Below are 102285 nucleotides of genomic sequence, written 5' to 3' on the forward strand. Positions count from 1 at the left end.
AGGAAGCACCGGTGACATCACTGAGGCAGGAGGTACTAAGGTCCAAAAAGGAGGGAGGTAGGACATGCTATGTTGCCGGCTGGTAGGGCAGCTGTTGAACAGGGAATCAAGGAAGTGGTCTGTAACCAGGTGGTGCCAATGGTGCCGTCACCATAGTCATGCCGGCACCGTCAGCGTAGACATAAAGGAAGTCGACATCGTCAAGGGTGGTGCATGCACCAGAGCTGCAGCAGAGACGTAGATCGGCGCAGTTGTCGACGGCAGAGTCGCCATGTTCTCCTGACGAGTTGTCACCAACAGGAAAGAGGTAACCATCAGCTGAGCAGACATTGTCTGCAGGGTTGTACTAGTAGTCACCATCGAAGATGAAGAGGTGGTAGACTGCACCACAGTTGTAGAGACTGGCGCATCATCTGTAACTGAAGTAGATGGTGTAGCTGCAATATGGGACATCCTGGGGTGTCGGCGAGCACCAGTGTTCTGCACAAACAAAAAATGTTTATAAAAGAGAAATTAGATGAAATAAGAGTAATGTAACACTTAAAATACACAAATATAATGAGGTAATCAAAACACAGGACAAAGATCATGACCGCATGGCGGCCTGGAACAACAATATGCACGTAATTACCCTAACCGGGAGCCACAAATGGGCAATAAACTGCTACAAATTACATATGGATAATACCAAAAAGGCAGAAACCACAGACAACAACACAATGGCAAGTAGAAAAACGATGCAGTATCAATAAACAAAGGATGCTGGAAACTGTAAAGCTTTATTTCTCAAAAAACACGTCTGTCCGTGGAGACTGAAAAAGCAGTAATGTGCTCTGATGTGACGTCACCACACCCAGGTCACATGGAGGCTGTGTGACAATACTAACGCACTCCAGGCTCGAATAACTTTCTTTTACAGCTGGACTTGTCACAGCTCATCATTCTGTCAAAAGAAAGCAGTAAATGCATTAAAGAGTAATGCAGGATGAGTTAAAAAATTGTTTCAATTCCTTTTAAAAGATTTTTCTTTTTAACAATTCACTTCATTTTCTCTTTGTACTTTCATAAGACCTTTCCATGGTGAATAGCATACACAAAACTATCACAAAAATTCAGATGGCACCACCTGGCAAACATGCAATGACATAAGCTCACTTCAATATTAGTCAGGTGAACTTAAAACAAGTCCAGCCAATGTATTGGTGCAGTAAAGATTTAAAATAACACTGAACCTAAAAGGTTACTTGACTTCAAAGATATAAAAATGCAAAACAGTTCATCTATTAAAATAGACAAAGCTAAAAACTGGCCTATTTTTGCTCACCTGATATAAGTATTCTTATGAGTGAAATTATTTATAAAATATTATTTGATCATATGAGGAATTATGCTGATGCATGAGATCCATTTTATTAGATTAAAGTTTTTCGCAGGCGACATGACAAAAGGAAAATCCATTCAAAAGGACATCAGGAAACTAGGAAATCATTTTACAAAGACAAAATTGAAAATAAATTCTCAAACAAAAACCTACATTCTGCCTGAAAGGGCATTTAGACCATCATTGGGACCTACAACAAACACAATCGTGTAAGTGCACAGGATGATGAGTCTTTCGCCAACGAGTTGATCTCTTTTTATGCTTGTTCTGAAACTTGTGATTATTCCTCAAATGTTGAATATGTATTTCACTCCGTCCAGCAGGATGATAACTTAGCCATATCTAATGCTGACGTCCTTTAATCTTTTGGCACAATTAACATACATGCGGCCCGGAAAAGTTATATGGTATAGTATTAAAAGAATGCAGTGAGCAGTTGTGCAGCATATTTAAAAAACCTTTTCAAGTTTCATAAGATTTCCATCACATACCTCAATCATGAAAAGTTCTAACTTTGTACCTGTTCCCAAAGAGCAAATCCCAACTGTACACAATGTATGCCATGTGGCTTCAATATCAATAGCTATGAAATGCCTTGAATGCATTGTTATTTTTCAAAGTTCGCCCTTTGAAATTTGCATATAGACCCAACAGAGGATTCAAGGACGCAACACAGATTCTTCTGCATATAATGTACAGCCATCTAGATAACGCTAAAATCGTATGCAAGAATATTGTTCAAGCTTTTCATCTACTTTCAATACCATACAGCCTCACTCAACTTAAGCAAAAGCTTAATATCATGGGTGTTAACTAAAATATTGTCAAATGGATCAAAAAGTTTATTGTTTAACCACTGTTAACGCTCTTCCTTTCTTCTCACATTTACAGGGGCCCCTCAAGGCTGTATCATCTTGCCCATTTTACTTCTTTTGTGCACCAATCCCTTTATTAGCTTATTTTAATTGTTTTACTGTAAATTTGGAAGCTGATGCTGCAATTGCAGGTCTTATCAGAACTAAAGTACAGAAATGAATGTTCAAATTACCGTATATGACCATAGATAAGCCGAATGTTTAGGACCAGAAAAAAGATTCTGTAGAAAGAGGTCAGTTTCTGTATGGGTTACACTTTCATCAAACTCTTTCTCTGTTGGTAAAAAAACTACATTGTATCTCTTCAGGTGAATGAACAACTCTATAACAAACTTTGTCAAATAAATGTGAAATTAGTAAAATGTAAATATTTTTTACATTTGTATACTTATCCTGCTTTACTCCTTAATGCATTCATTGCTTACCTTACGATAAAAGAAGGACAGCGCAACAGCGATGGACCTGGGTGAAGAAATAAAGTCCCACTTTTACTGACAATCACCTCTGTCCTGTGTTTGTTTTGTTTGTTGTTTAATGCCACACTCAGCAATATTCCAGCTATATGACGGCGGTCTGTAAATAATCTATTGTGGACCAGACATCCAGTGACTGATATCATGAGCATCATCCATGCAATTGGGATCAATGACATGCATCAACCAAGTCAGCCAGTCTGACTACCCAATCCCATTAGTGGCCTCTTATGACAAACATAGTCGCCTTTTACGGCAAGCATGGGTTGCTGAAGACCTATTCGAACCCGGATCTTCACGGGTCAGCTGTCCTGTGACCTTGATGACAACTCAGGTCACCTTCTTCACATTACTGCCTGTCGCCTGAGCTCTTAGAAAAACATACTTTTGAGGTTTCTGAGCCCAAAGTGGGGAGGCAGCTCTGCGATGGATGGGCCTTAAACATAGTAATGCAGGTTAAGTATACAAATGTAAAACATATTTAGATTTTACTAAATGTTCCCCATGCAATCTACAAAAGGATAGACACATAGACAAAATGTAGTCTTGTCGAATTTAGTAAAATCTAAATATTTTTTACTTTTGTATACTTATCCTGCATTACTCCTTATTGCATTCACTGCTTACCTTACCATGACAAGAAGAAGAAATAAAGATGTTATTTCAAGTCCCACTTTTATAAGGACCGCTGCCTGTCATGTGACCTTGATGACATGTAAGGTCACCTTCTTCACATCACTGCCTGCCGCCTGAGATTAAAAAACATATGTTTGAGGTTTCTGTAGCCAAAGTGGGGAGGCAAGTCTGCGATGGGTGGGTCCTTAAATGTGGTAATGCAGGATAAGTATACAAATGTAAAACATATTTAGATTTTACTAAATGTTATACTTATCCTGCATTAGTCCTTACTGCATCTGTATCGGATGGTTTGGAGTGAGTAAACCTTCAGAAATACAGAAACCTCAATAATTCACATCCTGAAATACGACACCAGTTGGTTGATAAACCGTGACGCGGAAAAGTTCAGAAAAACGCCATTACGGTAGGGTTCTTCAAATATCAAAACGATTGAACATAGGAATTAAAGAGAAATTCCCTATACACAATTAGTAATAAAGAAACAATAGCTAATCAGCTAATTCTTTAATTACTACGTCATAGAGCCGGCATTGACAAACCAGATTCCACTGGTGGAAACTGAGTGACTCGGCCATGGAAGTAGGCCGACTCTGTATAGGACGAGTTCATTATGTGCGTCGAGGGTTGGTAACCTGCTGGGCTAAAACCAGAGGGCCAAAACTTTGCACGCCTTCGACGTCCTCGAGAGCCACATCGCGAAGACAGTGACTAACGAAAACTTTGTCGGACCTCCAAAAACATCCTTCCATGATTGATAGAATACTTGCTGTATAAAGCCATGGTAAAGGCTAACACCCTGAACTCGTGAGGGTAATTCGCTCTCGGCGGATTCAATTTGGCGATCTCGTAAGCCTGAAGGATGACTGCGAGTAACCATAGGGATATGGTGTTGCGGCTAACTTCGGTCGTGGACGTAGGAGACACGGGTATAAGTAACCGCTTCCTTGAACCAAGCCTAGTCTTGGAGCGGTGTATGGAAACACGAAGTGCTCGCACCGAGCCCAGGAGAAGTTCACCCTCATCTATGGCTCCCACAATTGTCAATATTGGTTGGATGGTGAAGGAACAATGGGGTTGGCCTGGTAGTTGATTTTTGCAATAAAATCCCAGCAGAACCCTAGATGTACTGCTCTGTGTGTTCCATGCTCAAAGCGGACCAGGGTGATGTCGATGGCATGTAGTTCGCTTACCCATGCCGCCATGGCTTATGCCAAGAGAAAACATTGTTTCATTGGTGAGGTCATAAAATGAGGATGCATAGAGGGGTTCGAGGGGGGCCCTTGCAAACTGAAACTGGATGTCTCAGGCGTCTGAAAATTAGGAGCAGTTACGATACTCACAAAATCCTCTGGTATTGTTGTTTTCGGTGGAGTGTGCACTTCTGCAGTCACAGTTCCCGGCCATCATATTACCAACAGATGATAACGGCTGCGTGGTAAAGACCTAACCATGTCCTTCACTATTCAGCGATTGTGATGTTCTTCTCGTCTCATGACGGGATTGCTGCAAAATGTTTGTGAGTAACCTGCTTATATATAGTAAAACTTGTTGTAGAGAGATATACACAAAAATTGAATTTAGAGTTTGGCAGCACATCTGCATGCATGCCAAACAACGTGGATATGGATCTTTGGACGATTTTTTTTGTAGACGAAAACTGAGGGTCTAAATTAATCCAAAAGGAGAGCTCCGCTGACAAGCAGTGATGTGAAGAAGATGACCTTAGGTGTCATCAAGGTCACAGGACAGCGGCGGTGGTCAGTAAAAGTAGGACTTCAGAACAACAACTTAATTTCTTCTCCCATGACCGTTGCCCTGTTCCTCTTTTGTCATAAGGTAAGCAGTGAATGCATTAAGGAGTAATGCAGGATAAGTAAAAAAATGTGCGATTAAACATCACTAGATTGTATTTCTCGTTATGCTAGGCATAGTTTTATATGCAGGGATAGTATTGGAGGGACACCGAAAATAATGCAAATATTATTGAGAGTTTAATAAAAATGAATAAAATAGATAACATAGATTACAAACATAGAGTCTAGATATACAATTAAACACTTTTTTTACTGATGGTGTAACGACTGGATTAACTTGAGTAATTCATTACAGATTTGTTGATATTCTATTTCCGATAAAAGATCATGATGAGACGTAGTTTTAGGTTGGGGGTCCAGCTTATCTTCCGTGCATAACATTTTGATACTGATTTCAAGGAAAAAGTTAATACCTCGGCTTATCTACGGTCATGTATGGTATATATCTTGGTGTTAGTATAATTATCTGCTTTTAAATGTCAAGAAAACAAAAGAAATGATCATAGATTTTAGAAAAGATTACTCATGTTTTAATCCAGTTGTTATTGATAACGAGGTGATAGAAGTTAGAGACAAGTATGAATATCTTGGTACCATCATTGATTCAAAACTCCTCAAAAAGCTAAAATCGCTAAATAAATACAGAGAGATGGAAAGTTGCTTGCATTTCAGGCAAAACAATTACCTACTGTAATTAAGTGAACCAAACCCTTTCCAGATAAAAACATGAATCAAAAGATTATATATTTCAAGATGAATGAAAATGCCAAAATCAAACAATAGTTATCATTGTTTGGTGTTCATTTAATCATCAGTAACCTTCAGTGTTAGTAAACACATGCCAGAAGTGTTTCAATTTAACAACTTTGTAGTGTTACAAATGAAAGTCTTTACACCATGCCATGTACAGCCAGAATTTCTAATTGATATATCACTGACACATGATAAGTATGGCTAAAGGTGTCTATTATGACTGATCACTGCAACTGAGAAAGTTATTGCACTGTGAATTCTGGTGATCTTAACCACAGATGGATGTAAACAAGATTTAAGTAACATTTAGACTCAAACCCAATAACCATGTATTTTAGTTTTGTCAAATTCCTAGTGTTAAAACTCAAGTCTGTAAGATAATGTGCATGTTGATACTTCTTTCCTGATTGGTGAAGTTGACAATTAATCTAAGCTAATCATTATGCTACAGCATGCTGGGTGTTACCATATAATGACAATACTCTTTGCTTTAATGAATGAAATACTTGGACAGTGACATTGCCACTTCAATCACATGACAGGTGTTAACAAAGTTATTTTTAGTTTATCTTCAATAATGGAAGAATGATTTGTTTACTCCTACATTAATGTCCATGTTAATGTGCCCTGACTGACCTCTGTCAACTTTGACCATACACATCCAATTACAGTGGCCATAAAGGACTATGAATTTACTCCATCATATATCAGAAACAATTACTGGTATATAGCTGGCATATCAAGACTTTTTAGCCTGTGATTGAGAAAAGAATTATGAATGATGGATGTGATCAAAAGTAAAACACAGGTAGTTCTAGTTGACAGGGACCTCATAAATGACTCGCACATTAATCGCAATTCTATAATTATAAATTCTACAATCATCAATTCTATCAGTCTAGATCACAGATCACCTACAAAAGTGCAAAAAATCAATGGACACTGTAAGCCTGTTAACAGCAAACTAGATTAAGTATCCAATGTGGTGCTGGCTATGGCTGTGAAATTGACTTTATTAACCACAATACTGATAAATGATAAGACATCAAAGTCTTGTTAAACAGTACAGGTGATTTAAAAAATGCTCTCTGCTCTGTAAATGTGATATTTTGCATACCCTTCAAGTGATGAAGGTGTATAAGTGAATAGAGGAATGACTTATAGTTCAAGCCTCACACAACTCCAACCACTTCAAACTCTCCATTCAGGCCAAACCTTTTGGAACTAAGTTGCTGCTGCTGAAATACATGGAGATCTTTGGAGACTCTATTTGGTACACTATCTCCTGTGTCATACTTGTAACCTCTTGAGTGTCTCTGATTGTTGAGCATGTGAGTGGAGTGTTTGTGACGGTGTTCTACATTCATCGGACACTTTTCCTTTGGAGAATTATGAGGGACCTGAGGTTGTGTCTTCATGAACTGTTTGTGATTCTTAATGTCAGAGCACCCTTCCAATATATTGTTAGACTGTTTTGAAGGCTCCAATGCACCAGTGTTAACATTTCTTGGAGAACTAAATCCACTATCCACAAGACTAAGCTCACACACATCACCACTGAAAATTTCTGAGTTCTTCTTGTCATTACTTAGAGAGGTATCCTCACACTTCTTGACAGCTACTACTGTGTCATAGCTCTTCTCACTGTTGAGAGCATCCCGACTGCCACCATTACTAGCAAGCTCAGCAACATCTTGACAACTCATCACTCGGTGAGGCTCTGATTCAAGAACAATTTCAGGTATCAGTTTGTGATTGATTTCAGCTTCACATACTATTCGCATACCACCATTGTCCTCATTCATAGAACTATCATAACAGTTGTTGTATAGAGAAGGTTGGCCGAGCTCTGCTTGGTACTCTGATATCATGGTATTATTGAGATGCACAAACTCTTGCTCTGTGGTCTGGGCTTCTTCCTCCAAATTATCCAACTTATTTCTCACCATTACTGGATCTGGTGTCTGAACAGTAGCAATGTGAACACCTTGATGATCATTGTTTTTACTGTTGGTGGACAGCCCAACACAGTTGACACCACTGTCTCGGGACTGGACACACAGAGAATTTTTTATAGGCATTCTTCCTTTATACTCAAAACTTATGTCACTTTGATGTTGATTATCATAATAGCTTCCACTGTTGTGATCCCCCTTCCTTCTTGGGCGATGAGAACGTCTTTGATGATGAGGATGGCAAGAAAACTGATCTAAATCATCTTGATTATTAAGAGTATGCTCACGGTAGCCCCCAACATCTCGATGTAAGGGAATAGTATCATAAACTCGTGGAGTTGAATGTCTTGGTCCAGCAGACTTACTGCCAATGACAGACTGATAAATTTCATCATCCACTGCTGGTACAGGGGACAGAGATACTGTCGGCATGGTCTCTTCATGAACAAACAACACTGCTTCATTCTCTCTCAGATTTTGTTCATTCACATTTGTCTTATCTTTTTTTGACTTTGTTCCATGGCGTCGTCCATGCACTTTTCTATCGCAGATGTTATTGTTTTCTTGCTGTTTGCTCTGTGGCCTGGAGATGGCCTGACTGCCATGATTTGCTACAGCTAGCCTGGCCTCAGTGTAGTGAACAGTATTCAGTGAGCTGTCAGGTGGCGCCATGTTTTGGAGGTATTGCAGGGTACACGACTTTGCTATCTGCTGACTAACCCACGCTTCTGTGCGTCTCTGTTTCTCCACTTGTTGCTGATACCAATGCCACTCAGGGGGAGGGAACTGTGCAGAGAATGTTGCATACTCTACATCCTTCACAACAGCTGGCGGAGGACTTGCTACATTCTTCTTCTTATTCCGGCCAAATATTTTAGAGAAAAGAGAAATCTTCTCCTTCTCTCCTGAAACACAAGATGAGATTCAGATAAGGTCACGATACATCAATTTATCAGAATCACTGCCTCTGTTTCATGGAATATTCTTAACAGGGACTGAAATATACCAATGCATTCAACATGGCTTACAAGACTAAACTGGGCCAAAATAAACTCTCTGCTTTGAATCAGTAAAAGGAACAAAATCCTAAACCAGCAATATCTAATGATTGATATTCAACAGTTAGTGAGATATCAATTTTTGCAAAGAAAACATACCAAAAGCCTTTACTAAGTGTTGTTATTGAAAACAAGCTCAACTTTCTTCAATGATATAACAGTTTAAGGGGAGAGGACGTGTTTAACAAGCAAGTTTGTATAAAAACCATACCTCTCAACACTTTGGTAGAAAGACATTTTTTGTGAAACCCTTTTTCGATTGACATTGCATTGTGTGGTCTATGCTGACAATAAAATAATCAACTTACCGTATTCGACGTAATAAGCGCCCAGGGCGCTCTCAAAATTAGAAATAGGGGGCTCTTATTAGAATAATATTTTGGTTAAAAAAAACAGAAAACGACATAAATTTCGTGGTTTATGCTGACAGTCTGAAATGTTTATATACAACAGATACATTTTTCAAAAATTGAATTGCCCATAATTAAGGATGCATATAACACACGAGTGCATATCATACACAAATAGATAAGTCTTATGTACATTGATCAATCGGAAGGGGTACTAATTGGGATTGTTCAATAGCCAATATATTAACAAATATCGCCGTGGGCACTTATTAGAGCGGGGAGCTTATTACGTCGAATATGGTCATATTCCACATTCATATTTCTCTGATAAACATATCTGCAGTCAAATTCATGTAAACAGACATTCAGAAATGTATCATAAGAAGTGAAACTCTTAACTCATTTTATCTTTTGTTCCAATACTAGCATAATTAATATATTAGAGTAGAAAAATGTTGGCTTGTATTGGACGAAAACAGAAGCATATATTTCACTGCCATTTCAAGAAGGCCTAAGAGTGAGTGAGTGAATTGGGTTTTACTCCGCTTTTAATAGTATTACAGTTATATTGCGGTGTGTCAGCCTAATGTGGGAGGAAAGGCCGAAGTGATGCAGGCCTCAGACGTTTACCACTTCGGTGAAACCCACGAGCACGGGTATGGTGCTGACAAACCTAGAAACATAATCGGGGCAAACTGGGATTCGAACCCACAATCATAGGTTGCTGGTGTGCCAAAGGGAGGCAACTCTGCACAGCGAGTCACAGCGCCTTAGACGACTGGGCCACCCGTGCCCCCCAGAAGGCCTAAGAAATCAGTACATAGCACCACCCACTTCTGGTGTGATTGCCTCAGTGTGGAGAAATACAAGCCTCCAGATAACAGGAGAAACCTGAATGACATCACAGTTTTAATCCAGGAGGTCCTATGCCTAGCTACCTTAATATATGTGTGTATTAACATACATAACAATCTCCATTTAATGACATCACATGGTAAAACACATGCTTAATGTGTAAAAGTAAGTTAATTAATAACTTAAACATGTGTAAGAGTCCGCCAATAAAAACATGGATTTTTTTATTGCTGTGTATGGGTCAGCCAATGGTTTAGTGAAAGGGTCAGCAAAAGTTGTCAATGGGTGAACTAGAAATTTAAGAAATGCAGCCATTCACAATTTCAGGCTTACAATTGTTTCATGAAACAAATGTTGAAGCGAGCAGTTACCTTTTTCTTTGTCTTGATTAATGTTGCTGGTCTTCAGGTTTATGTCCTTGTTGATGGCTTTGACCTTGTCGGTCTTGTACCTAACGGACATGGTACGCTTCAGTGCATCATCATTCTCATTGACTGTAGCCTTGTTCCGTTCCTTTTCCTTTTCCCTAGTCTTAAGGCCCCGCATGCTCTGACTGCGAGGTCGCTGCTTATTTGCCTTTTTGTTCTCACTGCTGTCTTTGCCCACATCAGCAGTATTGTGATGGGCTTGCACCTTGCCATTCATGTCAGCCTGGCATGAGATGGATCTCATTGGGGCCCGCATGTGGAGCTGCTGCTGCTGTTGATGTTGTATGTGCTGTAGGTGGTGCAGATGTTGAAGCTGCGTGGGTATATTCTGAATTTGTGGGAACACTGGTATGTACATGGGGTGGTATGGCAGCCATGAAGTATTGAAAGTTACATTTTGATCATCAGATGTGAGTCGATATGTTTCTGGTGTCACGACAAAATACCCAGTCCCTGAAACAAGCGACACAAATTAAGCAACAAGATACACAAAGTTTCACCTATTATTTTAGTTCTGAAGAAAAAGCATTTTAACCTTCCTGAAATTGTGATTATTAGATATATTTTTCACAAAAACAGACCAACAAGAATCTGTAGCTCACAAAATTATATGGCTTCAACCTTATTATTATGGTGACAAACACTTATAGTGAGGTGAATCAAAAATAGTGCAAAAGATTCCAGGAAAAAGGATATAAATATTTATGATATACCTAAGTGTGTAAGACTTGAATTTTCCGAAGTTGAGAAAATTGATCTTTTCATTGCAGTGAACATAACACTGTGACGGAACTATTGTCATACAAGAGTTACCTCCCCTAAATATGTCTCCTTCCCAGTGTGCGACACCTTCCTTACACTCTGTAACAACGCTGCAACCAGTGTGGGCGGGGCCAATACAAGAATCTTGAAATTTACCCTCTAACCCCAAATGTAGTAACATTTATATTTTTGTTTATGTTTTGGAACGCCATCATAGTTATTTTTTAAAAGGTTTACGACTGACCATATTTCCCAGATGACCTTATTGTTTGTTTGATTAGATTGTTTCGAGATTGCAGTCAGATCAACCAACTTCCCCCTTACATTCTTACTATATTAATTACATGATAGTTGTAATGAAACAGAAATTCAAATTGACAAACAAAGAAAATAATTAAGCAGGGGTAAGAGTATTCGGCTTCACTGCAGTCATCACTCGTTTGGAAACATAACGATCAGTCGGTTGCAAGTTCAACTCCAAGCATGTTTGCAGCCACCTTTCACAGTGGGGAGCTTTGACTGGTGGCAGCGATAGTATAGAGAGCTCTTCTGACGGACTATCGCTGTGAGGAGCTTGTGTCTCCATTTATTGGAAGTGTCTGCATGGCCCCCTACACAAACTGTTGACTTCCTTTTTATGTTAGTTCCGTATTGACAAGGCGAAATAATGTCAGGTGGTCATATATGGAGTTAACATCGCTTCATGACGTTTGTTATTCTCTCGAGACTCTTTATTTCGTAAAGCGCCATTTTTGTTACTTGACCAGTGACTTTTCTTTGCTTCAAACAGTAATCTTGTAGTTTTCAAGAATATTTTTTGCTAAAGTTGATTTTGTATATAATCACATCTATGTTTATGATACCAAATTTCCGTGACCCTTAATATTTTTTAACATTTTGCAAACACAAAACTACTTTTTTAGTCACAAATACAAGGGGTAGTGAACCATCCCTGTGTGATGGGTAGGGAGAATTTATGTTTCAAGGTTTTACATTTGTAATGAAATGATTTAATTTAACTACACAAAATGTATATAATAAATAGGATATTCCATGTGTCTCATGGAATATCTCCTTTTCCCCAGTCACAAGATGAGAGAAACATGATATTTCGTGAGACACATGAAATATCCTCTATGTATTTTTGCAATATTGTTTACAATAATGAGGTTGAATGCAAATTATGATGCAGGAGTTGAAAAAACTAGCATAAATTCCCTGGTCATGGACCATTAAAGTTGAAAAATTTCACTGGTCCCAATGCTTTCAGCTTCGTCCCCAAAATTGTAAATTTACAATTGTTCATCAAGCAGAGAAGGCTTAAGTATAACTGCTGAGTGCCAACATTATACTTGACCACTTAACATCCCAATATAACATGTGATATATGTCTTATGTACACACATTCATACCCAGATGTAAAAAAATACCCAATGATATAATTCAATGGTTTTGATGAATGATTGGAAGAAATGGTATCTGAAGCTATTGTTTAACCAGGAGTAATATAAAGAAGTCATCCTGCTTGTGTGTTTGGGGATGGTAAACATCCTGTATTAGGAATAAACATTGTATATAGCTAGCTATATACAAAGTGTTTGTTCCAAATACAGGATATTTACCAAGAAACCACATGTTTTATTTAATGCTGTTTTATTTCTCAATAAATATTAGTTACAATCGTAATTACAGATATGTACATAATTGGTTGAACAATTGGTATAAATTGCCTTGTACTTTTACAACTATGTTAGATGTGTCAGGAAAGGTACTAGATATACTTTTATTACTGTGGAATGTTGGGGAATTCCAATATTACAGTCGAGGGAATTCCCTTTCTGCTCATGTGTATCGTCATGCACAGGACATTTAGCGACTTTCATGCATATTCATTGTCCAAACTACCCTTTGAAACCGAAGGCTGAGAATGAATGAAACAGCAAACGTGCAGGCTCGCTCGCCTGTTTTTTCCCCCGCTCGCCTCGGTTCAACTTTCATGTCTTCGGGTTTCATTTCTAACTAGCATTTCTCCAACTGTGTTTTACTGTAATCAGGGAAGTAATGTTTCAATCACGCAGTAAATGACCATGTTACTTGAAACAGCTGCCTTCTCTCGGACATATTTCTTCCGGTTCGTTACAGTCTGACTGTTGCAGTTATTTTCGCCTCTTGCATTAATTGACAGGTCTAATGAACATTGTTTTAATCCCACTACGCGGATTCATACAGTTTGCACATCGGTTTTTCGATTCATACCTCAATGAACCGGAAAAAATACACAGTCAATCCTTAACTCAATTTTGATATAGGTGGCCAAATTTATATGTATTTATATAGTGAGGTGTTAGGAAGTGGAGAATAGGTTAGAGACATCGCTACATTCAAGATGACAAGCTTTGACAACATTTAAAGTAATAATATCCATAAGCGTTGCACTTTGGTAAATTGCCAGATATATTTTACATGTAAAACCAGGGGTTGAAAAATTATTAAAAATGTTACTTGACCAAGGGCAAGTATGACCAACATTCTCACTTGCCCTATTTTAAAAATAAAGCTAATAAATTCAGTAAAATGTTACTGCTGCAGAACTGAGAATAAGAGATACACCTATCCTCCGTGGATTTCTGTAATAAAAGATTAAAACTTACCCTTTTGTCTCATTTATTTACCATGTTTACTCTACATCTCATGTACACAGTGAGTGACAGTCTAATCAACACATTTGCTGCTGCATGGACCAAGCATTGGTACAGGCTCAGGTTTAGCCTCTTTCGCTAAAGACAAGATATGCCTTGATCCTGGTGTGTTGTGAAGCCATTCCATAATGGCAGGTCTTGGATCAAATCTGAAAGTTTCTTTGAACCATGTGTCATAATTGTCAGTGTATGACAAAGTGTCTTTTGGTTTAGAGCTGTTCTGTGGTGAGTTTTAACTAGGTTCATGCTTGAAAACATTCTCTCACAAATAGACGTTCCTGGACTAACCACAAGCATGAGTTCAACAAGTTTACAGATATGTAAGAACTTGTCAGGTGTATTTTCAAGCAGCCGCTGGTATGTCTCAAGAACTGGTCTGGTGCAGCCTTTCAGGTGCCCTTTTAGGTCAATAAATTCTTTGGACATTTGTTTTCTTTCCTCTCCTGAGAACAGTGCAGAGAAATGTTCCATCAGCTCAGACAGGTCGGTGCTACCATACACAGACAGGGGCTCTCTTTGAGTTGGCCATTCTGTGAAGTCAAACACAGAGAAATGCTTGAGAGGCTTCTGTTTGAAGCATGAAAATCTCTTATCTAAGTAGGTGATGATGCCATCAACAAGTGATATGAGGAATGTATCATCTTTAAAGATGACAGGGGGGCACACACCATTTAGCTTCACACCATCAAAAGAGGATTTCTCATGGTTGTACATTTTTGAAAAGTATTCCATACTCTCCCCTGCTCCAACAGGATCAATTTCACAGTTTAGGAGCTTCATGACAAGACCTTCAATTGCTGAAGGGACTTCAATAATGAGAAGGTCTTCCTTCTGGAAGACAAGAGATACCTCTGTGAGGATAGGAAGGATATCAAGAAGGATGCACATAGTTTTCACAAATGAAACTGTCTTCATTTTCCTCAGCCATCCCTGACACTTGGCACTTTGATCTGATCTACCAGCGGCCCCACTTTCAAAGTGATTGAGTATTGAGTGAAAGCTTATCTTCAGTGCTCTAACAGCTCGGATTTTGCTCGCAAGCCATCTCACCTGTTTCACATCAGACAGATTGGCAAGATCAGTATTGAATATGTCAGACACGGACTTGAGTTCCCTTCTCATTTTTGGACTATAATGGTAGAACTTGAAAACTTGTTTCAAGACATCTTCAAAATTTGACAGACTAGGAAGATGTTTGACAGCATCCAATACGGCCAGTTCAACCTTATGTGCTACGCAATGCACTGGTACAACATGTTTTGCTTGTTTGCATATTTTTGCTGCTACACCACCTTTGCTGCCAAGCATGACTGCAGCACCATCAAAATTCACGGATACTAAACTAGGACCACTTGCTTCTGTAGTACTCAACAGATCATCAAAACAAATGTCAACTGATTCAACAGCTTTTCTAATTCCATCAAGCACACCATCAGCATGACATTGTTCGAGAGGTACTGTTCCTGCATGGAAGGATACTGGTTGACCATGGCTTACATATCTCATAAAGACAGTTTCTTGTTCCAAGATGGCACTGTCTGTGCTTCCATCACTTAAAATTGTCACAAATCTCGCTTTCTTCAGTTCGGGAATAAATCCCTTCTGGAGAGAACATGCAATGGCTTTGATAAACTTGCGTGCACCTGCAATGTTCCTATACTTGCTCCCAATGTCAACACCAACACAGTCAAGTAGGTCCAAATTAAACTCAAAATCACTGAGCGGTTTCCCCCGGTAAGCAACATGGAATGCAGTAATGAATAATTTTTCCAACTTCTGCATTGTCTGTTTGTCACTGTTTTGTAAGGCTTTCACAATAGGACTCACATTGTCAGTGCTACATGTGTGCCCAGACAAAGGCGTGGTCACATCGCAGCTGCCGCTGGTACTTGCTGTACTTCGACGTTGAGCGTCTCTCTCATATGACATACCCTCCAAATGTGCATCTGATGTATCGTGACTTTTCAAATACTCAATTCTGAAATTTGAACATCCATCAATAAAAGTTCTCTTACGATTGCAAGCATGTATGTTTGGGTACTTGGAACAAATGGATCACTTCATGACTTTCGCTGTGTCATCATACGCAACCCAAGGTAACTGGTCTTTCCACCCAGCGATGAATGTTCGTTTTCGTTTACATTCATCATACTTCTTATTCTTGGCCGATATACAACTTTCAGAATTTCCCTCTGCCTTCCTTTTAAGTTCGTCCCCACCGCCAAAGAAACTTAAAATAGACTGCTGAGACATGATCGGCCATGTGCGGTACTGGCAACATAAATTGTTATAGCAGATAACCCTCTGGGTGCTAATGAGGCAAAGGGAGGCTACTCTGTCCTTTACTAGCTTACTCATTTGAAACAAAAGACTGCAGATTTACTTACAGTGATCCCTCGCTATTGCACTCTTCAATATAGCGCTAACTCGGTTATGGTGTGCGGTAACACATGGTTCCCAAAACTTATATACACTTTTAGTAAACTCAAGTCACTGACACGATGTCATTTCCCCATCGCAAAAACATTACCACCTGCATGCAACACCGGAAATACCAATCAACAAATTCCGCAATTAAATCCTATTATTACACTATCTGGTTATAAAAAAAACACATGTTTGTACCTTGACATATGTTTGTAGCATATTTTATTAATTTTATTTAAAATTTCATTCAATACAGTTTAGATCAATTTTGCCGAAATCGTGCGTAAAGGGGTTGATAGATCGCACAACTTGCCATTATTTACAGCAACCACGGTCAGGTTATCGCTATTGACGCCTTGAAATGAACTTTAGTTGACAACGAAAAGAAACACATATTAAATAAATGCCGTACTTTCACTCGTTAGAAGTCACATTTGTTGTAGTTTGACAAAATAATATTTCATCAAAGCTAGGCCTAACGAAGCATCTAAAGTCGGAAAATGTTTCAACCTCGCGTTACAATTTCCAAGAAATTCCATTTCCAAGAAGCATGTGCCAAATATGGAAGTGTTACTACGATTTAACAATGAAACAAGCCTGGTTCTCGTTGTTGACCTGCCTGACATCGAAATGTATTAATCCCATTGGTTGACTGGCGTAGCTGTATGCAAATTACATTGTCAGTCTGGGACACTAACAAAATATTAGCCAATCAAATACCGTAACATGATCACATGATTACATTCGCGTGAAACTTGACCCAGTTCATTTTGTGTGCTCTACTTGTCCACGGGCATGCTAGAAAACGTATATTACACGCCCGACATCTAAACCTTACTTGGCACGGGCGTCGGGCAATGGTATTTTTCAACCCCTGAAAACAGTTTGACAAGCCATGGTTTGAAGCTTCAAACTTCGCCCTGCACCTCTCCTATTGGTATAGAAAGAGTTCACCAAGTTTGAAAAGAGTCTAAACAGTAGTTTTGAAGTTATAGGCCACACACAAAAATGTCCTCGGAACGGCGGACAAACAGACAGAATTCCTTGGTATAACTATATACCCCTGCCCTTTTAGGTTGATGTATAATAAAATCTACTATGTTCTTGTCGGGCTACTATTCCTTTCCATTGAAAATAGCTGGGTGCTGTGTTTTCAAGCATGCTATCATGTATGGTGTGGTGTGCACATAGGTTGCACATACCACTCAACATTTGCTGAGGACCAAACAACTTACTAAATGTTGAGTAGTGTATGTTTGTTACACTGATAATGATTGTCTGCATATCCCAATAATCAAAGGGATCGCTGTATGCTTCTTGCTCAAAAGTGACAACATTGAGTCGATATCTTGCAGTATACATGCATAGACAATTTTACTGTATGCAGGTAGGTACATACAAAAGGAAGCACTTTGTGACACCCCACTGACAGGTCACCAAATACCGGTAGTAGTAGTGGTTGTGTTGGAGGCATGTAGCAGCTAGCCATCATCTAGCTAGGCTAATGGTGATACTTCCTTTTCATTTTTCTCAGTGGCCCAAGGCTTACATATAGAAAACGTTAGTCTGTCTCACAGTCCCTCAACCATAGTATTTTCTCTTCCACCCAGCCCTTTGTGTTATGCAAAAGCCCTAAAAGAAGCAAGTTTAGATATTCCTCAGATTCAGGTTTTGAAACTATCTCTCAATGGGGCTTCTTTTCAATTTAAATGGAGCTATTTGTTTCCATCAAAATTATATATTTTTAAAGACTAAGTGTTCGTTATCTGACACAGATTAAGTCATACATATTGAGAACAGTAATTATGAACGACATTGTTGCCCAGCACCTTCAAGATGGCTGAAAGTAAACATCTTCAATACAATGGAGATAAAAATGGAATTAGCATCTTTCTAGGAAGGTGAGTGAATATAGACATATATAGTCAAGGCTACATCATAATTAGCCTTCTGAGCCAAATGTTCTTGAAATGTCACTGTTAACCAAATGTCATTCATGACAGTCTAGTGAGCTGATCATTCAGAGATCTATCATATCGCAACAGAGGTTATTGTTACATCCCTATATGTAACATTGCTAAAATAGCAAAACTCAAGATAAAAACACAAACTGTCTGTACCAAGAATACAGATGTAAACAATCCAATAAAAAGACTTGTAGTTTTGACAAACATATTTTTACAGGCTGAATTGAAGAAAATATTTCATGGGTTGAAATAGCGATATTAAAAAACTTCAAATTTGATATTTCTGTCAAGAATTGCAGAAAACTCTTTCATCACCAAGTTTGACATCTTCTTCTTCAAAGAATCAAAAAGCATTTGGGGTTAATATCTATGGGAAGGAAGGAAGGAAATTCTAATCAGGATGTTAATTAGGTTTTTTATGGTTAAGACAAATATCTTCAAACACAATTTGCCTACTTCAAATAGATTCAATATTTTTGTTGTAAAATTATCAGAATATGCCATTTCTGATCGGATGTCTCTGAGGAAAAACGTTTGCATCAAAGGCATATTTTTTATCACAATCTTTTCAGACCTGAATTTCCCAAAAGGTTAGACATTGTGTGACGGGAATATTTTCTTTCCAAAGGCAGACATTGTTTGCAAGTGTCCCAAGCTGGCACTTTTACCAATTTTTACAACTCACAACCATCAACATGTTGAAGCATGATGGAAAACGTTCAGTGTATCTTATAAACTTCAGGAAAATAGCATTATTTCAAGTGATAAGAAAAGTGAACTCCAGGGCAAAATCAAAGAGATTCTGAATAATCCTTTCTGCACTTGACTGAAAGAATCCCAACAAAATTTGAAGCTTTGAAAATGTCCGTTTCAATTGACGAGAGATCAAACAAACTGGCTTGATTGTGATGTGGATTGATCGACACTCGTCATAAAGTACTGAACACAGGGAAAGAGAGAGTGTGATCACAGCTATTTAAATAACATCTCTTTGATAAAACAACTTCATCAAAACTCATACAATATGCTAGAAAGCATATGCTTGTCTGTTTTTCAGCATTAGCAAACAAATTTTAGCAGTTTTAGTGATGTAGTTATATTGTCCAATAGACAAAGGAGCAAGCTGGGTAAATAAATTTATTTACTCATTATCAATTTATCATCTTTCCCCTCAGATAACTCTGTTTAACTTCCCCACTAGACACAAGGACTTGTATCTTGGCATAAGAACTGTAGCAGACCTGATGAGACATTAATCGAGGCACATGTGGAGTCCATGATGTAATGGCATATCCCCAAGCAATATTTGGTTGACATCTCATAGCCCTGTGCTTATAAACAGCTACATTTGCTATTCAGAGATCAATTTAAGGTACTTGATATACATGAAAAGATAGTTGCAACTGACAAAGCCAGGTTGCACTCTAGTCCCATAAATTTATCAAAGTTGAAACATAGATGCATAACTAGTCTAAATAAGCAAAATCTCAAATCTCTGAAGACTGTGTCATATGACCTATGTAGTATGGTAAATTTAGCTTAGAGGTGCTGAATGTGTTCCAAGATTGATGTTATGTGGGCAAATAAGGGTTAGCAAGACAAAAATTTGATTTGATGTAGACATAAATATTAGGTTGCATTTTTTATCAAAAGGTTGCACTTGTGAAGCATGTTCTAAATAGCTAAATATAGCCCTGTTATTGAATGTACAGCAAACACAAACACACAGACCCACTTCATCCTTCCCATCTATAAACATCTCTCAACCTACAAAACATTTGCTGATTCATTTATACCATGAGATAATGAACTAAATACTAGTGTTGGGAATTGGTTAAAACATAGAGTCATACCCCTATAGCTCACTTGGATATGTAGTCAGTCAAAAAACAGTTTAAAAAGCAAAGACAGCCACTCACCAAAAGTTGCTGTCACTATTGAAATCGTTTATTTTTCTACAAAAGTAATAGTAACTAACATTAAAATCTAATGAATTGAATAAATTATATCATCAAAAGGAGAAACATTCATGCCAAAATTCATCTCCTTCACTCTGGTAATTTCAGAGAAGAGTGATCAGTGAGTATGGTTCTACGCCACTTTTAGCAATATTCCTGCAACATCACGTTGGGGACACTAGGAATGGGTTTCACACATTGTACCCATGTGCCTTCAGAGAAGTTTACAGAGGCAAATATGAATTTTGAGAAAATTTAAAAACATGCTAAAAAAAAGTCCAAATTTACTACAGTGCAAACAACCGAAAATGTTGAACCCCACTACAAACTACACATGTACCAAATTTCATTACATTTTGAACAAAAATTGTTGAGTAATTGCCATAAAACATTTGTTTGATATGGCTGCCATGGAAATTGTATTCGGAACTCTCGAACAATTTCAGTTGACATCATTAGTGGGGAAAAATACAAATGAAGTTTCAGCTTCATTGATTCAGTGGTTTCTGAGGAAATGATATTTACAGCAACAGGAAATCATTTTGAGAGTTTAGAAGCATGGTCAAAGTGCAAAGGGGAAACAAAGGTCAAAATCTGAAAAATAGTGACAAATGGAACATATGTATTGACCCCCACTACTGAACTACATACAGTTAATCCAACACTCATTAAACTGTCAATCGGTTTATCTGACACTACTGTTGGTAACCAATCAGTGCTATTTAGACCCATTAATCCGACAGCCTCGCACTCCGACTTCGACACACCCAATCTGCAACAAATTACTCAGTCTCATTAATCCAACACAGTGATGAGTGATTACTATGTGGTAATCTGCCTGTGAGTACACAACCTGTGGTTTGATATGAGAGAAGTATTTGCATATTTAACAGCTGCAGAGATTAGCTTGCTTTACAATAAACAGTTAATGCTTTAATTAGACAAAACAGGATAAAAAGAAATTACATGCTTTGTTTACCTCAATCTCAGATACAAGTTCTCGCTACCGCTGAGGACATCCCATTACAAGTCGCATCAGAAAGACCTTTCACAAACTTTGACCGACCAATGAAATGACTAACAGGAGGTATAAATGTTGCCACTAAGAAAGCAGCTTTCTTGAGCTTTGTCCCACTTGTTTCAAACTGGCGATTTCCATTTCAGACTATGCTTTCAAAAGCCTTTTGAATCATTCACATTTTGAAAGAACATGGCTGAAAAATGGCCATAAAAAGTTTCAGCTTTCAGTATGGTTGAAGTGCAAAGGTCAAATCAATGTCAAATTTTAATATCAGGCAATATCCCCAAAAATAAAACATGTTGAGCCCAACTACGACATTCACACACAGCAAAATACAATCTCATTAAAATCAGACCTTAGTTCTCGCTACCGCCAAACAAAGATCTGAGGACATCCCATTACAGATCACGTCAGAACGACCTTTCATCCAACCAATCAGAGCGTCGCTTACCAGATCTTGAAAGTGACAGTCGGAATGTGTTTTCTAATCATGCAACCACGAAATATTTTACATGGGGTATTCAGAACAACAGTTACGGGTTTTATGACTACATATATCCATACTATCTAGGCCATCTATAAGCCATTCCAGAATGTTTTTTAATCGAGAATACGTCAAAATATGTTTCGAAGCGTAGTCGCCAGTTTGAGGCGTAAGGCTCGAGAAAGCTGCCTTCTGATTGGCTAATGTCAATTTCTTGTCAGTTATTTCATTGGTTGGTCAAAATTCGCGAAAGGTCACTCTGATGAGACCCGTAATGGGATGTCCTCAGATCTTTGTTTAGCGGTAGCAAAAACTAAGTTCTGATTTTAATGAGATTGAGCAAAATATTTTTTACAGCAGGAAAAACAAACTTTCTATTCTGTACATTAAAGGCAACATCCGTACATAATTTTGAAAGAGTCGATGATTACAAATGACTTTCAACACCAAAATAGCGATCATGTTTCACATGGAACTGAGAAGGAAGGCAACTCTGATCCTCATTTGTCAATACCATGTGCTTTACAATATTGCAGCACACATGTTCATGCACATGTCTGATTCTAAAAGTCTTCATAACATATCTGGACTTATGTTTGTAATCTATTTTATTAATTTAAAGTTTCATTCAATATTTTTTACATTAATTTTGGCAATATAATTAATATATAAAATATTACCACCAAGTGTTGTTTTCAAAATTAAAATCCAATATTGCCGCAACTAAAAAAGATATCCAAAATCGGCTATTAAGGTTTGATGTGTTATGTGTGGAGACAGTTATCAGAAAGTTTGAAAGCATTTCATGCAGTGGACTCGGACTTGTTTGGTACAGGTACCCAAAAGACACTGTGAAAACCTTGAATCCAATATGGCTGCCAAACCATGTGACCAATGACCAAAGTCAAAGAACAAAAAATGTCAAGCAGCTCAAGCAGCAGATACATGCAAGGTTTAAAAAGTAATTGGATAAGCGGTTGCGGAGCAATAGGGCGAAATACATCTAAAAATAATTCTTGTTTTTCAGTTATCTGCCCTTGGCCTTTAGGCCTACGGCCTTGGAATTTTGCCGGAATCTAGTACTCAACGGTCTTCATACATATACAAAATTTGAACAAAATCGAGCAAGGGTTATTTTGCTAGCTCTGGTACAAAAATCGACGGAATAATAGATAATAATAATAAATAGATATACAGTGGTCCCTCGACTTAACGCTCCTCGATGTACCGCTACTCCGGATGCACCGCGGGGTAAACCATGGCTCCCAAAAATGCATGAAGAATTTTCCCCTAAAAGCATGTTAAAGCGCGTTAAAGCAAATAAAGTTACAAATAAACTGATGAAATTTAATTCCAAGCCGATGTACACGTGTGTGTATTTGTCAAACAATTACGTTCATTGTATCCGGCTGAATGTGATCGAAACCATTCTGCCTTTTGCTCCGGTTGTGAAAAAACATATCGTACACAGATCTGGCATTAAACTCACATAAAATCAAATCACAGCAACAACAAACATAAGCCGCATTGTTTCATTTAATACTCATCTCCACTTGTTGTGATTGGTAAGACAACATGTGAGATGTCTTCGAACTTCAAACCGGCCGCGTGTAATGCAATAACAACAATCGAAACAATGGCTTCCGGAATATCCAGACTTGAGTAACCGTGAGAGACCTATAAAAAACATTGGAACTTCATTGTTTAAATAGCGTAATTACGTATTTACGTGATGCAAGTCCGCTGCATACTGTCACAACTGAGAAACGAAAGCAACAATGCGGGCTCCCTATTAGAATTTGTAGCAGTGGATCCTGCTCTCCATTCATAGATGTCCTTTTACAAAATCGCACTTTGGTTATACAGAGTGATAAAAACCATTGAACTAATCTATTACCATTAAGGCATTTTCTACTGTTGTTGTAAGTGCATACCGATATGCGGAAGGATATGTGCACTCCTGTGTACAACTATAATATGATCTGGGTTATCAATAGGATATTTCACCGGTCCGTTTTGACAAAAAAAAAAAGGCCATTTTGGCTCTGTATCTGTTTAGGATGGATGATACCAGCATGCAGAGGTGTTGGTGACTTGTTATTGTAATATGCAGGAAATGGATGTTGACATTTGACACGTGCTCAGGGATGAGATGGCTTGGGACATCTAACAGTAACAACACATGTCGGTTACCTCTTGTCATCTTCTTGTTGAAGCAATTCAACCAATCAGCAAAGAAAACCCCAGTCTTCCAAGCTTTTGTGATTAAAGTTTCTTTAGTAAGTTAAGAAAGGGACTGGTTTCTAAAGGATAATGATGTTGGTAAATAACACTTCCTAAAGTTGGCATTATATCAGGGATGTTTTCAGAAAAATTCTCAATAATGAACAGGTTCGCATTATAAAAAGGTAATTTGATAGTGAGGAAAACTGTTCCAAGAAAACCCAAAGCATTTTATAGAAAAAAACATGTTGTACAATGATTACAATAGGGCTCTTGCCTTTTAGGCAGGGAGCAACTGGATGGATCTATCATGCAAGTACACGAAACTGTGCACTTTCCACTGGCAGAGTTTACTACATACAGCGTGAAGAGAATCCATACAGAAACAGACTATAGAAATCTGGAGCACTCTCACACCATGTTAAAATGTCACTTCTACCGTCAAAACATCAAGTGAACGGATTACCAGTCTGTTATTACCTTTAGTTGTGGTAATACAATACCGTATAATTAGTGCGCGACAGCGCTACCGCTATCTCGCTATTCCCATTACCGTGGCTTCGTTCCAATATGCAATCGACTGACCTATCCTCAAGCTTACACCTGCGAGGTCAATAAACATCCTTTGTGTATTGTGAATCGCGCCAATGCAGATATGAGCTTTCACGTGCACCATTAACTAACAAAAAATATGATGTTGATATAGATCCAGCTGAAAAAATTAATGCTCCCCATACATCATATTACAAGGTGTCTGGTTCTGTTATGCGTTTTACACAAAACTGGATGTATCTTCCATACGTGCAAGTGCGTGAAACTGCATGCTTTCCGCTGGCATACAGCTTGAAGAAAATCCATATAGAAACAGACTATAGAAATAGCTACCGTCGAAACATAAAGTGAACAACATATAACCGTTCTGGTATTACTTGAAGTTGTGGTAACAAAATTATGTCTAGTACGTTAAAAGATAGTAAATTAATGAGAGAGTTCAGCTATATCAAACTTTCAATCACAAACCTACAGTAAATCCCACAGTCTGAGATGGATTTATGAAGGAGGTGTTCTCGGGCGGAATGTAGGTCATGTTTTGACTGAAGCACCCAAAAGCGGCTCTCGGATGAACCCGCTACCGCTATGGCACTACCGCTGTCTTGCTATACCATTACCGTGCATGTGGATCACGTTCCACTATGCACTCGACTGACCCAGCTGCATGGGACTCAGGCACGCTGACACGCTGTGAGGCCAATAAGCATGCATGCGCCATTCTTTGTTTGCTTAACTCTATTGACAATGTTGTTATACATGAATTATGCATCATTTCTCTCTCCGTCATCTTGTATGCTAAGTGACTACAATTAGGCATGGTAACAGCCAATCACACTCTACACATACACACGACAGTTGGCCGAAATCGGACAAGTAGTTTCAGAGTTACAAGCTTGTAGCTCCGTTGTTCGTTGAGCTACAGTCAAACGGTTTGGTGTTCTGGAATCACCAGGGCGGCATGGGCTATCAGGAAAACACATGACATTTGACATAAGAGCAAGAGAACTAGTTCAGCAACCAAAGCAAGATACAACAGAGGTTGTTCAAGTGCTTTACCTGATAAGTTTCCAGTGCCAGAGCTTCATAAAGAAGTCCTGTCAAAAGTTTGAAGATAACATTGGGACGGAAGTAGGAGTCAATATGGCGGCCATGGAAGACATCCCTTACAAAAAAAAAAAACCAGAAAAGATGTATCCGAGACTGCCCCGAGACCGCCCCGATGCATCTTTTGTGGGATTTTAGCCAATTTTTATGGTCTCGGCTAGCCGAGACTTTGCGGAGACCCATCGAAGACTATTCTGGGGAATAATCAAATACTTCCCCACAAAGGCATTAACCTACTGAAGACGTTTCTAGTGCATCTCCACTAGCAGGGGATGTCTTAGGAGATCTCTTAAGATGTCTCGGATACGTCTTCGCTAGCGAAGACCTTCAAAACAACTTTGCAAAGACTATTCAGAGACTTCCTCAGAAGGGCCATAAAGTAGCTGAAGGTTTGCAAAGATGTATTGAGTGCATCCTCGCTAGCGAAAACCCCACAAAAACATTTGTGAGGACTTTTCGGAGACTTCTTTACAAACAAACAAAATTGAAAAGATACTGTGCAGTCTTCTTTGCTTGTGGAAATCTTCAAAAGAACTTTGCAAAGATTATTCGGAGACTTCCTCACAAGGCAACTTGATAACCGGTTTGCAATGATGATGTGAATGCATCCTCACTAACCAAAACTATATGAAGACTTTTGTAAGTGTATACCTTTCAAAGACTTTCTTTCAATTGATACAGATCAATACATTGAGCTTTAGTCAAGATCTCGGAAAACTAGGTCCCTTGCTTGGAAGAGATGACATGATCTTTATTATTTACTTTGAATTTTCTTTAATAAATTTTCTCTAATAAATTAGAAATCCTATATATGTCAGCAAAGACATAAATAATTAAATACCCAAAAAAAGAAATGTACAATATATTCATCAATTCCCATCAGAAATAACAGAATAAAACAGTCTCCTCAGAAAAAAAGTATATAAGAAAAGGCAACATGAAGTAATATAACTTGTAGACATAGTGGCTGATTAGTGGCTCAAGATATACATGACAGAGATCGAAATTAAATTTAATCCAAGTTTGCCAATGGGCACAATTATGCCAAATTAAGTGTGCCATTACATATTTTAGGGGTGCCAGGAAATACATGATTGGCTGTTTTAATGGTTATAATCATAATTCAAATACAAGTCAAGTGACTGTCATAGTGTTTATTTAAGTCAAATATATTTAGGATGAATGATCAATCAGAAAATTCAAACACATCACTCAAGTTGCTCGTTTCTGGTTACTCATTGCCTTTGAATCTTAGTTAAGTACTGCAATACCAATTATAATTTTAAAATTTAAGAGCTTCTGTTCACAACTGGTATAGTTGAAGCTGTTCTGTGTCCATGGGGTGTGGTCCCTCTTCACCCCCCATGAAAGTTATGTTTGTCACATTATTTAAATAATGCATTTACAGTTAAATAAAGTGTGTTGTAAATAAAGATAATCTAAGCGAACACATTCATAACGTCCAGGGCCCCGTTCCTCAAAGCGATCTTAGCGCTAAGGTGATCGTAAGTCCCATACTTTAACATAGGCTTACGATCATCGTAGCGCTAAGATCGCATTGAGGAATGGGGCCCAGATTGAGGACAAAGGAAACAAAAATTTGACGATTTTCAGGACTTCGATCTTCCTAGGGTATTTGTTGTTGTTTTTGGGGTTTTTTTTCATTTTTATTGTTTACGTAGATTTCTAATCGGAAAATTATTTTTAAAAGAATTATCAATAATATCTGTCATCATTTTCCCGATGACAGTGGCTGTCCACTCTGTAGCATGTATAGAAATATTTCCGTTTTCAAAGCTTTGTATGAATAACACGTACCATGTGACACACCATTATCTTCAACGCTTATTTTGTCATCTACACGATAGTCAACTCGCCTTGTGTATTTACATTACTTTTACATGGTATTTTATTGGTTTCTGATGGCGCTTTCTTGCCGAAATCTGCTACAAGATTCGTGATTGGTCAAATACAAGCACGTGACCTAAGGCAGCCAATTACAGCAACGGTACTCGTGTATTTCAGATTTTGACGAAAGGTTTTTGTTATTCTGTACGTTTTAAGCAGAAAATCGCGATCTATATTAAAAATATGAAACTTTGTGGATGCCAGGTTACGAGCTGAGACAAAGATTTTTCTTGCATATATTTGGCATTAAACATTGTCCGTGCGGAGAAATCGAGGCGATAAAAGCCGCGATGCCATTTGACTGACATTACACGCGATCGCACGAAAAGATGGAAATGATAACTTAGATCTACGTTTGACAACATTTAGATAAATGAATAAATTTGGTTGATTTTATTTATTACTTTGTAAAATATATTTAAAGATTTGATCGACACGTTTTATTTTGCTCTTTGACTTGTTCGATGTGGACCCATTGTCAAAGTGTGTGTCGGAGAATTCTATTTTCAATAACATTGCGGGAAATAGATCTAGTGAATAATATTTTAATCTATCGATAAAAAATAATAATTTGAAAGAGAAGCAAAAAACTGAAAAAGAGTCACCAAACCTTCATCGAGGTAGAATCTACGCCGACTCTTTGAGTTCAGCAAGGATGACAACGTGTGTTCCTGAACAAACGGTAGGTACATTTTAGATCTGTTTCATAAATATATTTTTAAAATATAGCCGTCTATATTGTCTCCATAACAATTATATAAATCCACCGAAACTACCCCCGATCCAAACCAATTCTCACTTAGATATTGAACAAAGTTTTAGCATTCACTGAAAGAGAAATCTTTTTTTCAAGGTTCATTTATAAATCGTAAATTTATGTTCTAATTTGGAACCTCAAACTGAAATTAGTCAGTTAGAAACATCAATATTAGACCCTTTATTCATCTAATTTGGGACTATTTATGAAAAACAATAGGCGCAAATGTAGATTTTGTAATTTTGCGCAGGCCTTTCAGATTTCATGTTTCGATCACGTCGTGGTTCTCCGTAAAATTTACGGAGAGCGCCGATGTGGGACGGACATAAATAGTATTTTTCCAAAACAAATTATGTATCTGGTTACTGAAATGTGAAATATGATCGCAGACTGAAGTCATAAATTTATAAAAGTATTTAATTAATAGATAACAAATCATATATTTGTATTGTGCTAAACTCTATTTGTCTTAAGTGGTATTTGAAATTAAAACTTAGTTTCTTTTACACACAAATGCCCATAGTTGTATGGTAATTAGTACGGGAATCGCCGCCATTTTGTAACCTGCTGTTTTATAACGAGGAGGTTGGTTGATATTTTTTTAAGAACTCGTAAGTAAGGGAAAGTCATGTACTGTAACGTTTGATTGAAATAGATATATGTTCCCAGTAAATGTTTTGGTCTTATCGTTTTCCCCGTCGACATGCTCCATCCCCATCGCGGTTTTAGATCAAGAATTACGTTTTGGACTGGCACCAGGCTTTTGAAATTTTGGCAAAGTTACCAGTGTCAACTTTGTTTTGGTTTAGTTTTAGGTTATTAATGAATGCAACTTGATTTTTCAGCCCCATCCTTGTGGTGATTTTTGAAGACGAAAAAGGAACGATACTTCATAGACTTGGAAGAAGTCACACCTCCTGCTGATGAGCTTGTTTCATGAAAAGGGATCAAGGAGAAGAAGCCACTTGCTGCCTGGTGGCCAGCAACTTGGTGTTTTTACGATGCTATTGACACCGGTGTGGTACTCGAAGGTCAGTATTTTTGTTAAGTGTCAGGTAAATTTCAGTTTAGGTTATGGAACTGTAACTTAATAAGTTATGAAACTAATTGGTACTTACAAAGTGCACTCACTTGTAAGTTAAAGGTGTAATTTTTATGATTTAATATCAGAATCATAGTAAAGAGTCAATAGGTGTTACAATCTAAATATCCTTCCTGTGTGAGGTAGTCTACAACCTTTTGCATTGTGGAATATTATAACTTTAACTTTTGAGCAAATCTGAGTACTTGTAAATGTCAAAACCATTTATTTTTTTCTAGAACACAATGACATTTGAATGTGTAATGCTTTGATCAACTAATATGGACATTATCAATATTAACTGAATATCTAATCACAAGATGTTAACTAATTGATATCATTTAAAATCTAGTTTTGGTATAAGTGGTAGGTTTTGTAACTTTTAAATCATCATACATTTGGACTGGAACCATTTCACCAGAGTGCAATTTTAATGCTCTTATTTTGTTTTTTGTTTTTTACTGCATCATGAATTATGAAGCATTGATTTATCATCCAGTCTAACATGTAATTTTTTTCAACAGTTCTGAAACCGGCAAAGACAAAACAACTAGAACATTGTGGTGAGCAAGAAGATCTGCACGCTTAGGAATGGCTTCAAGTGAATGAGCCAAGGTAAGTTTATCATGATTTGTTTCATTCACCATAACATCAGTAATTTGGTAGCCCAAAAAAGTCATTTTTGTAATAGCTTTTGATGCGTCTTCTTGACATCCTATAATTTCAAGATAAAGTTTATGGCACTGATTCAGTTGGGTAGCCTGGTGGTTAAAGCTTTCGCTTGTCGCGCCGAAGACCCGGGTTCGATTCCCGACATGGGTACAATGTGTGAAGCCCATTTCTGGTGTCCCCAGCCATGATATTGCTGGAATATTGCTAAAAGCGGCATAAAACCACACTCACTCATTATGTCACTGATTAACAATAACATTTGATCCCATTTCAGCCCCTTGAAGGACAGCTTCCATGACGACCCCAGGACGAGGATGACTTCCACTTTCATATGATGGCTAGGGGGAACGGGTGGCCCAGTCGTCTAAGGCGCCGCGATTTGCTGTGCAGAGTTGCGTCCCTTTTATTGTGGGTTCGAATCCCGGTTTGCCCCAATTATGTTTCTAGGTTTGTCAGCACCATACCTGTGCTCGTTGGTTTCACCGAAGTGGTAAACATCACAGAAGTGGTAAACGTCTAAAACCTGCACCACTCCCTCCCACATTAAGCTGACACGACGCGATATGACTGGAATACTGTTAAAAGCGGCGTTAAACACAACTCACTCACTCACTCACTCATATGATGGCCACCATATGATGATATCTTCTGTTGATGCAGACCACCTCGGACGATGATGTCCACCTCTGGCTACTTGTTATTGCTGTTATTACTCCAAATAAAGAGAATACTATACAACTTTGTTATCTCATTTTTGACCGTACAGGTTTGGCAAGGATGTTTCACAGACACATAACTACTTCTGGGGTGCTTTTGAAAGACTAGATTATGAGGAAAGCATATCTTTTGTATTACTGAAAATGATGGAAAGGTAAAATGTCTTTGAAACGTCTTTGTTATGGAGTCTTCCTTTGAACTTTGCCAGGATGGTTCAAAGCATGTTAAATTACCCAAGACGCTTCGGAGACTTCCTTGCAAGTTTTGCAGGCATGCCTCAGAAACATCTTTGATTACCTAATAATAGTTTGTGGAGACTATTCGGGGACTTCCTAAGAAGCTTTCCTGGGATGGTTCAGGGCATATTTAATTACCCCTGATAGGTTTGCAAAGACACTTCGGAGACTTCCTTGCAAGTGTTGCGGGGATGCCTCAGAAGCATCTTTGATTACCTAATAAGTTTGTGGAGACTATTCGGGGACTTCCTAAGAAGGTTTCCCGGGATGGTTCAAAGCATGTTTAATTACCCCTGTTAGGTTTGCGAAGACGCTTCGGAGACTTCCTTGCAAGTTTTGCAGGGATGCCTCAGAAACATCTCTGATTACCTAATAAGTTTGTGGAGACTATTCAGGGACTTCCTAAGAAGGTTTCCCGGGATGGTTCAAAGCATATTTAATTACCCCTGATAGGTTTGCGAAGATGCTTCAGAGACTTCTTTGCAAGTGTTGCATTGATGCACTAGAAACATCTTTGATTACCTAATAATAGTTTGTGGAGACTATTTGGGGACTTCCTAAGAAGCTTTCCTGGGATGGTTCAGGGCATATTTAATTACCCCTGATAGGTTTGCAAAGATGCTTCAGAGACTTCCTTGCAAGTGTTGCGGGGATGCATCAGAAACATCTTTGATTATGTCACACAAGTTTGTGGAGAATAATCAGGGACTTCCTAAGTGGGTTTGCCGAGATGGTTCAAAGCATATTTAATTAGCCATATAAGGTTAGTTCTGAGGAAGTATCGGAGACTACTTCAGTAGGTACTGTAAGGAAGTCTCGGATACTTCTCAGCAAGCTGCAAGTTGGAGTAGTTTGCCGAGATGGTGTGGAGACATTTGCCGGGAATATCTAGAGACATCCTTAAGACCCTGCGGAGAAGGTAAAAATGTGCCTTGCGGGGAAATATGAAGGCGGTCTCGGATACATCTTTTCAAGCCTTTTTTTTTTGTAAGGGATATCTCAAGATGTTTTCTCAGAACTTGATAGTATGGTACTTGGGCACAAAGTATGGAAAGTTTGGAAGCTTTTGAGCTGGTAGTTTGAGCTGAGCAGATTTTGAGAGACAAGTCCTGGTAAAAATGGTGAAAAAAAGTGCCACAACCTTTAAATATGGCGGCCAAACGAAGCCATTTAGCGACTTTGGACGTCGAGGCAAAATTGTTGGGTATCTGATTCTGCACCTGTACAAGAAATTTGGAAGTCATTTGAGCCTTAGTTTCGGAGATATGAGCTGCTGAATTTGGAATTTTTGAAATTGTTTAGAGTTACGTGCCCTTAGTCCTTGAGCCTAGGGCCTTGAAATTTCTTGTGGATATAACTTCAGGACATGAGGTATCTTGGTACAAATTTTCAGGAGCTTCTGGCTACTGGTTCTTGAGTTACGATTGGAACAAAAAAAAGCGGAATAATAATAATAATAATAAATATAGCTGCAAGCAGCGATGGCTCCCTATCATAATAATTGTAGCAGCGGATCCTGTTCTCTATTCATAGAAGTACTTTTGCAAAATTGCACTTTGGTTATACAGAGTACTTAAAACCTTTGAAACTGAGTTCTTAATGGCCCTAATCTATTACCATTAATGCATTTTCTCCTGTTAAATAAGTGCATTCCGATATGAGGAAGGATATGTGCTATACTGTGTACGACTATAATATGATCTGGATTATCAATAGGATATTTCACCGGTCCGTTTTGACCAAGAAATAATGTCCATTTTGGCTCTGGATCTGTTTAGGATGGATGATACCAGTATGCAGGGATGTTGGTGACTTGTTATTGTAATTTGTATGAAATGGATGTTGACATTTGACACGTGCTAAGGGATGAGATGGCTTGGGACATCTAACAGTAACAACACATGTCGGTTACCTCTTGTCATCTTCTTGTTGAAGCAATTCAACGAATGAGAAAAGAAAACCCGAGTCTTCCAAGCTTTTATGATCAAAGTTTAAAAGAGGATTAACTGTAAACGCAATAGAGATCATTGCACTTAAGTAAGTTAAGAAAGGGACTGGTTTCTAAACGATGGTGATATTGGTAAACAATACTTCCTAAAGTTTGCATTATAAAAAAGGTACTTTGATAGTGCGGAAATCTGTTCCAAGAAAAAACAAGGCATTTTATAAAGACAACAAAACATGTTTTACAACAATCCTTTCAGACAGGCAGCAATTGGATGGATCTACCGTACAAGTACGCTAAACTGTGCACTTTCTACTGGCAGAGTGTACTACAAACAGCGTGAAGAGAATCTATACAGAAACAGACTATACAAATCTAGAGCACTCTCATTCCATGTTAAAATGTCACTGATACCGTCGAAACATCAAGTGAACGGATTACCCGTCTGTTAATACCTTTAGTTGTAGTAATACAATACACTTTAATTAGCACACTACAGCGCTACTGCTATCTTGCTATACCGTTACCGTGGCTCTCGCTCCAATATGCAATCGACTGACTCATGCTCAAGCTGACACGCTGGGAGGTCAATACACATCCGTTGTGTATTGTGAATTCGCGCCAATGCAGATATGAGCTTCCAGAAAACAAAAACTATGATGTCGATATATTATACCAAGTGGCACTGATTTCTTTGCAGAACCGTTGAAGATACCAGGCCAAATGTAAGTCTATTTAGAACTATAGTCCGTTTCTTCCTGCGTTAGGAGCAACAGGTTACAAAGGTTGTTATACATGAATTATGTATCATTTCTCTCTTATGTGCCGCGTGACTACAATTAGGCACGGTAACAGCCAATCCCACTCTACCAATACACACGAAATTTGGCCGAAATCGGACCAGTAGTTAACGAGTTACTGGTGTTTAGAGTTCTGCTATTTGGCAAGTTGATGACAGGGCCAAAGAGTTCTCTCTTTAAAAGGCTTTAGTTTCGTTGTCCATTAAGCTACAGACAAACGGTTCGGTGTTCTGAAATCGCCAAGACGTAAAGTATCAGGAAAATAAATCACATTTAACATAAATATATGTTTTCTGCGAAGTCGGTAGTATGGTACTTGGAGACAAAGTATGGACAGTTTGGAAGCTTTTGAGCTGGTAGTTTGAGCTGAGCAGATTTTGGGAGTCAAGTACTGAGGAATATGGGAAAAAACAGTGCCAAAACACTTAATCCAATATGGAGGCCAAACGAAGCAATTTCGCTACATTGGATGTGTAGAGATTTTGTTGGGCATCTGATTCCGGATCTGTTCAAGAATTTTGGAAGTCTTTAGAGCTTTCTTGGCGGAGATTTTAGCTGTTGAAATTGCGATTTTTAAAGTTGTTTTGAGTTATCTGCCCTTAGATCTTGAGTCTTAGAGTCTTGAGATTTTTGTAGATATAACTTCAGGATCTAAGGTATCTTTGTGGAAATTTTCAAGAGATTCTGAGCAGTAGTTTTTGAGTTACGATTGGAACAAAAATCGGCGGAATAATAATAATAAATAAATCGAACAATTACAATAGGGCTCTTGCCTTGTAGGCAGGGAGCCCTAATAACAATAATAATGATAATAATAATGATAATAATAATAATATAATAATAATACAGTATTTTCTTGAATATAGTGCACACTTTTTTTAAAAAAACCCACAGCTGTGTAGAAGGGGGTGCGCATTATACACGAATTATGAGTTTGGATGTTTTTTTCCCCATGGAAAGACATTACCGTGAGCACGAAACACCAGAAATACCATGTCAACAAATCCATACTGAAGTACGCAAATTAATCATGTAATTACACTGTCTGGCTATAAAAAGTGTTCTTTGTATATCTGGACTTTTGTTTGTAACTTATTTTATTAATTTTATTCAAAATTCCTTTTAATATTGTTTTTATTAAATTCGGCGAAATCGTGTGTGAAGCGATCGGAAGATCGCACAACTTACCGTTATTAACAGCAACCACGGTCAGAATACCGCTATTGACGCCTTGAAACGAACTTTAGTTGACAAAGAATGGATACATATATCATAAATGCCATACTTTGACTCGTTAAAAGTCATATTTGTTTTTGTTTGACGATTCTATGTCAACATGAAATTCTTGCGATCACGCAATCACGTGCGCTATGAGCCTTGACGGTGACTGGTCAGACTGGTTCCATGTAAAAAATAATATTCGAGAATAGCGATCAGCTGCTTCGCTTAGGGTTATTATTTTAAATATGTTTAGTAAAGGCTGCATCTAAAAAAACAAGATATTGGAATATATTATTCCTGATAAAAAAAATAGTTTCAGATACAATTTTTGCCGATCCTTGCATTAAAAATCCTGTAAAGTTATATCATTGGGTGTGTCTTGACCGAATCACCGGTTGATTCCAAGAAAACGTGTGTATACCTGATTGCTGTTTCCGGCTTAGTTTACGAGAAAATACACAAGGTAATCTTCATCCCTGGATATAAAACAATGCCTAGCGTAACAATAAATACTATTTAAACGGTAAATCAACATGTCTGGTGATTATTTTTATCCTCAAATTCACCCGTTCATTTGCCGGGCTTCGCTGTAGGGGTACGGTGTAATTTTGTTTCTGTGCTTGGTATTCAAATTATTTTTTCCAAAACACTGAACCCGCTAGAGGGGGGTGCGCATTATACATGGGTGCGCACTATACTCAAGAAAATACGGTAACTCGAACAATTACAATAGGGCTCTTGCCTTTTAGGCAGGGAACCCTAATAACAATAAATATAGCTGCAAAGCAGCAATGGCGGGCTCCAAGTTACGCTGTGCACAAACGTCCATGTTCGAATCCTCAAAGGGTTTCCTTGTACCAAATCCGTCACATGTAGGCACAACTTGCAGGGTATCGCCACTACGAAAATTGGTGTGTGCTAAGTCTGTTCTAAACCCATTTCCGACATCGAACATACACGAATCCTCAAAGTCAAAGGGTTGGTTTGTACCAACTCTGTCAAAAGACAGTCACCGTTTGCAGGACATCGCTGCTACGAAATTGGTGTGTTCCAGGGGTGTCCCAAATATAAATGAAATATTACCACCAAGTGTTGTTACTTTTTCCATGCACCCAAGAACAGAAAATAAGATGTATATGACACACTAACTTCATATAAACTTGCAATAGTTTCTGTCAACAAACGAACAAGATATGATCTTTAAAGCAAAGTTTCGGTAAAAGAATTTATCAACATCAAAATCCAATACAACCGCAACTAAAACAGTGTCCTAGTGAGTTCTTAACCCATTTCCGACCTCGAATCCTCATATTCAAATCCTCAAAGGGTTTGCTTGTACCAACTCCGTCAAAAGATAGTTAACAATTTGCAGGACATCACTGCTACAAAAATGGAGTGTGCCAGAGTGAACCAGAGTGTCCTTAACCCAATTCCGATCAAGAAATCTACAAATCATTTGCTTTAACAATGCCGTCAAAAGTAAGGTACCGTGGCATTGGGTAAAGAAAGTAGTAAATCAGGGAGCCTGACCACCCGATCCCGATAATCGCCTCTTAAAACAAGCATGGGTTGCTAAATAATTCTAACCCTCATCTTCAAGGGTCGTTGACAGTCAAAGGGAGATAATCCTACATAGAGCTTCATTTTCAGTATTTTGGATTCAAATATTACAACCAAGTGGTGTTACTTTTAGCATGCAAACAAGAACAAAAAATGAGGTACATATGTGAAACTAACTTCATGCAAACTTTCAACTGTTTCTGTAAAGAACCTTACAAGATATGATCTTTAAAGTAACATCTTGGCGAAAAATATGATCAAATTCAAAATCCAATTTGGCCGCAACTACCAAAGATAGGCAATGACAGCTATTAAAGGCATATCTTTCAGGCATAGAGCCCTAATAATAACAAGCATGAAATACTCACATCTCCCGCCAGTATGACATGTCGGGTGTGTGCAATGCATAAGCTGCTGTGAACTATGTTCACTGGGCCTTTTTGTAAATGACCTAATTGCAGCACTAAAAAAAAGTTAATACTGGTGTTGTTTTTCCATCTGCAGTTTATGATAGAATATGTTACTGAATTTGTAATGAGTAAGGATGAGACATATGGACGAACAACTTCTTTATTACAATTAGGAGCGATGGTTTCGGTGTAGGTTCTAACACCATTATCAAGCAAGTGAAGTACAGAGTATGGTTGACAAGAATATATATTGTTTATACAGTTGAGTAGGTTTATCAGTTACATTGTTGTATTTGTAATGAGTTGCGTTTTCGTATGAAGTTAGTCAGTGAATGCAACAACTGTGTCCATGATACTTTTGGAGGAACATACACCCAAGCAATGCAGAACTTACCGACAAGAAAGGAAATGTATTCAATACTCTGAGATGACATTATGTGCCAAGTTTGGTAAAGAAATATAGTACGGTTTTCAAGATCTGCTCCGGAAACGAGGACTACCGCCATTTTCAGTCTTAAGTCAAAGTCGTTGCCATGGAAACTCGAAAAATAACTTTTAAAAAAAATCCCAAACTATCAAAAGACACCAGTTCACCACTAGACCTATCAATGTGCAAAATATGGTGAAGAAAAATGGTACGTTTTTCAAGATCTGCTCCGGAAACGAAATGTGACGGCCGGACGGCACCCATTCCTATAGCCCCCTTCCACTTCGTGGCGGGGGATAATAATAAATCAAATGATTACAATAGGGCTCTACAGCCTTTCAGCCATAGAGCCCTAATAATAATAATAATAAATCGAACGATTACAATAGGGCTCTACAGCCTCTCGGCTTGAAAACCTAATAATAATTATTCTATTTATACTGCACCAGATTCCATTCACCACGTTATTGCTCATGGTGCTACATAGTTTTAGCAAATAATGCTGATGAAAGGTGTGTAGAGCTAGATTGGACAGTGTTGTCTGAAAAGGTATGTTTTCAGATGAGTCTTAAAGGATACAAGCGATGGCGACAGCTTAAGATCAGATAGTAGGGAGCACCTTTAGAATACAGTACCACATCTTCTCGTGAGTACAGTCTCTGTCATAGGTCACATGTCTCAAAGACAAGCAACCAGTTTTTGTGAGAATCCGTCGGCCGCAAACTCGCGACCTTCGGATTGTTAGCCTGACAGCTAACCGACTGAGCTACGTCCACACTGTGAAACAAAGTGCAAGTTTACCTAGTCATGCCAACGACGTTACGGAACTGAACGAAAAGGGTCGAATAGGTGATGGACACTTGCAAATGTTACGGGTAGGCATGGTGTCTCCCGACTTTAGTCTACAGACACTTACTGATTATCCCGATGCCATTTTAGCACACTCATCCCATTCCGTAATCTACAACATACCGAGTGGCGAGGAATGATCCGCTATCGTGCGAACTGAAAACGGCTCCAGGCTCCAGTACGCATGAACGACATGGTATTTAATCATTCGTCGGGTGGATTTTGTGACAGAAAAGTGTGGTAGGGAACACTGAAAGGATGATGTGGATAATAGTAAGGAACGAGGGAGGCATGTGCATGAGGGACGACACAACGGTGAGTTCGCTTTTGAATCAGTACTGAAGTAAATAGCCGGTGAAAGTGGCTTGTGTGAATGTTCCAGGACAGTTTCCAGCAGCCAAAGTATTCGACACAAAACCATTTCATCCTTTTTACTCGACGTTTTTGTGTGAAGAATATTATAGAATCTTTAATAGCCATTAAACAGGTAGATATACCTAACCCTAATGATCGTAAAGGGATGACTGACCGTAGAGGGGATCCAAGGGCTAAGGACAGAGTTCGGGTAATCTAATAGCCACTAAACGGGCACCTAACCCTAATGATCGAAATGGGGTGATTGATCGTAAAGTGGATCCAAGGGCTAAGAATAGAGTTTGGGGTAACCTACCCTAACACTGGCGATAGTTGGATGTGTTCAGCGCCAATTTAATATCCCTAATAAACTGCATTTTTATGCATAATAATGAAAATTAATGAACCGAAAAAATAATATATGTATACTAGTTCCCATTATAACCATTTTAGCCAATTGAATTATGAGAAAAAATTTATAAAAATTTTATAAAAAATAAAAGTGCTTTCGTAAACTGACGCTTGCTATAAAATGCGCTGCCGCAGGCTATATTTAGTAAACAAATATTCAAAACTCTCCACACTGCTTGGCATATTCAGTGGCATTTCATGTAGAGATGATAGATCGCCTGGAGGAGCTTATGCACACTCAATGACTCCTGACGTCACAGGGCATTGTTTCCCCGGTGTGACTGGCAACAAAATACTACAAATTCGTCATAGGGTATTGTCATGTGTTTGAAAAGTTTGTGGTACTGTATTCTAAAGGTAGGCAGATAGAAGTTTGTTCCATAGCGAGGAAGCGCAGAACTGGAAAGATCTCTGACCAAAGGTTTTGAGACGAGTTTCCTGGACTTGTAACAGGTGGTTATTCTGAGTGAGTGAGTTGGGTTTAACGCCGCTTTTAACAGTATTCCAGTTATATCATGGCGTGTCAGCTTGATGTGGGAGGAAAGCCCAAAGTGATGCAGGTCTCGGACGTTTACCACTTTGGTGAAACCCTATCATGGGTATGGTGCTGACAAACCTAGAAACATAATCGGGGCGAACCCGGATTCGAACCCACAATCATAGGTTGCTGGCCTGCCCAAAGGGATGCAACTCTGCACAGCGAATCGCAGCACCTGAGACGACTGGGCCAACCGTGCCCCCTGGTTATTCTGAGAACGGAATGATCTGGAAGGTTTGTATTTAGGCAGTAGTTTGGTAAGATATAATGGGGCTCTTTCCATGTTGCATTTGTAGGCCAGGGTTAGAATTTTGAATTCAATTCAGGCTTTGAGTGGTAACCAGTGCAGCGACATCAGAGCAGATGTTACTGGAGTCCATTTTGATGTCTTTGTGACGATACATGCTGCTGTATTTTGTACACGGAGCCTGTGGAGTTGTTCATTTGTATTGTTACTCATGAGATATGTCAAATCGTGATATGACTAAAGATCTAGTCAAAGTGTGTACAGCTTCTTTTGTGAGTAGATGTCGACCGCTTCCAATGTTGCGGAGATGAAAGAAGCAATCATCCACGATTTGATGGCTCAGGTGCAATCTTCGAATTTTTGAAGTTCTGTTTCAGTTTAAGATGGCATAAAAGTCTTCATCATCGGCGTAGCAATGGTAGCTCAGTAGTCGCTCAGAGATGATATGACCCAAACTTTTAGTGTACAGTGTGAAAAGAATGGGGCCCAGAGCTGACCCTTGGGGAACAACACAAGAGAGAACAAAACTATGCGATGCATCAATTTAAATAAGATGTTTGTTTGTTTGTTGTTTCACACTGCACTCAGCAATATTCCAGCTATATGATGGTGGTATGAAAAATAATTGAGTCTGGACCAGACAATCCACTGATTCAGATAATAAGCATCAATCCACGCAATTGAGATACGATGACATGCATCAACCAAGACAGCGAGTCTGACCAGTCGATTCCACTAGTCACCTCTTACAACAAGCATAGTTGCCTTTTATGGCAAGAACGGGTTGGTGAAGACCTTTTCTATTTAATTTACAGATGAAATCAGACTACCACTATATTTTAAATAATTAGTTCCCAGTCAGTTGTATTCATTATCATGTGACTTAAGCCCTCATAGATATTGAATGATTTGGCTGACTAATTAACTATCAACATATCAAATATTGTTAGATCCATACATATTTGATATCTGTCAAAGTTATCATCCATAAGCAAAGAAAATCTGTTTTTGATCATCATTTTCATGAGACCCTTGGCCTTGTTTTCATGCTGACTGACTAAACTGGTTATCAACTTGGCCCGTTTTTCATAAAGGACTACCCTAAAACCCTTGTCAAAATCCATTGGCCAAGTTTCGACTGGCTTACAATTGAGACCAATTCACTGTCGATGTGTATGGCACAATAAAAATATTTCTATGTAGAATCGTTATTTTCAAAACAATGTAAAATAAATCACTTCTGCCAGTAAACATGTTAAACATGTTGGTAAGAAAACATACAACTTCATGAATAACTTCTGATTTACTGCATTTAGGGACGTGTCGATTCTTACACCATTATCAAGCTTATTTTCGCACCAACTTCTAGAATGCCAATTAAATTGTAACTTGTTGCACATGTTGTGATTAACATTTGGCTATTACCATAAAATTATGTGACTCTTGATATAAGAGATATATGACTGTCAGAAAGTTTGACAAGAGGAGGCGAAGCTTGTCAAGTATCTCTCCTGGTTGCTGATCAGCATTACAATTAAGCATTCAATCTCTGCATTAGCCCCCTTCTATCTCAAACTGATCACAATGGTTAATGTGGACTGTTGTGGAGAAGAAGTATACAAGAGTGCCACGAGGCCCCGTATGATGCACCATCCTTGAAACTTGAACCCGAGATTAGGGTATGTGCATTATCTTCATGCATAATATGTAACCCAAGAAAATATTGTATTGTGGGTGACACACGTCTTAGGCAGTCCATTTAAAACAGAAAGTCACTTGACTCTATCTACCTTAATTAGTAATAATTGGTGCAAGCTCTTACAAACCATGCTGCACCAGCACAGAACCCTGCTTCAATACACAGAGACCTCAATCTTTAATGAAGATCACTAAAACATTTACCATTTCCACTGCCTAAAAATGATACATGTATACCATAGAATAGTAAGTTTTGTCTGCTGACGGTAAACCCTTCTTGTAACATTTATATAAAGTCAGTGATCCAAAGGAGGGAAATTCATCCAAATAATTTTTCACCAAAGGTGACATTCACTGAGGAAAGTATTGTCAAATTCTTCAGAAGGCCCGTTATAAAGGCCCATAGGACAAAGTACCATTTTACTTGTACAACAGCAGGACAATGCCTGATCACCATGATGTTTTACAGATGACAGCAGAGTGGCGGATTTTCAGGGTGCTTCTCCGGATTTTAATCCCATTGTCCTTAATGAGCAGCCATATATTTTCATTGTTGAGAATTTGCAGCCTGGAAATCTTGCGCAAGGAAAAAACTGATCAGTGAGACATGGTTGAATCTACCCCAATCTACTATAGACAGTTTTATAGGCAGAATGATGTGGGGCTTGTACCAGGCTTTCGACAGACAGGGTGCCCTCACTGAATATTAATATTGTGCTCGTGAATGAATGGACCCTTACACAGCTTATGATTATATAAGCACATTGAAATATATGATGTATTTCCTTGGAAAAAAATCAAGATATTTAGAATAATGCTATACAAAATTCCAATTTAGGATTTTTTTAATCAGTATTTGCTGCAGACTGCAGGCTGAATATCCGCCTCTGAGAATGTCCAGGGAAATCCCTGAGGTAAATGCCATTTTCTCTTCCAATTCTATAGGCAAATAATCTTCATCAAGATTCAGCTGTCAGAGCTTTGTGGTTTCATTTGTTTGTGAGGTAGGTATGTAAATGTTTGGCAAAGTAAGCTGAGATAATTCACTGTGATTAGAAGTGTAGCAATGTAAAAGGCCATTCGACAAGTGTGTAAACACGTGTAACAACAACAGACAGATGCTCATAAATATAAAATCATTGTTGACTTGTGATCAAGAACAAAAAAGTGCTATTGTAAATAATTCTGTAGTACTTAGGACCACCAAACAAACTGGTGGAAGCTGGCCAGGTGCTGCGGTCAAATACCAGATACAAAAAGATGTGATTAAAGCACTCACCTGGATTCCCCATGCAATCTACAAAAGGATAGACACATAGACAAAATGTAGTCTTGTCGAATTTAGTAAAATCTAAATATTTTTTACTTTTGTATACTTATCCTGCATTACTCCTTATTGCATTCACTGCTTACCTTACCATGACAAGAAGAAGAAATAAAGATGTTATTTCAAATCCCACTTTTATAAGGACCGCTGCCTGTCATGTGACCTTGATGACATGTAAGGTCACCTTCTTCACATCACTGCCTGCCGCCTGAGATTAAAAAACATACGTTTGAGGTTTCTGTAGCCAAAGTGGGGAGGCAAGTCTGCGATGGGTGGGTCCTTAAATGTGGTAATGCAGGATAAGTATACAAATGTAAAACATATTTAGATTTTACTAAATGTTATACTTATCCTGCATTAGTCCTTACTGCATCTGTATCGGATGGTTTGGAGTGAGTAAACCTTCAGAAATACAGAAACCTCAATAATTCACATCCTGAAATACGACACCAGTTGGTTGATAAACCGTGACGCGGAAAAGTTCAGAAAAACGCCATTACGGTAGGGTTCTTCAAATATCAAACAGATTGAACATAAGAATTAACCTGTAGTTACCTATACATATTTAGTAATAAAGAAAATAATAGCTAGCCAGCTAATTCTTTACTTACTATGTCATAGAGCCGAGGTCTGACAAAAAAGACATCTCATATTCTTCCACAGACTGAAATCTCAGTGACTAGCACAGGGAAGTAGACTGGCTCTGTATAGGATGAGTTCATTATTTGAAGTCATATCGCGAAGATAATGACTAGCGAAAACTGTCGAACCTGCAAAAACATCCTTCCATGATTGTTCTAATAGAACAGTTGCTGTGTAAAGCCATGGTAGAGGCTAGCCCCCTGATCTCATGAGGGTTTGGCGATCTCATAGGTCTGAAGGATGACTGCGCGTAACCACAGGGATATGGTGTTGCGACTTCAGTCATGGACATAGGATAAATAACTGCTTCCTCAAACAACGCCTAGTCTTGAGCAGGAGATGAAAACTCGAAGTGCTCGCACCGGGCACAGGTGAAGTTTTTACCTTCATCTTCGGCTCCCACAATAGTCGATATTGGTGGGATGGTGAAGGAACGATCGGGTTGGCCTGGTAGTTGATGTTTTGCTATAAAATCCCAGCACAACCCATGATGTACCGCTTCGTGCGTCCCATGCTCAAAGCATACCCAGGTGATGTTGATCGTGCGTAGCTCGCTCATCCGTGCCGCCATGGCTTAAGCCAAGAGAAATATTGTTTTCGTGGTGAGGTCATAAAATGAGGATGCATGGAGGGGCTCGAAGAAGGGCCACGTTCAAGTCCCCAGCAGGTGGGCTGCACTTGACCTTCTGATCCTCAAGCCTGAGCTAAGTAGGGCCTGTAGTTAGTGGACCTTAGTCATCTTACGACTTTCCGGAACGGCCAACACAAGTGCAACCAAATACGTAGTGCAACCAAATTTCAAGTGTCTATGGGTACACAGGTGTAGGAGGTATTTGGCTAGGAATTGTGGTTACACAGTAGTAGGGTCTTGAATTTTTGCCTTGCAACACCATAAGCTAAGGCTATACCTTTTGCTGCCCACACCCAATAGCCCTTCTCGCTTAACACCTCTTTAAGATGAACCAAGCATGCAGAAAAAACCTGTCTGGCATTGGGTGAGGCAATTTGCAGTGAGGGTGGATGAGTAGGTTGGACCACTGTGGGATGGGTAGTGAATCGTCTTCTGCTAGATTTCTGAGCTCAACAAACCAACCTCTCGCCGGCTACCAGGGTGCGACCAAAGTGAGAGCAAGATTCCTTGTCTCCTTGATCTTTTGTATCACCTTGGGAAATAGAACTGGTGGCGTAAAAGCGTACGCTTTAGCTCTTCCCAAGGGATGCTGAAAGCGTCCACAGACCAAGCCTGCGGATCCGCTAACGGGGAGCCATGAGTCATGAGTTGGTGGTTTTGGCATGTAGCAAACAGGTCAATGTTTGGTTGCCCGAACTTCTGAAGCAGTAACTGGAATACTTCTGTGTGAAGTTTCTACTTGGTTGGAGCCACCTTGTCTGGACGCGGTAACGCATTGGCCCGTATGTTTTGACATCCAGGGATGTGCTGAACAATAATTGAAGTTCCAGACGATCCACTAGATGAAAAAAACCTGAATGTCTGTTGAAGCAAGGAGTGGGAGTTCCCTGATTGCGCAGGCACCACACCATAGTGCTGTTGTCTGTGGATATTGGGAGTTGGGCAGACTGTAGCTGATTCTGCCAATGGGATATGGCCAGAATTAACGCCTCCAACTCCAAGTTATTTATGTTTCACTTTCGATGAGTGCCGGACCACAGCCCTGAGGCTGTCTGGCCTTGCAGGTGAGCACCCCACCCCTGAAGGGTAGTAGACAGGGATAACCCGGATAAAGAGACTCCTCCTAAGACATTCAACTCTACAGTCCACCAATTGAGATAAGGCCTTAGATGAGCCGGTAGAGTGATGGCCTTGAGTGTATCCTGCCGCTTGATGTAAGGGTTCAGGAATTGTTGAATTGGACGCAGTTGTAAGCCGCTTCTGCTGCTTAAGTCCTGTGCCGAGGTGAGTAACCCTAGAAACATTTACTATTGGCGGAGTGTGCGTGGTTGGTGTAACGCAGGTGACAAGAGGCGTAAGATTTTGTGTCATCTGTCCTTCGGTACTGATAGAAGATCCTGGTCTGTCTGGGACAGGCCTCCTATGAACTGGAGCTGATAGGATGGAGTTAATTCTGACTTTGGCTCATTGATTATCCATCCCAGTTGATATAGTCTGGTGAAGTCCCGGTGGCGTACTAATGTCTGCGTGTGTTGATGACACAGGAGACAGTCGTCTATGTACAACTCAAACCAAATGTTCCTCAGGTTCAGATACGCAGTAATTGGCTTCATTACTCTTGTAAATAGCCACGGTAGGCATTCGGTAAGTCGAGACTGATCAAGGAATCCAACACTTTTATGCTGGTTCTGAGCAGTCTCAATGTGGTGAGGCGGAAGTAAAGTGGACGCTTCAGGTAACGTTCATTTAACACAGAGAGATTGTGAATCATTCTCATCTTGTCTGAGTCCTTCTTGGGTACCAGGAAAATGTGAGAATAGAAGCCCGGTGTAAAGGCTGGGGTTCATACAATCTCTACAGCTCCCTTTACAAGCAGTATGTCTATGTTGGCTTTTAAGAGTAGATGTTGCTTTCTTGGATAATTCTGAGGCAGTGGAGCTGTGGTCAACGCTGGAAGCACCTCTACGTCTAGATGATAACCATGATGTAGTACGTTGAGAACATAATCGTCTTTGAGGATGCTCCAGTTCTTCCAGAACCTATTCAGTCTCCCGCCTATGGAAATGCCGACAATTGGGAGAGCTGTGCGGTAAATCTTTCTGTGAAAATCATATACCAGTATTTGAACAATACCAAGCAACAGTAATTTTTAAACAGGATTTGAACTTTTCTTGCATAACCTTATACCAAAACAACTTGGATCTCTATTATCCTGTTCATGCAATAGGTCCTAATTTGTAATAATTAAACAAAAATCGAAATGACAAAGCAAAAAATCCGAAAGCACAACATGTTCATGTTAATAATATTGCACAGGAAAACCTGGAGATTTGTCTGAGTTAGAAAGGAAATAGAACTACATATAGTTTACACTCAATAAATTGGATTTCCAGCCAACATTTATAGTTAAAACACCCACCAAAATTTCATCCCTTTTACAGGTATTGGCAACGTGTGACGCAACCATGTGAAACCCCGTTGGTCATTCATGTGGAACCCACTGATGCCAACTTTACAGTCGGCTGATCCATAAAGCAAGTAAGCTGATATACGAGGGGTGTTCATTAAAGATTTCCCCTAAACCACTTAGGGTTATCATATTTGGTTGAAATTTCACATGTGTAATGATACATGTATCTATGGGTTATGTCTGAATTTGCAGCACCAAACTATTAATCTTACCACTTTTATAGGTGTTATGATCGAGTAGGGTGTGACAATGGAGCCAGTAGAATAGTGGTAAACCGAGCAGTGATTAGGTTTTAATATTTGAAAGGTCGCACACCAAAAGAAACTTTCGATGAAATGAAAGCAACTTATGGGGAAGATGCCCCATCATATGACGTTGTTAAACACTGGCATCGCCAGTTCAAGTGTGGTCGGACATCTGTGGAAACAGCTGCCATTCCTGGTCGCCCCCATTCAGCCATTGATGAGGACACTATCCATCAAGTGGAGACCGCCATTTTGGCAGACCGACGTATAACTGTTCGCCAGTTAGCACAAGATGTCAAGATCAGTGTAGGGTCTGTGGAAAAAATCATCCATGACAATTTGAACATGCATAAGGTGTCTGAACGATAGATTCCCAGGTTGCTCACACCTTTCCAAAAGCAGGAACGAGTCAATTGCTCAAAGGATCTTTTGGACATGTGCCAAAAATAACAGGCAAACTTTTGTGACAGACTTATGACACAGGATGAAACATGGGTCCATCACTATGATCCTGAGACTAAAGTTCAGTCGATGCAATGGAAGCATGTGGAGTCATCACCCCCAAAGAAGGCACGTGTCCAACCCTCTGCAGGCAAGGTCATGCTCACGGTGTTTTGGGACCAGCACAGAGTAGTGATGATGGATTTCTTGGCAAAGGGTACCACAATTACAGGAGCTTATTATGCTTCACTGCTGCAGAAATTGCGGGATGCTATCAGGCTTAAGAGGCGTGGTATGCTGACCAAGGGTGTTGGTCTCCTGCAAGACAATACTCCAGTACACAACTCTCATGTTGCCCAGACAGAAGAGCGGTCCTGTGGCTATGAAATCCTTCCACATCCTCCTTACTCTCCTGACCTTCCACCTCTTTCCAACCATGAAGTCATTTTTGAAGGGAAAACGTTTCACAGATGATGAAACACTGATTTCTGAAGTCAAGTCCTGGTTTGAGACGCAAAATGAGGGCTTTTACAAGCGAGGTCTCCATAGTTGCATAAAACGATGAGAGAAGTGTGTAACTCTTGGTGGTTCCTATGTGGAGAAAGACTAATACCTATGCCAAGTTTCATTCCACTAGGTCCATCAGAAGTGGGTCAGGGGAAATCTTTAATGAACACCCCTCGTAGAAGGTTGTGACAATAAGTGCAATTGATGTTTTCCTAACAAAACCATTTTGGGCTGTTTTTGCTGATGCACGTTTTGTATTAGACATTGTGACTGTTTTGTACTGACCGGGCAAGTGACAGGATGACTTGGTATCATCGAGGAGTTGTATTTCTGGTGGCATCACAAATGGCATGACATGACCCATCCCGCATGCATAAGGACACAAACATTCATTGGCACACTAGAGCGAACTGTCACACACAAAACCAAGATTGTCATCCGGAACGAATATATATTACAGTGACCAAATAAAGTGCTAATGCCTCTAGAAGAAAGGATAATTTGAGATTGCTGACTGTTGCCTCCTAGCAATTCGAACATTACGCATGCTGTTAAACAGCACAAGAGCTTCACAAATCAAGCTGTTCAATGTGTTCGATGAAATGTCTCCTGAAATTATTTTGGATATTCGTGTCATGATGTCATTCAACTATTGGACAAGGTGTGTATGCGCAATGTGATTTGTAAGTTGTTTTCACGCATAGAGGTTGGCCGCTTTCACCTTTTCATGACTGTGGATGGGTTGACTTTCTCAGTACTATTCTGACATACCCTTAGTTGCAACATTTAGGCACGCCGGAAGTGTGTGCCTGTGTGAAACAGTTTGTCAGCATTCAACAAAATATTGGTCATGGAGATGTTATTTACAGACAATCTCATTAAATATAAGACCTTAGTTCTTGCTACCGCTAAACAAAGATCTGAAGACATCCCATTAGGGGTCACGTCAGAACGACCTTTCATCCAACCAATCAAGGCGTCGCTTACAAGATCATGAAAGTGACAGTCGGAATGTGATTTCTAATCATACAACCTCGAAAACATTATCACGGGGTATTCCGAACGATGGTTAAGGGTTTAACGACTGAATCCATACAATCTAGACCATCTATTAGCCATTGCAGAATGTTCTTTTGTTCGGGTTTCAAATTTGTAATCGAGAATTTTTCAAAATATGTTGCGAAGCGTAGTCGCCAATTTGAAACAGGTGCCGTCAAGCACGAGAAAGCTGCCTTCTGATTGGTCATTCCATTGGTCGGTCAAAGTTCACGCAAGGTCGGTCTGACGTCACCCGTAATGGGATGTCTTCAGATCTTTGTTTAGTGGTAGCGAGAACTAAGATCTGATTTTAATGAGATTGATTTACAGACTGTATCAGTGCCAGTCAACTTTACTTTTGATACCATCAATCAGTATTCCGGTAACCTTTAACAGCACTTTGGCAACACTCTTTAACTCCCATTTTATCTATTTAAGGCTGTCTGCAACATGATCAAAGGAGTTTACGTTGTTCCGTTGTTTGTATTTAACACCAATTCAAGTGCACCAGTGAAAAAAGTGATCCAGTTATCTTATTTGCATACTTATGTTATTGGGGTATGAATACATGTGTTAATGTCATAAGTTTATGGTATCAAACAATAGTTATCATTAATAATTCTATATCCATATCTCTGCAAAATTCTTTTTTTAACTACCATCCACAACATGAAATGAAGACCCAAGTTATTCATTGGGATATTTCAACAAGTTGTCAGCCCAGCCTCACAAGTCACCTTATGGCAGTACTCTGTAGTACTCTTTTCACTGCAAAGAATTTGCGAAGACTTGCCATTATTTTAGTATTTCAATAGACTGTCCGAGCTGGAGCTCTGTATTGATTCCAGGCAAGAACATTAATCTTGAAAGAAAATGATTCACCAAATGAAATGAGTAAATACCATAAAGAATGAATCACTGGTTAAAGGGTTTCTCTGCATCAGGAACTTTTACTGTTAACATCATTAATTTCTATAATGTGTGTTATCAAGATGTGACATTTATTGGTGTTATTCACAGCCATTCCTCCAAATCAACATGAAGTTGTTCATTTAAGAAGAATCTTTAACTTGGATTTCTTGAAAGGAATCAGGTCTCTTTTTATTCTCAGAGTTTCATTGCTCTACAACGTTTCTACAAAACAAAGAATGAAAACCTTCCCACCAGAACATTTATCACTACCAAATTAGGTGACAGTTGATCTCACCAACATTGAGAGAAACTCACCTGAGTGGCTTTTGATGTCAAATATATCAATACTACTCGATAAAGGCTTTTAACATTTTTTAATGACATATTTGATATCAAAAGCCACTCAGGTCCAATTCTAAGTATCATTCAAAATCATACTTTTTCTCAGTTTGTAAATGGTAATAGTGAGTAAGTGAGCATGGTTTTACGCAGCTTTTAGCAATTTTCCAGTAATATCACGGAGGTTGGGTTGGGGTTTGGTTGGGGTGGGGTGGGGTGGGGGGGACACAAGAAATGGGCTTGATACATTGTACCCATGTCGGGCATTGAACCCGGGTTTTCGGCGTGACGAGCGAACGCTTAAACAACCACTAGGCTACCCGACCGGTAATAACCAATGTCTTGAGTGTAAAAGGTATACAGCTAGTTAGCTTCAGCAATGTTCAGTGACAGAGAAATTAGTGATGTCACTTGATTGTGATGTCAATGGTAACCATTGTCACAATGGTCCAGAAAGCATTGTGATAAATTTCATTGATTTTACCATAAAAGCCAGTTTGGCATGATAAATCTTTTTTCATCTATGATCCCTAATGTTGTCAAATCCACTTAAAATTTGTCCTTTGCTCCAGCTAAACCTAAGGATATATTTTCTTGAGTATCTTGCGTATTTTGGGGTTCAAGTCTAAAAAAATTGTGATATTGTTACAGTAAACTATGTTATTAACGAACATGTTTATAATGAACTGACGGATATAACGAACTGTTCTTTTGGTCCCGGCCATTTGCCATATATTTTATCATATAAAGTTGATTGATATAACAAACACGCTCACAATGAAATAATGGATATAGCAAACTTACCTTGTTGTCCCTCGTCTACTCTGTCAACGATAATGTTTAAGTGTATAACAAACAGTTAATCCCTGTGCTCCTCACATGTCACCATATCAGAACATCCACGACCAAGCGCTGCTGTTCAAAGCGTAAATAAACAATTCTAAGCGTACTAATGCTATTACATCATAGCCAAAAATTATGGGCTGAATACACAGTGTAAAATCTTAAAGGGGCACTGATCTAACGGACTGGTTGTTGCCTTTGTTATTGTTTTTCCCCCGTGAGTACCCGGATGATACGCAACGCAACTGAGCGTGACCAGAGACTGGGGTACCGTCTGCAAGGACAGCTAAATAAACTTGGAGGCTTGAGGCAATATTTGTTTTACGCATTTTTGAACACTGATTGGTTAACTGTGATCTATAAAGATTTCGACAAAGGGCGCATGTTAATTCATTTCTTCAGCCTAAACAAACAGACAAAAAGAACAAGGGAGCTCATCGGATGTCGTCATTTGGAAATACCCCAGATGGTTATAGTTTAATACTAAAAACAGTATCCATGCAGTGAAAGCATTTTCGGATTTCGGCTTGCGTCGATAATACGATTACTACTCCCTTTTTGTCATCCACGTTTTCTGGTATAACCCTGCACTTGTGTATTTGTCGTCATTCACTTGATGCTCAGTTAATGAATTTATTACAGGTACAATTAGTGGTAGCACCACTTATATTACCTGACAAAGGTTCCCATTTGGCATTTATTGTGTCTGGGGTAATTATTCAATCTAAATCCAGGTTTGAAGTGAGGTGAAATGTGTGTTATGTAATATGCACGTGGCAGCCCAGCAAGAGATGAATGATCAGTTGATTTACTTTTTTTGTAAATCAACGGATCGTTCCTAGTCATCAAAGGATTAACAGAAAATACATTGATTGATTAATCACTGTTATCTTGCACAGTGGATATGTCAAGAGTGAGTGTTTACATGTCTAGGTTTACTAAAACAAAGGGAATACACTCATATCATTGCGCGAAGTGCCGATGTAAAAACAACATACTTTGTTCAAAGGATTAACTGATAATACGTTGATTGATTGATCATTGTTATCTATCGCTCAATGGAATTTTTAGGAACCGTGGACGCTATGAAAATAGTTGTCACGTGGGCTTTCTCAGCCGACCATTGAGACTTGACACCTATGTAAAACACCTGAAACAATCCAAGTGATCAGTTGAGAAACGAACACGGGTTATAATATCCCGAAACGATATATATCTTTTAAAATAGTTGATTGTTACTGAGACACGTGACATCGAATAAGTTTCTTTGTACAGCTGCAGACGAGTGGGATATTGTTCCTTTGTGTGGATATTCACGGATACATTCCTCGAACAAGGAAGCTGCCTAAAATTTATACACATAAATTTGGTAGGTTGTAATTATGATATCTGCATTTTGTTTTCCTTCATTTGAACCGATTCGTTCTTGTTTCTCTACGTCTTGGTTGGGAAATTCTTCAATGCGCGATAGACGTTGTTGTCACAGGTCTTTTCCTTTGTAAGCGTGTATATATTACCGTCAATTTGTAAAATGTGATTCTCTCAGGCAATTTATTAAATGTGTAAATATTTCAGTCATTTTGACTAAAAAATCTGTCCAGATTGATCAAGACGATCAAAAGGGCCTACAAACATCACAACAGATTATTATGTAGGATTAAAAGCCAAAACAACTTAGAAATGTACTTTTCAACGTTACATTTTCAGTCTGTTGGTGATGACATTAAACATCAAAATGTTTGGAATTCGTTGTCATAATAATACAGATGGAAATGTTTTTCAGTCACTTTGTAAAATAACTGAATATTTAGACGTTTAATAAATTTGTTACACATTTGACAGTAAAAAAATATACACACATAAAGCATATGCTCAGGTGAAATGTATACTTTGTGTTGCAAGTCAAAATAGTGTAAACGAAAATCGCAAAATTACCAAGCAAGTGACTTATCAAAACTTCGTCACCATTACCGATGCTACTCACAAAGATACCTACATTTCCTTATTATCTCGAAAACTGTTGATCAATGTGACCATACGCCCTTATTACTACCAATAAAAGTGACTAATGCGCTTACGAATGGCGCAGCAGAGGTCGCGAACTAGTCTAGATTTCTGCTATACATCCGGGTATTCACTGGGAAAAAACAATAACAAAGGCAACAACCAGTCCCGGGGAATTGCGTTAGATCAGTGCCCCTTTAAGATATTTTAAATATACTAAACATAGCTAAAACTTCCGGTTTGGGCTATAATGACAGCATAAAATCATTAGATCTTTCAAAAGATGTCCTTTTCTCTACTAACATATCTAGTAATAGCTGCGAGGCAAACCCTATCCTCTGCACCAATGCAACTGTGCATGCGCAAGGTGGGAAAACGTCACCTTTTTCATTCAATAACCCTCATCAACTTTGTTTGTTTCTTGTTTGACGCCGCACTCAGCAATATTCCAGCTATGTGACTGTGGTCTGTAAATAATCGGGTTTTGACCAGACAATCCAGTGATTGATATCATAAGCATCGACCCACGCAATTGGGATTTGATGACATGCATCAACCAAATCAGCAAGCCTGACCACCCGATCCTATTAGTTGCCTTTAACGAAAAGCATAGTCGCCTTTTACCTCCCTTTGAGTTAAAAGTAGTCGTTCAGCATGCTTGAGCTTGAGTAGACTGTCAGACATGTTGTCTACAACTTTGCCAGTGTAGCTGGGCCAAGGTAATGTCAGATGGATGTGGTGAGACGATGTAGTTGGTTGGTTGGTTGTTTTACACCGCACACAGCAATATTCCAGGTATATGATGCCAGTCTCTAAATAATCAAGTCTGGACCAGACAATCCAGTGATTGATATCATGTGCATCGATCCACGCAATTTGGATCAATGACATGCATCAACAAAGTCAGCGAGCCTGACCATCCGATCCCGTGAGTCGCCTTTTATGACAAGCATAGTAGCCTTTTACGGCAAGCATGGGTTGCTGAAGACCCATCCGACCCCGGATCTTCACGGGTCGCTGAGACGATAAAGGAGCATGACATCGCCCATATTCTGGCATCTGGGGCGGCTCATTCTGTGCTACAGGAAGCTGGAGTGCGGGAACAAGGCAGAGTTCCTCTATTAGCTCTACGAAGGTGTAACCTTTGGTGTAGTCCCGCTGGGGTGAGTCATCATCCTGATCTTTGTGCTCTATCTCTGCCGCAGAGTGGCCTTGGGTAGTTTCGGTGGAGGGGTGGGTAATCATAGTAATCATTGTCTAATCATAATATAGAGTCAGGTCTCCGAATATCGTACAGGCTCCTAAGTTCCGTACACTTTGATATTTCCTTGATTGCTTTCAATGCCTTCAAGCGGCGTCAAACTACTTTCGTTGGTTGAAATGTGGTAATCCCCAACTCTATTTTCAGCTATTACGTGTATTCGAGAACCTCTACACGTGACAGCTCATTACAGGAAATTTAAAAAGCAGGAACGGTAAGGAATCACGAAATAATGCATATCAGCTGCCATAAACATTTAATATTGACAATTATTAATAGGTTTCATACACAGTTTTTTCAAAATTAACAAAATGTGGGACGTACGATATTTGATGCCCAAATTATTATAATATTTTGCTATGCTTCTAATTTCGTACAGTGAAATTTTCCATTTTCCATTTGATGTAACCTATAATGAAACGCTTTCAAGAATAAGCATTGATAAACAAATTAAAATGACAAAAAGAATATATATTGTGACCTTAGTGTATGGTCATTGTTGAAGTCCATTTTGAAGTAGTCGCTCACTGTCATAAGTTTATTTATATGAAATATTAGGTAACAGACATCAGCACACCTTATCCCTGTTTTCATTTAGATCTATCCGAAAACATTTTTTATCTCTCGTCCAGTCCAGTGCCACATTACTACGCAGCCTTAAAGTAAAATGACAACACAAAGACTATACACCTAGTAACTGTACATGTTTTAAGATATATTACAAAAAAATACAACAAACATTGTAAGGCTGTCTGTATTAATTTTGCCCCGACGTAATAACAAAAGTACGACTATCATTGCACATTCATAAAATGCCCAGGTCAGCTTGATCTTTCTTCAACTACGTGTATTAAAAAGTTGTTTTCAAAGACTGGTACCAAGGTAGAATATGTTAAAAATTAGTGAAAAACATTTTTTATTTATTTTTACCCGCCTGCCCGCTTCCTTGCTGGTTGAGGTTGGAGATGACAAACACATAAAATAATATAGACGGCCTAACGTCTAACGAACATGTAGATAATTTCTAGTCAACACCAAAACTCTATCTAATAAGTGTTGACTTTGTCAGTATTGATAACTGATGAGCAAACTCGGTAAAACAATCGGTATCAGCGAGGTACAACTGTAGTATTCATACTGTAGCTAATAAAAAATGAGGAATACATTTTAACCCAATACAAAGATATGTCTGTCTTAATTACAATTTTCAAAATCAGTTCAGCGCCGTGAAATATTTGGAAGCGGACGTGAAATAGCGATTGCAGTCGCACGTTCAACTTTAAACACCTTAACCCTGGATGATATTTATTTTGAAAATGAAGCAGAAATGATTATTGGTTTGCTACAGAAATCCTTAGATCATCCCAAATGCGGGTCTGCAGTGGCAAAAGTTGTTTGTCGTGTTCTAGCAAATCGGAAAAAAATAAACGACCCCTTGTCTGCCACCTTTTTGGCACGACATGTTCTTGACTACTTCGAAAAAAATGGGCTTCATCAAGACAATATGCTCCAACTTGTTCGTTCTGTTTTGATTCAAATTGGGCAGTATTAATTTTTTAGATGTGAAAAAGACGCCAGTACTCTAAGCAGGCCCTGGAGTGTGCCATTGCGGCTGTTACGGGGCAGGGTCTGTCTTTTAGGGCAGCATCCAAACATTACAAAGTATCTGCCATGACCATTAGTGATCATGTCTGTGGGAAATCGGAGGGAGGTAGTCTTGGGCGCCCATCAGTGCTGACCGCAGCAATTGAAGATGAAATTGCTACCCGAATTAAGGCGGCTGCACTGACAGATTTTGGAATAACCCGACGTCAGCTCATCTTAAAGGTTGCCCGTATAAGCAAGAGGCTGAAACTAAAGACCCCATTCAAGAATGGTGTGCCTGGCAAGGGCTGGATTGCTAGATTTTTAAAGCGTCACCCCAACATTCATTTAAGATCTCCTGTTCCCTTGTCCACAGTCAGAGCAAGAATGCTCAACCCCTCTGTGACAACCAAATATTTTGATGAACTTCAAAAAATGTCCCAGGGCACGTGGGAAACACCCGAGATAATGTAACTGTGCTGGCATGCATAAATGCAGCCGGTGACAACATTCCCCCTATGGCCATAGTGAAGGGGTAGACGCCAAAATGCCACCAGGCATATAATACTCCGGCTGGAGTGCCCGGCACGGCCTATACATACCAGAGTCGTGCATGGATGGAGGACACTCTGGGTGAAGGGTGGTTTGAGGCCCACTTCCTCAAACACTGTGGACCAGGGAGGCCTCAACTTATCGTGCTGGACAGCCACAGTTCACACGAAACGCTTGGGCTTCTTGAGAAGGCAAAGGCAAATGATTTAACCATCTTAGCCTTTCCTCCTCACACGACCCAGTGGCTGTGTCCTCTGGACAAGTCAGTCTTTGGTCCACTAAGCAGGGAGTGGAACAGGGTGTGTAGTGAGTTTATGGTGCAAAGCCCGAACAACTTAGTAACTAAATGGGAATGGCCGTGTTTGTTCAAGGAAGCCTACGGTAAGGCGTTCACACCCTCAAATGTGTGTAGTGGGTTTCGCAAATATGGAATATTCCCCGTAAATAGAAAAGCAATTCCAGATCAGGCATTTGCCCCCAGCAAACCCTTTGACGTTAGATTTGATTCATCCAGAGAAGTGGGGGTTGTTAATATTCCTGTTGTTGCTGTAGCTGACACCCTGGTGAATACAGATAGTTCAGCTATCACACATGATGCCGGAGTGTCTGCTACACCAATGGCTGGGACATCAGTGGTTCCTTCTACATCTGAAGCAGTGTTACCAGAGGGTGCATCTCTCCTGTCTCCCACTGACTTCATTTTATCTGTGTTGACAGGTGATACCCCCTATTCTTTGGACGAATCTGGCAACTTAGTTGTGGAACTAGCCACGGTCTCTGAAGCTGTTGCAATGGATGCTATTAAGTCTGAGTTTTCCCTTCCTGCTCCTTTAGTTAAAGAACAAAGTTCAAAATCAAATCCCCGGAAGCTGACCTCCCACTGCGTACAAACAAGCGATGAAATCATTAAAGATGAAGGCAGATAAAAGAGACGAGAAGGAAAAGCAAGAAAGAGAAAAACTAGCGCGTATGGAAGCGAGGCGAGCTCGGAAATTGCAAAAGGGTGCGAAGTCAGCTTCTAACGCTAAAGTTATCTTATAAAGAGATAGACGAGATCTGTATATTTCTTAGTTCTAACATATGGTATACGGAAACACAAGAGGGTAATAATTTCCTTCTCCTAACCCGAAGTTTAGGACGCATTTTTACTCAAATTAGTAACTTTCGAAATTGCAATACAAGTTTTGAGCGAACCGCCCCATTTGTCACACTGAGCCAACTTATTTGCATGCAGTCAAGTTTGAAACATAAATTAACACAGCGGGGAAACCCCTATTCAAACGTATTATATTAAGAACATCAGTCAATAATTTATTGATTAAGCAGACCTTGTATGGATGTGTGGGGCAAATGTAGTTTCTGACAGGTGGCCTCACTCACATGTTTATCAGATCATAATACCAAGTTTTATATGATTGGCTCTTTGCATTGATACACTATTCAGTATAATACTAAATTGTTTTCCTGACTGGTTCCGCCATTTTTAACATGCGTTGTAACTGAACAATGTTTGTGCTCTGTTCATGTTTAGAAGAATAATTACAAATAGACTTGTGCATTATTTATCACAAACAATGAATAAACCGTCACGATTCTTCAAACTATGATTTGTTACTTATTTGTAAAATTAGCTTTAAAAATGACAACATTCGTAATTCATTAATAAATTTTACTAATGATTAATAATAATGGGATATAGATCTACATATTAATATAGTTTTTGAACCTATGCATTTCCTTTTGTGCGATAATTCGAATTTTGATTCAACCAATAAATACAATTTTTCATAAGAAATAACAGCTACGGCAGAACCGTTCAGGTGCTGTACGGAATTAAAATAGTAGTATAGGTAATGATGGTTCTACCGCAACTCCACTGGAGCCAGATTTATATACCTATTCCTATAAATTTTATCCATTATTAATTAATATTGATGTTTCTTTTAATATGACTCATGACTATCGTTGAATCGCATAGTCATTTACACATAAAAAATGCCACCTGTAGTGGTGGTATAGGTATATAAATCTGGCTCCAGTGGAGTTGCGGCAGAACCATCACTACCTATACTACTAAAATACATGTACGATTGCGTACGATATTACAGTCACACTGTACGAATTTAAGTAATCGTTATTAGCCTCCTTTGACTGAACGTGTGGTCAAAAGGAAATCGGAATCTACAACCGGTTTAATGGGGTGGAAGGTGATTGGATAACCTTTTGTCTGGTATGCCCCATGACACAGTATCTGCATACAAAGCTTGGTGGTTGAGACCGGCGACCAAAAGTGTACGATATTCGGAGACCTGACTATATACTGAACTGCAAAAGAAACGTCACCATGGATAGATATATGAGAAACCTTATTTGTCCAAACACTGTAAACATACTTTGAGACATATTAAAAAGATGAAACTTGGCAAAACTGATCATCAAGGTTGAAATTAAAGTGTCAAATGTTCTTAAAGTGAAAACACAAAGCTAGTCTCTGAGAAAATGGCATCACTAGTCAGTATCTCGTGTGTCTGCCATGTGCATTGATGACTGCCGTGCAACGTCGATACATGGAATGGATGAGGTGGTTGATGAAGGCCATAGGCACTTGAGCCCACATTCTGAGGGATGCCTGACGCAGTTCAGCTGCAGTTGTCGGCCTTGGTCGGACGTCATTCAGCCGTCTTTGAATCTCGTCCCACAGGTGCTCAATGGGATTTAAATCAGGAATGAGGGCAGGCCACTGCATGGTTCTGATGCCATTCTGCTGGAGGAAGTCTCTTGTTGCTCTCGCAGTGTGGGCACGGATGTTATCATGCTGAAACGTGTGGTTGCGGCGACGTGCCAAATGAGGTATGGTGTGTGGTCTCAAGACTTGATCAATGTACCTAGCTGCTGTGACACCATTGCCTCTCCCTGGACCGATGTTCTGGAAGACCACAGGGCCGACCCTCTGTGCAAGACCAATTCCATCCCACACCATAATGCTCGGACCACCCCTCTCTCAACAAGACAAGCATCCGAATAACGTTCCCCACGGCGTCGCAAAACTCTCTCTGCCATCTGCTGTTGAGATACAGTAACAGCTCTCGTCTGAAAAGAGGACTCTTCTCCACTGTTGGTGGCACCAATGCTGGTGCTGTGTTGAAAACAGTAATGGCGATGACATGGTGTCAGAATGGGTCCTCGGTGTGGCCTGTTACAGTGGAGGTGTCCACACTAATGTGTTGCTGGTGTGTCCCAATGGTCTGTCGAGCAGTTTCCGCAGCAGTAACAAAGCAATCTTGAAGATGCTGTCGCACAATCTGACGATCCTGACATCGGGTGGTGACCCTTGGTCTTCCACTACGTGGTCGGTCATCTGTAGTGTTGGTGGACTGGTATGTTGGTGGAGCCTGTATATGGCCCTATGTGGACTTGAAATGTATTGCCTACTTGCGGGGCGGTTTGTCCAGCTTGAAATCGTCCAAGGGCTTGAAGTTGTTGATTTCTTGTCAATCTTGGCATGTGGTAGCAATTCAATAACGAAAGAATGTTATCCGACCTGGGTGGATGTTTATAGGGCAAGAAATGGGGGAACGCATGTGCATCGGGTAACCATGGCCATTGCCGTCATGTATTTGGGCGATCGGTTTTATTGTCATCTGCTTTGTATTTTTATCATCAAATTTCATTTTTCCGGACAAGGTAATGTTAAATTTTTGAAACTTTGACAAAAATTACCCAGATATTTAAATGACAACTTTTCATGGAATGTTACTTGAGGTGACGGTTTTTTGTGATTCAGTATAGTTTCATAAACCTACCTGTAATATCATTCATTAATTTAAGTTATCACTTTTCACAATGTCTGAAAATTTGTATTTCAATTTGTATTTCCAATGGACTCTCACAAAGTGAAAGTTAATTCTTTTAATTTTTTATATCGCTATTTTATTTGTTTACACTGACAGCCATTCCCCAGGAATGTGGAAGTAGTCCATCAGTGTTTACAGACAGTGCTTACATCATTTCAAGAAACCAGTCTCGTGAAAAACCTAAATGTCAAATTGTGTCATTCATACGCATATGAACTTTGAACAGTTTCACGGTCATGTGTCCGGCCTCTCTTCCAATGGAAAAGCTGTATATCGAGTAAACTTCAAAATAAAAAATTCTATGCGTGATAATTGTGTGGCCCTGGGCATGATTATTTACAGGCCTCAATGATTCAGCTGCAGTATTGCTTACTGTACTGACAAAACAACAAACAAATAGGTATTGCACACTAAATGATACTTACAGTGATGGACTAAAATGACATTTACAATATGACCCTATTTTCTTTAGAGGAGATGTCAATTTAAAGTTAGAAAGTTTACCCAAAACATTGTGGACAGGCAAACAACAGCAACATGCCAGAACGAAATATTCCTTGAACTTTTAATTCTGGTTAGCTAAATCTTAATTACATATTTTCCTCCATTTCAAGATAGAGTCTTTGAAGGGGTGTTCTGGCAGCTAATGTACGGGAAAAGTGAGAACCATCTAGCAGAGCTGTAGAAACCACCTTCAGTCCCTGCTATCAACTTTCCACTCACAATCCCTGCTGGAAAGTTTGCACTCTTAAAACATACAAATCCCTAAATTAAAATGTAAAGGTAAGGCACAATTTATTTTGACGTATTTATAACTTCAGTTTTTTGCACATTTGTGTATTTCTTTTTCTTCAATCTGCTGTCATGAGATAATTGATGATGCCAGACATGCACCACCAGCACTGGGTAGGATTTATGCATTTTGGTAATCTTATATTTTGAGACAGGTCTTGTATTTTATTTTTCATGATATACTGACATCGCTATTATGGCCTTGCTGCTCATCAGTTTAGAATTTTGCACAGAAAAAGTTTAGTATCATGTATGTTTTTCAATAATACGTCCCTTTTTAGTGACTCATTTTGTTTGGCATTTTACACTGCAACTCAACATGGCATTTTTTCTGTGTCTTATTATCTCAGACAATGCTGTCTTAAACTATCCTCATTTGGCCATGTCATTGTATGAACAAATATATGTGGGTTAACAGTTAACATAAACATAAACCTACGATTTATGAAATTTAAGGTAGTCTAACTGTTGATGAGATACCTCTTATTTCAATCTGGAACCAAGCGCTTTTAGCATGAGGTTTCACCTGTTTAAACAAGAGTCATCAGAAAGATGACATATCCCCCGACAGCTGTCTGTAAAGTAACCACAAGTAAATGTGCAATTTTGTATGTAATGAGTCAAGAGTTGAATGTTCTTGAAGAAGCATACATTGTTTACCCACAAAAGATCTGGCAATTCTTGTTTCATGATGGCAAGGGCACTTTTATATACACCAACTGAAGAACTTGTGACACACCAGCTGATGAAGTTGGACACTGTCATTGCATACAAGGGAAAAATAGGTTTGCAGCAGTACAGGTATGTGAAAATTAACCACATAAGGTGACATAAAGTCAGGTGGCTGACAGGACAAAATACATCTGACAAAGGTAATCATGTACACAGGGGCATTTCTTTTCACTCCACCCAGAAGGCTGAGACACATAGAACATAAGACCTATACTGACTGGACATTTAGAAACCAATCAAATGATCAAGGAAGTCAGATCCAAAGCTGGTGATGATCTGCATTTATTTTGAATTTTTGTACATCACACTGACTGATAGACGAAAATCTGTTGATCACATTTCACAATGGTTCATGTTCATTTAGGGGACATGCATGAGTGTCACTGTCAAGCACACGAGAGCATACTGCAGCAAACATGGAAAGACCTGCCACACTAATTACACATTATTCCATTGGTGAGATCCCTGAAAAAATACATAAGGTAGGATATTTCCATGTACCTTTCTCCAACAGAAAAGAACTGCAAGAATTGTCAATGTACGTATATATATGCCCTATTCCTTTTTCAAAAGATGACATTCTCTTATAAATATATGGCCAACTCACCAGCTTAAGTGCCATCCTGGTTCTTGTGATTAAACAAACAAAAATCTCATGTTCTGTTACAAGAAATTAATGTATCATATTCATATTACACATATATTTAAGAATTAGTTTTTTGGAAACAAACCACTTCATACACAAGATTAATGGCCAAATGAGTTGTGTATGTATATGTTCATAAGGATCTTATCTACTTTTTATTTCTTATGGAATACAAAACTTAAATAATGACATCAAATAGTTACTTATTCACATAATTGATGTTCAGGTGAAAGAATGTTACAAAATGTTTAAACTAAAGATCATAATTGAAGTCTGATCAGTTACACTGTGTTGATGCATTGACCAATATTTAGCGTCAAGACACATAATATTGACAGTAGCGGGTGACCTCGCCTAGGTGAACACTTCCAAGCTGACTGTCGTTCATTCCCCGATGAACGTCAGTTATGTCAAGTGATTACATTGTCAATGAGGCGGAGTCATACAGAACTACTTTAGGGGAATTCCTCAATGTCTAAAAATAACATTAGAAATCATTAGGGAAACTGACGACATCGATTCAGGCTATGAATGATGCAGGCTCTGGGGCCAGACAGATCATATTCGACTGTCGAAATGAAGCGTCCATTCGTAGCTGTAACAGAGAATGCTTGCTTTACCAAAAGAAATCACTGCACTCCACACTGCCATGTATTGCTTCAGGAAATCCAACCGCACCGCCTCAAGCGTTAATTCCTGTCATCAGCAGCCGTAGTACCACTCAAACACACACCTTAAGTTCACAGAACGTTAATATCAATCCATTTTCAGCATCAGCTGCGACTGGATTTCTTTCCAAGGCAAACTTTTTCTGGGTGCTCATTTCAAGTGAATGACATTTCCGTAGCCGCCATTTGCTACCTTTTGTAAAACCAAGGGATGTCACTCCAAATGGAATGTTAGGGACAGATGACGGCACGACTTTCCACGTTGATATAGTTCGCTTTAAAAAATTAAAGTTTGATGTTTAATGGATAGTTTTGTTAGGAATTATGCATCTGTCAATATAAGGAATGAAGTTGTATTTGTTGACGTTCATCAGCTGATGAAGACAGTGCCTCACATCATGGAATTTGCTCACGTGAGGCAAAAAAAATAGCTACTAACTATATAAAAATATAAGCATTTCTGATTAAATGCAATGTTTTTATACTTACCTGACGCTACACAGTGCTTTAGCTTCCCTACCTTATACATACAGACAGTACTGGAACGAAGAGACAGTTTAAACAGACTACAGCCCGTGCCTCGGCATCCACGAGTTATCCCACTTGGCCCCTCATCCTCATATTCTTCACTGGATGACATCAGACGTAGAGAACACAGTGGCGAAAACGGTAAGGCGGAGGAGGCAGATGGAGTCTGGGTTGGCCAATAGGTGTAGCCTCAGGTAAGTATAAAAACATTGCATTTAATCAGAAATGCTCATGTTTTACCTTACCTGACGCTACACTGTTCTTTATTCGACTGACATGGAAGGCAGCCTTACCGTGAGAAGCCCCAGGCACACTGAAGAAGCATTACAAAACCAACCAGCAGGAAACCCAGCAGGTGACAGCAAGGTAGCGGCTCCTGGAACGGCAGGCAAGGGGATAAGATGCAGGTCAAGCGCTCTCGGAACAGAATGGTGGTCTGAAGGTAGAGAGAACAATGCTTGACAGAGGGTTAAAGCATGGTATTCCGTGTCTGGCTCAAAAAGAGGGGGAAAACGGGATAACAAACTTTACTAGCTACCGACATAACAGTACCCAGCAACCCAAGAGGAAACAGCATATGGGATGGTCCTACTTTGGCAATAGGTATTAGCGGGGGAAGTGGGGCTGTAGACAGCCACGTTCTCGGAAACGGCACGGACAATTGGACCAAAGCTATGTGTACCCTCAACGTCCTCCAAAGAAATGTTGCGAAGATAATGGCTGGCCAAGACAGTAGTAGATGACCAGAAGCACCCCTCCATGATGGACCGAGAGAGACGTTAGCATGGAGGGCCAGCAAAGAAGACAGGGCTCGGATCTCAGGTGGATTGGAGGCTGTTGGTGGTGGTAAGTCAGCACAATGATAAGCCTGCAGGATAGCAGGACAAAGCCAAGGGGAGACTGTATTATGAGAGATCTCTGCAGAGACACAGCTTGAAAGAGGGATGAACAGCCTCTTGTGCTGCTTACGATGCTGCTGAGACACCTGAAGATAATGTCGGAGGGCCCGAAGAGGGCAGAGGGTGAGCTCCAGGTCATCATCAGGGCTGACAATCTCTGAAAGAGACGGGACTTGAAACTGCCGATCAGGTTGGCCGGGCAGTTGGTTTTTGGCAACAAAGTCCCAATAAAGGCCAAGGTGAACCAAGCCATGAGGATGCTGTTTCAGGTCACATCCAGGGCAAGGGCTAGGAGAAAGCAAGTCTTCAAGGTGAGATCTTCAAACGAGGCAGAAGCAAGCGGCTCATACAGGGCCTGGCGTAAATAAAAACAACATTGAGATCCCTAGCTGGGGACGGAACTTCTTAGTCTGGTCCTCCGGCAGAAAACCTCAGACAATGGCAAAAAGGGCAGGGACCTATGATTGCCGGGAACCTCTAGCGATCTTGAGGACAGAATTGAGCGCAGCAAGGTAGGTCACAATCGTGGAACCAGCCAGGTGACGGGACTGGCAAGGAAAAGCCAAAAAGAACAAGAAGAAGGCCTGGAATGGCCGCCACATGTCATCATATAGGGAACAAGTGGAGGAATGATGAGCTCGGGAAACAGCGGCCGGCAGCACGAGCTGAAAATCCTTTAGCGATTAGTGACTTCTAGAGATATGCCAAACGTGCAGACTGTAACCGTCGGGATGCATCCGTCTGGTGTGAGGATTGAGCAGCAGATTTGGCCACGCCGGGAGACACGGGTTCTCCTGTGAGCTAAAGGAGCCTGGGAAACCAAATCCGGGACGGCCAGTAAGGCGTCACCAAAAGTAGATCCAGAGGACAGGGCTGCCTTCTGAGTGACCTGGGGGGAGAAGAACTGGGGGCAGAAAAGTGTATGCACTTAGGTCAACCCAGGACAGAGCGAGGCCATCTACATCCCAGGGAGCTGCGTCAGGGACAGGAGACATGTACACCAGCAATTGGTGGTTGCACCCCGTTGCGAAGATATCTACGTTGGGAGTCCCCAGGCGATCACACAAAAACCAGAGAGGAGCATCCACTCTGTGGGCAACGGACAATCGGGTCTTGACAGGGAGTCTGCTAAGACGTTGTGACAACCTGGAATGTGACAGGCTCGGATCAGAACAGGCAGACCACTGTCCAGATGAAACAAGCCTGTTGATGTAATACACCACCATGGAGTTGTCTGATACGATCATGAGACAGCTGTTGCGGCGGATCTGCCGCCAACGACGAATCGCCCAATGACTGCCTCCAACTCCAGAATGTTTATGTGCCACACACTTTCAAAAGGAACGCAGAAAGGGCAGGAGAAACCGCTGAAGCCAAAAGCCTGAGAAGGCTCTACCACTGGCGGAGATCGAGAGGTTAAGAAAGGGCTCTCCTGACCCCAGATTGAATAGCTGTAAACCGATCCGGAGGAATCTGTATCAAGGAGAGTTCTGTCAGAAAGAGACATCCTATTAAAGTGACATAGCGAGAAGGAGTCAGGTCCATGTTGATCATCCAACCTAACCAATGGAGAAGGCGACGGGTGAAATCGTGCTGAAGAATCGGGGTCTCATGAACCCGTGACAGGATGCATTCGTCTGGGTAGGCGCCGAAACCGAATCCCCCTGTAGTGAAGGAACGCAACAATGAGATGGGTTATACGTGTGAATAACCATAGAGCCATGGAAATGCCAAATGGGAGCACTTTTCAGTGGATGGAGATCATCTGGAAATGTGGCGGAGGTGCGAGATAATGGGCACCAAGAAGACTGGAGAAGAAAAACCCTGGAGAGATTGAGTCGGCGTCCAGGAGATCCACTGCATTCTTGGTGATCAGCAGATCAATATTGGTCTGAAGATCCGGCACATCACGAGGCCGATATTGAGGTTTCAAGGGAGTGGTAGTTTGAGGAGGAATGGCACAGAACTGCAGGCGGTAACCGTGGTGGAGGATCCGGGTATTGTATGGATCCTGGAGCAGCTGCCTATTCCTCCATCCTACTGAAGATGGATGAACAGGGACAACTGGCGAAGGGAGTTGCCAGTTGTCGGGCATCTGAAGAAAGTCTTTTCCGTCGCCGGGCCCTGCCAGAAAAGCGTCCTCGGTGGGGGGGCTTGTAGGTGTGATATTTTCTGGGGGACTGACGTTTGGGCAAAAAAGAAGAGGACTTCCGCTTCAAACTAGTTCTCTTCCCAATATATGATTTTCGCTGCTGAGAAGTAGTGAAGAAAAGAGACGTTCCATGTTACTAAGGAGACGAAACTGTTGTTGATTAGTGTCCCAACTCTGGGCCTTCTTGGCAACAGTAGCGATCTGGCCGTTGAAGAGAGTCGACCTAGACCAAGGTTGTCGCATCAATTATGTCTTGAAGGACGGATCCCAGGAGGACTGTTTAACCAAGGCTGATGAGCAACATTTTGATGAAAGCACGCTGAGTAGGCGATGATCCGTGAGACGAAAAAGCATCCTGGCAACTGTACAACGACCTATGGAGCTGGTGAAGGTCCGGCAAAAGCTCGCGACGATTTGGCAATAGCCGATGATCCCGCGATTGCTGGCGACGATCCGATGAAACCGGGCGACGGTTGGTGCCGGCTGGTGATGATTCAGTGACACTGAGGACGATCCAGAGACAACTGGCAACACGGACGATCCAGAGACAACTGGCGACACTGTCCTGACGATGGCTGACGACAGCGCTTGACAAAGGCAGCAGTGGAGTCGTCAGGAGTATGACAGCGGCAACGGGGACCAGAGGAACAGCGCGACGAAGTATCTGACGAGGTGAGGGACCGCTGACCCAGCGACTGGTTGGAGCTGGCAAGATCCAAGCTGACGGGAGGCAAAAGCAGGCCGTCATAAAATTAAGCGAAGCAGATGGCGTAGATTAGGGAGGAGAGCCCGCAGGTGGAGGGGCTGGAGTCAATGGAGAGTGAAAGGTTGGTGATGGCGAAGTATCAGGCATCTTCCTCCTATAAGCAAGTTGTTTCCGGCGACGAAGAAGAGCCTTTCTGTAATAATTAAAGTCTGTAATTGACATGAGAGCGCAAACAGAGCAGCGAAGATCAAACGAGCAGGCAGGCTTGCAGTAGGGGCAAAGCTGATGTAGGTCTTTCCCCAACTTGGGCCTTTTACTTAGGCACAAGGCATAGACTACATTCTGTAAAAAATGTAAACAGCGATAACTATAACATCACATATGAAGCAAAACATGTTACTTGACAATATGTGAACTAAGCGCACAAACACACAAACACAACACAGTGTGAAGCGCGACTGGAAGCAATTCAAAATAGGAATGATATCAATAGAATCCATAATCAAAAAAATAAATGAGAGATTCAACAATTGTTTAAGAAAACCATAGCAAAAAGTAAATTAACACGCAACCTCGTAAACACAAGGTGAACAAAAGTTAAAATGGCGACCAAGGTGCAAGCTTATGCAGCCACAAATAAAAATCTAATCTACAAGCTATAAACCGCAAACAAACAGATATATCAAGCAGGGAAAAGATATATGGAGGTAACACCACCTGAAGACGAAATTTGAAGATAATTAACAAGGTAAGTTGAACTCTGTTTCTGTACATGTCTGTCTGTAGGGGTAGATAGAGAAGAATACGAGGAGTAGGGGCCAAGTGGGATAACTCGTGGATGCTGAGGCACGGGCTGTAATTTGTTTAAACTATCTTATTGTTTCAGTACTGTCTGTTTGTATAAGGTAGGGAAGCTAAAGCACCTGTGTATCGTCAGATAAGGTAAAACATAACTTAATATTTTAGAAGCTGTGAACTGCCGTAAATAATTAAGCATTAACAAATATATCATCAATACGCAATCATGGCTGTCTCTGTATTGACGAAATAAATTTTAAAATAATCCGTGAAATTATTCTAAAATCATGCTAGAATCGATAAATGTATTATAAAAGGAAAAATTCTTTAAAACTTCTCACATTTAATTAGAAACTAACACTGAAAATATGTATGTAGTATTTTATTGATATGTACGTCACGCACTTGCGCATATCCTATCATATTCGACATCGCTTGAATGCTATTTTAAAACACGTTTTGTCACGCCTATTTTCGTGCATCTGTTGTGGAGGGTGATCATTGCAGATCGACAATATCTATAGAAGTATTGTTTGTTTTTGTTTGTTTGTTGTTTAACGCCGCACTCAGCAATATTCCAGCTATATGATGGTGCATTGTTTGTCACACAATTACTATAGATAAAAGAAAATCATCAGCGTGTACATCGCAGATATGTGAATCATATACTGTATATTCAACATAACATCGAATGGTGATCCTTATATATAAAAAAATACACCAATTATATCGTGAAAATCACTTTGTTTTGTGTTATTCTGTATGTGACAGGCGAAATATTTCAAAATTGATGAATTGTTTTGTAAAAAAAAAATTATCAACAGACTACCTCTGTCTTTGACATCACGTCCGATGACCTTTGCACTTACCGAAATACTGCTGTCAGAATACAGGGTCTTTATTTTCGTTTTTCTCTTGTCATATTAAACGTGTGTCTGCTTGTATCATGACATGGTATTTGTATTTGCTTATATTACAAATATTCAACCAAAACACATGAAATTCGGATTGGTGAATATTTATGAGTCATTAACTCTTTCAACACCAGTCAACCAGAAGTGTTTACTGCTGGGACACCGAGTTCCCAGAAACTCTTGTATGATAGATGAAGCCTACATTTATCAAAGAAAATATCTGCTTGTAAAATGTCTTTGCTTCTACATGTTATACACCATTTGAAAAGGTCTGATCCTATGGTTTATAAATATGAAAGTTATGTTTATCACATTATTTAAATAATGCATTGACAACTTAATTAAGTTTGTTGTAAGTAAAAAATGTAAGCTAACACGTTGATAACATCCAGATTAACGACCAAGGAAGCAAAAAATTGATGATTTTTGGCAAATAGAAGATTTAATAAAATCCACTTACCTATTTCTGTCTTATTTTCATTGTTTACGCAATTGGAAAATAATTTTTAAAAGAACAAGGAAAAAAGTGAGCAGGGCTCACTAATACCCCCGACTTTGACTCCAACATACTTCTTAGTTCAAAACATGAAAAAAGCAATATTTTCATAATAATGAAACTTTAAACTACATCTCTCCTATTGGTATAGAGAGTGTTCCTTAAATTTGAAAAGAATCAATGAAGTAGTTGTCAAGTTATAAGTTGCACAAACTTTACAGTAAAAAAACAAAACATGGAAAAATTCACTTTTTCTCAGAAAATCCAAATATTGAAATATAACTTTGCACTGCAAAAGTATAAAAAGTCTCCTATTGGTAAAGAAAGGGTTCACCAAGTTTGAAAAGAAGTTTTCAAGTTGTAGGTCGGCGGCTAGGTCGCACACAAATATGGCTTCTGAAGGACTGACAGAATTCCTTGGTATAACTATATACCCCTACCCTGTTAGGTCAGGGGTATAATAACATTGTATACTTCTCAAAAATAAATTAAGAACCACCCTGATTCATTCATATTACTATAATTACTCTGTCATGGCACTACAGATTAACTGCAGTAATATGAAAAAAATTGGGTAGTTCTTAACTTTTTGTGGAGCAGTATATGTAAGAATCTGAAGATGAAAAATTAATGAAAACAATTTTTTTCTTTTGACTGCACCCCTCCATATGACACAGATTATATGTACTAAGTTTGAGATGAATCCACTGAATAGTTTAATTGAAATCGCGCGGACAAAGCTTTCGGATGGACGGACGGACCCTTGGTATAACTGTAATACTAATTATAAATAGTATCTGTCATCACCCATATCCTGATAACAGCGGCTGTCCGTTCAGTAACATGAAGAAATACCCCTGTTTTCGAAGCTTCGTATGAATAACACGTTTGTCAAAGACTGGCATATGAAACATCGCCAGAAAGTTTATTCCTTTATCTACACACTCGTAACATCGCCTGGAGTTTTTTCGTAGTTATAACGTGCGATTTCATTGGATAAAAAATTGGTTTCTAATGAGGCTTTCTTGCCTAAATCTGCTACAAGGTTCGTGATTGGTCAAATTTGGGGCATCGAGGCTTCATATGAATAACACGTTTGTCAAAGACTGGCATATGAAACATCGCCAGAAAGTTTATTCCTTCATCTACACACTCTTAACATCGCCTGGAGTTTTTTGTAGTTATAACGTGCGATTTCATTGGATAAAAATTGGTTTCTAATGAGGCTTTCTTGCCTAAATCTGCTACAAGGTTCGTGATTGGTCAAATTTGGGGCACGTGACCCAAGGCAGCCAATCAAGTTACAGCTATGGTAGTGCCTCGTGTTATAAATTTCAGAAGTTGATGAAAGATTTTTGTTAAATCGTGTTATTCTGAACATTTTAAGCAGGAAAACACTATATATATATTCAAAATAAGGAACTTCATGAATGTATAGTGCAAGGTTAGGGGATGTGACAAAGATTTTTCATGCATATATTTTTGCATTAAACATCGTGTCCGAGCTGAGAATTCAAAGCTGAGATGTCATTTCACTTACATTACACAAGATTGCACTAAAAGATGGGAATAATAACTTAGATGTAAGTTTGACAACTTTTAGATATATATTTGTTGGTTTTATTTATTACTTTATATATAAAGATTTGCTTGAAACGTCTTTATTTTGCTCCTTGACATGTTCGATCAGACCCGTTGTCGAAGTGTGTGGTAAAATATAAAATATATCTATAAGTTGTCAAACTTACACCTAAGTTATTATTTCCATCTTTTCGTGCGATTTTGTGTAATGTAAATCAAATGACATATCGGCTTTCGTCGCCTCGATTTCTCAGCTTGGATACGAAGATTCCAATGTCCCTGAAAAACCTTTGACACAGCTCCTAACCCAGCACGATAGATCCACGAAGTTCCATGTTTTCAATTTAGATCGCGAGTTTCCTGATTGAAACATTCAGAATAACAAAAATCTTTCTCCAAAATCTTAAATTCATTACACACGTACCATTGCTGTAATTTGATTGACAGCCTTAGGTCATGTGCTCTAGCTTGACCAATCACCACCCTTGTAGCAGATATCGGCAAGAAAGCATGTTACAGCTACGAAAAGACTCTGGGCGAGGTAAGTGTAAATGAAAAATAAACTTTCTAATACAAAGCTTCAAAAACGGACGTATTTCTTCATGTTACTGAGCGGACAGCCGCTGTTATCGGGAAATTGGTGATGACAGATACTATTTACAATTATTTTTAAAATACTTCTCCGATCATGTAAACAATGAAAATAAAATAAAAACTGACACTTAAAGATTTTAACCACACACTATATTATGCTCAGAATGGCCTAAAGTTTACCGTTTCAGGTCCACATTTAACAAAATTTCTTGGGGGGGGGGGGGCATGACCCCAAACCCCCCTAGATAGCTTCACGCCAATGGCGCTTGCGGCTACCGCATCCCAGAGGACCCCATTATTTTGGAACACAACACAAACACTGAAGAGTTAATGGTTTCCAGCAAATTTTATAACATGACACTTTAAATTAACCCAAAGGTTCGTATTTCTGCAACTGCCTCGAAAATTGAGTGTTTTTTCTGTTTAACGTATGGTTAATAAATTTACTGAAATGGTTCATAATTTACTGAAATGGTTCATAATTTACCATCGTGCTGTTACTTACCAATAAAAAAAATGTGAATTTTATATTTTTGTTTGTGCAATGATAATACCATCTATGTCATTATTATGCAGTTCATCTAGTAGTATCTCAACCCTAACACTTCGACTTTTCCACTCACCACTAGTATCTTTAAATTGTATCCATTGCCCATGTGCTTGTATGGCAGATTGTTTACACTTCCACTTCCGGTTGTCTCGATCTCAGTTTATTTCTTAAATTGTTTACAATGTTTTTCATCACTCTTGTCAGGCTGATTGCCCTTGTTTTAGTATTATTCTCCCATAGCCCTGTTATCTTTAACCAACATTCATGTAGATAAAATTCCTAATATAATCCCATATCATCTTTCATTACCAGGCATGTGCAGTGCTAAGGAAATGACATCAAATGTATATTTATGTAAATTCCTTTCAGCCTCCATCTTGCAGTGTAACCATTGTTCTGTCAGGTCAATTTGTTACCCTCCATCCACCCCTTCACCACCTTGGGGCTGCTTGGTTTAGGTACAATATTTTGGCAACTCAGGCAGCAGCATTACATGGCTTGGGGCCCCCAAAGAATTCCTTACTTTACCTGGTCTGGTGAAGCCAACAGTTTCCAATACCATACCCGCAGGGTACCCCAATCCTTCAATTTCATAATAATCTGCTTCCTCTACACCTCTCTACCCGCAGGGTACCCCTATCCTTTAATTTCATAATAATCTGCTTCCTCTACACCTCTCTACCTGCAGGGTACCCCTATCCTTTAATTTCATAATAATCTGCTTCCTCTACACCTCTCTACCCGCAGGGTACCCCTATCCTTTAATTTCATAATAATCTGCTTCCTCTACACCTCTCTACCTGCAGGGTACCCCTATCCTTCAATTTCATAATAATCTGCTCCCTCTACACCTCTCTACCCGCAGGGTACCCCTATCCTTCAATTTCATAATAATCTGCTCCCTCTACACCTCTCTACCCGCAGGGTACCCCTATCCTTCAATTTCATAATAATCTGCTTCCTCTACACCTCTCTACCCGCTGGGTACCCCTATCCTTCAATTTCATAATAATCTAAGGACATTCTGTGTGTGACCGAGCAGCCCCCTTGTATACATCATATATATCCCAATGTGTAGTTAATTATATTGTTTTTACCCTTTGTTGTGTTTTCATTGCACAAACATCATATCTATACTCAGTTAAAATTAAGATATCACAGATATGATTATTGAAATCAATTTGCACAATTTTAACGATTTAAAAAGGTTCCTGACATGAAACGTAAACTACCTTCAATAACGTAATTCAGGCAGGTTCATGAAAATTACAAAATTTTGTGTTCGCTTTGGTCTTAACCTTGGTATGATTGAAAACATCAGGAAACTTTTAGATAGTAATGTGTAGTTTTCTATCAGGAATAAATGTGCAAAATATTTCTTCAATTGGCCCTTGTTAAATGATTTTTGTTTGTTTGGTTTGTTGTTTAAGCCATGCATGTGACACTGTGCCAGCAAGTGTGGCCACACAAAAGATTCTGCACAAGTGGGTGACCAAACACAAGATAATGCACCCATCATTGACCACGCATGTGACACTGTGCCAGCAAGTGTGATCACACACAAGATTCTGTACCAGTGAGTGACCAAACACAAGATAATGCACCCATCATTGACCACGCAGGTGACACTGTGCCAGCAAGTGTGATCACACACAAGATTCTGTACCAGTGAGTGACCAAACACAAGATAATGCACCCATCATTGACCACGCATGTGACACTGTGCCAGCAAGTGTGGCCACACAAAAGATTCTGCACAAGTGGGTGACCAAACACAAGGTAATGCACCCATCATTGACCACGCATGTGACACTGTGCCAGCAAGTGTGATCACACACAAGATTCTGTACCAGTGAGTGACCAAACACAAGATTAATGCACCCATCATTGACCACGCATGTGACACTGTGCCATCAAGTGTGATCACACACAAGATTCAGTACCATTGAGTGACCAAACACAAGATTAATGCACCCATCATTGACCACGCATGTGACACTGTGCCAGCAAGTGTGACCACACACGATATACTGCGTCTGCATAAGCAACACCAAAAAAACTTCACCTTGACATGACATGACAATACATGAGGATCAATAAGTACAAGAATGATACCAACCAAATACCTGGACATTAAAAAAATAAATCCAATTACCTGAGTGAAAGACCTTCCGTTCTCTAATCAGAGCTCCTAGTGTGTCAAAAATTAACTGATCATTGGGCATTGTCATCTCTCGGTACCATTCCACAAGTTTTTCCTTGATAGTGTCCAATGTGGCCACAATCCGTCGGTTATTTAAATCCATAATGATCAAGCACAAAGCATCTGGCAGAGGGATGAATTGGGTCTGGGGAATGACCTGCATCTCAATACCATTCACATCACCTGAAGAACATAATGCAAAAAAATAATGTTAACATATATATATCATTTAGAAGAACATGTAAAGACAATGCAGAAAGCCTTTTCACTTGAATTTGAATGTCACTAAACTTGATTTTTATCATTGTTTATTAGTCATCTAAGCACACTTGATTTAGAATAGGCACCTACATATAATGCAGACTCCATATGTAAGAGGAGCATCGATGTTTAGTAATATTTGTCATTAATTTTACAAGCTTCTTACTTAGTCATGATACTGATAGTATGCAAAGGCAAGTACAGCGTAAAACATTTACAATCCAAAATACAAAAAGTGGCATTATTCGTGTTGATTACTGGCATTGAAACAACAGACAGAAGACACATTTTACCTTCTGCATGATACACTACTTTGAAGAATAAATAGAGCCAGACTGTCCTACAGCTAACCTGAATTTGTCAAAAGTTGATGACAACATTATATCATAAAAATTGTTTGCAAGTACCTGCAAAAAGAGGCACAGCCCCACCTCACTGCTATTTCTAAAGTTTTCAGAACTATGCATTTCTAGTGTCACACTATTCATTACCTTTGGTTTTGTGAAATGAATTCCTCCTCGATTAACATACCTGGCCTCAATATGACATAATTAGGAACTTTATGGCATCACTTCAACATGTTCAAGTCAAATGAAATTATTTCTGGTTTTAGAAACAGATGTCCAATGTAAGACAACTTTAAAACAGAAAGTCATATGTCTCTAATTACCTTAATATTGTTTGTTGTTTAACACTGAAATCAGCAATATTCTGCTACCTACGATGGCAGTCTGTAAACAACTGAGTCTGGACCAGAAAATCCAGTGACTGACATCATGAGCATTGATCTACACAATTGGAATACGATGACATGCATCAACCAAGTCAGAAAGGCTGACAACCTGATTCCATTAATTGCCTCTTACGACAAGCCCTGGGTTGCTGAAGATCAGTTATTACCCAGACCTTCATGGGAGAAATAGGCCAGATTTTTATATTTCTTGTTGTACAGATCTGTCGAAATTCCTCCCCAAAAATGATAGAACATAGATTCTTCGAGTATTATGCACAGTGAAAAACTACATAGCATCCCTTAAGGTGATAATAAATTTGGTCAATAGAAATGTGAAATTTGCAATAAAACATCACAATGTATTTTCTGTTCTTAGTCAGATCTAAATATTTTGTACATTGGTATACTTATCCTGCATTACTCCTCAATGCATTTACTGCTTACCTTACGACAAAGAAAACAGCACCTCGTGATGGTCCTGGGTGAAAAAAAGAAAATGCTGTTTCCAACTGTTTCCGAAATGTCCACTTTTTACAGGACCACCGCCGCTGTCATGTGAGAGATTGTGATGTCACATCCAAACCATATTACTGCTCGTCACCCGAGCTAACAAAAAGAATTACTGAAGCTATATTGGGGAGGGAGGCAAGTCTGCGTGGGTTGGTACTTAGACATAGTAATGCAGGATAAGTATACACATGTAAAAAATAATTCAGATCTTACAAATGTTTTTACTTATACCATGTATACGGCATTACTCCTAATGCATCTGTACCAGACGGTATGGTGGTGGGTATACCTTCAGATGTCAGAAACCATAAGGTGGACAAAAACATATAACACCGGACGGTAGGGCTGGTTTAATCTTATTCACAGACGGAACATGCGAATTGAATCAGTCAAATATTTACACACTGTGTTTAAAGTCAAAGCTGCCAAAAAATCCTCACATCGGTAGTGTCGTAGACAGTCCTGAGAGAGACACGTATGACTAGCTCCGGTCAGGACGTTCATTATTTGTGTCAGGGTTTGGTTACCTGCTGGCATATCCTGCAAGTCAGAACGATCAGGGAATCAAACGCGTTGATGTTAGTCCTGAGCAGTCTCTAGATAGTGAGGTGGAAGTAAGGCAGGTAGCGCTCGTTAAACACAGAGACATTGTGAATTATCCGCATCTTGTCTCAGTCCTTTTGGGGTACCAGAAAGATGGGAGAGTAAAAGCCTGGTGTCAACTCTGGGGTGTGTACAATCTCTTTTCTTCAACAAGATGTTTATGTTGGATTTTAGTAGCAGATGTTGCTTCCTTGAATCCCAAGGCGGAGGAGCCGTGGTCCAGTTCTGCCAGAGGTGAGGTGAAATTGGGTTTAACGTCGCGTCCAAGATTATTGCACTTATATAGCGACGTGCATGCACGTGTGTGTGTTTGTGTGGCTGCTTGTACTAGTCCGGACTGATGCAGATTTATAGTGCTAGCCCACTGAGATACCATGCCGCAGTTTAACATGAATACCCCACTCAGACACAGTACACTGACTCCGAGCCGACCAGTCCTTGTTTTAGCCTCTTAATGCCGAGCGCCAGACAGGGTAACAACAAGTACCATCTATTAGCGTCTTTTGGTATGACGCAGTCGGGGATCGGACCCCGGACCTTCCGCTCCCCGGGCGGACGCTCTACCACTAGACCACGGAGGCTGTCTCAGTTCTGCCAGAAGAGGCTCAGTCTCCCACCTATGGGGGTGTCGACAATTGAGACGACTGTGGGTGGGAGGTCCCAGTCGTGACTGTCCAACGCTTCAGTGTTCCCCCTCGTATCCCTGTCCCTGCCTTGGAATTTTCCATGGTGGGACTGAAATGAGCCTTGTGGTTTGCTTCTGCCACACCCTTTGCCACGAGTGAGTTGAAATATAACGTCATGTCGGCATTATTTCAACCATATAGCCACGAAAGGAATCTTGGGTCCTGGGCCCACTTGCACAAAACCATCTTAGCGTTAAAGCCCCATCTGCGGTAGTAACTACCGCACTCTAGTGGGCGGAGCTTATACAAGTGATTTGACAGGTCTATATGACGTCATGATAACACATACATTTCATTGGTTAATGCGTAAACGGGTGACGTCATGTAAACACCCACCCACGTTGGTCGTTTGACAACAAGGACGTAAGTTTTAATGGTAATATAAATAACTACAAACGATTCCAAGACTTTTCAACAAACGCGTATGTCTTTGCTTTCAAAACCTACTTGCCATGTCGTCTTCACATCTTCATAAAATGATACTGTGGAATGTCCACGATTTATCCAACACACAAATTATAGTTCTAGATCTCTGGACTAGAACGAAATACGTTTGTCGTGATGCATATGAGCAGTGTAAATGAAGAAACATAATATGTGTTGGGGCACCAATCGCTATCCTGTGGTGTACGGTATATCTGCAGTTTATAAATAGCATTTCTCACAATATATACAGTAATCGGTGATTTCAACAATGTTTTTCTTCGTTGTGTTCGTCTTGCCTCATCTGGAATCTGGATGACAACGATCGTGTAAAAAACCCTGGTAATGGTCAAAAATATTTTCAAGTGATCAAAGTAGTTTCTTGTCGTTTTTTCATTGCCCAGTAGCAATGTATTTTGGCAAAGTCTCACTTGTCCGATGAAGCTCCTCATGCCGAAGTAACTCGATCCGTGAAACTTGGCGGGTCCCAGTGACCCAGATCCCTGATGATTGGCATGCCAAGTGTCATTTGCATAAGGCCATCCATATTTGTGTTTCTCCCCTCAAGCCTCAACTAATCAGAGACCGGGCGGACGAAATAAAATATATGACTCATCAAAAAATGTCTTTCAATAATTGTGTAAGTTATTTGATGACATTTTAAAAAAAGGTTCAACACTTGGTACTAGAATCTAGTCTATGAATTAATTTATGATGTAGATCGATTCGCTTTGCTTCGGAAACGAATTTTTAATAAACAACGGAACAAAGATAAAGTTGACCTGGTTCTTTTATGACGGTGCAATTGTAGATCAAGTAGTATTTCTTTTATTAGATCGGTGCGCAATTTTCCACAGCGGCAGCAAAATTGAGACATGAAGACATTATATTATTTCACGTCGGAATGGAGATAAAAATATTCAAATACGGACAGCCTCACAGACTTTGAAACGATGTTCAGATAAATATTTGTTCACATTAATTCCTTCATGTGCGTGAAAGTGGGTTTCAACATTACTTTCATCAAGCTTACATTCAGGTCGCTGGCTACTCGGCATTAACACATGTTTTGTCTCGAAGCTCAAAGCAACAATGTTTCTCTCAGATACATTTTTCTCTCCATCCATGACAAACCTCTGTCCTAATGTCAATGCCTCAACATTCCTGGGCAGCTGATTTCAACAATGTAATACACACGGCCTCATTCACGGCGTCATCGCAAAGATTCCTTCCAAATACCCACCACGTGATCAGGGTTACGACCTTGGGATAAATTAATAAATTATTTTGCATTTTTAAAAAAGATTTGTTTTCGTGAATATTATTTTTTTTTAATATTCTGTACATGGTACTTTTGGATTGCACTGGGCATTTCTTTTATTACTTTCTAAAACTTTTTATTTTCGCCTCTCTGACCACACGATCTCCTAGCAACCACGCCCCATGAGCTCATCGAGTTGCTGCTTACAACTGTCAAGAACTTTGCAATTTCGCTTGTCTTCAATAAGAGCAACAGAACATTTTCATGTGAAGCCTAATTTGACGAAGAATTGTTCAAGATAATCAGGGAGCCTTAGGTAATTTCGATTATGACATTGGTGACTTTATCGTGGAGAAAGTTCCAATTCAAGATGACATCATTCCGATTCACAACTTGAATCGACAAGATGGCGCCTCTCTTCCCGCCCTTGCAAGTGCAACAGAAACTTTGATAAATTCAGTGCCGATTCTTGGGATTAGTGAATCAGTGTCACAGCTAGATTTCATTGTGGAACCAGATGAAGCCGAATATGTATGTTCACATTTCTTTTATGTCAACCATGCGTGACACGGCACAGGCAATCGCAGTTAGGGAATGGTGCGGCCACCATGTTGCAGAAATTCGTCGATTCGAACACATTGCTTCTGGACTGAGCTAAATAAACGAAGTGTTTGGAGAGATCGTAGATCATTGTAGATACTTGGACTTGAAGAAACGGAAATAAACGTTGCAGCAGATGAAGGATCGGTGTGGACAAAACGGGAAAGTGATCCCAGATTATATTTTAAAACTTGCGCGCGAAGTGTATCCAAATACCCCGAATGGGACAAGTGTGGATCTAATGATCAAACTCAGTTTTGTGTGTGAAAATTCTGTGAAAGAAAAGGAAATTCATAATTAAAGTTGTCTTGGAATATGTGTATTGGAGTTTTCGTTTATCGTAAGTACAATATTATCCGGATACACCTTCAGTAGGTCAAAACAACAAGTATATTTCGTTACTTATTTACCAGTTGCTTATGTGCATTGTTATGTTGATACACGTGACATATTCATCTATTGAAGTCAAGCTGAGAAATATTGGCGCAACTTCTGGTGCTTCAAATTAGGCCCCTTCCAAAACACTAGTTGAAAAATCTGTGTAACAATTTAGGTTTTATAAATATAAACTGATTATTGTGTGGCACAACTGTTGAATGCAAATGACCAAAACTAAACAAATATCTGTAATTTTCGGATTGAACTCAAAGAATCGCGTCGTCAATTTCGTATTTAAATATCTTACTGTTACATTAACCGAAACTGATGTTCTGCTGCTGTTCTGCCGTAAAAATATGCAACACAATTCACTTTGACCACAAATGCATTGAATGTGTCACATCACTCACATGTACACATGACCATGTGCTTTGCTATTTATAGCGCAACCGTAAATAAGCTCCGCCCACTGTGATTGATGCAGACGCCAAACACGATCAATACGTTTTTTTATGATAAAACTACAGAAAATCTATTGACTTATATCTTGATATGGAGCCATTTGTTGTATCCATGGTTTGGCATTCAAGTTGATACGAAGTTTGACGGTCAATGGTGATCTTGTTCCCTTATGGTTTTCAAAAAACGTCTCCCAACACTCGGTTGTGTTTACATTGTCAGTCATTGTTCGAAACTGAAACACCGCCACCTTGCGGGCTATTTATAGTCAGGGTGGGGCTTTAAGATTATCTTAAGCCTATGTTAAAGTATGGGAGTTACGAATATCTTAGAGCTAAGATCGCTTTGTGCAAGTGGGCCCTGCTCCTTGAGGGATGAGCGTCTCGGCCTGTAGTTTGCCTGACCTGCCTGCTCGTTGTTATGAGACACATGCTCCAATGCCTAAAGAGCTGTCTCATCCCCAGCATTATGGGAGATAACGTGTCAGTGACATGGTTAGGCATATCGGTAGCATAGCTTCCATATTGGAACTGAATGCTTTTATTATGCGAACGAAAAAAACACTTAGAGGAATAAGTGCACAACTGCTATGGGAAACTTGGTCAAATGCAGCAGAATAACTTCGGCTGTATCCGTCAAAAGCCAATCATAGAAATAGCGGTGATAAACAAATATGTGACAAGAGAAGTGATTTCTTTTGGTTTGTCTGACTTGAAGTCTTGACAATAAAACATAAAATCTATGGTATGAAGCAACTAGTATTCATATACATCAGAATTTGTTGTTTAGTGCCACTTAGCCACAGACAAATCCCTTTATGTTCATATTGACTGAAAGAATTTTTTATTAGCCCTGTCATATCAACAATTATTGGGCAAATACTAGATCTAGCTCTAAAACGTTAACAGTGAATGAATCTATGGGTGAAGCTTTCCATTCGACTCCCATCAAAATAAATCGATAATGCATACAAAATACATTTTTGATGAAAATGAATAATCTGTATCTAAGAGGAATTATAATTTACGTTCAATGCCTTTTAACTTCTTAATAGGAATGACTCTCTCTGGAAACAAGCGTTGATTAAAACGCTTTTTCCATTTCTCTTCTCCGCTACTGTCAGCCATGTTTTGCGCGCTGTCACGACAGTAAGGTTGTAGTTTGGCGAAATGCGGAATTTAACATATATGACTGAATGTGTTCTGCTGCCGGTGCTGTCAGTTCCAAATAGCGGCTGTGTGGTAATTCCAATGAGAACCGCTGTTTCGACGATAGTTGCTGCATTTGTATCCCATTTGAAACTGTTCCTTCGCACATGGTAGCTATACACACGATTTTGCTTACATTAATTCTGATAATGCGTCTTTTCAGTCAAATAGATAGTGGAGAGCACCAGGTAACAAAGCGTCTGCATAACAGTGATCTTTGCTAGAGCTACTCGCAGGTGGTTCCTCATGTGGTCGACACATCAAACCACAGTCTGAAAACAGTCTATGCGGATAAATTCTGCTCCATTGCACGGGTTGAGGACGCCAGTGCGAAAAAATCCACGTATGCGCTAACCGATGCCGTACTAGGTGTTGCAGAGCACACCTGGTGTCTGGTGTACGTTAGACAGGTGTAGGTGCTAGCGCTTGGGTTGTTCAAGGCATAAGCATTGTAGCTGATGCTGGGGGTTGGTAGGATGTGCTATGGACTGCTGCAACATAGTTTGCATGAATTCTGCATCTAATAGTTCTCCAGGTACGGCGACGCAGGCTGCGCGTACATAGTTTGCACTACCGGGTAGGCATGAGGAGCAGCGGTTAGTTGACCTAGCGTCAATGACATCACAGGATACACTGGAAGCCCAGAGGTTGCAGTTGTTGACAGGATCGTGGCATGCACCTGCGCCAACCCAGTAGAAACATCATAAGACTCGTGCGCCGGCATTGCTGGGACCGTCACTGTGGAGGCCAAGGACGCCTGAAAATTTGAAACAGGTACGATACTCACGATCGAGCCCAATGTCGTATTACATGGAGGTAAATGAATGTCAGTAGTCACTATCACCGTGGAAAATGCTGCACCCGAGCAGGTTGGGTGGTAATAACCAGGAACTGGAGCCTGGTAGCATCCTTGACTCAGATATCTTCCTAGCAACACAACAGGACTGCTGTAAATATGTATGGCAGTGACCTGTCCATAAATGGAGAAACTCGGTGGAGATAGGCGAACAAAAATTACATTTGAAATTTGGAGAGCATATAATGACAATCTGTACACCGCGCAAGTATGGGTTACACAAAAATATTATAGTTGAAGTAGACTTGAGCTTGCAGATCAATCTCATTAAAATCAGATCTTAGTTTTTCGCATTTTAAGCCAAAGTTGTAGGTGCCATGCAAACACAACCTTCCTTGGGTACGACAAGCAGTAATATGGATTTGATGTGACATCACAATCTCTTACATGACAGCAGCGGTGGTCCTTTTAAAAGTGGACTTGAGTCAGAAACAGCATTTTCTTTTTTTCACCCAGGAGTATTGTGGGGTGCAGTCTTCTTTGTCATGAGGTAAGCAGTAAATGCATTAAGGAGTAAAGCAGGATAAGATAAAAATTGATTTTTCAGAAGCAGATTTTACCATATATACTGAACCGCAAAAGAACCATCACCATGGATACTGTAAACATACTTTGAGACATATCAAAAAGATGAAACTTGGCAAAACTGATCATCAAGGTTGAAAATAAAGTGTCAAATGTTCTTAACTCTTTCAACACCAGTCAACCAAAAGTGTTTACTGCTGGGACACCAAGTTCCCAGGGACTCTTGTGTGGTAGATGAAGCCTACATTTATCAAAAAAAATATCTGCTTGTAAATTATCTTTGCTACTTCATGTTATACACCATTTGAAAGGTCTGCTCCTATGGTTTATAAATACGAAAGTTTATCACATTATTTAAATAATACTTTGACAACTTAATTAAGTTTGTTGTAAATAAAAAATGTAAGCTAACATAACACGTTGATAGCGTCCAGATTAAGGACCAAGGAAGCAAAAAATTGACGATTTTCGGCAAACATAAGATTTAATAAAATCCAATTACCTATTTCTGTCTTATTTTCATTGTTTACGCAATTGGAAAATCATTTTAAAAAGAATTATAAATAGTATCTGTCATCATCATGATCATCCATTTCCCGATAACAGCGGCTGTCCGCTCAGTAACATGAAGAAATAACCCCGTTTTCGAGGCTTCGTATGAATGACTCGCCAAAGACTGGAATATGACCGTATGTTGTTCGATACCAAGCATTACTCATTATTTCACAGAAATACTTTGTTTTCCAACAATTTTACTTCCACCTAAAAATATATTACCCACTGCAAAATTGTTTTCCTAATACGTGATCAAAATACATTTCCTCCTTGTTCTAACCACGAAACTACGCGCTAAATAAATATCGTGCATATTATTCGCTTCATTCACATTCAGACACATTAAGCGTTACCAGATAACAAGACGGATGTTCCGATTGAACACTTTAGTCAGGCATCGGTTACCTCCCTTTATCGGCTTGTCGGCCAGTCACTTGTACGCGAGACGGTTCACGCAGTTTCGAAGAAAGTAAACATGTTTCAACGCGATGGAAAATGGGTGTGCGTTGGTGTGCGTGAAATAATTTATATATTTTGTAACTCTACGATGAATAAGCTTTTAGAAAACACTACGTGGTAGTTTCTGAAAAATATGTACATAGGAGAAAATCGCTGTCAAAAACACAACATTTTGCTCGATTTTTCCACATTTTTCTCCCAATTTGACCGTTTATTAATTTTTTTATGACATTTTTTTCATGTCATTCGATAACTAGTAGAATGATCAATAACTGTACTTAATTTTGTTTTATTATTTTCACAAATAACGCTTGTAGAGACATTTTTGTGCAACATGCAGAAATCCATGGTCCACTGACAGGCCGTCACGCATACGAGTGATCCCTCTCAGGTGGTCACTTGTAGGCGAGACGGGAGAGCTGTCTCTACTGATGACACATCGCTAGATGGTTTCTAATGACGCTTTCATGCTGAAATCTGCTACAAGGTTCTTGATTGGTCACATTTGGGCACATGAGTTGGCAGCCAATCAAATTAAAGCTATGGTACTGCCTCGTGTATATTATAAATTTCAGAAGTTGATAATTGATTTTTGTTAAATTGTCTTATTCTGTACGTTTTAAGCAGGAAATCATGATATATATTAACAAGAGTCATCCGAAGATGACATATCCCCCCGACGTGGCATGTCGGTAAACTGTGTGTACCTTCAAATGTATTAAGATTGGCAAGGAAATCTTTTTCCTTGATGCCAAAACCAGAAATATAATGAAGGTTATTAAATATCAGTTCATGTAGCTCACTTTCTGATGATCTCATGAAATTGTAATAACAACTTCGCAGATTCGCATATGAATAGCTCTGTAGTAGCCTCATGACACAAAGGCATAAAGAGAATGTACTAGGTTATGTAGCTCACATCATATATAGTATATGATATCGGTAAATAGTTTCACCTTAGAATTATATGTCAGGGGCTACAAATTAAAAAGATTAAAATCTATAGATATCAAACTGCAATAGTAGTGAACATGATTGATATGTGCATAAAGTTTGGTGAATCTCTGTCGCATGGTTTAGAAGATATGCTCCAGACGAGGACATTACCCTAAGTTCATCAATTTTCAATTTAAATTGAAAAAAGAAAAAAAAAGAAAAAATCTGTTAATAGCAAAGGCACCACTACATAACCTGCTTGATAGGTGTAAAAACTTTTGAGAAGCTAAGTTGTATGGTTCGGGAGATATGGTCCGGACAAAAGCACTATCCTAAAATTTCCTAAGTTCATCATATTTCCATGGAAACCACAAAAATATAAAATTCTAAAAATCTCTAAATAGCAAAAGGCACTTCTACTTAGTCTGACTGTTAAGTGTACCAAGTTTTGTGAAGCTAGGTTGTACGGTTTAGGAAATATGCTCCGGACAAGAGCACTACCCTCAAATTTCCTAAGTTCATCATATTTCCATTGAAACGACAAAAATATAAAATTCTAAAAATCTCTAAATAGCAAAAGGCACTTCTACTGAGCCTGATTGGTAAGTGTACCAAGTTTTGGGAAGCTAGGTTGTACGGTTTAGGAAATATGCTCCGGATAAGAGCACAACCCTCAAATTTCCTAGGTTTATCATATTTCCATGGAAACGACAAAAATAAAAAATTCTAAAAATCTCTAAATAGCAAAAGGCACTACTACTGTTCAAGTTCATTTTAAATAAAAATGTAAGCTAACATATTCACTATGTCCTGACTAAGCACCAAGCAAGTGAAAATTTGAATTTTTTGGGCAATCGTAAGATTTAATAATATCCATTTACCTATTTCTCTTATATTTTCATTGTTTATGTAATTGGAATTTTGTTTTACAAAGAATTCTTAATATTATCTGGTATAACCAATTTCCAGATAAAAGTGGCTTTCCGCTCTGTAACATGACAAAATCCGTCCGGTTTCGAGGCTTGCGACACTTGCGACAAATAGTTTGATCTTTGTTAAGATTAGATAGCTTATGACGTCAATAATAAATAGTAACCTCCCCTGTATTTTCGTCGCTGTAAATTGCTTTTTTGCCAAAATCTACTACGATGATCGTGATTGGACAAATTCAAGCACGTGGCCTAAGGCAGCCAATTAAATTGCAGCAATGGATACCGTCCTTGTGTATGACAAATTTCAGACTTAGACGAAAGGTTTTGGTTAAATCGTGTTCTCTAAACTTTTTAAGCAGGATTATTTTGGCATTAAACATCATGTCCAAGCAGAAAAACAAAGTTCGAAAGCCAAGATGTCCTTTGACTTTGACATTATATGCGATCTTAGATGAAAGTATGACAACTTTTATATATATATATTTGTTGATTTTATTTATTAAATTATATAATATATATAAAAGAACGTCTTTATTTTGATCTTTGATATGGACCAGTTGTCAAAGCAATATGTGCCCGAGAGAATATATTTCAACAACACTTCGGGAAATAGTGAATTGTAAATTTTACAATAAATTGTTTAGTTATAATACTTATCCTATCTAACTCTATGCATTCCTCCTTTCAATCCCTTGTGTGGAAACGTCCTTGATCAAAGTTTCTGGCTTCTAAGCTTCATTTCATTTGCCCAGCCACCCATGCATCACAATGACGACCACCCCAGTATCTAGGTCATGCACCCAGATCTGGTGCAGCATGCTGTCCTTGATCTGGTCCATTGACTGCCTCATTACTCTCTTTCTTGGAGCTGACAGGCAAGTGTAACTGTGATGTTGGGTCGGATGGGATGTCATAGATCATGTACAAATTTTTAAACTTATCCTATCTCACTCTCTGCATTTTTCCCACAGTTGGACAGTGGGTCGCTGAGTACCCTAGTCTGTAATCGTCTGTAACCGTGAAATGTATACGAGGAAGCTGGTGCAGACATGCTTCAATCTTGGGACTGTCACACATCCGCGTCTGGAGATTTACTCCTGTTTTCTATGGGTGAATATTTGCTATAGAGTGATCTTGAAAACCCCTTGCCCCTACTAGGACACAGCGTAATGTCTTAAGGTGAAACACACCCTTGTGTGTTTTTGCATAGGACATCGTACTTTGACCACCGCATGGTTTCAAATGAGGCAAATATATTCAACAACAACTTTTAACCAAATCCGAAGGGGTCTCCAGTCAATTAGTTCTGCAAACAAAGTTGCCAGTACACACTACTGACACAGGTATTATTTGTTCGGTATTTTACGCTTTGTTCATGTTGTTGAAGTTCTTTTATCCATCCTACCTACCGCAGGATCGAATAGCTAAAGCCCCATTCACATGGACACTTTTACTTACGTGAGTATATATACTTACATAAGTAAGTTTACTTATGGTGGCATGTGAACGCATTTGCTTACGTGAGTAAATATACTACAGGAGTAAAGAGACATGAGTAAAAGTATATTTGCTACACCTGATGAGGTCTAGTAAAAGTATATAATACTCATAAATATAAATGCTCTTGGAGTATTTCTGGTCATGTGAACAGATTCTCTTTTTGCTTACGTAAGCATATTAAATCCAAGATACTGATAATCAGGAAAATACGGCTGTGGTTCCTTGCAAAGAACATAACATGTTCATAAAATGTTTCGCGTGTCATGCGAAAGTTATCAATCCACAGTTTATCATCAAATGATCGTTTGACAACATTGTTCCACCAGTGTTGAGAACGTTCTCTCTTCCACAGTTCTCTTTCCTGGCATAAATCCTAAGACTAATCCCATACTAAGAAAGTATGGAAAGTCTCTCTTATGCTCTGGTTGACTATCTTCGACAGCGACATGGCCTCAAATCATAAAAGTCCACAATTTATTTATGAAATGATGTTTACTTCTGCCTTGCATTAACTTCATGTGAATGCAATAAAAATATACTTTTGCTTACATGAGTAAATATACTCCATGAGTAAATTTTGTCCATGTGAATGGGGCTTAAGACAAGATGGGAGAACAATAAGAGGATCTTGACTGCTTCACATGCTCAAGTCAACAGTGGGTTGATAATGGAATTGGGACACCGTCGAAACAGACATGCCTTGCAACAATTTCATGATGATAAGACTTTTTTATGGTCTCTACAGATGAGTTTTTTGTGCTTCTCCATTGAAGCCTCATTCTTGTAACCTGAATAATATGCGACTGCAGTGAGTGTACTTCCAATTTAGCTGTGTTGAAGGGCTGTTGTTAATTGTTACGGTGATATCTTGTAAGTAGTGGGCGGCGAAGACTGTCTGACTTCCAGAAACATCCTTCCATGATCGCACTGAGGGAACAGTTGCTATGTGGAGCCATGGTAGATGTGACAGCTCTCGTCTCGTGAGGATTCGATGTCTGAGTTGGAGGAAATCCTGCAAAGTTGTAGGCACTGGGTATTGTAGATCGTAACCAAAATGTGACCTTTAAGGTAACCATTTGAGAGATGGGGATAAACAATCTCTTCCAGGATCACCTAGGTGTCGATGAGGCTTGCAGGTATGGGCGTAAAGCTCGAACGGGACATAAGGATATGTCCTCGTAATCCTCGGGATGTAAAATTGCAAAAATAGCCTGTCGGCTTGACCAGGAAGTTGGTTCTTAGAGATGCAATCCCATTGCAGACCCAGATGGACCTTTCAGTGGTTGTGCCTCTCTAATCGAATCCTTTTACATCCAAGGCATGTATTCCGCTGACCTTTGCAGCAGCAGCAGCCAGGGCTAGAAGAAAGACTGTATTGAGTGTAATCTGTTCAAAGTCTTTTTCTGCCAAGGGTTCATATTCTGCTGACGTGAGGTGTCGTAATATGTTCAAATCCCATTTGGGCAGACGAAATCTAGATGACTGGTCGGTGAGTTTATAAGAGAAGAAAAGCGCTTAGAGTTCGGGGACTACAGCTATCTTTACGCCCATTGTGGTAGCTGTAATCTCCAAAGTCGATACCTGTAGATCGGGTCGGAGAAGATAAACATAAGTCGATAGACTGGTCAAAATCTACTGCCTGCACCATACGTTTGCCTGACAAACTGTTGACTGGGAGTTTGCTGTCGTCGGTGGATCGCTGTTAGGGAAGTTATCCAAGGGTAGAAATTAACATTTTTCATCTATTAGTCCTCACAATGACAACATAAAGCAAAACCCTTAAAAATTGCACATTTCTACTAGTCCTTATAATACATTAACTGTTGGCCAGTTTGGCAAGGACTACAGGACTAGTGCCAATTTCTATAGCTGTAATCGTGGCTGATGGTGGTTGCTTTACCACAGATTTCAAAGATGACTGCTAGTCTTGGTCACACACATAGAGTGTCCATGTTCAGTATCCTTGGATTTAGATGGGCAATCAATCCCTCTATTCTGGCATTTTTTACATAGTCTTTAAATTCCTTTTGTGACAAGTGAGAGCATTCCAAACAGACTCCACGACAATGGAAGCATCATTTATAAGGATCAACCAGTGAAACATGTGGCAGCACTTTATGCAGGCTGGACGTTTAGCTTGGTCCCTACCCATATTTAAATGCAATTCGTGCCCCCAAATTCCTGTAATTCCTGTCAGGCCTAAATACTCTCTAAAAAATGCATCTCCGCATGGAGGCGAAAAAAAAGAGAATGATTAGGAAGTCAATGGACCAGATTGAGGACAGCGTGCTGCACAAGATACTAGGGTGGTCGTCATGGTGATGCATTTGTGGCTGGGCAAATGAAGTTTCCATGCAAGGGATCGAAAGGAGGAGGCGGAATGCATAGAGTAAGATGGATAATTTAAAAAAATAAATTATTCATATATCAATAAACATGATAAAATATGATTAATTGAAATGAAATACATGTTTCAGACATTGTGAAAAGTGATAGATTTAAGAATTGACTTTCACTTTGTGTGAGTTCATTGGAGTATGAACCTTCATAGAGTGAGGGCCAAACTGTATGAACGTCGGAGCTTGCGAAGATGTTCATACAATGTTTGGCCCTCACTCTATGAATATGATGAAGGTTCATACTCAAATGAACTCACACAAAATGAGGGGGCACGGGTGGCCCAGACCTCTAAGGCGCCGCGATTCGCTGGTCAGAGTTGCGTCCCTTGGGCACGCCAGAAACCTATGATTGTGGGTTTGAATCCCGGTTCGCCCCGATTATGTTTCTAGGTTTGTCAGCACCATACCCGTGCTCGTGGGTTTCACCGAAGTGGTAAACGTCTGAGACCTGCATCACTTTGGGCTTTCTTCCCACATTAAGCTGACAAGCTGTGATATAACTGGAATACTGTTAAAAGCGGCGTAAAACCCAACTCACTCCCTCACCCACACAAAATGAAAGTCAATTCATATCATTTTTTATCACAATTGCTTACCTCAAAGGATGTAGGCCAAGATCTATACACAATTTTATTTAGTACGTGTGACTTCATGTTTACAATGACAGCCATACAACAACCAGCTTTGCGCGGAATAAAATAGTTCCTCAAAAATAGAGGTACAGTGATCCCTCGCTACAACGCTACCTTCGGGGTCCAAATAATTGATGAGCGTTATAGATGATCAGCGGTTTATCAAAGGTGGAGTCGTAGGTGGTAGATGACCAACAAAACAGTTTACATGCTCTGCCAACCTAACCTGATCTACGTTGCATGTTTCAGAGTTTCAAAAAAGATCAGAATAGAAGTTATTTATGATTCATAGTGTAAAAAAGGATTTATCGAGTATATATATGCGCCTTCAAAAAACCCAACAACATCGTATCCCTTCAGGTGAATAAACAGGTATAACAAACTTGGTCAATAAAAGTATGAAATTTGATATAAAACATCACTAAACGTGATGATTTACCATTTAAAATGTATTTCCTGCTCTCAAAGGCATTGTTTTATATGCAGAGATTAAGATTACCGCGTGTATTTTCTCGTAAACTAAGCCGGAAATAGCAATTAGCTGTGCACACGTTTCCTCCCAATCTACCAGTGATTCAGTTAAAACGTATCCAGTGATACCACTTTAAAGAAATTTGATGCAATGGTAGGAAGAAATTGTATCTGAAATTATTATTTTATCAGGAATAATATATTCCAAAATCATGTTATTTTAGTTGCAGCTTCCACCATATATACTTAACGTTATAAGAACCATAAGCATAGCACTTTGGTACAAATTGTATGCAGGGTATTTTTTGACGTATGGAACGATTTTGACCACGCTACATGTATTTCGATTGCGAAAACGTGATTTTGACATTTAATAGACAAACTGCCTCAAATATAACTTTTAGCAAGTCATGGTACGGCATTTATGATATGTGTACCCCTTCTCTTGCAACTAAAGTTGGTTTTAAGGCGTCAATAGCGGTAATCTGACCGTGGTTGCTGTTAATAAGTTGATAACGGTGAGTTGTGCGATCTACCGATCACTTCTCATACGATTTCGCTGAAATTATTGTAAACATTATCATAATTATTGAATGAAATTTTGAATATAATTAAAATATATTGCAAACATTAGTCCAGATAAACAATGAATTATTTTTTTATTACCAGATATTATAGTAATAGGATTAAAATGCGTACTTCCGTTCGGATTTGTTGACAGGTATTTCCGGTGTTACGCGATCGCAGTGATGAGCTGATAATGTTTTCTGTGATGGGGGAAAAACATCGTGTCATTGGAAAACTTGAGTTTATTGCAAATGTTAGTAAATTTTGGGAGCCATGCTTTACCACGCGCTATAACCGAGTTAGTGCTATAACGCAATAACAAGGGAACACTGTAACATGAGCCTATGTATGCACAACTTGCTCTTCAGAAACATCTAACGCAACACATGTATTCAAATAATATCACCATTAGATGAGAAAGGTCTGTCAAGAACTACCCTAGTAAGTCTGTCACAATGACAGAGCGTCATAATACATTTACATTAAGCACAAGACATCAAAATGGCCGACGCGATAAACGTAACAGGAGAGATTTCGGGAGTTGCTTATGAACCCATGGCGGTTACATGCTTTAGTCATCACTGATCAATTGGCCGTTCATTGAAAAGTGATTAAAGATGTGTCAAATAGACACTAAGGTAAAGTCATAGATTGCTGTTGACAGTCACTGTCAGCCTAGACACGGATCAAGGCGATACTACCATAGTTTAGATGTGCATATCTAAGATGGGTCGTAGCGAGGATATTCGTGAACGATCGTGCAGTCAAACTCTGGCGTTTCTCAATGTATACTAAAATGCTGAGTTCAAGATTAAAGGGTCTAAATGATCAGAAAGAATGTATTTGTGCTCAGGAATTCCCAGGGGTTTCCCCAGGAATGTGGAAGTAGTCCGTCAGTGTTTACGTCATTTCAAGAACACAGTCTCGTGAAAAACGTATGAATGTCAAATTGTGCTGTTCATGCACTTATGAACGTCAATCACGCGGTCAGGTGACCGACCTGTTGTCCAATTGAGCCATATATCATGTCAACTTATATCATGTAAAATTATTTAATAAATGAATGATATGACAGGTCAGTTCATGAAAATGCATTCTATTCTGATATTGCCATGGCTTGGCTTGAACACCGGCCTGCCTGCCTGGTGACTCATGACATCTTGGCCAGTGAATTGCCTGCATTGTTGAAAGGGTTAAAGAGTAAGGAATGTTGCTGAAGTATGTTGATAATGCAATTATTGTGAATGAAAGTCCCAACTGATCAAAGACTAATGTTTTATTGTCTACAAAATAAAAGGAGCAACTTGTTTGCAAACCTTTTAACAAAATAAATTTTAACCCGACGCATCGAGGGGGATACAAAAAAATCTAGTGAAAATCAAATCATTTCCTATTGCATTTACAACTATTAGCATGATTAGCATGTGTTGTAGGAGACGGATATCACAGATTGTGTATCAAAATGCTGATGCTTAAACAAAACAAAGTTCAGCATATAAAAACATATCTATTCCATTAGGCATGTTATGTTTGAAAATTTATTTATGAGATTGATATTACAACCCGGAAACACTGGCCACTCGGTGAACTTAAAAACTTTTCTTCCCCTCATCTGCTGTTCAAATCACATATGCACACACATGCACAAGCACATGAAAACACACATAGGTAACTTTATTATGAACAGTCACAAGGAACTAAATCACAATGAATATCATATTGATATGTTCAGCAGATGAGGGGAAGAAAAGTTTTTTAGTTCATCTTTTGTAATATCAATCTCATAAATAAATTTTCAAACATAACATGCCTAATGGAATAGATTTTAATAAAAAGAAAACACTGCTCTGACGCTTCATATTGGAGACAACCAAGACAGGAGCTGATTTTGTCCCTCCTTTCATAACCAGGTTGAATGTGTATAATCATGATAATAATAGTGACCATTGTATTTTTCTTAATTTTTGCCTTGCTTATAACAATTGTGTGACATGACATTATCAATGCGTACACAACCAAGAATGAGCAAGTGACATTTCTGGCAAGGAACACGCCTTTGACCATGTGCCTGTCGAATAGGTTCAACAGTAGCATTGAGAGTAGCATTGAGAGCATTAATAATGCCAAAGAGCTGTAGCTCACCTATAACAGGTTAACATGTCCAAAAAGACAGCCACAAAACTAATGTTGCCGTCAGCATATTCGAAATTTGGAACACAAAATATTATGACATCACCATCATCACAAGAAGAAACATGCATTCAGCTACCTCAATGTGCTTAGTTCAGATGAGAAATATATGTCTTCTACCAACTAAATATACACATTATTAACCAAAATGGCTGAGTATGACCATAAGCAGATTTTCAATATGGCTACTGTTTTGTTCAAAAGTGGGATTATTTCCAAATCCTTATTTTAGGGACCTTTCAACATTGTAATGTAACATGAAATTCAATGTAATAATGCAACACTAAGCATTTATAGTCTCTTCCTTCCTATACAAGACACGCCGTCTAAGCCATGAAAGTAGTCATAATGGTATTACATGAATTGGGAAAACATGCAAGCACATTTGGGAATTTTGGCTGAATATCAGCCTCTGAGTTGGTCCAAATAAATCTCTTGAAGGATCCATGGGTTTTAGAGTCAATCAGATGTCCCGGCTTCTAAAAACAGTTCGGTTTATTTACCACCCGGATTCAGGAATTTCGGTTTTAACAAAAGAAACACACAGAACTCCCAAACACATGCACCCACTCAGCTGCCCCCAATCAGAAAGTAACCCCTTCAGCAGTGTCAAAAGTTATTAGTTACTTCCTGGATCTACCCTGACAATCAAGGAGAAATGTGTGGGAAAGTTGCTATTACACTGAATTTATCATCATGAACAAAGCTCATTAACTTAGTCCTTCTTGACAGGGAAGCTTAAAGGGGTGCTTTCTGAGGGACATTCATTATCCTCGTAATACCTGCATGTCAATCAGCTAGTGTAACACATGCATGATGTTACTCTGATTTCAGCTACTGAAACAAATTAGTGAGACACTGACATAAACCCGTGATTGATGCAGCTGCAGCAGAAGCAACTCTGTCTAGATAACACAACAGTTAGTCAGATATTCGGCTTTGCTGCAGCAGGAGCAATGGAGAATATCACACTTGACAGTGTTAACAGCAGTATTAACACAACTATCTACACTAGGGACAGAACTTTATTTCACGTGGAACCAAGACATTTAATGGACCAGCTCATTTTCAAATCAATTCAAATTCTTAACAAAACAATCATTATTTATCTACATTTTAATCTGAACTACCAATTATAATCTATTATAATATTCTTTGACTTTACCAGATTACTGACAACAGTTTGATTTCTTACACACACAAACATGCTAAAGCAGAAGCAGCCCCATCCCTACCTTTCCTGAATGCCCCCAACTGAACCTACCATAATAACAAAGTCATAAGCATTTCCAGTTTAGTTATATCACTTGGAAAAAACACATGCCAAATGTGGTGCAACTTTAAAACAGAAAGTCATATGCACCTAGCCACCTTAATAACAAACTTATAAAGTCTTCCAGTTTAATTACATCACCTCTGGTTTGGGAAATCATATGCAGAATGAAGTACAACTTTGAAAGAAAATGCCCTATGCCTGTAGCACATGTGTAGCTACCATAACAAGAAGCTTCATGTCTCCAGCTATGTCAACAAGAAATTTACATTCACTTCCAGGTTTAATGACTTCATTCCCAGGTTTGGAAAAACGCACTTAATGCACGACATGAAAACAGGAATTCCCATGCCTGTACCTAGGTTAATAAGAAAGTTACTGGCACAGTCGATTTAATTACCTTGGCCCTTAATTTCAGCTAAACACATGCAGAGTTCTTCTTGAAACAATGGGTGCTTGTCCTCACAAACATTTCACACAAACACAGACAGTCGATTATCACTTGGCAGTCTGTGACATTAGCCACTAGTTGGGAGCCTGAGTCTTGCAAAATTCTGTCAGGTCTAGTAAGCTCAGTTCAGCAACCCATGGCTATGCAGGTGGCTTATGGGATCAAGTGCCGGCTTGCTGACCTGGTTGATGAATGTCATCCTATTCCAATGGAGTAGATCAATGCTCATGATATCAATTACTGAATTGTCTGGTCCAGACTCAATTGCTTACAGACTGCCATCATATAGCTGGAATATTGCTGTTTTAACAACAAATAAACAAATAAAATATGACAGAACACTAAATGTACTAAACATGACACAAAAAGACCCATGTTCAGGCTTGTGGACACAAAGTTTTTGGCACTGACTGACTTGGCAGAATTAGTGAAACAATGGAAGACTAGCAATTATCATTATATGCTTCTCACCAAAAGGAGGTCAGAATGACCTAACACTTATATAAAAACATCCTCATCACTTGTTATTCATATGTATTCACATGATATAACCACAACATGCATGTCAGTGAAAATGGAAATAATACCATTTACCAGTGTTTCCATTTCCTGGTATATACCAGATATTGAGTGGCAAAATATGACTTGGACCGGTCCATGTGAGGATTCATGGTCCCTGTGTCCAGCAAAAATTCCCATTGAAAAATGCATGACATAGCCTGTGAGTCACTGTAAACAACAAAATCACACTGTATCAAAAGCTATCATGTCAATTCTCTGTAACCTTCTAGTGGAAATCATGGTTCTAAAAATAGTGCACATTGTCAGCCAATAAACTACAACATGTTCTCAGAGCTCCAGATAAGCTGCGTATCTGCTTAAAATACGCATAAAAAATGCAGAAATATGCAGTAAAATAAAATCCAAGCGTATCAAATACGCAACGAACATTACAGATTAGCTACAAAATAAAACTTGTGCGTATCATCAAAATATTGTGAAGTAACCCTGCGTATTCAATTAGAAAATCAGCAACTTATTTTGAAATTATAAACGGACATTCCATCAACCTTGCCAAACTCCATGATGACAGTTACATCATGATCATTTGCCATCACACTTTCTTGTGGAAGTATGTGGTATTTTTGAGTCCTACAAAGCTCTCAAACCCACACGACACCAGTTTGCAGGGTCTAGATGAATAGTGTTTTTAAATATTTAACTTAAATACCCACATGTGTAAAAACTAGTGGGTAACAGAGAAATTTGAATACCCAGATAGAATTACTGATACCCAATGATTTTAAAATGCATGGGTAAAATACCCACAACACCAAAAGCTTATCAATAAATGTTTTTGCAAATCTGAAAAAAAAACAATAATAGAAAAAAATACTCACACACGTTCTGATCAATGCATTAATGAAGCAGCATTACTATATCATGTTTAGGGAACATAAGACTATTGAAGTTGTAACAGCAGTTTGGATGATCTGATGATCAGCGTCAGCGGTCTAACCAACTCGGCCACCTTGAGTAGTGAATGCCACTGCTCGTGACTTTAACTAGTGTGTTATGGCAAGTTTTATTGAAAAATGTTGAAAGGTTTTCAAGTTTGTTTGTTGTTTTAAAAGAATGCTGCACTTAGCAATATTCCAGCAACATGATGGTAGCTTATGCACATTCGATGACCCCTGACTCCAAAGGACATTGTTTCGCGGGTGTGACTGGCAACAAAATACTACAAATTACGTCATAGGGTATTGTGACCTGTTTGAAAATTTTGTTGTACTGTATTCTAAAAGTATGCCCACATTCCCACTGATTGCAAGTTTTGTTAATGTTTCTTGAGTGTTTTTGTTTGCAGGTTCTATTGTGAATAAAATTTTAAATAAAAAATATGGTCAGTAATAACATTTCTTTTGAAGGATCCTTAAATACTAACTATTGTAAATAATTATCCTGGCAAGTATATTCTAGCTGTGGACAAAAAGTTAAGTGGTGAGTGGAGTAGGAGTACTATTGTTTTGATTGGAGACTAGAGCTTCTATCTCATCCTATATAATAGACAAAGTGCAGAACTGACATAATTCAATATACATATGCAATAAATCAATATTCAAGTCAATGTCCCAATTCTATTTGTTTTGTCTACAAGTTCAATGTGAATTTGTTCAACAAGTTGGGAGTGTCTATGAATTCTCCATGGCTACGAATTATTTTGGGTACGAGTTTACCTACTGCCTGTCAGCTTAAAGTTCATGCATGTGATGCCAGCATTCAATTAGCATGTAAGGAAATAGCTACAGATATGCATGCTAGACTGTAATTGTCACGTGTTAGTGTACATGGATATATTTGTGCACATATATCTACACAAGCAACTCAATTAATTGGATAGCTTGTGGAGATATTGGCATTCGTTTTAAGCGGAGCTTTGATAGCCTAACTGAAAACACAGCATGACATCAATAAATAAAAAACACATTAGAAAGAATACATAAACTAAATATACCACCAACCAAATCATTTCTTCAGTGAAATGCAAGTAGGAAAAACAAATGATAAAATTACGAACTGATTAGTTTAAACAAAACAAGACGAAATATCTTCCAATGTTAATTCAGTAACCACAAATACAGGCCTACGATGCTATGCCGATTGCGCGATCATCTCAAGATCTAGAAATGAGAAAGCATTACAGAAACGGAAACGGGTTCTCTAAATGTGGTCTGCTGGTGTTACTCTGGCACAGACATACCCGTAGACAACAGTACGTGCATCGCGTATCCCATATTGCAACAGGCAATATGCACTGATGCACTAAGGTTGCAAAAAATTCAAACATCTTACCGATCCTCTCTATTGTAAAGCCTGCTGGTGCCTTCAACAATCTTCTTCCCCACGCAGTGCGCAGGTTTTCTAGATGTATTTCATTCCCCACTACGAGCACAGTGGACGGTTCCACAAATCCTTTATATCCTAAATTCCTTATACTTTCAACAAGAGCGGGGTTCCAGTAACATGTCTTGTTACGAAGTTTGAAATCCTCCAGTAGTTCCTTCCCATTGTGAACACTGACCGTTGACTCAAGTGTAGCAGAATTTTCATCTCCACACTTTTCCTTTTCTTCCAGCACGATAGCGAGACATTTAGACGTCACGGTTAGATGCTTGGATAACCTTTTCTCGTCCCGATTGTGACGGGAAGACATGATTTTAGATTGTTCGATTTAGTAAAACTTTCATGTTTGAAATGAACACACTTCCACCTCTTCACCTGTCGCTTTGATTCCCAGCTCGAGTCTCGCGCTTGTCTGCGCCGCCTTGTGGTATGTTTACTCCTCTAAAGGGATGTAACTCTGAAGCACAACCACAGGTTAATTTTGTTAAAAATTTGCAGCAATCGCTTTGAAAACGCTTAAGTATTTCGATAGTTTTCATTGCTATTCTGAGTTTGTATCGCATCAAATTTTATCACACAAAGTACACATCCTATATATGCACATAACAAGGAAATAACGTCTGTTACCAAACGTCCAGTAGCTTCTGTCCGAGACGTGTCTTGTCTGCTACATACCTGTAATTGCATTGTGTCAGATGCCTGTTGTGTTACTGGAAACCTGCGCTTACTTGACCTTTGACTCCAACACTGGCTCCCTCCGGCAATGACCTCTGAGTTCCCAGTGTAGATTATATCGATTTTATTACACAGAGGGTCGAACAATGTTGATATGGTATTACCTTACAGAAAGACTCTATCGGCGCATACATTCGTATGTAATAACATCTATTACCGCTGAGCCGGATAACCCGGTCAGTAGCTTTATACAATTCATAGTTCAGCGACTCAAGCATAACAAGGGGAATTACAGATTGAATAATATATTCTGCCTGAATGTGGTAGGAACAGTTCACCTACTGTTAGCTGAAGCCCCCATACGTTAATTACCCTTAAACGACATGCATTGTCTTTGATAATTTGATTTGCCTTTTAAATAATGTTTGCGTGTGCGTAATTGTCCGAATACAATATAATTGTGATTAATACAAATACCAGAGGGACATATATGTCCCTCCTCTTCAACCCTCACTTTGAGGTAGAATGATATTCAACACACATCAAGCACACAAATACACTTTAAGTTTGGTATTCTGTGAGAAATTCCATGTTCTGTGATATCATCCACGGCCATTTGAGGCAAAGCAAAATTACTGTAAATGACCTCTGAAACTTAAGTACAACGTAAATGTCGCCATATTTTACACATTACTAAATCAACAATCACGGCGTTATTTACAGTATGATCTGAAATCTAAATTTCGGATTATACAAACACATACTAAGGGTGCGCATATCCCCCCCCCCCCCCCCCACACACACACACTTTTTATTTCGAAAAAAATCTTTATTTCTGTACAAATTACCACCAAAGACAATAAATAGATCTTAATTGTGCACCACCCACCACCCAAAATCTGATGGCGGGCAATTTTATAGAGTGGAAAATAGGCAAACAAAATCAACTGACAACAGTCTCGCTAATCTTTTGGAGCGCTAAGGCAGATTAAAAGTGGTTCATGGGTTGAATTCTAAGTGGAGACAGAAAATATTTATAAAAATTGTATTTCTGAAATTCGATGATTTTGTTTGCATTTGTATATTCACATAAACCTAAAACAATTAGATCCTGTCCTCTAAATGGTTAAAAGAGCTGCATTGTTGACATATTTATTTACAAGAATTCACTTCTATATTTTGGAGCACCTTTAGAATACGGTACTGAATTCTAAAGGTAGGCCGAAGATTTTATAGATTTTCGGGCAACGAGGTCCATTTACACCTTGTCCAGAATGAAGGCTTACAAAATTCCTAAAAATGTTATGAAGTAGAGAAACTGACACAGGCTTTCCCCTTGGATGATAGAGGGATATATTTGTCCCTCCTCTTCAACCCTCACTGTGAAGTCGAATAAAATTCAAACTGCAGCAGTCACAGTCCGTCATATTGGATAGTGTTTACAAAATCACGTTTCACATATACCGGTTATGAGATGCCTATAACATCACATTAATTTTATACTCAGCTGCGATACATACATCATTGAATTCCTCATACAGAGTAGAATCAAATGACACATGGTCCTTGTCACCAATACAAAGTGTTTAGATGAAATCAAGCAAAATAAATTAGGTGTCAAAACGAACGCTGTGCTCGAAAAACTACACTTGTTTGAAATGTAAACAGAGCAAAATTCAGATTTTACACAGTGTAGCATTTTCTCCTATTTTGAACTATCCATTCGTCTATTCATTGAATACATTGGCACAACAATTTCAGAATATGCATGGGAAGAGAATCGTATGAAGAATTAGGGAATTAAAAATAGATACATTGCAATGGTTGATATTTTCAACAGAAATAGTCAAAATTTCCGTCCTGTGTGACGCCATGACTGACGCAAAATCACGCAAAACGACAACGGTATTTTTCGGAATTTCTGACTATTTCCGTTGGTTTCAATAAAAAATATCACAACAAATAACAATACACTAATTGTCGGAATGTTTCCGATTACTTACATGTCACATTTATGCATGCACGATTCCTGAATCAACGAAAGTCCCATCTTAAAATCCCGCGTACTGTTGAACTGTCAACAGAACACGCCATTTTGTAAAAGTCGGTCACCGGTCGTGATGTCATACGCCAACGTTGTTGAACATATTAGGTAATTTCTTGGAGGTGAAGGTCCTTGAACAATGTTGAATGAAAGCACACACGATCATTGTATCCTGCTGTTTACAGTTATAATTATTTTGTAGATTTTTCATATCTTTCATACATTTTTTCGCCTACTTTGGATATTTGTCAATGTTCGATATGATATTATACGTAGATCTAGGCCACAACGTGTATCTACCTTTGATAATCTCCTGTTTGTTTGGACAAGAAATTGATAAGTTTATATATATATATATATAGTGTTGTATACGATATTTCTTTAATCTGGACAGTGTTACATCATTACCTTACGTTGAGTCACATATCTTTGACAATGCAGTTAATAATGAACTGTACAATGTGCAGAAATGTTTTTATTATGCTAAATATTGAGATATGCAAGACAACCATTCCCGAGACGAGGTAAGAGAACCTCTTCTCTCTGATTGTTTGGGGATAGTTGTAATGCATTAATAAAAGGTTCGATGCCACAGAGATAACTCCTTTTGAGGATGATGCCCATGTCTGTCATGTTCAGTAATATGAAAAGCAGTTTTCTAAGAACGCATACCATAAGACCCCATACCATCTTTACAACGATCTTGAAAATTATCAACATAATCACTTAACACAGGTTTGATTTATGTAAATAGTTACTAAATACCATCCATGTTTAAAAGAAAATCGACACCTGGACGCACCCAGGTGCAATCTTAGACTACATTACTACTATAGTATTATTTGTAACACTTTGAAACGATATGTCACCTTCATACTGCTGTCACTTAGCTACAACGTTGTACAAAGTTAGACGTGATGACTGGGTGAATGAATAGAAACCATCCATTATGATTCTGCGCATTTGTTGAGTAATGGACATTGACTTATTTCGTTGGTATTAATAATTGTATTGCATTTGAATGTTGTTTAAAAATATATAGCTAGAAAATATCAACATCGGCCATGGTTAATTGCTATTCTATTCCAATTTCAATATTTTCAACAGAGGTTTTATCATTTTAAACGTTATCATCCAATAAATATATTGCAACCACATACGAGTCGTACATATAGAATACTAAACGAGCTCCCGTGTAATACCAATTTTATGAAACGAGTGAATAGTTCTGGTATCTGACGAGCGAAAGCGAGTCAGATACCACAACTATTCACGA

General features: G+C 39.2%; 1 protein-coding gene and 1 long non-coding RNA gene across 4 annotated transcripts; one reads left to right on the plus strand and one right to left on the minus strand.

The window, feature by feature from the left end:
* Positions 1-6273: 6273 nt before the first annotated feature.
* On the minus strand, positions 6274-99103 carry LOC124118963. The gene is made up of 6 exons (XM_046481303.2): positions 98966-99103; positions 98240-98747; positions 74471-74701; positions 42889-42906; positions 10525-11034; positions 6274-8795 (listed from the first exon to the last, which is right to left on the minus strand). The coding sequence occupies exons 2-6, from the start codon at positions 98598-98600 to the stop codon at positions 7108-7110; spliced, it is 2808 nt and encodes a 935-aa protein (XP_046337259.1). The 5' UTR covers positions 98601-98747; positions 98966-99103; the 3' UTR covers positions 6274-7107.
* Positions 28149-30660, plus strand: LOC124118964. Of its 3 annotated transcripts, none has more exons than XR_006858562.2 (4): positions 28149-29054; positions 29289-29474; positions 30049-30139; positions 30471-30660. It is a non-coding gene; the product is annotated as an uncharacterized LOC124118964 (long non-coding RNA). The 3 variants fall into 3 exon arrangements; XR_006858564.2 differs by having other exon boundaries at positions 28149-29028; XR_006858563.2 differs by having other exon boundaries at positions 28149-29474.
* Positions 99104-102285: the final 3182 nt, after the last annotated feature.

Source organism: Haliotis rufescens, unplaced genomic scaffold, assembly GCF_023055435.1.
Source record: "Haliotis rufescens isolate VD_foot unplaced genomic scaffold, xgHalRufe1.0.p SCAF_66, whole genome shotgun sequence".
Classification (NCBI taxonomy): Eukaryota; Metazoa; Mollusca; class Gastropoda; order Lepetellida; family Haliotidae; genus Haliotis; species Haliotis rufescens.

Coding starts and splice junctions, on each gene's coding strand:
- LOC124118963 (XM_046481303.2), bottom strand. CDS start 98,600: ATGTCTTCCCGTCACAATCGGGACGAGAAAAGGTTATCCAAGCATCTA. Junction 74,702..98,239: donor CTTTACAATAGAGAGGATCG/GTAAGATGTTTG, acceptor TATGTTCTTCAG/GTGATGTGAATGGTATTGAG. Junction 8,796..10,524: donor TAATCAAGACAAAGAAAAAG/GTAACTGCTCGC, acceptor CTTGTGTTTCAG/GAGAGAAGGAGAAGATTTCT.